The sequence below is a fragment of the Scyliorhinus canicula genome, chromosome 1 (assembly GCF_902713615.1).
Source record: "Scyliorhinus canicula chromosome 1, sScyCan1.1, whole genome shotgun sequence".
Lineage (NCBI taxonomy): Eukaryota > Metazoa > Chordata > Chondrichthyes > Carcharhiniformes > Scyliorhinidae > Scyliorhinus > Scyliorhinus canicula.
The window spans coordinates 58,559,168-58,703,346 of NC_052146.1; the positions used below are offsets into that span (position 1 = coordinate 58,559,168).

At 46.2% G+C, this 144,179-nt stretch overlaps 1 protein-coding gene across 2 annotated transcripts; it reads left to right on the plus strand.

The window, feature by feature from the left end:
* Window positions 1–18,681: 18,681 nt before the first annotated feature.
* On the plus strand, window positions 18,682–102,925 carry suds3 (SDS3 homolog, SIN3A corepressor complex component). 2 transcript variants are annotated; one of them, XM_038791282.1, is made up of 12 exons: window positions 18,682–19,063; window positions 49,120–49,192; window positions 62,558–62,613; window positions 71,427–71,498; window positions 73,601–73,620; window positions 77,648–77,804; window positions 78,137–78,232; window positions 82,949–83,010; window positions 87,257–87,278; window positions 87,418–87,523; window positions 94,867–94,951; window positions 101,220–102,925. In XM_038791282.1, exons 1-12 carry the CDS (start codon window positions 18,952–18,954, stop codon window positions 101,316–101,318), a joined length of 960 nt encoding a protein of 319 aa, XP_038647210.1. In that variant the 5' UTR covers window positions 18,682–18,951; the 3' UTR covers window positions 101,319–102,925. The 2 variants fall into 2 exon arrangements, with proteins under 2 accessions (XP_038647210.1, XP_038647220.1); XM_038791292.1 differs by lacking the exon at window positions 18,682–19,063 and adding an exon at window positions 19,112–19,274.
* Window positions 102,926–144,179: the final 41,254 nt, after the last annotated feature.

Here is a 144,179-nt window from a genome sequence, read left to right on the forward strand (position 1 = left end):
CTAATCCCCACTCTTTGCTTTCTATTAATTAACTAATCCTCTATCCATGCTACTACTTTACCCTTAATGCCATGCATCTTTATCTTATGCAGCAACCTTTTGTGTGGCACCTTGTCAAAGGCTTTCTGGAAATCCAGATATACCACATCCATCGGCTCCCCGCTATCTACTGCACTGGTAATGTCCTCAAAAAATTCCACTAAATTAGTTAGGCATGACCTGCCTTTTACGAACCCATGCTGCGTCTGCCCAGTGGGACAATTTCTATCCAGATGCCTCGCTATTTCTTCCTTGATGATAGATTCCAGCATCTTCCCTATTACCGAAGTTAAGCTCACTGGCCTATAATTTCCTGCTTTCTGCCTACCTCCTTTTTTAAACAGTGGCGTCACGTTTGCTAATTTCCAATCCACCGGGACCACCCCAGAGTCTAGTGAATTTCGGTAAATTATCACTAGTGCATCTGCAATTTCCCTAGCCATCTCTTTTAGCACTCTGGGATGCATTCCATCAGGGCCAGGAGACTTGTCTACCTTTAGCCCTATTAGCTTGCCCATCACTCCCTCCTTAGTGATAACAATCCTCTCAAGGTCCTCACCTGTCATAGCCTCATTTCTATCAGTCGCTGGCATGTTATTTGTGTCTTCCACTGTGAAGACCGACCCAAAAAACCTGTTCAGTTCCCCAGCCATTTCCTCATTTCCCATTATTAAAACTCCCTTCTCATCCTCTAAAGGACCAATATTTACCTTAGCCACTCTTTTTTGTCTTATATATTTGTAAAAACTTTTACTGTCTGTTTTTATATTCTGAGCAAGTTTACTCTCATACTCTATCTTACTCTTCTTTATAGCTTTTTTAGTAGCTTTCTGTTGCCCCCTAAAGATTTCCCAGTCCTCTAATCTCCCAGCAATCTTTGCCACTTTATATGCTTTTTCCTTCAATTTGATACTCTCCCTTATTTCCTTAGATATCCACGGTCGATTTTCCCTCTTTCTTCCGTCCTTCCTTTTTGTTGGTATAAACCTTTGCTGAGCACTGTGAAAAATCGCTTGGAAGGTTCTCCACTGTTCCTCAACTGTTCCACCATAAAGTCTTAGCTCCCAGTCTACCTTAGCTAGTTCTTCTCTCATCCCCTTGTAATCTCCTTTGTTTAAACACAAAACACTAGTATTTGATTTTACTTTCTCACCCTCCATCTGTATTTTAAATTCCACCATATTGTGATCGCTCCTTCCGAGAGGATCCCTAACTGTGAGATCATGAATCAATCCTGTCTCATTACACAGGACAAGATCTAGGACCGCTTGTTCCCTCGTAGGTTCCATTACATACTGTTCTAGGAAACTATCGCGGATACATTCTATAAACTCCTCCTCACGGTTGCCTTGACCGACCTGGTTAAACCAATCGACATGTAGATTAAAATCCCCCATGATAACTGCTGTACCATTTCTACATGCATCAGTTATTTCTTTGTTTATTGCCTGCCCCACCATCTCGTTACTATTTGGTGGCCGATAGACTACTCCTATCAGTGACTTTTTCGCCTTACTATTCCTGATTTCCACCCAAATGGATTCAACCTTATCCTCCATAGCACCGATGTCATCCCTTACTATTGCCCGGATGTCATCCTTAAATAACAGAGCAACACCACCTCCCTTACCATCCACTCTGTCCTTCCGAATAGTTTGATAGGAATGCTGTCATCTCCACCAAAGCGGACTGTGGGAATACCGAGGAATCTGCGTGCTCCATCGTTGGGAAGAGCATCACCTGGATCCTCATGAGCCTTCTCCCAGTCTCTGAAGAAATCCTTCCAGAAAGCCAGTGTGACATCCGATCAAACTGTGGAACAGCGGACATGATTTTCCCTGTTCAGCAACTTCAGGAGAAATGCCAGGAGCAACATCTATAAGTATATAAAGAGGAAGAGATAGCTAAAGTAAATGTTGCCCTTTAAAGCATGCAACTGATGAGGTAATAATGGGGAACACAGAGATGGTGGAGGCACTGAACCAATATTTTGCCTCTGTCTTCACGATAGGGGATAATAAAAAATTTCCAAACACTGCAATTGATGCAGAGGAACTTGGTGCAATAACCATCACTAGGGAGATGGTATTGAATAAACAAATGGGATTAAAGGCAGATTACCCTCCAGGACCTGATGACCTCCACCCTAGGGTATTAAAGGAGATTGCAGCAGCGATAGTGGATGCATAGGTTATGATATTTCAAAATTCCCTGGATTCTGGAATGGATTGGAAACAGTTTTGTTGTCCAGTTTTGGTCTCCTTATTGGAGGAAGGATGGGGTGGCATTGGAGGCAATTCAGAGGAGGTTCACAAGATTGATTCTGGGGATGAAACGGTTGACATATGAGGAGACATTGAACTGTTTGGGCTTTACTCACTGGAGTTTAGACGAATGAGGGGGGTCAGATTGAGGTAAATAAAATACTAAAAGGGATTGATAAAGGAAATGTAGGCAATGTTCCCCTTTGGAGGGCAATCTAGAATGAGAGGTTGCAGATATAGGTTGAGAGGCAGTAGGGTTAAAACTGAGATGAGGAGGAGCTACTTCTCGCAGAGGTTGGTGAATTTGTGGAATTTGCTGCCCCATGGCGCGGTAGAATCTGAATCATTAAGTGGTTTCAAGAACGATATAGATATACTTCTGATATAAAATGGGTTAAAGTGACATGGGGAACAGGCAGGGAGGTGGATTTGAGACCAGGAAGAGATCAGCTATGAGTAGGCTCAAAGGGCTGAATTGCCTACTTTTGCTCCTATAAATATCACGCACTCTGCATGGCTTTCATCAGTCTGACCAAGGCTTTTGACTTAGTCAATCAGGAAGTGCTGTGGAAGATCCTGTCAGAAGCTGGCTGTCCAGAGAAATTCATCAACATCCTCCGACTTCTCCATGACAAGATGCCAGCAACAGTCCCCACTGACAAAACTAAGACAGAAACCTTCAAGCAGGGATGTGTCATTTTCTCCATCTTCATCATCATAGAACAAAGAGAACAAAGAAAATTACAGCACAGGAACAGGCCCTTCGGCCCTCCCAGCCTGCGCCAATCCAGATCCTTTATCTAAACCTGTCCCCTATTTTCCAAGGTCTACTTCCCTCTGTTCCCACCCGTTCATATATCTGTCCAGATGCATCTTAAATGATGCTATCGTGCCAGCATCTACCACCTCTGCTGGCAAAGCGTTCCAGGCACCCACCACCCTCTGTGTAAAAAACTTTCCACGCACATCTCCCTTAAACTTTCCCCCTCTCACCTTGAAATCGTGACCCCTTGTAATTGACACCCACAATCTTGGAAAAAGCTTGTTGCTATCCACCCTGTCCATACCTCTCATAATTTTGTAGACCTCAATCAGGTCCCCCCTCAATCTCCGTCTTTCCAATGAAAACAATCCTAACCTACTCAACCTTTCTTCATAGCTAGCACCCTTCATACCAGGCAACATCCTGATGAACCCCCTCTGCACCCTCTCTAAAGCATCCACATCCTTCTGATAATCTGGCGACCAGAACTGCACGCAGTATTCCAAATGTGGCCTAACCAAAGTCCTATACAACTGTAACATGACCTGCCGACTCTGCACTCAATACCCCGTCCGATGAAGGCAAGCATGCTGTATGCCTTCTTGACCACTCTATCAACCTGTCTTGCCACCTTCAGGGTACAATGGACCTGAACTCCCAGATCTCTCTGTACATCAATTTTCCCCAGGATTCTTCCATTGACCATATAGTCCGCTCTTGAATTAGATCTTCCAACATGCATCACCTCGCATTTGCCTGGATTGAACTCCATCTGCCATTTCTCTGCCCAACTCTCCAATCTATCTATATTTTGCTGTATTCTCTGACAGTCCTCCTCGCTATCTGCAACTCCACCAATCTTAGTATCATCTGCAAACTTGCCAATCAGACCACCTATACCTTCCTCCAGATCATTTATGTATATCACAAACAACAGTGGTCCGAGCACGGATCCCTGTGGAACACCACTAGTCACCCGTCTCCATTTTGAGACTCTCCCTTCCACCACTACGCTCTGTCTTCTGTTGCCCAGCCAGTTCTTTATCCATCTAGCTAGTACACCCTGAACCCCATACGACTTCACTTTTTCCATCAACCTGTCATGGGAGACTTTATCAAATGCCTTACTGAAGTCCATGTGTATGACATCTACAGCCCTTCCCTCATCAATTAACTTTGTCACTTCCTCAAAGAATTCTATTAGGTTTGTAAGACATGACCTTCCCTGCACAAAACCATGCTGATAAGTCTATTTCTTCCAAATGTGAATAGATCCTATCCCTCAGTATCTGCTCCAACAGTTTGCCTACCACTGACGTCAAACTCACAGGTCTATAATTCCCTGGATTATCCCTGCTACCCTTCTTAAACAAAGGGACAACATTAGCAATTCTCCAGTCCTCCGGGACCTCACCCGTGCTCAAGGATGCTGCAAAGATATCTGTTAAGGCCCCAGCTATTTCGACCCTCACTTCCCTCAGTAACCTGGGATAGATCCCATCCGGTCCTGGGGACTTGTCCACTTTAATGTCTTTTAGAATAACCAAAACTTCCCCCTTCCGTATGATGACTTGACTTAGAGTATTTAAACATCCATCCCGAGCCTCAACATTTGTCATGTCCCTCTCGTTGGTGAATACCGATGCAAAGTACTCATTAAGAATCTCACCCATTTCCTCTGACTCCACACATAAATTCCCTCTTTTGTCATTTGAGTGGGCCAATCCTTTCTCTAGTTACCCTCTTGCTCCTTATACATGAATAAAAGGCTTTGGGATTTTCCTTAACCCTGTTAGCCAAAGATATTTCATGACCCCTTTTAGCCCTCTTTATTGCGCGTTTGAGATTCGTCCTACTTTCCCGATATTCCTCCAAAGCTTCATCAGTTTTGAGTTGCCTCGATCTTATGTATGCTTCCTTGTTCATTTTAGCTAGTCTCACAATTCCACCCGTCATCCATGGTTCCCTAATCTTGCCATTTCTATCCCTCATTTTCACAGGGACATGTCTGTCCTGCACTCTAATCAACCTTTCCTTAAAAGACTCCCACATTTCAAATGTGGATTTACTCTTAAACAGCTGCTCCCAGTCCACATTCCCTAGCTCCTGCCGAATTTTGTTATACTTGGCCTTTCCCCAATTTAGCACTCTTCCTTTAGGACCACTCTCGTCTTTGTCCATGAGTATTCTAAAACTTACGGAATTGTGATTGCTATTCCCAAATTAAGCACCGACTGAAACTTCAACCACCTGGCCGGGATCATTCCCCAATACCAGGTCCAGTATGGCCCCTTCCCGAGTTGGACTATTTACATTCTGCTCTAAAAAACTCTCCTGGATGCTCCTTACAAACTCTGCTCAATCTACGCCTCCAACATTACACGAGTCCCATTCAATGTTGGGGAAGTTAAAATCTCCCATCACATCATCATCCTTCACCTTGTCAAGACCAAGCTTCCCAGTGGGGTAGACATCATCTACAAGATGGATGAAAAACTTTTCAACCTCAACTGGTTGAAATTCAAGAAGAAAACAACAGTGACATAGTCTTCAGTGTTATCCTGCTGTCATCACACTGTTTGTCAATTACATTGTTTATGGTTAAGCAAAACAGATGATTGGTATTAATTGTGTTTGAGCACATATAAACAGGGGATGGTTGGGACACTGGGTCATGTGTCAGGAGAGCTGTGAGACTGAACAAGTCAATGAACTCTCTTCGTAAAGAAAAGCTCTATGTTTTGGTTTAGGCTTCACCAACCAGCTTATATTCTACTAACATTCAACCTCAACCTGCTGAAGGCTAAAACTAATATAATCATAGAATTCATAGAATTTACAGTGCAGAAGGAGGCCATTCGGTTCATCGAGTCTGCACGGCCCTCAGAAAGAGCGCCCTACCCAAGTCCACACATCCACCCTATCGCACACCTCCACCCTATCCCCGTAACCCCACCTAACCTTTTTTGGACACTAAGGGCAATGTAGCACAGCCAATCCATCTAACCGGCACATCTTTGGACTGTGGCAGGAAACCGGAACACCAGGAGGAAACCCACGCAGACATGGGGAGAAGGTACAGACTCCGCACAGATAGTGAACCAAGCGAGGAACTGAACCTGGGACCCTGGAGCTGTGAAGCAACTGTGTTAACCACTGTGCTGCTATGCTGCCCCATAATCACCATTTCTGTAATAGAACCACAGAATGCTGATGATGCACAAATTAGTGCTCACTGAAGAAGAAATGCAACAGATATTTGTTGTTTTCACAGAAGCCCATGAGAGCATTGGACTTTCTACAAACACCATAAAGACTAAGGTCCTTTACCAACTTCCACTTCAATACCTTTGATTCAGGTTCATGGTGAAGTGCTGGATATTGTCCTTCACTTCCCATTTCTTCGAAGTTCTCTATCTCAAAATGCTGACAATGATACAGAGGTGCACCACTAAATCCAATTTAATATCTCAGTCCATGGTAAATGACATACTCAAGTTTTCAAGAATCGTGACATTCAGTCCATGAGAAAGTAGTTCCTCCCAAGCTTCTCTATGGTTGCTGAAGCTTGGATATCTTACAGATCATAGAATTAGAATCATAGATTTTACAGTGCCGAAGTAGGCCATTTGGCCCATCGAGTCTGCACCAGCCCTTTGGAAAGAGCACCCTCCCGAAGCCCACACCCCCACCCTATCACTGTAACTCAGCAACCCCACCCAACCTTTTTGGACACAAAGGCAATTTAGTATGGCCAATCCACCTAATCTGCACATCTTTGGACTGTGGGAGGAAACCATGCCGACACGGGGAGAACATGCAGAGTCCGCACAGTAACCCAAGGCGGGAATCGAACCTGGGACCCTGGAGCTGTGAAGCAACTGTGCTACCTACTGTGCCCCCTCCATAACAAGGCCTGAGAACAATACAATTAGCGCTATCTTAGAAAGATCTTGCAAATCAGGAGCAAATATGATTATCCTCCAAAACACAGACATGCCAAGTATTGAGGTAATGTCAATCTCACATCAGCTGAAATAAATAGGATATGTTGTCAGAATGCCTAATTCAAGGCTACCCAAAAAGGTGCTCTATTTAGAGAACAACCAAGGAGCTCATTCAGATGGGGGTTAAAGGAAATGCTTCAAAGACAACCTCAAACCTCCAAGATGGTCTGGACTATTAACTTCATTATATTGTTGTACCTTAATGCCAATCGTGACCAAAGTGGTGATCAATCATCAAAAATGGTGTAAAGAACTTACAATCAAAAGAGCAGCCAGTGAGAGACAATGGCGAGAGAGATGGAAAGAGAGGGCAGCTGCTCAAGCCAACATTTTGCCACCACCTCTGCTGGCTGACAACCGTTGTCCTCGTTGTAGGAGAGCCTGCAAATCTGAAATAGGGCCCAAAACATCTGAAAACCCACATGAAACACTGGCACCTCACTTAAACCCAGCCATCCGCAAGGAGCAATCTTCCTCAACAAAGGAGATTGCCAAAAAGTATGATGATGAACCTTTGTGGTCGTCAAAATCATTTCCACCTCATTGGAGCAATGTAAACCTGCATATACATTAGTGCCAACCACTCCATTCTAGGAATTTTAATCATGTGATAAGTAACAGGTGTACAGGTCCACAGGTCACTGAAAGGGGCAACACAGGTGGAGAAGGTAGTCAAGAAGGCATAAGGCATGCTTGCCTTCATTGGCCGGGGCATTGAGTATAAAAATTGGCAAGTCATGTTGCAGTTGTATAGAACCTTAGTTAGGCCACACTTGGAGTATGGTGTTCAATTCTGGCTCCACACTACCAGAATATGTGGAGGCTTTAGAGGAGTTGCAGAAGAGATTTACCAGGATGTTGCCTGGTATGGAGGGCATTAGCTATAGGGAGAGGTTGAATAAACTCGGTTTGTTCTCACTGGAACGACGGAGGTTGAGGGGCGATCTGATAGAGGTCTACAAAATTATGAAGGGCACAGACAGAGTGGATAGTCAGAGGCTTTTTCCCAGGGTAGAGGTATCAACTACTAGGGGCATAGGTTTAAGATGCGAGGGGCAAGATTTAGGGGAGATGTACGAGGCAAGTTTTTTACACCGAGGGTAGTGGATGTCTGGAACCTGCTGCCGGAGGAGGTGGTGGAAGGAGGAACGATAGTGACGTTTAAGGGGCATCTTGACAAATACTTTTTTAAAATAATTGTTATTAAGGTTTTCACAAAATATAAACAACAAATCAATATTAACAGAACAAACATGGTAAAAACCCAAGAACAACACCCACCCCCCCTACAAAAGCAACTACTAAAACAAAAACAATAAAAAAAGCAAACAACAGAAAGGAAAGAGATAACACCCGCCACATCCAACAAACCCATGTACGCACTTCTCCCTCCCTCCCACCAAACCCAATCCCCCCCAACCCGGGTTGCTGCTGCTGCCGGCCTATTTCCCTACCGTTCCGCCAGGAAGTCCAGGAAAGGCTGCCACCGCCTAAAGAACCCCTGTACTGATCCCCTCAGGGCAAATTTACCTTCTCCAATTTGATGAACCCCGCCATATAATTGATCCAGGCCTCCACGCTTGGGGGCCCCGCATCCTTCCATTGAAGCAAGATCCTCCGCCGGGCTACTAGGGACGCAAAGGCCAGGACACCGGCCTCTTTCGCCTCCTGCACTCACGGCTCCACTGCAACCCCAAAAATTGCGAGTCCCCAGGCTGGCTTGACCCTGGATCCCACCACCCACGACACCGTCCTTGCTACCCCCTTCCAAAACTCCCCCAGCGCTGGGCATGCCCAAAACATATGGGCGTGGTTCGCTGGGCTCCCCGAGCACCGAGCACACCTGTCTTAGCCTCCGAAAACCCTACTCATCCTTGTCCCAGTCATGTGGGGCCTATGCAGCACCTTGAACTGTATGAGGCTAAGCCTCGCACAGGAAGAGGAGGAATTCACCCTTTCCAGGGCATCCGCCCACGCCCCCTCCTCAATCTCCTCACCCAACTCCTCTTCCCATTTACCCTTCAGCTCCTCCACCGAGGCCTCGTCTACCACCTGCATTACGCGGTATATGGCCGAAATCCTCCCTCCTCCAACCCACACCCCCGAGAGCACCCTGTCCCGTAACCCACGTGGGGGCAGCAAAGGGAACCCCTCCACCTGCCAAACGCCCTAACCTGCATGTACCTGAACATGTTCCCCGGGAGGGAGCCCAAACTTCCCCTCTAACTCACCCAGGCTCGCAAACCTCCCATCCACAAACAGGTCCCTCAACCTCCTAATACCTACTCTGTGCCAGCCCAGAAATCCGCCATCAATGCTCCCTGGAACAAACTGGTGGTTCCCCCGTATCGGGGACTCCATCGAGCCCCCCACCTCCCCCCTATGCCGTCTTCATTGCCCCCAAATTTTGAGGGTAGCCGCCACCAACTGGCTCGTGGTATACTTCGTTGGAGGGAGCGGCAACGGCGCCGTTACCAGCGCCTCCAGGCTCGTGTCCACACAAGACGCCATCTCCATCCTCTTCCATGCTGCCCCTTCCCCGTCCATTACCCACTTACGCACCATCGCTGCGTTGGCAGCCCAATAATACCCACAGAGGTTGGGCAGCGCCAGCCCCCCCCTATCCCTGCCCCGTTCCAAGAACACCCTTCTCACCCTCGGAGTCCCATGCGCCCATACAAATCCCGTAATACTCCTGTTAACTCTCCTAAAAACGGCCTTCGGGATAAGGATTGGAAGACACTGGAACAGGGACAAAAACCTTGGGAGCACCGTCATATTGACGGAGTGCACCCTACCCGCCAGTGACAGCGGTAACATATCTCACCTTTTTTAAAATTAAATTTAGAGTGCCCAATTCATTTTTTCCAATTAAGGGGCAATTTAGCATGGCCAATCCACCTAGCCTGCACATGTTTTGGGTTGTGGGGGCGAAACCCACGCAAACACGGGGAGAATGTGCAAACTCCACACGGACAGTGACCCAGAGCCGGGATCGAACCTGGGACCTCGGCGCCGTGAACATATCTCACCTTTTGAACTCCTCCTCCATTTGCTCCACCAACCTTCTGAGGTTGAGCTTGTGCAGGCCCCCAGCTCCCAGGACTCCTAGGTACCTGAAGCTCCTCCCTGCCTGCTTCAGTGGGAGCCTACCAATCCCCTTCTCCTGATCCCCCGGGTGCACCAAGAACAGCTCGCTCTTACCCAGGTTGAGCTTATACCCAGAAAAGCCCCCAAATTCACTGAGAATCCTCATCACCTCCGGCATTCCCCCCACCAGGTCCGCCACATACAGCAACAGGTCATCCGCATAAAGCGACACTCTATGCTCCTCCCCACCCCGCACCAGGCCCCTCCAGTTCCCTGACTCCCTCAACGCCATGGCCAGGGGCTCAATTGCCAACGCAAAGAGCAAGGGGGACAGGGGACACCCCGGTCCCGTCCCCCGGTGCAGCCGAAAGTACTCCGACCTCCTCCTATTCGTGGCTACACTCGCCATCGGGGCCTCATAAAGCAACCTCACCCAACGGACAAACCCCTCCCCAAACCCAAACCTTTCCAACACCTCCCACAGATACCCCCACTCAACCCTATCAAAGGCCTTCTCCGCATCTAATGCCATCACTATCTCCGCCTCCCCTTCCACAGCCGGCATCATAATGACATTGAGGAGCCTTCGTATGTTGGTATTCAACTGCCTTCCCTTTACAAACCCCGTCTGGTCCTCGTGGATGACCCCCGGCACACAATCCTTTATTCTTGTAGCTAAGATCTTTGCCAGCAGCTTGGCGTCTACATTTAGCAGCGAGATCGGCCTATATGACCCACACTGAAGAGGGTCCTTGTCCCGCTTAAGGATCAAGGAAATCAGCGCCCGTGACATAGTTGGGGGCAAAGCCCCCCCCACTCCCTTGCCTCGTTAAAGGTCCAGACCAACAGGGGGCCCAACAGGTCCACGTACATTTTATAAAATTCGGCCGGAAACCCATCCCGCCCCGGCGCCTTTCCCAACTGCATTCTCCCTATCCCTTTAACCAGCTCCTCCAGCTCAATCGGCGCCCCCAGTCCCTCCACCTGCCCCTCCTCCACCTTCGGAAATCGCAGCTTGTCCAAGAAGCGCCCCATTCCGCCCCCCCCCCCCCCTCTACCGGGGGTTCAGACCGGTACAGTTCCCCATAAAAGTCCCTAAAGACCCCATTAACGTCTACCCCCCTCCGCACCACCTTCCCATCTCTATCCTTCACTCCCCCAATCTCCCTGGCCGCGTCTCGCTTTTGGAGCTGATGCGCCAGCATCCTGCTCGCCTTCTCCCCACATTGATACACCGCCCCCTGTGCTTTCCTCCACTGAGCTTCCGCCTTTCTGGTGGTCAGTAGATCGAACCTGGCCTGAAGGCTACGCCGCTCCCCAGCAATCCCTCCTCCGGAGTCTCCGCATATCTCCTATCCGCCCTCACCATCTCCCCTACCAATTTCTCCGTCTCCCTCTGCTCTTTCCCTCTCCCTATGGGTTCAGATGGAAATCAACTCCCCTCTAATCACCGCCTTCAATGCCTCCCAGACCGTCCCCACTCGAACCTCCCCGTTATCGTCGGCCTCAAGGTACCTCTTGATACACCCCCGAACCCTCCCGGCCACCTCCTCGTCTGCCAGCAGCCCCACCTCCAAGCGCCAGAGCAGACGCTGGTCCCTCTCCTCCCCCAGCCCGAGGTCCACCCAGTGCGGGGCATGATCCAAAATGGCAATGGCAGAGTATTCAGCATCCTCCACCCTTGAAACCAGCCCCCTGCTCAGGACAAACAAAATCAATCCTGGAATAGGCCTTATGCACGTGGGAGAAAAACGAGTACTCCCTGGCCCTTGACCTCGCAAACCTCCAGGGATCCACCCCTCCCATCTGATCCATAAACCCCCTCAACACCTTAGCCGCCGCCGGCCTCCTACCCGTCCGGGACCTGGATCGATCCAATGGGGGATCCAGCACCGTGTTGAAGTCCCCCCCCCATGATCAGGCCCCCCGCCTCCAGGTCCGGAATGCGGCCCAACATGCGCCGCATAAATCCCGCATCGTCCCAGTTTGGGGCGTAAACATTCACCAACACCACCTGCTCCCCCTGCAGCTTACCACTCACCATCACATACCTCCCGCCACTGTCAGCCACCACATTTAACGCCTCAAACGACACCCTCTTTCCCACCAGGATCACCACCCCCCGATTCTTCTCATCCAGCCCTGAATGAAATACTTGGCCCACCCACCCCTTCCTCAGTCGAACCTGGTCCGCCACCTTCAGGTGTGTCTCTTGGAGCATGGCCACATACGCCTTCAGCCCCTTCAAGTGCGTAAACACCCGGGCCCGCTTGACTGGCCCATTCAGCCCCCTCACATTCCAGGTTATCAGCCAGATCAGAGGGCTCCTGCCCCCCTCCCCTGCCGACTAGCCATGACCCATCCCCTGCCCGTCACTGGCCAGCGTCCCCCACTCGGCCTGTTCCCCACGGCGGCAACTCCCCCCCCCCTGCATACTCCAGCTCCTTCCTGGCCATTTCAGCAGCAACCCGCCCCCCCCCCCCCACACAAGGCTAGGACCCCTCCTAGCCACGCTCCTCCCTCGATAGCACTCCCGTGAGCCAGCTAACTTCTGCTGACCCCGGCGACTCCCGCCACACCTCCGACCCCTCCCCACATGGGACTACTCCTCCTCATTCATGCCCATCAATCGTCCCCCCCTCGCTCTTGCGCGGGAAAATAACAACCAGCAAAGGCCCGCGCTTCTGAGCCCCGACCCTGCCCCCATCAGCCCGCAGCGCGGGAAACCAGAGAAAAGCCCGCGCTTTCGCCCTGCCCAACCCCGCCTCCTCCAGGGCAACTCCCATTGCCAGTCCCCACCACCAGCTCCCCGCACTCCCAGTTTACCTCCCTGCCCGAACCCGTCCACCAGACCCATACAAAAAGACATAAAGTCATCGCCCCACTCACCCTAAAGCCAACACACATCCAGCATTAAATAGAGAACCCCGCCCCTCCAGAGAAAAAATTAGACACAGTTGCATTTACATACAAAACCCCCATCCCTGACACTCAGTTTGAGTCCAGTTTCTCGCCCTGCACAAAGGCCCAAGCCTCCTCCAGGGACTCAAAATAATGGTGACGGTCCTTGTAGGTGACCCACAGAAGCGTCGGCTGCAACATGCCAAACTTCACTCTCCGTCTGTGGAGCACCGACTTCGTCCGGTTGTACCCGGCCCTCCGCTTAGCCACCTCCGCACTCCAGTCCTGGAAGATCCGCACCTCCGTGTTCTCCCACTTGCTGCTCCGCTCCCTCTTGGCCCACTGGAGCACGCACTCCCGGTCAACGAACCGGTGGAACCGCACCAACACCGCCCGCGGCGGCTCATTCGGCTTGGGCTTCCTAGCCAGTATTCTGTGGGCCCCCTCCAGCTCCAGGGGCCCCTGGAAGGACCCAGCTCCCATCAGCGAGTTCAGCAAAATACCACATAGGCCGCCAGGTCCGACCCCTCTGTGAGGCCCAGGATCCGTACATTCTTCTGCCTCGACCGGTTGTCCAGCTCCTCGAACCGCTCCTGCCACTTTTTCTGGAGTGCCTCGTGCATCTCCACCTTCCCCGCGACGGCCGCGGCCTCATCCTCCCTTTCGGAGGCCTGCTGCTGCAGCTCCCGGATTGCGGCCCCCTGGGCTGTCTGAGTCTCCAGCAGCTCCCTGGTGGTAGCCGTCAGCGACTCCAGCAGCTCCACCTTAAGCTCCTGGAAGCAGCGTCGAAGAGTCTCCTGCTGCTCCTGCGCCCACTGCCTCCACTCCTCGAGGGGTCCTGCCCGCCACCATTTTGTTTTCCTTCCCCCGCTTTTCCAGGGGCGCTGCCACCGCTTTTCTGCTCACCCCACTCCTGGTCCGGACCGTAGAACCCTGGGGATCTACTGCAAACCCCTTCCCACGTCGGGAATCGTCGAAAAAGCTCCTTTGGGGACCCTGTAAGGAGCTCCAAAGTCCGTTTCTAGTGGGAGCTGCCGAACGTGCGGCTTAGCTCCGCATAGCCGCAACCGGAAGTCCGCATCTTGACAAATACATGAATAGGATGGGAATAGAGGGATACAGACCCCGGAAGTGTAGAAGACTTTAGTTTAGACGGGCAGCATGGCCGGCACAGGCTTGGAGGGCCGAAGGGTCTGCTCCTGTGCTGTACTTTTCTTTGTTCTTTGCAACAAAAATACCTGAAAATATGGTATAATAGTGAGCAGAGCTGAATCACTCATGTTGTAAAGCCATCAATGCAGGCTGCCCTGAAACAAAATTGGGCTTGTTGGACAGAATTTTTCTGTTCTTATAAAATGCCAATTCGCTTTACTTCATTTTTTCCATTCAGAATTATTACAAAGAAATTTTCATTATAAATATTGACAAACTATTTGTGATAACTCAAAGCTACTTCAAAATCCAAAAATTTGAATTAGGTTAAGTGAATAAAACAATCAAGTGGGAAATTGACCCTTAAATTGAATTATGAAATTATTTAAATTATGCAGCATTGATTTCAGTATAAATTATATTCAAATTGTGACAACAGGAAGTAAGATTTCTGAACAGGAAGTGAGCATTGTTGCAAAACGTAGGTTTTCTGTCCAGTATATGTGTCTCACACTTTAGGCTACAAATACAAAAGTACATACAAAAAGAAACAAGTAATTTCACCCAATGTGTCCGACTTTGATAAGTTGACATATTTCCCAAAGTCATGAGCTTGCTTTCTTTAATTAAACTGGGAAAATGACAATGTTCCTGAATGTGTTTGGACATAAGTCAGTAGTGTAAATAGCCTCCTTTAAGAGTGCAGCACTGAAAATAATCAAATAGAGTTGAATCAAACTAATTGAAGATTGACATGCATTAGATAGATATTTCATTATTTCAACTGATAATGTAATGAATGTCCTGCAGTGTCCCCCAGTTGCGAAAGACCTGCAGCAAACAATGCATCCAAGTCCATCTGGCAAACGACATGTCTGTGTAAGAGAGGAGCAACATACCCTGGTGCAGGTAGTAAGGATTTTCAAGTGCCAATCTATTCAACAACGGCAACTTGCATTTATATAGCGATTTAAATGTCCCTCGATGCTTCATGGGAGCGTCATCAGGCAAAGTGTAACATCAGACCACAGAAAGAGCTATTTGAACCAACGACCTGAAATTGGTCAAAGAGATTTGTTTCATGGAACATTTTAATGTCATGTACAAGAGCTACACAGGCACAAGAGATAGGACAGGGGAATGCCAGAGCTCAAGATCTAGGTAACTGAAGGCATGACCAGCTGTCAGACCTGCTGAAATTTTCCATAATTTTCTGTTTGTTTCAGATGCCAGCAATGGCCCGGAGCAATTAAAATTGGGAATGCACAAAAGGCCAGAAATGGAAGAGGAAGAGAGAGCTTGGAGGATGGCAGGATGAAGCCATTTTAAACAATTAGCTTTATTAACCGCCGTCTGTTTCAAAATTGCAACTTTTCTTGCAAAAATCAAAATGATCACCTCCCCATATCTTCTGAGGAGGAAAATTAGTAGAAAAGTGGAGTGAAAATAAATACAAGAGAAGATTTGAATGTTCTAGATATCAAACAAAATCTTTCTTGATTGGTTCCAGCCAACAGATGAGATTGCAGGGGTAGAAATACACCCACCCCACCAACCAAATAAGTGAATCACGAGGAAAGAGAGAAAGACAGTCTCGCTTCGAAGCAATTCGATTGTGACGGTAATTTATTGCAGGAAGGTTGGCTGAGCAAATAGTTCCCTCAAAAGTGCCCCACCTCAGAAGATCTGAACATTTTGAGGCAGACAATAACAAGATGCTTGACAGACCTTTTCGAGACAAGAAAGTAATTCTGTGCATCGTATTACATGTGTGCAACAGCTTTCAGCGCGGCACAGTGGTTAGCACTGCTGCCTCATGGCACTGAGGACCCAGGTTCGATCATGACCCTGGGGCACTGCCTGTGTGGAGATTGCGCATTCTCCCCGTGTCAGTGTGGGTTTCACCCCCACAACCCAAAGATGTGCAGGTTAGGTGAATTGGCCATGCTAAATTGCCCCTTAATTGGGAAAAAAGAAATAATAATAAATGGGCATTCTAAATATATTTTAAAAATATATATATATGCGATGGCTTTACTTGAATACAATATCACAACTATAATCGTACTTTGCTATTTTTTTCTCCCACGCTAAAACCTTTTTTTATAAACATGCACTACAAGAAGTGCAAGCATCTTAACTCCTTTACTTGGTTTTAAAATAATTTTACAGGCGTTATATTATTTGTAAATATTCAGGAGCTGGATTATTATTTACATGTGGATCCAAAATGCCTCATCGCTCACGACTCCACGACAGTCAAGTCCCGAGCAACGATCTACAATTCATGGTGATATCTGTGAAATAAGTTTGGAGAACGCTCCAGCATTTTGTGTATAAAAATGTGATTATTTTGAACTTTTGGGAACTTCAATGGGGCGCCACTTATTCCATAATTGCGGATGGAGTCATCACTATTATCATCTTCACTGTTATTAAGGATGCATCAGTCACAGGCCAAAGAACCAAGATGATCTTTAAAATTCAGATGACATTAAGCTTTCAAAGCACTTTAAATTAAGCAAACTACTTAATCAATGTTGCATTAAAATTTCTTTGCCGGGATACAATTTAATTTTAGGAAATACATTTTAATTAAGGACAGGGTTCAGAGAGATTCCACCAGTAACCAGCCAGTCACCCTTGAGCAAAAGGGAAGATAATGAATTCCAATAAACTGGAGACATGTTGCCCACAATTCACCTGATCTGAAATCTTATATTCTGGACGCTTTTAGGCCAAACAATTCTGATAAATTAAACAAACTCGGGGTCAAATTAAAAGGAGCCACTCCTGATAGGGGCACTGCCCAAACAAAACAAAGAGCATCAGAAACTTGGATGAACATCAAATCAAAGTGCAGTAAAGAGGGTTGCTAAAGTACTCCAGCCCCTGCGGAGCCTATTGGGCATGGAAAGCTATATTGGTGCGCGTGGACACCGCACACTCCCTCACCCGGCCGCGAACATAGCCACAAAAGAGGGGCAGACAGTCAGGCCTGGCGACCCCCTCGGTGGTCTGCTGCCTGAACCTGTTTGTGGTGAGTTTTTTTATACTCTGGAAGCTGGGAACCTGAATAAAAAACAGAAAGCACCCAGCAGATCAAGCAAGATCTATGAAAAGAGGAACAGGTTAATGTTGCAGAAGAAGAACAATCTTATACTCCTGATGTCATAAAATCTATTTATCTTATAAAAATGTCGGCTAGAGCAGTGTTTTTCTAACTTTTTTTCCAGGGACCCATTTTTACCATGCTGCCAACCTTCGGGACCCAACCTGGCCGACCTTCAGAACCCACGCCGGCCGACCTTTGCGACCCACGCGGCCGACCTTTGCGACCACGCCGGCCGACTTACCTTCGCGACTCACCATTTTCTCTTACCTTTTTTGTTGCTGACAAAAATGGAGGAAATGGTTTTGGGTCCCTTTGGCCCCCCCGAATGTGAAAAAAAAGGCTGCGATCATATAAAAACCCGGATTTATTTTATCTGTTGCTGGCCATTTTGAGCAGCACATTTTTGGGCAGCATGGTAGCATTGTGGTTTGAACAATTGCTCACAGCTCCAGGGTCCCAGGTTCGATACCCGTCTTGGGTCACTGTCTGTGTGGAGTCTGCACATCCTCCCCGTGTGCGTGGGTTTCCTCCGGGTGCTCCGGTTTCCTCCCACAGTCCAAAGATGTGCAGGTTAGGTGGATTGGCCATGGTAAATTGCCCGTAGTGTTGGGTGGGGTTACTGGGTTATGGGGATAGGGTGGGGTGTGGGCCTTGGGTAGGGTGATCTTTCCAAGAGCTGGTGCAGACTCAATGGGCCGAATGGCCTCCTTCTGTACTGTAAATTCTATGATTCTGAAGGCCACTCGCAGCCAGCATTATTAAAAGCCAGCTGCTGCGCGCTGATTTGCGCGATCGGGAATGCCGCAACGGATTGTTCCGTGACCTTCCCGACACCCGCCCGCAACCCACCCGCGGGTCATGCCCCAGAGTTTGACAATGCAGCATGCCAATGGCGTGGTTTCAATCCGTTTCGGGAACGCGTTCCTCCTTGCCTTGCCCCCTGCTTGACGTGGAACTTGTCTCGGTGAAGGAAGAGTTGCCGGTAGCTATGCATAATCACCTTACTCAGCAAACAAGTCGTGCAAAATGAGCTGCAGGGATTATCACGTCAATGTGCAGAATTTGGCTGCAGCGGTGGGAAATGATCACGACATTGCAGAAAGGGGTAACAGAACAGCAAAACTTGGAAATGGTGGATTGGTCCGAATTGGATTTACATGTTAAGGCGTACAAGACAGTTCGTACCAGCACCAGACGGCCACGTCCAAGTTGGTAGTAGTTGAAATGATTGCAAACATGAATAATTGTGGTGCAGCTACAGTACATGCAACACTGGCCACTGGCAGCAGCAACCATGATGATTGACAGCGCCGGCTCGCGCAGCCCGGACTCCGCTTCCTGCAGCCCCGACTCCGCTTCCTGCAGTCCCACGTGCCTGTGCCCCCACTCCCAGCTTTGGTTAGGTGCCCCTCTCACTGCCTGACCGCCAGAGCCCAGCTCGGGCGACGTGGCCTCCCTCTCGTGAGTGGCCTCGGTGCCGTCGCTGTGGCGAAGCCGCCGCCGGTGGCGCGTCCCTGGCCGCCGCCGCCGTCTGTCGTGCGAGGCCCCGGCAGGCAGGCGGTGGCGCGCCCGGGGCTGCGGTTGCTGTGGGGGAGGGGAGAGGGCGGCTTGGCGGGGAAGATGTCCGCCACTCTCCTCTCGCCCATCGTAGATTATTACAACGATGAGGAGGAGCTGGACAGCGTGGACGAGGAGGACGACCGCAGCATCCGGGCCCGCGACTCGGACGAAGGTGAGTCTCGATGCAAAACCGGAGTGTCCGTCGAGAAAGCGGGCGGGCGGTTGTCGCCGCCTGACGGCGGGGCCTCACGCAGCGAGAGTGGGGACCGGTGGAGGGAGCGGAGGCTGTTCGCTTGGAAGCCAGTGTCACAGAGAAAGAGAGATCCGGAGGCGTTGCTTATAAAATGGATGACTTGTTTACATCTTGTTCTGAGGACGAGAAGGTGAGGAGGAAGAGAACCAGCACAAACTTTCAGAACAGGCTGCCAGCCACTTTCTTCCCTGAAATGTTACATGTACTTTCAAACGCCTCATCATCATGGAACAATTCAAACCCCCCCCCCCCCCCCCCCCCCATAAATTAGGCCTATGTTTTACACTTTGCAAGCGCCAGCAAATTCCAGATGTGGGAAAGTTTGAGAGCCGGTTTAGCTCACAGAACAAACGAAGTGTCCTTACTCCTTCCTACTCCAAGCAAAGTTTAAGGCAGAATTACATGAGTACTTTGTTATCCTCCAGGACATTGGTCAAGTATCTGTGAAGCTAGATATTGATGGTCAGTGAAGGGCATGTCACTTGGCGACTGCACCACTGTGTGTATGTAGTAAGGTTTTCTGTTCATTAATCAAGAGCCAACTGAAATCCTAGTTGAATTTCTTCTCTCTGAGAGTGCCTTTTGCATTTATATAGCATCTTTTGTCTATTAGAAACATCCGAAATAATTTTATATACATAAATTACTTTGAAATTTTACGTGTAGGCAAATATAACCAGTGTGTTGACAGCAAGATGGATTGCCAGTTGTTTATTTTAGTGATAATTATCAAGGGGGTACTATTAACCAACGCTTTCCTACATTTTGAAAAATGCTACTGCATTTTTAATGTCTACCTGAACTGTAGAAACAGGCAAATGTGATTCAGAGGAGAAATCACTCTGACACTGCAACACTCCTGAAGTACCTAACTTGTATACCAGACTAGATGACGATGGGGTTGGAAAATGAGCAGAACCATGGGAGCAAAAGGCATCTATACTCACAGTGGAGGAAGAGCTTGAAATACTAGCTGTGCAAGGGAAGCCTTAATATTCAATCACGGGGAAGAGCCTATTGAATTTGATATGACATTTTTATAAGAAGAGAAAACAAGATTTGAGGTAGATAAATAACCAGGACCTGAGGTTGCCCCCATAAGATTTGCATTAGTAATAATCTTTGAAAGCGCACTTAATTCTGCAATGGGTTGAAAAATTACAAGTATTTTTTTTATTCAATCATGGAACGTGGGTGCCACAGACTGGGCCAGCATTTACTACCCATCCTTAATTGCCCTTGAGGGCAGTTAAGAGTCAACCATCTTGCCGTGGATCTGGACTTGCATGTAGGCCAGACCAGGTAAGGATGGCAGATTTCCTTCCCCAAAGGACATTAGTGAACCAGATGATTTTTTACGACAATTGACAATGGTTTCATGGTCATCGTTTGAATTTTAATTCCAGATTTTTATTGAATTTGAATTTCACTGTCTGCAGTGGCGGGATTTGAACCTGGGTCCCCAGAGCATTACCCTCTGGTTTACTCATCCAGTGTCAGTACTACGATGTCACCGCTGCCTCTTCATTATTTAAGAAGAGAGTATGAAATAAACTACAAGTACGAACTTGTCTGAAATTTCTGGAGAAAGTACATGAGTGACAGATTGACTGAGCAAGTAACTAAATTTGAGCAAGTAACTAAATTTGAGCTGATCTGAAAAGTCAGCACGGATTTATAAAGGGTGTGTCTTGTCTAACCAATGAAGTTGAATTTTTTGGAGCTTATGATAAGGGAGGATCTATGGATGTTAGTTATGCGCACTGTAAGAAAGCATTTAATAAGGTATTATACAAGAATGGTAACAAATTGAAAATACAAAGAGTTTGGATGCAATCTCTTGACAAGGATAAGAAATTGGTTTAAAAGACAGTGGAAGTAATGAGTATGTACTCTTAATTGGCAAAATGTGACAAATGGTATTCCACTGAGATCTGTACTGGGGCCTCCACTTTTCTTCATATTTATCAATGAATCAGATGAATGAATAGAAAGTTGAATATCGAAGTTTGCAGATAATACCATGTTGCGAGGTACTTTTATCTCGAGTTGAGTATAGAATACAGGAGAGAGGGAGTTATGCTTCAGTTGTACAGAGCCTTGGTCTGGCACTCTTTGGAGTCTTATTTTCACTTTTGAACATTGAACTTCAGGAAGGATATATTGGCCTTTGAAGTGGCCAATAATACAGGTTCACCAGAATGATACCTGTGCTTAGAGGGTCAAATTATAAGGGAGGTTGCATAAAGTTGGCTCATATTCCCTAGGAGGACTGAAACAAGGGTGGCACAGTGGTCAGCACTGCTGCTCGCAGCGCTTGGGACCTGAGCTCAACTCTGGTCTTGGGTCACTGTCTGTGTGAAGTTTGAATGTTCTCCCAGTGTCTGCGTGCGTTTCCTTCGGGTGCTCTGATTTCCTCCCAAAGTCCAAAGATGTGCAGGTTAGGTGGATCGGCTGTGATAAATTGCCCCTTAGCATCCAGGAATATGCAGGTTTGGTTACGGGGTGCGGTGGACGTGGGAGTGGACATGGGTAGAGGACTCTTTTAAAGTGTCGGTGCAGACTGGATGGGCTGAAAGATCTAAATGGCCTACTGCTGCAGTGTAGGGATCCTCTGATTTAATTGTTTTTAAACCATGAAAAGACTTCATATATGCAGAGAAACAATTTAATCTAATCAGAGAATTCAAAACAAGGAGGCAAATCTTAAATTTAGAGCTAGGCCACTCAGTCAAATTAGGAAGCACTTAGTCATATAGGTCTGCAGCATCATGTCCACCCACCATGTCTGCGCTGGTCAAAAACAAACACACGTAAGTATTCTAATCCCATTTTCCAGCACCTCCAGCCCATAACCTATATGCTTTGGCATTGCAAGTGCACATCTAAATACTTCTGAAACGTTATGAGGGGCTCTGCCTCCACCACCCTTGTAGGCAGTGAGTACCAGACGCCCACCACCCTCTAGGTGAAAAGTCTTTCCTCGCAACCCTCTTCTGCTGCCCCTTACCTTAAAATCTGTGTCCAGTGGTCATTGATCCCTGGTCCAAGGGGAAAAGCTTCTGTCTACCCACTCAGTCTCCACTGCTTCAAGGAAAACAACCCCAGTCTATTCAATCTCTCTTCTTGGCTAAAACTCTCCAGCCCAGACAACATCCTGATGAATCTCCTCTGTACCCTTTCCAGTGATACCACATCCCTCCTATAATTTAGATTCCAGAACTGCAACAATATTCTAGCTGTAGCCTAACAAACTTTTAATAGTGTTCCAGCATAACCTCCCTGCTCTTAAACACTATACGTCGGATAATAATTTGCGGTGTCGATGGTAGCCATGATGTGGAGATGCTGGCGTTGGACTGGGGTGGGCACAGTAAGAAGTCTTACATCAGGTTAAAGCTCAACAGATTTATTTGCAATCACTAGCTTTTGGAGCACAGCTCCTTCATCAGGTGACTCACTACTCTGCCACCATGCTGCCCTCTATGCCACACATGCTGAGTTTAGATGGAGTTTCATGTCATTAAGAAGAATATAATTAATCAGTACTGTGATTGAGAGGATCTAAGATACAATACATCAATTTACGGTAGTACAGTGATTAGCACTGTTGCTTCACAGCACCAGGGACCCCGGTTCAATTCCTGGCTTGGGTCACTGTCTCTGTGGAGTCTGCACGTTCTCCCTGTGTCTGCGTGGGTTCCTACGGGTGCTCCGGCTTCCTCCCACAAGTCCCAAAAGATGTGCTTGTTAGGTGAATTTGACATTCGGAATTCTCCCTCTGTGTACCTGAACAGGCGCCGGTGACTCGGGAATTGTCACAGTAACTTCATTGTGGTGTTAATGTAAGTGTTAATTAGTGTCATTGTGGCACTAATAAAGCTTATTATTTTTTTTTAAAACTGTTAGACCTCTTGGGGGCAGTCAGCACAAGATGTGCATGGGGACAAAGGGCATGGTGAATGCAGCAGTGCCTCCACATTGGTTTGAGGAGGGCATGTGATGAATATACAACTGGAGGGACGGCGTAAATGGGAGGAAAGCAGAAGGAATCCCATAAAAAAAATTGTGTTTGGTCAGAATAATGTTGACGTAATCATGGAGGTTGTGGATGGGTGCCTTATTCACAACAAATGAGTGAAGTGGAAGAGTTAATTCGGAACTTAATGAGAGGGCATGAGAATATTCTTCATGGGAAGATATTGGAGGGACCATGGGAATAAATAAGTTGTTTGTGTCTCATCAGTAAGTCAGGAGATTGGGGAATACCGAGGTAATAAGCTGCTCTGGCAGCTGCTTTGAGCGTTTGAGTTGTGTGGATACTACTACTAATATTAATCTTTTTATTGTCACAAGTCGACTTACTGTGTAAAGCCCCTAGTCGCCACATTCTGGCGTCTGTTCGGGTACACAGAGGGAGAATTCAGAATTCTCAGCCGGTACTGGAATTGAACCCGTGCTGCTGGCCTTGTTCTGCATCACAAACCAGCTGTCTAGCCCACTGAGCTAAACCACCATATGGAGCACAACCAGATTATACCTGTCCAGGAATGATGAAAGTTTGGGACGGCAGCGTAGTTGGAGTTCAGCAGTGGAGTAGATAAGTTAGGGGATTGACATGGGGATGTTAAGGTAGAGTGAATTGGGACAGAAAACTAAAGCCGTTCGGTGCATAGCAGCAGCTGTGGAGCATATCTGAGTTTTGCTGAGCATTGGTCAAACAAGGAAGAAGTTTAACCCCACAATTATATTATCCAATCCCACTACCTGGTTCTGTGACCAAGTAACTGTTGAGCGAACAAGGATGCTGATTGTTGTCTATTTGATTTAAGAAGCTTTCATAACTGGTGCTCTTTCTTCACCTGGTATCTACATAGTTGGATTCTGCAACAGGGGTTACTGCATGGTTATCTGTATGGACGTCATCTGTTTGTTCTCCTTCTCCTGCCCCTGCTTCCTCATCGGGTGGTTGCTAGAACCATTGTTGAAATTAGTACTGAAGTGTATTTTATATTGATTCACTTAATGTCAAGTTTCTTGGTTTGTTGCATTAATTTCTAAAATGTTATATCTGATTGAGCTTTAAATACTTTCTTTACTTCTAACTCCTTGAAAAATTGATTGTACAGAATCCCAGTTTTTCTGTGACTGAATAACTTCCTGAACTGTGAAGATGTATTTTGTTTTTTTTAAAATCAGGAGTACCCAATTCATTTTCCCAATTAAGGGGCAATTTAGTATGGCCAATCCACCCAGCCTGCACATTTTTGGGTTGTGGGGGCGAAACCCACGCAGACACGGGGAGAATGTGTATTCTTCACAACCGGGATCAAACCTGGGACCTTGGTGCCGTGAGGTGGCTATGATTACCACTGCGCCACATGCTGCCACTTGAAGATGTATTTGAATGTTTCAGCATTTGTTCAACAAATGCATTGGATCTTAGTGATCTGGTCGAGTGTCCAATATTTGCTATTCCAATAAACATACATTGGTTGAGTAGTTGGAAGCTTTTTGAATGTTATCCCTTTTCTCTTAACCCATCTTTCTGAGACAACATTGTCATCTGTAGACTTGATCTTTCTGTTGATGATGCGAAGTAACAGGCTTTCTGTTGGCTGTCAGTAGAAAATAGATGAGATTGGATGGAATAAAAATAATGTTCCTCGTGTCTTGGGTGGCGCGGTAGTACAGCGGTTAACACTGTTGCTTCACAGCACCAGGGACCTGGGTTTGATTCCCGACTTGGGTCACTGTCTGTTCTGAGTCTGCATGTTCTCCCTGTGTCTGCGTGGCTTTCTTCCGGGCGCTCCAGTTTCCTCCCACGAATTGAGAAAGACATGCTTGTTCGCTCAATTGGACATTCTGAATTCTCCCTCAGTGTACCCGAACAGGCGTCAGAGTGTGGTAGCTAGGGGATTTTTACAGTAGCTTCATTGCAATGTTAATGTAAGCCTACTTGTGACACACAATATTAATCTTTATTTAAGCTAAGAGAGATTGTTAATTTTGAAGTTTTGATGAACTTTTCATCTCGGTGAACATAGAAATCAGGAGCAGGAGTGGGCCATTTGGTCTCTTGAACCTGCTCTGCCATTTGATAAGACGATTGTGTTCTGATCATGGCCTCATCTCTACTTTCCTTTTTACAGCCTATAACTTCTGAATCCCTTGTCAGTCAGTAATTTATCCAACTCAGCCTTAAAAATATTCACTGACCCTGTCCTCATTATTCTCCAGGGAGGGACAACCCTTTCAAACAGGATAGATATCTCTTATTTTTAAACTGTGTCCCTAGTTAAATTCAGATTTATTATCACATGTACCGAGGTACAGTGAAAAGTATTGTTCTGTATACAGTTCAGGCTGATCGTTCCATACATGAAAAACATAGGACATATGATAAACACACAGAGTAAATACATAGACATAGACATCGGGTGAAGCATATGGAGTGTAGTAGAGAAGATGCATAGAGAGATCAGTTAAGTCCATAAGAGGATCATTCCGGAGTCTATTAACAGCTGGGAAGCAGCTACTTTTGAATGTGTTAGTGCATGTTCTCAGACTTTTGTATCTTCTGCCCGAGGGAAGAGGTTAGAAGAGGGAATAACCATGATGAGAGGAGTCTTTGGTTAAGCTGCCTGCTTACCCAATGCAGCGGGAGGTGTTGACAGGGTCAGTGGAAGCAAGGCGGGCTTGTGTGATGGACTGGGTTGTGTTCCCAGCTGTAGTTTCTTACGACCTTGGGTCAAGCAGTTGTCTTACCAAGCTGTGATGTAACCAGATAGGATGCTTTCTGTGGTGCATCTATAAAAATTGCTAAGAGTCAGTGTGGGCATGCTGAATTTCCTGATGATGTATAGGCGCTTTTGTGCTTTCTTGGCCATAACATTGATATTGGTGGACCAGGACAAATTGTTGGTGATGTCTACACCTAGAAATTTGAAGCTGTCAACCATTTCCACCTTCCGGACCATTGATGGAGACCGGTGTATACGACATTTTGCTTCCTGAAGTCGATGACCAGCTCCATAGTTTTGCTGATGTTGAGGGAGAGATTCTTGTCGTTGCGCCATGCCTCTCAGTTCTCTATCTCTTTCCTGTTCTAGTCTCCCATAAGGGAAGAATATTCTTTCAGCATCCACATTGTCAATTTCCCTGCAGATCTTGTAAGTTTCAGTAAGATCTTGTAAATATTCAGCAGGTTAGTCAGCATTTGTAGAGAAACTCAAGTCCTGATGCAAGGTCATTGACCTGAAATGTTAACACTGTTCTATTTCCAGTGATGCTGCCTGCCCTGTTGAGTACATCCAGCATTTGCTGTTTTTATTCAGATTTCCAGAATCTGTAGTTTGTTGCTTTTGCCTTGTAATCTGATGTACCTGTTTTTTAACAATTAATGCAGGAGAATTTTTTAGCAAAAGCTTTAATTTTGAATATAGGAAAATTGGCAATTCGCATCAGCATAATTACCGTTGCATAAAAATAAAGGATGCAGTTGTAGCCCATTCAGTAAATATGCTCGCTCAATGGTGTTAGCTAGTGAGTTCCAGGATTTTGACCCATCGATGTTGGAGTGATAACATGTGTCCAAGGCGGGGTGGAGGGGGGGGGGGGGATGTTTGATTTGGAGGAGAACTCAGAGGTGAGGGCAGCACGTTAGCACAGTGGTTAGCACAGTTGCTTCACAGCTCCAGGGTCCCAGGTTCAATTCCCGCCTTGCGTCACTGTCTGCGCAGAGTCTGCAATTTCTTCGTGTCTGCATGGGTTTCCTCTGGGTGCTCCGGTTTCCTCGCACAGTCCAAAGATGTGCTCGTTAGGTGGATTGGCCATGCTAAATTGCCCTTGGTGTCCAAAAATGTTAGGTGGGGTTACAAGGATGGAGTGGCGGCGTGGGCTTAAATAGGGTGCTCTTTCCAAGGGTCGGTGCAGACTTGATGGGCCGAATGGCCTCCTGCATTGTAAATTCTATCCCACGCTGGTGTTCTAGTGCATCTGCCCACGTTCTTCTAAGTAGTGGAGGTGACATGTTTGGGAGGTGCTGCTGGCACATGCTGTAGTTGAGTCCTTGATGTTTTCAATTTTTGATCAAAGCTCTTGCATCAAGAAGTGTTTCTGCCGCCAAAGGAAGGAAGCAGTAAAATGCAATACTAGGGTTACATTTGTGCATATTCTCAGGGTCAGTAGTCGTAAGAGACTTGGGAGAAGGTTAACACTCTTCTAGCTTCCTCGACTAGAGCATTTTTTTTTTCTTATTCAAAAAAACAAACTTAAAAGATGGAGAAATTGTTCCTTAGAGATAAGTAATGCAAAGTAACTAAATTTGCAGTTCATGGAATGTAAGTGAATAGCTTTTCTTTGAAGTGTCTCATGTCAATGTTTTCCAGCAAGTCTTTTCACTGATGTTGCACAAATATGGAATGAGTTTTTCAGGACCAGAGAGGTTGTTCAGAATTAGTTGTAACATAGTGCACCATTGAAAACACAGTTATATTCATTAACAAGATGCTACTATTTTTTTTTACATTTTAATGTACAAAAGCGCAAGCTGTCTTCTGTGATTTCTAATTGATGCAGCCTGGGGCTACTTCTACCAGTGTACCTCACTGAGAAGCAGAGTATCACAAGCAACAATTTCTGGATTTCAATGTTTAATTGCATTCAAAGTTGCTGTCAGTTTTAGAGGAGTGATGACAGCCAACTCCTGACAGTTTTAGTGTCATTACCACTGCAAATTCCGGGTCACACTACTCAATTCAATAAGCTGCTTATTTCTATTCAGTCTGTGCACAAAATGCCTGCTGCATTCCCGATGTTACAACAGGGACTTACTTCACTACAAAAAGTACTTAATTGACTGTAAAATGCATTGAGGTGTCTGGTAGTCATGAAAGACGTGATAAAAATGCAAGTCGTTGTCCTTTTCTTTCTTTTAACATTGAATATCAGAAATCCTAGATTTATTCAGCTTACGGTACATACCATGGTACTTGAACACTTGAAAGACAGAACAGTGGAACTTGACCTTTTGGAGGTGTCCTTATATTCAAAATGTTAACTACCTGTACAAAATTGCACAAAAAGAAGACCAACATACACCCGATCCCCAAGAAAGTTAGATGTGAAGAAACTGGTATTCACAGAATGCTGTGAACAATTTGGGCTCAGAATTGAGGAACAGCTTCCTCTTTTTAAAAAAAAAACACATCCAACTGATGTTGTTGAATTGTCGTGGTTAGCCTTAAAATCAGCAGTTCTGGAAACCACTAGTCATGTCCTGGGAAAGCAAAATAAACCACCGAGATTGGTTCAATGAAAATGGTCAAATTAAGCAGCTGCTTCAGGAGAAAAATGCAGCATATCCAGAATGTCTGGGGAACAAATATCCATGTACTGCTAGGAAATCCCTCTTGGAGAACAAAAGGAGCCTGCAACAGTGCTGCTGGAGATGAAAGAAGCATGATGGGTTAAACAAACCAGAGAGCTCCAAACCATGATCAGTACGACCTGAGAAATTTCTATAAACAGTAAGGTGTGTGTAGTTCTCCCATATGTGGCTATTTACCTGTCCTCAGCACTGATGGAGCATCTCACTTTGACGGGCAGGACAGTTACCAAAGAGTACTGAGATGAGCATTTTAGGAGTGTGCTGTCCACTGTAAATGTGTTCGCTTTATAAAAGGTTCCAGTTTGCTCAAATGTGAAAACCTGGACAGCAAACCCTCTGTTGTGGAGCTTGACAAAACCATTATCCCCACTGAAGGAAAGCTTCAGGTTTTGATGGGATCCCAGGAAAAATTTAATCTGGAGACCCCAGCTAGCCATTAGGTTCACCGAATAAAGATCAACAAACCATCTTGAGGACTTCAAGGATGCTACAATTGAGTAAAGGAAATAGGCAATAGATTCTAGTGAAAACAGACTGGCAAGCCACATAGCAGAGCGTGTGCTGCCAGACAGTCAAAAAAGGTTGAGGCAAGACAGAAACACACTTGTGACATGATCTTTATCCTTCGAAAAATACAAGAGAAATACTGCATTCAATAGGTGAGACTCCAGTGTGCCTTTGTTGACTGGACAAATGCTGTTGTTACAGTAAATAGAGAGGCCCTGTGGAATGTGTTGGCCAAACTTGGATGTCCTGAGCTTTAAATCTGATGCAACAGTTTCCACAATGTACCGTATATACTCGCGTAACATGCGACTTTTGAGCACCTAATTTGAAGCCTAAATTTCGGGGGTCGCATGATACGCGAGATACAAAAATTGAGGGTGTGAAGTGCTGGCCAAGATAAGTCAAATAGCATCCAGTAGTCAATGAAACTGTTATACAGGTATTTATTTTTGAACATAATGATATATGAAACAGGAAAACATTGGTTATTTAACATTTATTAAAATGTAAAAACATCATTAAAACAAACTAATGCAGGTAAACTAAAATCCTTCGAATTCGCTTTCATTGTCATCGTCATTGTCAAATAAAGCTTGGAATTCTTCTTCATTGAGGCAGTCGTCATACTGATCATCTTCCAGGTCGTCAATATTTTCATCCTCTTCTCCTACATCTTCGAATAAAGCATCATCTTCACTTCCATCCAAAGCATTTGATATTCCACATTTTTTAAATGCTTAACGATCAAATCGCCATCTATCCCAGCCCATGCCTCTTTTACCCACAAACACAATAGAGCCAAATCCGGAGCCTTCATATTCCCTCCCTTCATAAATGATTTCTCTCCTTCCATCATCCAGTCATTCCATTTCATCCTTAGATTGTCTTTAAATGGCTTATTGATGGATACGTCAAGTGGCTGAACGACGCTAGTCAAGCCAGCTGGAACGATCGCTATATCGGTGTTCGCTTCGCGAACAACTTTCACAACGGCATCCACTCGATGTGACCTAAACATATCGCAAACAAGTAAACTTTTTTGGCGTAGTAAACCACCTGCTCTTGATTCCCAAACTCTCTTCAGCCAAATAATGCAGCCATTATCGTTCATCCAACCTTTTTCATGGACATGGACAATGATACCACTTGGAAATTTTAGCTTGGGCATTAATTTCCGTTTGAAGATGACCATTGGAGGAAGTTTCGTCCCATCTGCCATACACGTTAGTACAACCATAAAATGTGTCTTTTCATGCCCTGTAGTTTTGATAAAGATACTTTTTTCGCCGACTTTATTAACGGTTGAGTTTGATGGCATATCAAAATTAACGGGTGTCTCATCCATGTTTCCAATGCACGATAAATTATAGCTGTTAGCTTTGTGATGTTTGATAACAAATCTATGAAAACTTATCACTTTTTCTTCTAATTCTTTTGGGAGTCTCTGCTATTTTTGTTTTTCTTCTTAACACAAAGTCATGTCTTTTCATGAACCGCGTACACCATCCGGGACTTGCAGTAAACTCACGAATGCCCATGTTTCTAGCTTCTCGTAAAGCATAAAGTCTTATTTTAGATCGTGTTATATTATGTAACCATTTTCCCGATTTTTGGACACCCACTTTGAGACTTCATCTTCTAACTTCGGCCAATGACATTTCGACCCGCGATTTGCGCATTTATAGGAAGGACTTGCCATCAATTCTTTTTGCTTTCTCCAGTTTCGACACAGCTTTCTCCGACACCAAACAGGTTTCCAGCTTTAACATTGTTGCTTTGTTCCGTTTCGGCAACAACTTGCAGTTTCCATTTGGCTGTATATTTCTTCTTTTTGCTTTCTCCAGTTTCGACACAGCTTTCTCCGACACCAAACAGGTTTCCAGCTTTAACATTGTTGCTTTGTTCCGCTTCGGCAACAACTTGCAGTTTCCATTTGGCTGTATATTTCTTCGCTGATCTTTTCTCCATTTTTGCTAAGGGTCGATTGTGTCACCTGTTAGGTACCGTGACTGTTTATTATCGGGTTTAGTTCCGTGATTAGAAACAGCAAAACAGCTGTTTCTCATTCGGCAGTTTTAGGCGGAAAGCTTACCTGAGTGTCAGCTGTCATGTCAAAAAAGTGACTCGCATGATACATGAGGTATACCATAAAAGCATGTTTTTGGGCCGAAAATTTAGGGGTCGCATGATACGCGAGATCGAAAGTTACGCGAGTATATACGGTAATTAGTGCTGGAGTCACTGACTGGTGAAAGCATTGACTTGATATAACAAGTGGTGTGAAGCAGGGATATTTAATGGTTCTTTTGCTTTTGAGTATATTCTTCGCTGCTATGCTTTCTGGTACATTTGATTGAATATATGTCCAATTTAGAACAGATGGCAATCTCTAACTGGTGGACTGAAATCTTCAATTAATGTCTCCGGGAAGGTGACAATGAATTGCTATTTGGAGATGAAGGTGCCCTTGTGTCACACACTGAACCTGGCTTTGAAAGAACTATGGATTGTTTTCAAAATGGTTGATAATTTATGGGCTAACGTCAACTTAAGGAAGACAGACAGATACTCCACCAACCATGACCAAATTCTGACTACCGCACACGTGACATAATCCTAAAGGCTGCAGATAACTTCACCCATCTTGGAAACACAATCTATCTTGGGGAAATAATCTCCAGAAATGATAGCAAGGTGGCAAATAGAATTGCTAGAGCAAGCTCAACACTTGCCTGTTTGTGTGGAAGCAACGAAGTATCCAACTTGCAGTTCACAAAGCTGTGGTAATATCTTCCTAACTATATGTTGATGAGACGTGGACTACCTTCTCCACACATTAAACAGTTGGACAGCTCTCGCATGAGATGCATTCAGAACATCATCAGCACCAAATAGAAGGAGAAAGTGCTCAACAATGATATTTTAAATAACTGAAATGTCAGGAAGGCTGATTAATGTTCAAGGACTTTTTGAAGGCAAACCTCAGAAATGTGGCATGATTACCACAGACTGGGAGAAAAATGCCAATAAAGAACTAACTGGGGGACAATCTCCAGTCTCAAACATTATTTCCTTCGCACAGTAAAGGGTGGTGTGGTGGCACAGTGGTTAACACATCTGCCTTGCAGCGCAAGGGACCCAGGTTTGGTTCTGTCATTGGGTTACTGCGTGGAGTTTGCACGTTCACCCCATGTCTGCTTGGTTTCCTCCGGGTGCTCCTGATTCTCCCACAGTCTAAAGATGTGCAGATTAGATAGGGTTACGGGGAAAGGATAGGGAAGTGGGCCTGCAGAGGGTGCTCTTTCAAAGGGCCTCCTTTTGCACTGTCCCTCACCTAGCCTGCACTCTGGCTCCAGAGCTGTGTTAGAATTATGTATAGCAGATAACTGTGCGTGGAAGAAATGGCCAAGTTCGATAATGAAGGGAAACTGATGGACAGTTTTTAAAAAAAATTCCCTAATAATTTTGAAGCGTTAGATGAGATGATTGCACTATTCAGATACAATGAATCCCTCTTTTGCAAAGCAGCGTTCAGTTCTGTCCACTTAATGGTTTTGCAGTCTAAATTCATATTTCATTTCAAACTGCTCTCTCTCGCACTTGCATTACTAGAGTGTAATCTCCGTAATTAACTACACTTCTTTGTTTCATTTACCAGCACTAGGGAAGTTGCAGGATTTTAAAAAATAAATATATAGATATATAATACAATAACAGGTTGTGCCAATATATTGAAGCTTCCAAAGAATGGATTGAGAACATTTGGGAGGGAAAACATAGGTCACATTAAATAGGAGAAAAACTGCAGCTTTCTCACCTAGTGAGTCTGCAAGGAGACTGGCTCAAGTCCGTCTGTCTGAGTGGTGGGGACACCTGGGGTCTCCTTCATTTCGTGCCCGGTTCCAGGGTGGGGACATCTTTGGCTTGAAAGGATACTAGAGGGGGAGGATCCAGTTGTGGTTCACGGTGGCACAAACGGCATAGGCAAGACTAAGAAAGAAGGCCTGTCAGGATTATCAGGCACTAAATTTAGGAACTAAATTTAAAAAAACAGGTCCTCAAGGTTCATAATCGATAAATTACTACCTGAGCCACGTACAAATTGGCACAGGGATGAGAAAATTAGTGAAGGAAACACGTGGCTAAAGGAGGGGTTTCATTTCATGGGGCTTTGGCATCAGTATTGGAACAGGAGGGATCTGTACCATTGGGACAGACTCCATCTTAACCGATCTGGGACCAATGTTTTAGCGAAAGGATAAATATGGTGGTCTCAAGGAATTTAAACCAGCAAGTAGGGGGGTAAGGGAAGGGTAACACTATGGGAAGTACAGTAAGCAGTCTTACAACACCAGGTTAAAGTCCAACAGGTTTGTTTCCAACACGAGCTTTCGGAGCGCAGCTCCTTCCTCAGGTGAATGGCGAGGTATGTTCCAGAAACATTTATATAGACAAAGTCAGAGATGCTGGACAATGCTTGGAAAGCGAGCATTTGCAGGTAATCAAATCATTACAGATCCAGGGAGAGGGATAATCACAGGTTAAAGAGGTGTGAATTGTCTCAAGCCAGAACAGTTGGTAGGATTTTGCAAGTCCAGGCCAGATGGTGAGGGGTGGATGTAATGCGACATGAATCCAAGATCCCTGTTGAGGCCGCACTCATGAGTGCGGAACTTAGCTATAAGTTTTTGCTCGGCAATTCTGCGTTGTCGCGTGTCCTGAAGACCGCCTTGGAGAACGCTTACCCGGAGATCAGAGGCTGAATACCCTTGACTGCTGAAGTGTTCCCCGACTGGAAGGGAACATTCCTGCCTGGTGATTGTCGCACGATGCCCGTTCATTCGTTGTCGCAGTGTCTGCATGGTCTCGCCAATTTAACCACGCTTCAGGACATCCTTTCCTGCAGCGTAAGAGGTAGACTACATTGGTCGAGTCGCACGAGTATGTGCCGCGTACCTGGTGGGTGGTGTTACCACGTGTAATGGTGGTATCCAAGTCGATGATCTGGCATGTCTTGCAGAGATTGCCCTGGCAGGGTTGTGTGGTGTCGTGGTCGCTGTTCTGAAGGCTGGGTAATTTGCTGCAAACAATGGTTTGTTTGAGGTTGCGCGGTTGTTTGAAGGCCAGTAGTGGGGGTGTGGGGATGACCTTGGCGAGATGTTCATCTTCATTGATGATGTGTTGAAGGCTGCGAAGAAGATGTCGTAGTTTCTCCGCCCCAGGAAAGTACTGGACGACGAAGGGTACTCTGTCAGTGGTGTCCCTGTTTGTCTTCTGAGGAGGTCGGTGCGGTTTTTTGCTGTGGCGCGTTGGAACTGTCGATCGATGAGTCGAGCGCCATATCCCATTCGTCGAATCATGATCCCATAGTTAAGGATTCTATCGCAAGGAGCTATCTTAGTATAGTTGAATTTAAAATACAGGTGGAGGGTGTGCTTAAACAACGGAAACTATAATGGGATCAGGGAGAAGTTGGCTCGGGTAGATTTGGAGCAAAGACTTTGTGGTGGGACAATTGTGGAACAGTGGAGGACTTTCAAAGAGATTTGTCACAGTGCTCAGAAAAAGTACATACCAGTGAAAAGGAAGGACTGTAGGAAAAAGGATAGTCAGCCAAGGATATCTAAGAAAATAAAGGAGGGTATCAATTTAAAAGAAAAGGCATACAAAGTGGCAAAGATTAGTGGGAAACTGGAGGATTGGAAAATCTTTAAAGGTCAACAGAAAGCCACGCTAAAAGCAATAAAGAAAAGCAAGATTATGAGAGTAAACTAGTTCAGAATATAAAAACAGATAGCAAAGGTTTCTCCAAATACATAAAACGAAAAAGTATAGCTTCGGTAAACACTGGTCCTTGAGAGGATACGAAGGGGGATTTAATAATGGGAAATTAGGAAATTGCCGAGGCCTTGAACAAGCATTTTGTGTCGGTCTTCACAGTGGAAGACACAAGTAACATGTCAATAATTGTTGGCAAGGAGGCAATAGAAGGTGAGGACCTAGAAACAATCATTATCAATAAGGAGGCAGTCTTGGGCAAGCTAATGGGGCTAAAGGTAGACCAGTCTCCTGGCCCTGATGGAATGCATCACGGGATACTAAAAGAGGTGGTGGGGAAATAGCAAATATGCCCGTGGTAATTCACCAAAATTCGCTGGACTCTGGGGTGGTTCTGGCAGATTGGAAAACAGCAAATGTGCTGCACAAAAGGAGATGGACAAAAGGTAGGTTACTGTAGGCCTATTAGCTTAACTTCTGTAGTGGGAAAAATGCTTGAATTTGTTACGGAAGAAACAGCGACATCTGGATAGAAAATTGTCCCATTGGGCAGACGCAGCGTGGATTCATGAAAGGCAGTTTGACTAATTTAGTGGATTTCTTTGAGGACATTACGAGCCCAGTGGACAACAGGGAACTGGTGGATGTGGTGTATCTGGATTTCCATAAGGCATTCGACAAGGTGCTGCACAAAAGGCTGCCGCATTACATAAAGGTGAATGGCGTTACGGGTAATGTATTAGCATGGATAGAGGGTTGGTTAACTGGCAGAAAGCTAAGAGTGGGGATAAATGGATTTTTTTCTGCTTGGCGATCATTGGCTAGTGGTGTGCCTCAGGGATCAGTATTGGGTCCACAGTTAATAATTTGCATAGATGACCTGGAGTTGGGGATGTCGTGTGTTGTGTTTAAGTTCACAGATGACACTAAGATGAGTGATAGAGCCAAGTGTGCAGAGAACACAAAGTCTGCAGAAAGATATTGATAGTTTGAGTGGGAAAGAGTCTGGCAGATGGAGATCAATGTTGATAAATGTGTGGTCGTCAATTTTGGTAGGAATAGACTTCCGGTGGCTGTGATGGATCAGTAAGCCACACATTTGGAAGCTCCCATTTTAAAGAGATTTTTCGGCTCTTTTGAGAGCCCAAAACGGAAATTTTTCGACGTCTCCCGGTGGGGGAAGGTGTGCTGAACGACTTTCCCTGCAGTCCATGACTCGAACTCGGAGTGGAAAGGTGGAAAAAACAGCAGCAGCTCCTCAGAAAAAACGGGGGAAGGGATCCAAGATGGCCACTGACAAAGCTCCAGAGGGGTGGAGACTCTGGGCCCAGAAACAACAAACTGATCTCCTGCGCTGCTTTAAAGAATTCAAGGATGAAGTACTGAGCTCTCTGCAGGAAACAAACAGAAGGCTGTCAGAGATTCAGTCCACCCAGGGTGCTGCCATCAAGAAGTTGCAGACGCAGGCCATTGAACGAGAGGAGGAGGCCGTGGTCCTCGTGAGTAAGGTGGAGGGGCACGAAGCACTCCACAAGAAGTGGCAGGAACGCTTTGAGGAGCTGGATCACCGCATGAGGCGGAAAAACCTGCGGATCTTGGGCCTTGCAGAGGGGCTGGAGGGATCGGACCTAACAGCCTATGTGGCTGTAATGCTGAATTCGCTAGTGGGGGCCGGATCTCTCCATCTGCCCTTGGAGCTGGAGGGAGCGCACAGGGTGCTGGCCAGGAGGCCCAAGGAAGATGAACCCCCGCGTGCGGTGCTGGTGAGGTTCCACCGGTTCAGTGATCGGGAGTGCGTGCTGCGCTGGGCCAAGAAGGTGAAGAGCAGCAATTGGGAGAATGGGGTAGTACGGATCTACCAGGACTGGAGTGCGGAGGTGGCTAAGCGGCGGTCCGGATTTAATCGGACGAAAGACGTGCTTTATAGAAAAAAGATAAAGTTCGGAATGTTGCCGCCCGCGCGCCTGTGGGTAACTTATTCGGACCGGCATTATTTTGATTCCCCGGAGGAGGCGTGGGCCTTTGTGCGGACGGAGAAACTGGACTTGAACTAGGGGTTGGGGGTTGCGAGGTCGGCTGTAAGATATTAGTGCTGGATTCTGCTGTTGCTGTGTTCTCTTTTTCTTCTGTTGTTTTCTTCTTGTTTTAGTACTTTTGCAATTTTGATATGGTTATTTACGGAGGGGTTGTTCTGCTATGTTTTTGTTTTTGTGCTGTGGGACATTGTTTGGGCTGTGAATCTTGAGGGGAGGGTTGGGGGGGGTATGTTGTATTCTATGCCGGAGTGGGGGTATGGAGTGGGGCTGATATTTGGGAGCTGCGTCAGAAGGGTGTGGTGGGGCAGTGCAAAAGCGCGGGCTTTCCTCTGGTTTCCCGTGCTGCGGGGCTGGGGGGTGGAGATGGTGACGGGGGAGGCGGGGCCTTAACGGGTTCTTCCCCGCGCTGGAGCGGTGCCAGGAGGAGGGATAGATTGGGGGATGATCCCACTTCGGGAGGGGTCGGGCTATTGGCGGGAGTTTCCGGGGTCAGCAGAAGTTAGCTGACCCACGGAAGTACAATGGAGGACGGTTCGCGGCTGGGAGGGTTCCTAGCCTGGGGGGGGAAGGGAGGGGGGGAAAGGGGAATACCGGGTTGCTGCTGGTAGGGTCAAGAAGGAGCTGGTGGGGGCTGGGGGGACAGAGGTGAGGGGTTGTCGCTATGGGGACGGGGTCGAGCAGGGGGTGCTGGCCTGGGGCGGGCAGTCGACGGGCTATGGCTAGTCGACGGGGGAGGGGGGGCGGGACGCCCTCTGATCCGGTTGGTCACCTGGAATGTGAGAGGGTTGAATGGGCCGGTGAAGCGGTCGAGGGTACTGGCTCACCTGAAGGGGCTAAAGGCGGATGTGGCAATGCTTCAGGAGACCCACCTGAGGGTGGCGGACCAGGTCCGCCTGAGGAAGGGATGGGTGGGGCAGGTTTTCCACTCGGGGTTGGATGTGAGGAACCGGGGAGTGACGATTCTGGTGGGGAAAAATGTGTCGTTTGAGGCATCGGAGGTGGTGGCGGATAAGGGGGGTAGGTATGTGATGGTTAGGGGCAGGCTACAAGGAGAGAAGGTGGTACTGGCTAGTGTGTATGCCCCAAATTGGGACGATGCGGGCTTTATGAGGCGTATGTTGGGACGGATCCCGGATCTGGAGGCGGGAGGTCTGATCATAGGGGGGACTTTAATACGGTGTTGGATCCTTCACTGGATCGGTCCAGCTCTAGGACGGGTAGGAGGCCGGCGGCGGCCAAGGTACTGAGAGGGTTTATGGATCAGATGGGTGGAGTGGATCCATGGAGGTTTGTGAGGCCGAGGGCACGCGAGTACTCTTTCTTCTCCCACGTACATAGGGTCTACTCTCGGATAGATTTCTTCGTGGTGAGTAGGGGACTGATTCCGAGAGTGGAGGAGGCCGAGTATTCGGCCATTGCAATCTCCGACCACGCTCCGCATTGGATAGAGTTGGAGATGGTAGAGGTGCGAGACCAACGTCCGTTGTGGCGGTTGGATGTGGGGTTGTTGGCGGAGGAGGAGGTGTGTAGGAGGGTCCGGGCAAGTATTGAGGGGTACCTTGAGGTGAATGATACGGGGGAGGTTCAGGTGGGGATGGTCTGGGAAGCCCTGAAGGCAGTAATTCGTGGGGAGCTGATATCCATCCGGGCACACAGGGAGAGGAGCGAGAGGAGTGAGAGGGATAGACTGGTGGGAAAGATGCTGGAGGTGGACGGGAGGTATGCAGAGGCACCAGAGGAGGGACTGTTGGGGGAGAGGCGCAGCCTGCAGGCTAAATTTGATTTGCTGACCATTAGAAAGGCGGAGGCACAGTGGAGGAAGGCACAAGGGGCAGTGTACGAACATGGTGAAAAGGCGAGTAGGATGCTGGCTCATCAGCTGCGTAAGCGGGATGCGGCTAAAGAGATTGCTGGAGTGAGAGATAAGAGTGGGAATGTGGTGCGGAAGGGGGTAGAGGTGAATGAGGTCTTCAAGGATTTTTACGGGGAACTGTACCGGTCGGAGCCAACGGGGGAGAGGAGGGGAATGGAGAGGTTCCTGGACGGGCTTTCTTTCCCGAAGGTGCAGGAGGAGAAGGTGGAGGGGTTGGGTGCGCCGATTGAGCTGGAGGAGCTAGTTAAGGGGATCGGGCAGATGCAGTCAGGGAAGGCACCGGGGCCGGATGGGTTCCCGGTGGAATTTTATAAAAAGTTTGTGGATCTAGTGGGCCCCTTGCTGGTGCGAACACTCAATGAAGCGTGGGAGGGGGGGGCTTTGCCCCCGACGATGTCACGGGCGCTGATCTCGTTAATTTTAAAGAAGGACAAGGACCCCCAGCAGTGTGGTTCATACAGGCCCATATCTCTCCTCAACGTGGACGCTAAGGTGCTGGCAAAATTCCTGGCCACCAGGATAGAGGACTGTGTGCCAGGGGTTGTGCACGAGGACCAGACAGGTTTTGTGAAGGGAAGGCAGCTGAACACAAATGTGCGGAGATTGCTGAATGTCATTATGATGCCGGCGATTGAGGGGGAGGCAGAGATAGTGGTGGCACTGGATGCGGAGAAGGCCTTCGATATAGTGGAGTGGGGGTACCTATGGGAGGTGTTGGGGAGGTTTGGATTTGGTGAAGGGTTTATTAGATGGGTGAGGCTGCTATATGAGGCCCCGATGGCGTGCGTGGCCACGAATAGGAGGAGGTCGGAGTACTTCCGGCTTTACCGAGGGACCAGGCAGGGTTGCCCCCTGTCCCCCTTGTTGTTTGCACTGGCAATCTTGCCGCTGGCGATGGCATTGAGAGATTCAGAGAGGTGGAGAGGCTTGGTGCGAGGTGGAGAGGAATATAGGGTGTCGTTGTATGCCGACGACCTGTTACTGTATGTGGCGGACCCGGTGGGAGGGATGCCGGGAGTGATGGAGTTACTAGCCGAGTTTGGGACCTTCTCAGGTTATAAATTAAACTTAGGCAAGAGCGAGGTGTTTGTGGTGCACCCTGGAGACCAGGAGGAAGGAATTGGTAGGCTCCCGCTTAGGCGGGCAGGGGAGAGCTTTAGGTACCTGGGGGTGCAAGTGGCCAGGGACTGGGGGACTCTCCACAAGCATAACTTTACCAGGCTGGTAGATCAGATGGAGGAGGAGTTCAGGAGGTGGGACAGGTTGTCGTTGGCGGGGAGGGTGCAGTCCGTCAAAATGACAGTGCTTCCGAGGTTCTTGTTCCTTTTTCAGTGCCTGCCCATATTTATCCCCAGGGCCTTCTTTAGGAGAGTGACTAGCAGTATTCTGAGTTTTGTGTGGGCACATGGGACTCCGAGAGTGAGGAGGGTGTTCCTGGAGCGAGGAAGGGATGGAGGTGGGCTGGCACTGCCCAACCTTCTGGGGTACTATTGGGCAGCCAATGTGTCAATGGTGCGTAAATGGGTGATGGAGGGGGGAGGGGCGGCGTGGAAAAGAATGGAGATGGCGTCATGTAGAGGTACGAGCCTGGGTGCCATGGTAACGGCACCGTTGCCGCTCTCCCCTAAGAGGTTTACCACGAGCCCGGTGGTGGCAGCGACCCTAAGAATCTGGGAACAATGGAGACGGCATCGGGGGGAAACAGGGGGCTCGATGGAGGCTCCACTGGGTGGCAACCATCGGTTCATCCCGGGGAACACGGATGGGGGATTCAGGGGGTGGCAAAGGGCGGGCATCAGCAAATTGAGGGACCTGTTTATTGGCGGGAGGTTTGCGGGCCTGGGGGAACTGGAAGATAAATTTGGCCTTCCCCAGGGGAACATGTTCAGATACCTGCAGGTAAAGGCGTTTGCTAGGCGACAGGTAGAGGGATTCCCTTTGCTGCCCTCGCAGGGGACGATGGACAGAGTGCTTTCGGGGGTGTGGGTAGGAGAGGGGAAGGTGTCTGACATCTATAAGGTAATGCAGGAGGTGGAGGAGCTGAAGGCTAAATGGGAGGAGGAACTCGGGGAGCAGATAGAGGACGGGACTTGGGCGGATGCCTTGGAGAGAGTCAACTCTTCCTCCTCATGTGCGAGGCTTAGTCTCATCCAATTTAAGGTGCTGCACCGGGCCCACATGTCCGGGACTAGGATGAGTAGGTTCTTCGGGGGTGCGGACAGGTGCACCAGATGTTCGGGGAATCCTGCGAACCACGCCCATATGTTCTGGGCATGCCCAGCACTGGAAGAATTCTGGAAGGGGGTGGCGGGGACGGTGTCGAGGGTGGTTGGATCCAGGGTCAAACCAGGGTGGAGACTCGCGATTTTTGGAGTTGCGGTAGAGCCGGGAGTGCAGGAGGCGAAAGAGGCCGGTGTCCTGGCCTTTGCGTCCCTAGTAGCCCGTCGAAGGATTCTGTTACAATGGAAGGATGCAAGGCCCCCAAGTGTGGAGACCTGGATCAGTGACATGGCGGGATTTATAAAATTGGAAAAGGTCAAATTTGCCCTGAGAGGATCAATACAAAGGTTCTATAAACGATGGCAGCCTTTTCTGGACTGCCTGGCTCAGAGATAGGTAACTGGGTCAATAGCAGCAGCAACCCGGGGGGGGGGGTGCATTATTGTAGTGTTTATTCTGTAACTTTATAGTGTGTTAATTTGCGTTGTTGTTAAAATGCTGGGTTGTTCATGGGGATGGGGCGAATGTATATGATTGTTAATATTATTGTTATTTTCGGTATTTTACTAAGGTGCGTCAATGTTGTATAAAATCAAAATTTCTCAATAAAAATTATTTAAAAAAAAAAAAAAAAAATTTTGGTAGGAATAACAGCATCATTATCTATTATTTAAATCTCATAGACTTTACAGTGCAGAAGGAGGCCATTCGGCCCATCGAGTCTGCACCGGCTCTTGGAAAGAGCACCCCACCCAAGCCCACACCTCCATCCTATCCCCACAACCCAGTAACCCCACTCAACACTAAGGGCAATTCTGGACACTAAGGGCAATTTAGTATGGCCAATCCACCTAACCTGCACATCTTTGGACTGTGGGAGGAAACCGGAGCACCCGGAGGAAACCCACGCACACACGGGGAGGATGTGCAGACTCCTCACAGACAGTGACCCAACCCGGGAATCCAACCAGGGACCTTGATGTTGTGCAGCAATTGTGCTAACCATATGCAACAATGCTGCCCATGGTAAAATGGTAAGTGGTAAAATATTGCAGCATGCTGCAATGCAGAGAGACCTGGGTGAACTTGTGCATGAATCGCAAAAAGTTGGTTTGCAGGTGCAGCAAGTAATTAAGAAGGCAAATGGAATTTTGTCCTTCATTGCTCGAGGGATATTGTGCTGCAGTTGTATAGGGTGCTACTGAGAAAGGATGTACTGCCACTGGAAGTGGTACAGATGAGATTCACTAGTTTGATTCCGGAGTTGAGGGGATTAGTTTATGAAGAGAGAGACTAAGTAGACTGGGACTATACTCATTGGAATTTAGAAGAATTGGGGGGGTTCTTATAGAAATATATAGAATTATGCTGGGAATAGATAGGATAGAAGCAGGGAGGTTGTTTCCACTAGCGAATGAAACTAGAGCTAGGGGACGTAGCCTCAAAATAATGGTGAACAGATTTATGACTGAGTTGAGGAGAAACTTCTTTACCCAAAGGGTCGTGAATCTATGGAATTCCCTGCCCAGTGAAGCAGTTGAGGCTACCTCGTTTGATGTTTTTAAGGCAAAGTAGATAGATTTTTGATCAGTAAAGGAATAAAAGGTTACTGTCAGTGGGTGGGTAATTGGAGCTGAATCCACAAAATGATCAACCATGATCTTATTGAATGGCAGAGCTGGCGCGAGGGGCCAGATGGCCTACTCCTGCTCCTAGTTCTTATGTTCTTATAAAGGCCCACAAAGAAGCAGATCTACAGTTTTTACAAAATGATCAAATGACGGCAGGATCAGGGGGCGAGGTAGTGCCTGAGGTAGTGCGTGGTTGCAGGACTGGGCAGGAAACGATGGCCTTGTTACTGTCGGCAAGAAAATACATTTCCTTGATTTGGGATGCTGGTGAAGTTATTACAATGCAAGTCAGCATGTGGTGGCAATGGGTCCGAAGAAATCTTTTGATTGAATGGTGCATCCTTTACCCAGCATACATAGCAGCAAATAAACTAGTCTATCCTTGAGAGAGCAGTGCAAGCATTCAGTCCTATTCCACAAAAGGCAATTCTTCACAAGACCATTCTTTGTCACCTTGTGCTGACCTGCCTGTTCTGTGCTTAAAGTTATTTGTGGCTGCCAATTGTTCATAATTTGTAATTGCCCATTTGTACGGATTTTACTGAATTTACAACAGAACTGTTCTGATTTAATTGATGGATAGAAACGTGTCACTGTTCTGAAGACAGTATTGTCTCCTGTGTCTACAATTTAATAAAGGTACTGCATACTCTGATTTTACTTTGCAGAGGAATCAAATTGCACTAGTATATTTCTTTTTCAAAAAATTTAAAGTACCCAATAATTTATTTTTACCAATTAAGGGGCAATTTAGCTTGGCCAATCCACCTAACATGCACATCTTTGGGTTGTGGGGGTGAAACCCATGTAGACACGGGGTGAATGTGCAAACTTCCCGGATTGAACCCGGGTCCTCAGCGCTGTAGGCAGCAGTGCCAACCACTGCACCACCGTGCCGCGTGCACTGGTATATTTCAAATATGTTTGCCAAACTGACTAAACTGTTCAGGTCACCCTGAGTTCAACAGTTCAGTGGTCATAGTTTCTGAGGTACTTTATATTTCCTACTTAATAGCTGAAGTCAAAAGGTTCATATTACTAGAGTATGAAGAAAAATCAATAATAATGTAACATTAGTCAACTTCAGGATGGTCTCATTAACATGGCACAACCCAGAAGTTGTATCTGAAAATGTACCTGAAGTCGCTATTTTGCAAATCTCAAATTGCCCCTAATCTTATTAGTTTGCACCCAAGCTGAAATGGGCAGAAATCAGCATGAACAATCCGATCCTTGGGAAATGCTGAACCTAATGACGGTATGTTTATTTTTAAGTGTTAAAATTACGAGGGCAGCACGGTGGCGCAGTGGGTTAGCCCTGCTGCCTCACGGCGCCTAGGTCCCAGGTTCGATCCTGGCTCTGGGTCACTGTCTGTGTGGAGTTTGCACACTCTCCCCGTGTTTCCCTGGGTTTCGCCCCCACAACCCAAAAATGTGAAGGCTAGGTGGATTGGCCACACTAAATTGCCCCTTAATTGGAAAAAATGAATTGGGTACTCTAAATTTAAAAAAAATACAGGTTTCAATTCATTTCACGATAGTTTATGCCCCATCAGGCACAGGATTTGCATGCAAATACAACTGGGTAAGCTGCTCAGCTGAGGTTCACTGAGTCACAACATTTTGGATTTGTGACCCACTTTCGGGCTTGAAGACAAAATCAAGACTGACAGTGCAGTTCATTGCTGGAAGAATGCTGTGCTTTTAGATGAGATGTTAAACAGAGGCCTCAACTTACCTTTCGGGTGGATATTTAAGACTCTATGACACCATATCGCAAAAGGGCAGGGGAGTTGGCCGCTTTGACCAACCCAGTATTTATCCCTCAATCAACTTTACAATAAAAGATTGTTTGTTAGATCACATTGCTGTTCGTTCAAGCTTGCTATGCAAATGATGCCGTGTTCCTACATCAGTGACTACATTTCAACAGTAATTTATTAGCTGCAAAGCACTTTGGGATGCCAGGTGGTTGTGAAAAGTGATCTTTTTGTGTTTTAGTGTAGCATACCTTCTGATAAAATGCAATCAAGGAAATGCATAATATAGTTCAGGTCTTAGCAAGGATAAGTTTAAAACAAAAGCTCAGATAAAAGACTGGGTAAATGACTGTTTCCTGCTGTGCCAAAATCTGGATAGAACTTGAGATCCCCAAAAAAGCAATAGGAGAATACTTGGATTAAAAAAACAAAGGTAGTTTTAAGAGATTTTTATTGGTAAACATTAGAAATAAGGTAAAGTTTTTATTGTATTTACTTTAATGTTTCTGTATTTGGAAGGGTAAAAAACAACCGTGAGATTTGTGAGGGGGTTGGTTAAGTTCCAAGTCTGTTTCTATTGTGCTTGGAGACGGCTATGGTGTTAAGAATAAATAAAAGGCATAAACATGCAGCTGTTGCTTTGCAACTGGGGTCTTGTAAGGTACAAAAGCTTTTAAGTTTTAGTTTAGGTAATTCGATTGCAGTTGGCGATAGGTAGTGAGACAGAGGCAGCCCTCACAGCTCTGCTAGAAGCAGTTGATTTAGAAGGCTAGAGAGGGAATATCTCTCTCAGCTTTGTTAGAAGAAAAGCCACACCATGGAGTAATGGTTAAGGAAAACAGGGCAGAGATCTGAAGAACAGCTAGTTAAGGAAACTAGGGAAATGAAGATAAGTTTCCAAGATGTCTGAGGTTAAATGTGCTGGAACAAAGCACTGTTCAGTGAAGACAGACAGAGCTGAGATGCCAGAAAGATATCTGAAGTTACTTTTCAAGTTTGTGAAATTTTACTACAGCCTGTGGATTGTGAATTGAAATAACTATGGAAATTGGTGGCTGGATCTGAGTTTGTGTAAAAACTGTTGAGATAAAGGGAACCTGAACAGAGGTGGTGTAAAATCCTGGACTGGATTTAATGTTAAAAGTGGAATAGAAGCTGATGTTAAAAATGTCATTTGGAAAACCTGGTCTGCATTACAGAACGCAAACCACTAAGGAAAAGCATTATTAAGAAAATATTTTGAATCGTGTCCAATTCACCTAACAAGCATGTCTTTCTGGAATTTTGGGAGGAAACCCACGCAGACACTGGGAGAACGTGCAGACTCCGCACAGACTGTGACCCAAGCCAGGAATTAACTCCGGTACCTGGCACTGTGAAGCAACAGTGCGAACCACTGTGCTACCGTGCCTATCTTTCTACAATCAGGCCATTGTAGTTTAAGATGTTATGGGAGCAGCGTTTTAAGAACCCCAAAATGTATCATGGAGTTCAACCAACCTGTCCCTTTAGTGGATTGTTGCTTTTGAAGCACATGGCTTGTTCCCCAGGTGTGGTAGTACAATCATGGACACATGGGTTTTTAAACACAAAACAATGTTTATTCCATGAATTCAACTTAACCTTTTTAAATAAACATTGGATCATTTGCCACCCCTTACTCCAAAGATAACCCCGAAAAGAATACAACACTAAATAATCCCTCAAAATGTTCCTTCAAACCTCCAAAAGACTTAACACCTTTAACAACAGAAACACATCAGGTTAAAGGCATTACTATTATATGTTTAAATCACCCAAATTATCCAGAGATAGTATTTGCTGGCAGAGATCACAGCAGATCCAGCTTACTGCAAAAGAAAAAAGCTCTTTTTCTCCTTGCAGTTCTCAGCAATCCAGCCAGGCACTTTTCAGCTGCTCTCCCAAACTGAAACTAAACACTGCAAAATGGCTGAGCTAAAAACCCAGCTCCACCCACACTGACATCACTTCAGTAATATGAGCTGCATAATTTCTTAAAGGTACATTGCTTAAACATCAATTTCTTAAAGGTACTCTCACATGACAATGTCCTTTGTAATCCATGTTAATCTTTAAATCTGCGTGTATTTGTTCAACTAAGTCGGGAGTAAAGGATTATTGTATAAGAATCCTCCCTGTTGGCAGCATCACCCTGGCTGGGAATCCGCGACCATCTGGCACCATGAGTGACCCATATGAGGGGCCAGGTCCGCGGGCGTCGAGGCCTAGGCCGGCGGCTCACCGCGCTCCCGGACGTCATCCTGCCTGCATCCCAAGACGAAAGCTGAAACATGTGGCAGTTGTCTCTGGGATGAGAAAATGATGTTGTCCCTCAACATCTTGGCAGTGATGTCACTTTGCGATTGCACTGGGTTCGTGGAGGCTATATCGGGCCATTTGTTGATCACACCAAAGATGTTCTAAGCTTTAACCTTTACAGATCCATTGTACCCTGAAGATGGCAACGCAGGTTGACAGAGTGATCAGGAAGGCATACAGCATGCTTGCCTTCATCGGACGGGGTATTGAGTACAAGAGTCAGCAGGTCATGTTACAGTTGTATCGAACTTTGGTTAGGCCACATTTGGAATACCGCGTGCAGTTCTGGTCGCCACATTACCAGAAGGATGTGGATGCTTTAGAGAGGGTGCAGAGGAGGTACACCAGGATGTTACCTGGTATGGAGGGTGCTAGCTATGAAGAAATGTTGAGTAGATTAGGATTGTTTTTGTTGGAAAGACGGAGGTTGAGGGGAGGCCTGATTGAGGTCTACAAAATTATGAGAGGTATGGACAGGATGGATAGTAACAAGCTTTTTCCAAGAGTGAGGGTGTCACTTACAAGGGGGTCACGATTTCAAGGTGAGAGGTGAAAAGTTTAAGGGAGATGTGTGTGGAAAGTTTTTTACGCAGAGGGTGGTGGGTGCCTGGAATGCATTGCCAGCGGAGGTGGTAGAGGCAGGTACGATAGCATCGTTTAAGATGCATCTGGACAGATATATGAACGGGTGGGGAACAGAGAGAAGTAGCCCTTGGTAAATAGGCAACAGGTTTAGATAAAGGATCTGGATCGGCGCAGGCTGGGAGGGCCGAAGGGCCTGTTCCTGTGCTGTAATTTTCTTTGTTCTTTGTAGATAACTGGTGCGCATGACAAACTGATCAAGCTATCCACATTTTAGGAGTGTGGAGATTGACACTGATAATAGACATGCTTTCAACTGTGTCCTTGTTTTCATACACTATCCCTGTATATGGAGGCATATGGGGGTTTCCGCCCTTTCTTAAAGATTTGGAACTTTGCAAACTGCAAAGACACATTGGACAGGCTGGGAATTTGAATTCTGCAGTAGTATCTTTAGATTATCCTTGCCTTGGGTGGAAAGGATGGTCAAGCACTTCTGTGGAATCTGAATGAGGGGTACCCTGGATGCCGAGGCTGTTGACAATGCTTTGCTTCAACTGCAACAGATACTGGTACTTGCTACTGTTCCCTGCAATTCGATTTGGGGGTTTAAAGGGAAGATCATGGTTGATGAGCTGTGTTTAGAAGTTTAGTACCAAGAACAAGGCTGTGCTGCCACAGTGCCCAGTGATAGCCTGCTCTCATGATGGCCTGTTTTCAGTTTGAACTGATCATCTGATCCACGTCTGGCAAGTAACTATTGGGACCAAATGAAGATGCATTGTTTCTCTTGGGAGAATGTTTTCAATGAATGATCTTGCAACATACTATTTCCAGGAATCAAAAACAAATAAATTGATCCAGCAAACCCTAAAAAAAAGAATCCTTCCTGTTGTTAAAACTAATTAGCAGCTCTGTGACTCAGTTCCTCCACGTTTTATGAACAAAAAGTAACCGTTGTGGTCTTTTGAGCCAGGTTCCATTCTGGGACTTTCCTGTCCATTAATAACATCAACTGAAATCATAATATTTGCACTTGGGAGTTGGGAACTTTGGCATTTTTCAGGGATGTGAATTGTTTGGACAGAGGCTTTCATGGATGGATGCAAACAAAAGCCAAAGGGATTTCAACATCTTGTAGTTCGTAATTAGGTCCAAATACCGTCTTTGTTGCTTTGCATTCAGATTGTGTTTGTGTGCTGTGTGTGTTCTGAGTGTGTGGTCAAGGTGGGTTTAATAGAGGCATTCAAGAGGGAATTGGATCATTATCTGAAAGGGAAGAATATGCAGGGCTGCAGGGAGTGGTAGTAAGTGAATTGCTCCTTCAGAGAGCCAGCACAGACACAACAGGCAAATGGCTCCTGTGCTGTAACCATATATATCAGGGGTGGGCAAACTACGGCCCGCGGGCCGCATGCGGCCCGCCAAAGGTATTTCTGCGGCCCACCAAGTCATTAAAAAAAAAAAAAAAATTTTTTAATTTAAAAAAAAAAAAAAAAATTTTTTTAAGGTTAATGGGGGGGGGCTGTTGGGTTACTTACTGGTATAGGGTGGATACGTTGACTTGAGTAGGGTGATCATTGCTCGGCACAACGTCGAGGGCCGAAGGGCCTGTTCTGTGCTGTACTGTTCTATGTTCTATATGAGGCGCCCAGAATCATAACCGGGTGAAGTAATTATTTTACTTAATATACTATGCGGCCCTTTGTGAATTGTGAATTTCTGAATGTGGCCCTTGCACGGAAAAGTTTGCCCACCCCTGATATATATGATTCTAAGTGTTTGTACTGTGCGCAAGATTCTCCCATTTTTTTCAAAATGATTTTAATGGCTTTCTATTTCCTTTATATTTGACAGATACAGAGGATGCAAGTGAGACAGATATTGCCAATAAGCAAGATGATGAAGACTACCTGGAGGTGAAAGAGCAGTGAGTATTTTTGACATGTGATGCAGTTGCCTGATGCAATGCAGACTACAGAGTAAGAAATTGCTGTGTGAAAAATCCTGATTTGTAGCAAATAATTATAGTTTCTGAGTCTTTTTGAATAATTTGCATGCTTTAATGAAATGTTGCTGTCTTGATTGAACATTTCAGGGTATTGAGGGTTTTAAAACAGTGGAGATTTGAATTGACTTTGTTGCCAAGTTTCAGTTAAAGCAAATGGTACTTTCTGAAAATGTGCATTACAGACCAGAGTGTAGAAAGTCCGATTGCAGTAAATAGTTGTATTTTAGATGCTATTTACAGCAATTTGCTTCACAGATTTTTGAGATTTTTATTTGTTTTAACTTGCTGTAACAGCATGATAATACTTTTACATCTGTCAATATTTGACACAATTTCACGCCTTTTTGTGTTGAGATTTTAAGAAGCAGAATCTGTTATGCAAAGAACAAAGAAAAGTACAGCACAGAAACAGGCCTTCTGCCCTCCCAAGCCTGCATCGACAATGCTGCCCATCTAACCCAAAAGCATTTACACTTCTGGGCCCGTATCCTCCTATTCCCATGTATTTGTCGAGGCGCCCCTTACACATCAGTATCGTACCTGCTTCCACCGCCTCCTCTGGCAGCGAGTTCCAGGCACCCACGACCCTCTGTGCAAAAAAAAACTTCCCTCGCACATGTCCTCTATACTTTGCCCCTCACGCCTGAAACCTATGTCCCCGAGTAATTGACTCTTCCACCCTAGGAAAAAACTTCTGACTATCCACTCTGTCTATGCCCCTCATAATTTTGTGGACTTCTATCAGGTCACCCCTCAACCTCCATCTTTCCAGTGAGAACCAACCAAGTTTATCTAATCTCTCATAGCTAATTCCCTTCATCCCAGGCAACATCCTGGTAAACCTCTTCTGTACCCTCGTCAAAGCCTCCACACCCTTCTGTTATAATAATAATCTTTATTGTCACAGCTAGACTTACATTAACACTGGAATTATGTTACTGTGAAAAGCCCCAAGTCGCCACATTCCGGCGCCTGTTCGGCTACACAGAGGGACACTAAGGGCAATTTATCATGCCCAATCCACCTAACCTGCACGTCTTTGGCCTGTGGGAGGAAACTGGAGCACCCGGAGGAAACCCATGCAGACACTGGGAGAACGTGCAGACTTCGCACAGTGTCCAAGCCGGGAATGGAACCTGGCGCTGTGAAGCAACAGTGCTAATCACTGTGCTACCGTGCTGTCCTGGTCGTGTGCCGACCAGAATTGAACACGATATTCCAAGCGTGGCCCAACTAAGGTTCTATGCAGCTGCAGCATGACTTGCCAATTTTTATACTCAGTGCCCCGAATAAGGAAGGCAAGCATGCTGTATATCTTCTGGTGTAGTGTTGTTTATTATTGTAAAAACAAAAGTCGCCATAGTCCCAGATGACCATAGGCTGCTTTCACCTTTGAGCGGGAGAGCTGACTGGTGGTGATTTCACCTTAACATGAGGACCACCACACCTCAGGTGTCCTTCATGAATAACCTCAATTTTTTCAAAAAACTGACTGCTAATTATGACCCATTGTCAAAGTCATCCAGACTCAAAATGTTAGCTCTATTCTCTCTTCGCAGTTTTTGTCAGATTGTCCAGCATTTTCTGTTTTATTCATCTGGCAGTCAGGCTACTCAATAAATAATTAGCAGTCAGCTTTTTGAAAAATGTCCCCAGTGAAGCCAATTCCATCTGTGTCTCCAATCACCCCATGATTTTTGGATATTTCTTGTGACCGTTTGCCGGCTTTAGTCATTAATTTCCCTGCTCCATTTCTGCACATTAGTCTATTTAATTTGGAATTTTGATGGGGTCCCATTGAATTGATGCAATCTTGAAAAAACACCGCTGGTTCATGTGAAACAACTTAAGTGCACCTACAAAATAAAGTGTTGCAGATTCAGGATACTAGAGGTTGGAGACTTCATGACCAATTAGGCAGTTACTGCACAAGACTCTTAAATGGAATTTCTTATTTAGGGGATGGCTTACTCATTAGTATGCAGGGTTTGATAAGTATTTCGAGAATGAAGAAGATCATATATCCACACTGGAATGCAATATGCACCATACTGATCAATAGATATTCATCAGAATTGTTGTCAATGGTTGGAAGAAATATGTGCATTTTGAAAGATGTATTTCTGTTTTAACAAAGTCACTGATTTAAAAGGCTGTTCGAACTAAGTATTATAAGAATATAGAAATTTGCAGCGCAATAGAAGGCCATTAAGCCCATCATGTCTGGCTGGCTGACAAGGAGCCATCCACCTGAATCTCGCATTCTAACATTTTGAACTTTTTAAATGTTATGAAGGTTTCTGCCTCTATCACCCTTTCAGACAGCAGCTTTCAGTTCCTTCTTGTTAACTGTATATATGAAGGTTGAGTGCATACAGCTTGGGGGCCTTGTTTGGATGGTTATTTGAGCACATATAACGAGACAACTACTGAGCAGATGAGTCAGGAAATATATACCTGTAAAGTTTCACTCTGTGAATAAATCTATTCCAAGTAAAGATTGGCTCTGGTCTCTTGCTTCTGTGTTGGAAACACTGGTTAGGCCACACCTGGAGTACTGCGTGCAGCCCAATGTAGGAAAGATGTAAGTACACAAGAGGCATGGAGGAGATGCATGAGTATGTTGCCTGCACTGAAGAATTTTATTTATGAGGAAGAGTTGGATATACTAGGTTTTATTGGAGCAGAGGAGACTGAAGGGAGACTTAATTGAAGTGTATAAAATTATGAAGGGTCTAGATAGATTGGAGAGGAAATGTCTCCTTGGTTGAAGAGTCCACAACCAGGGCATAGATTTCAGGGCAAAAGGTAGGTGGTTCAGAGGGCAAGTCCTGGAAGGGATATGAAATGGTCACAGAGGCAGATAACCTCAATATTTAAAAAGCACTCTGAAATGCATTGGAGACATTGTAACTGCAAGGCAAAGGACCAAGTGCTGAAAAGTGGGATTAGTCTGGATGGCTCCTTGGGGACCAAAGTGGACATGATAGGCTGAATGGCCACCTTCCAAACTATAAATTTCTCTGATAATTAGTTCCAACAGCCTTTCACCACAGTGATCTTTTCAATGCAGAAAAACATGTTTGAAATGACATATATTGCTTCAAATCATCAACAAAAATGATCTTGATTAGAGATTTAGAGATTACAATAATGCAGGTTACATTCCACAGTGCTTCCTCATTCTTCAGATACTGTTCGATAACCACATACCGATGAATGTATAGTCAGTCAAACAAGACGCTCTGTCAGAGTATTGTACATAATTGCCTAATTGGTCATGTATGATGCATGCGTGACCAGAAATGTGGTCACATTCTAAAACTGGCAAGAGTATAGGCGGAGGAGGAATAGGTAGAATGTAGAAAAAGCAGAGGGTCTGCTGCCCAGTGTTTTGCCACTGACCACCATTGGCGTGTCTCTCCTCTTGACCAGTGTGTTTTCATCCACTCGTTTGTGTTTATTTTCTGTTGGAGAATGGCATCGCTATTGAGGTAGAGGTGCAAATTCTTTGAATTCTTTTGCCTTGTTTTGTTGGGTGCACCCAAATCTGACAGCCTCGTGGAGGGTAGTTGAATGCGCTTGAGTTTTTAGTTTGTTGTTTTGCGCCCTGTCTCTGTTTTTTCCTTAATTTTACAAAGGTTTTGTCTCCTTAACCTCCTCAATCTGCCCCTGGGTTCCTGTCCTATCTTTCTCTGTTGACTTTGTTGATGAGCAAAACTATTATCAACTGACGGACGTTCTTTATATATTACCTGCACGCTGACATTGCCTGCCAGCAGCAGATGTTACTGCATGGAGATGCTCATGTGTGTTTTGCACGGTTTTTAAAAACACTGTGGCTACATGTGTTTTTTTGTGTTATGGCAACGGATTCTTAGTAACTTCAGAATTGCTTGAGTGTCTGCCTGTTGACAACGTTCTGAAATTTTAGGGCCGTAACACAGGAAATGTCTAACCTCTTGCTTTCCTAAATAGTGCTTGTTTGTAACTTTTCCCTTTGTTACCAATTACTCCTGAGGTTTTCTGAACTTGCCACTCAGTTTCAGCAAAACTGCTGATACAATACTTTTAAAAATTTGTTCATGGGATGTGACCTCCGGTGGCAAGGCCAGTATTTATTACTCATCTGAGATTGACCTCGAGACTGTGATGGTGAGCCACTTCTTGAACCACTGTCACCTGTGTGGTATGAGTACACCCAGAGTGCTCTTAGCGAGTGAGGTTCAGGATTTTCACAGTGAGTGCTTTCAAGTCCAGTGGTTTGTGACTTGCATGTAATAGGTGGTGTTGTTCCCATGCATCAGCTGCCCTTGTTCTTCTAGATGGTCGTCGTCAGGGATTTGATAGGTGCTGTTGAATGAGGTTTGGTGAATTGTTGCAGTGCATCTTGTTGTTGGTGCATGTTGCTGTCATTGTATGCCAGCAGTGGAAGGAATACATGCTTAAGGTGGTGAACAGGGTGCCAATTGAGCGGGCTGCTTTGCCCAAATGATGTTGAGCATCTTGAGTGTTGTTGGAGCTGAGCTCATCTGGGAAAGTGGAGTGTATTCCATCACACTCTTGACTTGTGCCTTGTAGATGCTGGACAGGCTTTGGACAGTCAGAAGTTCCAATATTTAGTTGGCTGATCCAGTTAGGTTTCTGGCTTTTGGCTACACCCAGGGTTTTGGTGGGGATTCCAAAATGATTGCGCTATTGAATTTCGAGGAAAGATGGTTAGATTCTCTTTTGTTGGAGATGGTCATTCCCTGGCATCCTGCAAGCAACATTCGCACTGCACCCATCAGCCCAAGCCTAACTGTTGATCAGGTCTTGCTGCATGCAGGCACGGACTACTTTGACAAGTAGTCTGACAAGTTACGAATGGTATTGAATGCTGTGAAATCATCGCTGAACATCCTCACTTCTGACCTTATGATGGAGAGAAGATCATTGATGGAACAGCTGGAGATGGTTGGGCCGAGGACACTGCCATGAAGAACTCTAGCAGTGATGTCCTGGGTTGAGATGATTGACCTTGAATGACCACAACTCTCTTTCTTTGTACTAGATATCACTCCAGCCAGTGAAGAGTTTTTCACCTTTATTCCCATTGATTTCAGTTTTGTTCGAGCCCTCTGCTACACTCGAACAGAGCTTGCGTTGATATCAAAGGATCTCATCTTACCTCATCTCTGGAAATCCACTGTTTGTAAAAGAAAATCCATAGTTGGACCAAGGCTGTAATGAGGTCTAGTAGCATTGAGTGGTCAAGGTGGAATACAAACTGAGTATTGGTGAACAGATTATTGTTAACTAAATACCTCGGGATGCTGTTAATAACACCTTCCGATATTTTGTTGATGATTGAGAGTAGATTGATGAGGCCGGAATGGATTTGCCCTGCTTTTTGTGGACAGGACAAACCTGGGCATATTTTTGTATTTTCATATAGATGCTAGTGAAGTAACTATACTGGAACAATTTGGCTCAGAGTATGGCTGGTTCTGGAGCACTTATCTTCAGCAATATAGTCTGAGCCCTTTATTTTTCTGACATTTCTTGATAGCACCTGGGAATGAGTTGCATTGACTGAAGAATGACACGTGATGCTGAGGACCTTGGGAAAGGCTGAGTTGGATCCTCTTGCTGAACTTTATCACATATGCTTCAGTCTGGTCTTTTGCACTCACATGCTGGACTCTACCATGACTAGTGCTGCTCCTGCCATGGATGCTCTTCTCCACTCTTCATTGAACCATGGTTGGTCTTTTGGCTTGATGTACTGTTAGAGTACAAAATGATTGCCAAGAGGTTACAGATTCTGTGGCGTACAACTCTGCTGCTTCTGATGGCTCAAAGGGCCCCTGGTGGATCTGATCTGAATCTACCCATTTAGCACTATACTTGTGTCACACAACACAAAGGAGGGTGTCTTCATTATGATGATGGGTCATCATCTCCACAGGGGCTGTGTGGTGGCCCCTCCTCCAATACTGTCATTGGTATGTGCATTTAAAAAAAAGATCATTACAAGATTTGGGTATCGCTGTTATGCCAGTATTTACTGTCCATCCCTAGGTGGCCTTGAGAAGGTGGTGGTGAGCTGCCTTTGTGAACTGCTGCAATGCAATCCTGGAAGTGTAGGTACACCCAAAGAGTGTTAGGGAGGGAATTCCAAGATTTTGACCCAGCAACGCTGAAGAAGCGATGATATATTTTAATGTCAGGATGGTGACTTGAAGGGGAACTTCCAGTTGGTGGTGGTATTCCCAGGTATCTGCTGCCCTTGTCCTTCTAGTTGGTAGCAGTCATGGATTGGGAGGTGCTACCGAAGGGACTTTAGTGAGTTCCTTCAGTGCATCTTGTAGATGGTAAACAGTGCAACCACTATTCGTTGTTGGTGGAGGGAGTGAATGTTCATTGGTGGAGGGAGTGAATGTTTGTGGAAGGAGTGCCAATTAAGCGGGCTGCTTTGTCCTGGATGGCGTTAACCTTCTTGAGTGTTGTTGGAGCTGCACTTACCCAGGCAGGTGGAGATTATTTCATCACTCTCCTGATTTGTGCCTTGTGGATGGTGGGTAGGCTTTGGAGAGCCAGGAGCTGAGACACTCGCCGCAGGATTCCTAGCCTTTGATCTGCTGTTGTAGCCATAGTATTTATATGGCTATTCCAGTTCAGTTTCTGGTCAGTGGTAATCCCCAGGATGTTGGTAATGTCATTGAATGTGAAGGGCCGATTGTTAGATCCTCTCTTGCTGGAGACGGTCATTGCCAGGCACATTGTGACAACCCAAGCCTGGGTATTGTCCATTTCTTGGTGTATTTGGACATGAACTGCTTCAGTATCTGAGGAGCCATGAATGGTGCTGAACATTGTGCCGTCATCAGCAAACCTCTCCACTTCAGACCTTATGATAGAAATATGTTCATTGATGAAGCACCTGAAGACTTTTGGGCCGAGAGCACACTCCTGAGGAATTCCTACAGTATTGTTCTGGAGGAGCTGAGGTAGAACATAGAACGATACAGCGCAGTACAGGCCCTTCGGCCCTCGATGTTGCACCGACATGGAAAAAATCTAAAGGCCATCTAACCTACACTATGCCCTTATCATCCATATGCTTATCCAATAAATTTTTAAATGCCCTCAATGTTGGCGAGTTCACTACTGTTGCAGGTAGGGCATTCCACGGCCTCACCACTCTTTGCGTAAAAAACCCACCTCTGACCTCTGTCCTATATCTATTACCCCTCAATTTAAGGCTATGTCCCCTCGTGCTAGCCACCTCCATCCGCGGGAGAAGGCTCTCGCTGTCCACCCTATCTAACCCTCTGATCATTTTGTATGCCTCTATTAAGTCACCTCTTAACCTTCTTCTCTCTAACGAAAACAACCTCATGTCCATCAGCCTTTCCTCATAAGATTTTCCCTCCATACCAGGCAACATCCTGGTAAATCTCCTCTGCACCCGTTCCAAAGCTTCCACGTCCTTCCTATAATGAGGCGACCAGAACTGTACGCAATACTCCAAATGCGGCCGTACTAGAGTTTTGTACAACTGCAACATGACCTCATGGCTCCGGAACTCAATCCCTCTACCAATAAAGGCCAACACACCATAGGCCTTCTTCACAACCCTATCAACCTGGGTGGCAACTTTCAGGGATCTATGTACATGGACACCGAGATCCCTCTGCTCATCCACACTACCAAGAATTTTACCATTAGCCAAATATTCCACATTTCTGTTATTCTTTCCAAAGTGAATCACCTCACACTTCTCCACATTAAACTCCATTTGCCACCTCTCAGCCCAGCTCTGCAGCTTATCTATGTCCCTCTGTAACCTGCAACATCCTTCCGCACTGTCTACAACTCCACCGACTTTAGTGTCGTCTGCAAATTTACTCACCCATCCTTCTGCGCCCTCCTCTAGGTCATTTATAAAAATGACAAACAGCAACTGGCCCCAGAACAGATCCTTGTGGTACGCCACTCGTAACTGAACTCCATTCTGAACATTTCCCATCAACTACCACTCTCTGTCTTCTTTCAACTAGCCAATTTCTGATCCACATCTCTAAATCACCCTCAATCCCCAGCCTCCGTATTTTCTGCAATAGCCGACCGTGGGGAACCTTATCAAACGCTTTACTGAAATCCATATACACCACATCAACTGCTCTACCCTCGTCTACCTGTTCAGTCACCTTCTCAAAGAACTCGATAAGGTTTGTGAGGCATGACCTACCCTTCACAAAACCATGCTGACTGTCCCTAATCATATTATTCCTATCTAGATGATTATAAATCGTATCTTTTATAATCCTCTCCAAGACTTTACCCACCACAGACGTTAGGCTCACCGGCCTATAGTTACCGGGGTTATCTCTACTCCCCTTCTTGAACAAAGGGACCACATTTGCTATCCTCCAGTCCTCTGGCACTATTCCTGTAGCCAATGATGACCTAAAAATCAAAGCCAAAGGCTCAGCAATCTCTTCCCTGGCTTCCCAGAGAATCCTAGGATAAATCCCATCCGGCCCCGGGGACTTATCTATTTTCACCTTGTCCAGAATTGCCAACACTTCTTCCCTACGCACCTCAATGCCATCTATTCTAATAGCCTGGGTCTCAGCATTCTCCTCCACAATATTATCTTTTTCTTGAGTGAATACTGACGAAAAGTATACATTTAGTATCTCGCTTATCTCCTCAGCCTCCACACACAACTTCCCACCACTGTCCTTGACTGGCCCTACTCTTACCCTAGTCATTCTTTTATTCCTGACATACCTATAGAAAGCTTTTGGGTTTTCCTTGATCCTACCTGCCAAAGACTTCTCATGTCCCCTCCTTGCTCGTCTCAGCTCTCTCTTTAGATACTTCCTCGCTTCCTTGTAACTATCAAGCGCCCCAACTGAAACTTCATGCCTCATCTTCACATAGGCCTCCTTCTTCCTCTTAACAAGAGATTCCACTTCTTTGGTAAACCACGGTTCCCTCGCTCGACCCCTTCCTCCCTGCCTGACTGGTACGTACTTATCAAGAACATGCAATAGCTGTTCCTTGAACAAGCTCCACATATCCAGTGTGCCCAACCCTTGCAGCCTACTTCTCCAACCAACACATCCTAAGTCATGTCTAATGGCATCATAATTGCCCTTCCCCCAGCTATAACTCTTGCCCTGCGGGGTATACTTATCCCTTTCCATCACTAACGTAAAGGTCACCGAATTGTGGTCACTGTTTCCAAAGTGCTCACCTACCTCCAGATCTAACACCTGGCCTGGTTCATTACCCAAAACCAAATCCAATGTGGCCTCGCCTCTTGTTGGCCTGTCAACATATTGTGTCAGGAAACCCTCCTGCACACATTGTACAAAGAATGACCCATCTAATGTACTCGAACTATATCTTTTCCAGTCAATATTTGGAAAGTTAAAGTCTCCCATAACAACTACCCTGTTACTTTCGCTCTTTTCCAGAATCATCTTCGCCATCCTTTCCTCTACATCCCTAGAACTATTAGGTGGCCTATAGAAAACTCCCAACAGGGTGACCTCTCCTTTCCTGTTTCTAACCTCAGCCCATACTACCTCAGAAGAAGAGTCCCCATCTAGCATCCTTTCCGCCACCGTAATACTGTCCTTGACTAGCAGCGCCACACCTCCCCCTCTTTTGCCCCCTTCTCTGAGCTTACTAAAACACCTAAACCCCGGAACCTGCAACAACCATTCCTGTCCCTGCTCTATCCATGTCTCTGAAATGGCCACAACATCGAAGTCCCAGGTACCAACCCATGCTGCCAGTTCCCCAACCTTATTTCGTATACTCCTGGCATTGAAGTAGACACACTTCAAACCACCTACCTGAACACTGGCACCCTCCTGCGAAGTCAAATCTGAGCTCCTGACCTCTATACTCTCAATCTCCCGTACCCCAAAACTACAATCCAGGTTCCCATGCCCCTGCTGAATTAGTTTAAACCCCCCCAAAGAGCACTAACAAATCTCCCCCCCAGGATATTGATGCCCCTCAGGTTCAGATGTAGACCATCCTGTCTATAGAGGTCCCACCTTCCCCAGAAAGAGCCCCAGTTATCCAGAAATCTGAATCCCTCCCGCCTGCACCATCCCTGTAGCCACGTGTTTAATTGCTCTCTCTCCCTATTCCTCATCTCACTATCACGTGGCACGGGCAACAACCCAGAGATAACAACTCTGTTTGTTCTCGCTCTGAGCTTCCATCCTAGCTCCCTAAAGGCCTGCCTGACATCCTTGTCCCCTTTCCTACCTATGTCGTTAGTGCCAATGTGGACTACGACTTGGGGCTGCTCCCCCTCCCCCTTAAGGACCCGGAAAACACGATCCGAGACATCACTTACCCTTGCACCTGGGAGGCAACATACCAAACGTGAGTCTCTCTCGCTCCCACAAAATCTCCTATCTGTGCCCCTGACTATTGAGTCCCCAATTACTAATGCTCTGCTCCTTTCCCCCCTTCCCTTCTGAGCAACAGGGACAGACTCCGTGCCAGAGGCCCGTACCCCATGGCTTACCCCTGGTAAGTCCCCCCCCCCCACAAGTATCCAAAACGGTATACTTGTTACTCAGGGGAACGACCGCAGGGGGTCCCTGCACTGACTGCTTCTTCCCAGTCCCTCTTACAGTTACCCATCTATCTCCAGTCTTTGGTGTAACTACTTCCCTGAAGCTCCTATCTATGACCCCCTCTGCCTCCCGAATGATCCGAAGTTCATCCAGCTCAAGCTCCAGGTCCCTAACACGGTTTTTGAGGAGCTGGAGTTGGGTGCACTTCCCACAGATGAAATCAGCAGGGACACTGACGGCGTCCCTCACCTCAAACATTCTGCAGGAGGAGCATTGTACTGCCTTCCCTGACATCACCTCTAGATTTTAAAAAAAACAAGAAAAAGAAAAAGAAAGAAGAGCTTACCTGATATTACCTCAAACCCTGCTCCCGCTGAAAGGTAAGCAAATTTAAAGGCACTCACTCACCTTCACGACAGGCCCCTGCTCCCGCTTCCCAACCACCGTGGGGTGGGGGGGTTGGTTAGAGGAGGAGGTAGGGTGGGAAACACTCACGAAGTGTTTCAGGTTTAACTGTCACTTGCCAACAGCCTCTCCACAAACCACCTTCAACTTAGGCTGACCGCACTGCACGTATGCAAATTTCCCCAGAACAGCTGATCAGTAGCTCTGCTCTGCTGCCCTCTGCTGGATGATTGCCTTCACTCAAACTCCTCGGGTCTACTTCGCAGATTCACCTTCAACTTAGGCTGACCGCACTGCACGTATGTAAATTTCCCCAGAACAGCTGATCAGTAGCTCTGCTCTGCTGCCCTCTGCTGGATGATTGCCTTCACTCAAACTCCTCGGGTCTACTTCGCAGATTCACCTTCAACTTAGGCTGACCGCACTGCACGTATGCAAATTTCCCCAGAACAGCTGATCAGTAGCTCTGCTCTGCTGCCCTCTGCTGGATGATTGCCTTCACTCAAACTCCTCGGGTCTACTTCGCAGATTCACCTTCAACTTAGGCTGACTGCACTGCACGTATGCAAATTTCCCCAGAACAGCTGATCAGTAGCTCTGCTCTGCTCTGCTGCCCTCTGCTGGATCAAAAATGGATGATTGACCTACAGCTAGCACAACTATCTTCCTTTGTGCCAGATATGACTCCAACCAGTGGAATGTTTTCCTCCTGATTTCCATTGACTCCAGTTTTGCTGGAGCTCCTTGATGCCATATTCAGTCAAAGGCTGCCTTGATGTCAGTGACAATCATGCTCTCCTCGCCTTTGGAATTCGGCCCTTTTACCATGTTTGAACCAAGACTGTCATGTGGTCAAGGGCTGAGTGACCCTGGCGGAATCCAAACTAATGGATAGATTGGCGAGGCCAAGGTCAAGTAGGCTTTTCCCTTGTGTTGCTTCTCCTCACCTGTTGCAGGCCCATTCTTGTAGCTGTGTCCTTTAGTGCTCTGCAAGTTCCCAGTCAGTAATGGCGTTTCTGAGTTACACTTGGTGATGGTCATTGAAGTCCCCATACACTACCATAACTGCACCCTTCCAGTGATGTTCAGTATGGAGAAGCACTGATTCAACAACTGACAGAGATGGTAGTCAGCCGGTTTCCTTGCACATTTTTGACCTGATGCCAGAAGATTTCTTTGGACTCCGAGTCAATGTTGAGAACTCCCACAACCACTTTCTCCTGACTGTATCTTCCCTTACCGGCATATCTGGTGGTGGGACATCACGTATCAAGAGATGGTGAGGGAGCTAGGGGCAGTGGCTGTAAGGTATGATTGGTGTGTACAACTATGTCAGTCTGCTTGACTAGACTGTTCTCCCAATTGGGGCACAAAGTCAGCAGATATTAGTGAGGGGAATTTTGATGGTGTGCTTTTGTTCTGTTTAGTGCCCAGGTTAATGTTGGGTGGTTGCTTTATTTTCATTCTTATTTGACTTTCCATAGCAGTTTTTGGTACAACTGAATGGCTTAATGGGCCATTTCAGAGGCCAGTTAAGACTAAACTATTTTACTGAATGTCTGAAGCCACATGTTGATAAGGACAGCAGGTTTCCTTCCCTCAAGAACACCTGTAAACCATTTGGGTTTTTAGTTCCGTGGTCACCATTACTGAGATCTAAAAAAAAAATTCCAGGGTTATTTAATTAATTGAATTGAATTTAAATTCTCCCAGTTTCTATGGTGGTATTTAAAATCACCTCCAGGCCTCTGGGATAGTCATCTAGCAACACTATGACTCTGCTTCTGCAAGTGTGCAAGAGTACAATAGTCTATGATTGTATCACTTTATGAGTAATTTAATGACCCAGAGAATGTGATTTTAAGTACCATCATGGCATTTTAATTCCATTTTAAAAATTTGAAAATAAAAGTGACCATGGAGATGCTGGATTATCTTTTTTTTAAAAAACAATAAACAGGTGGCTGCAGTCCTGCACCAATGTGGCTGACCATGAATTACCTTCTGAAGTTGGCTTGCCAGCCGCTTCTTCGTTTCTATCGAACAAGATGGCAATGAATGCCAGCCTTGCCAGCATCACTTGGACATCAAGGGTGAATAGAAAAATAAATACTTTTGAGGTTTGAACATTAGCTACATTGATTTGTAAAGGAATGTGCTTACCGAATACCCAGTAATATTAAGCCTTAAATTAGAAAAGGTTGAAGTACTGTGTTTTTGTACAGTGCACAAATTTGGCTTTCATTATAACTAAATTCCATCTTTTTGATCTTATTCATAGGATGTACCAGGAAAAATTAACATCTCTTAAGAGGCAGCTACAGCAGTTGCAGGAAGGTGAGTACCTTTTTTCTGGTACTTTGGCGAATGGAGTGCATGCACTGGGTAGTTGTGGATTATGGAAGATAAGTCATTTGGTAACCAGGAACTTTGAAAGCCGGTTAGGTCAGTGGGTTTGATGGCTGGTTCATGATGGTATAGTGGCACAGTGGTTACCACTGCTGCCTTACAGCACCAGGGACACGGGATCAACTCAGTTTCCTCTCTCTCTCTCTCTCTCTCTCTCTTCTCCCCCCCCCCCCCCCCCAGTGACTTGATTGAAATATAATAATAATCTTTATTAGTGTTACAAGTAGAATTACAGTATCACTGCAATTAAGTTACTGCGAAGATGGAAGATCCTGTGGAGTCTTGACAGGATGGATGTGGGAGGATGTTTCCTCTTGTGGGCGAATCTATGACTAGGGGTCACTGTTTACAAGTAAGCAGAGATGAAGAGATTTTTTTTTCTGAGTATTTTCTTTTTCTTTTTCTTTTCATGTACTTAAATTATCTATTTGAGCTGCTTGCAGAAAAATACTTTTCACTGTACCTTGGCACACGTTACAATAACCAAATCCAAATCCAGTAAGTCTTTGGAACGCTCTTCCTGAAAATGTGGTGGAGGCAGAGTCTTTGAATATATTTTTTTTTTATAAATGTTTTTATTCAGTTTTCGTATTTTATATTGAACAAATTACAAATTGTTAGGAGAGAGAAACAAAAAAAAAACAAACAAAAACAAACACGCAAAAATTAACATACATATTTACAGGTAAGCATCTTCGTAGTAGTAACTGCGCCCCCCCCCCCCCCCCCCCCCCCCCTCAACATGTTTATTTAGCTTGGTTTTGGGCCTTAGCTAGCCATCGAACCCCCGTAACGAACCTGTAGCCCCCCCCCCCCCCTCCCGCTACCTTCCCCCGACTATTCTTCCTCTTGTACATTGGCCACAAATAGGTCCCGGAACAGTTGCATGAATGGCTCCCACGTTCTGTGGAAGCCGTCGTCCGACCCTCGGATGGCAAATTTGATTTTCTCCATTTGGAGAGATTCCGAGAGGTCGGACAGCCAGTCCGCAGCTCTGGGCGGTGCTGCTGACCGCCAGCCAAACAGGATTCTACGGCGGGCGATCAGGGAGGCAAAGGCAAGGGCATCCGCCCTCCTCCCCAGGAATAGATCTGGCTGTTCTGAAACCCCGAAGACCGCCACTATCGGGCATGGCTCCACCCTCACTCCCACCACTTTGGACATTACCTCGAAGAAGGCTGTCCAGTACTCCACGAGTCTGGGGCAAGACCAGAACATGTGGGCGTGGTTGGCCGGGCCTCTTTGGCACCGTTCACATCTGTCTTCCACCTCCGGGAAGAACCTACTCATACGGGTTCTTGTTAAGTGGGCTCTATGTACCACTTTTAGTTGCGTCAGGCTGAGCCTTGCGCACGTGGAGGTGGAGTTGACCCTATGCAGTGCTTCGCTCCAGAGTCCCCACCCGATCTCCATCCCCAGGTCGTCCTCCCATTTCCTCCTTGTTGCGTCCAGTACGGTGTCGTCCCTATCTACCAGTCGGTCATACATGTCACTACAGTTCCCTTTCTCTAGGATACTTGCGTCCAGTAGGTCTTCCAGTAGTGTCTGTCGTGGCGGTTGTGGGTACGTCCTTGTCTCCTTTCGTAGGAAGTTTTTGAGCTGCAGGTACCGTAGCTCGTTCCCCCCAGCTAGCTGAAATTTCTCTGTCAGTTCGTCCAGTGTTGCGATCCTGTCGTCCGTGTATAGGTCCCTGACTGTCAGTGTCCCCCCGTCCTGCCTCCACCTTTTGAAGGTGGCGTCGGTCAGTGCTGGTTTGAACCTATGGTTGTTGCAGATGGGCGCCCTGTTCGACATTTTGGTCAGGCCAAGTTGCTGCCGCAGTTGGTTCCAGGATTGGAGGGTGGCTGTCACCACTGGGCTGCTGGAGTGTTTTTTGGGTGGGGATGGGAGTGCTGCCGTGGCGAGGGCCCGGAGGGAGGTTCCCATGCAGGAGGCCTCCTCCGCACGCACCCACTCAGCTTCTGGCTCCTGGATCCATCCCCTTACTCGCTCGGCTGTTGCTGCCCAGTGGTAGAATTGTAGATTCGGGAGGGCTAACCCTCCCCTGGTTTTTGTTTTTTGTAAGACCTTCTTTGGGATCCTAGCATTTTTACCCCCCCATACGAACGCCATGATGAGTTTGTCCAGCGCTTTGAAAAAGGCCTTGGGGATGTAGATCGGAATGGATCTAAACAGGAAGAGGAACCTGGGCAGTACGTTCATTTTGATCGTCTGAACTCTCCCCGCGAGGGAGAGCGGGAGTGTGTTCCATCTTTGCAGGTCCTTTTTAACTTCCTCCGTCAGGCTGGTGAGGTTCCATTTGTGGATCCCTTTCCAGTCATGGGCTATTTGGATCCCCAGGTAGCGGAATTTATGTCGGGCTTGTTTGAACGGCAGCCCCTTTAGTGCTGCCCCCCCCCCCCCCCCCCCCCCCCTTGCGGGTGTAATGGGAAGATCTCACTTTTGCTCATGTTGAGTTTGTAGCCCGAGAAGGCTCCAAACTCTTTCAGGAGCGCGATGATTCCGTCCATGCTGCTTTGTGGGTCCGAGATATAGAGGAGCAGATCATCCGCATAGAGTGAGACTCTGTGCTCTCTACCTCCCCTTCGGATCCCCCTCCAATTTTTTGCTGCCCTGAGCGCGATTGCTAGCGGTTCGATTGCTAGTGCGAACAGCAGCGGGGACAGTGGGCATCCTTGTCTGGTGCCCCTGTGCAGCTGGAAGTATTGGGAGTTGGTATTGTTGGTCTGTACACTCGCCATGGGAGCGTTGTACAGGAGCTTTAGTCTTTGAATATATTAACGGTATTGGTGAATAGATACTTGGTAAGCAAGGGGGTGATAGGTTATCAGGGGTAGGCAGGATGCAGATTTGAGGGTACTATCAGATCAGTCATGATCTTATTGAATGGGGAAGCAGGATCGATGGGCTGAATGGCCTATTCCTGCTCCTTGTTCATATATTCATATAGAAATTGCTTCTTAGTGCCAAAGGTGTGGGGTTATGAGAATGAGGGGTGGGCAGGGGGTGGTTGGCCACCAGATGGGGTGCTCTTTCAGAGGGTCGGTGCAGACTCGATGGGCTAAATAGCCCCTGCACAGTAGGAATTCTATGGTTCTGTGATGCAAAATGACAGCAACATGGTCCTCGGGGACTATGGCAACTTTTAATTTGGAAGAAAGCTGGGGTCCTCTCTCTGGGCCAGTCCAACATTGGATTAGGTTATTTAGCTATTATCTCATTATTGTTTATGAAAAGTTCAGTGCACCAGTACATCACAACAGTAATTGCACTATAAAAAGTATCCTTTGCTGTAAAGCACTTTGAATGTCTTGAGGTTGGGAAAAATGCTGTGTAAATGCCCATTCTTTATTTCATCATTTGCTGCCTCCACCTATTAAAATCACTAAGATTAAATTGGAATGGATATTCGTTGGGTGAAAGAAAAGTGGGAAGAATAGCAGGAGGCAGTAATTGTGGGTAGAACAGGATAATTGAAATAAAGTACAGAATGCTGGAAAAGCTCAGCAAGTCTGGCAGCATCTCTGGAGAGAGAAAGATTTGAAACCAAATCAAAATGGAGGACAGAGTTCATGGTCTGAAATACATAAAATAAATAAATAATATTTATTGTCTCAAGTAGGCTTACATTAACACCGCAATGAAGATACTGTGAAAAGCCCCTCGGCGCCACGTTCCGGCACCTGTTCGGGTACACAGAGGGAGAATTCAGAATTCTCAGTTGGTGCGGGAATTGAACTATCACTGCTGGCCTTGTTCTGCATCACAAAACAGTTGTTGAACTCAATATTAAGTGCAGAAGGCTGTAAAATGCCTAATTAAAAGATGTGATGGTCCTCCAGCTTCTGTTGGACTTCATCGGACCATAGTAGCAGGTCGAAGATATAAATGTGGGCATGAGAGCATGGTGGTGAATTGAAATAGCAAGTGACAGGAAGGTTGGGGTCATTCTTGTGCAGATGTTCTGCCATAGCTGTCGCGCAGTTAGTGTTTACCCTCCACAATGGAGAAGAGACTGCATTATGAGCAGCAAATTACATATATATATATATTTTTTTTTTAAACGCATTTTATTACAAACTTGTATCAAAGTAGGTTACAGCAAATAAACACCCCGGGAAACATACTTCCCAACAGTCAGCAATAGTTTGTACAGATTTTTCTTCTTTTTCACCGCCCCCTCACCCCATCAGCCAGCCCCCTGCGACGAGCAGCTCCTCAAACACGGTGACAAACATCCCCCACCTTTTCTCAAACTCCCCTGCTGAGCCCCTTAACTCATGCTTTATCTTCTCTAACCGCAAGCAGTCATACAGGTCACCCAACCATGCTGCTACCCCCGGTGACGATGCCGACCGCCATTCCAGCAAAATTAGTTGCCGTGCAATCAGAGAGGCGAAGGCCATGACATCGGCCTTCCTCCTCTCCATGAGCTCCGGCTTCTCAGAAACCCCAAATATCGCCACCAAAGGGTAGGGTCCAGGTCCACCACCTCCTCCACTATCCTGGTTAAGACCGCAAACACTCCTGCCCAGAATCTTCCCAATTTTTCGCAACCCCAAAATATGTGCGCGTGATTCGCTGGCCTCCGTCCACACCTCTCATACTCATCTGCTACCCCTTGAAAGAACCCACTCATTCTCGCCCGAGTCATATGCACCCTGTGCAGCACCTTAAACTGTATCAGACTCATCCTTGCACAAGAGGTGGTCCTGTTGAGCCTTTGCAGTGCCTCACTCCATACTCCCCAATTGATCTCCATTCCCAACTCTGCTTCCCATTTCTCCTTGATCTTCACCACCCGCTCGCCTCCCTGCTCCCCCAGCCACTTGTATATATCCCCAATTTTCCCCTCCCCTTCCACATCCGGAAGCAGCAGTCGCTCCAGCAGGGTGTATTCCGGCAATCTCGGGAACCACTTCCCAGACCTTTCGTGCAAAGTCCCTAACCTGTAGATACCTGAACTCACTACCCCTCGGCAGCTCTACCCTCTCCCTGAGCTCTCTCTCCCCCCCCCCCCCCCCCCCCCCCCCCCCCCCAGCTCAAACCCATGATTCTCGCATTGCGGCGTTAGCATCGACATCCCTTCCACCCTAAAATGCCGCCTCAGCTGATTCCATATCTTCACCATCGACTGCATCACTGGGCTCCCCAAATATCTACTCGGAGCCATTGGCAATGCTGCCGCCACCATAGCCCTCAAACTAGATCCCTTACAAGATTCTTCCTCCATCCTAGCCCCCTCTACCCCTTCTTCTTCCCACCACCGCCGCACCTTGTCCACATTCGCCGCCTAATAATAATGAAGCAAGTTCGGTAACGCAACCCCCCCTGCTGCCTCTGCCTCTGCAGCAGGGTCTTCCCCGCCCATACAAAGTCAGAGATTTTTTTTAAAATCTTTTTAAAAATAAATTTAGAGTACCCAATTCATTTTTTTTCCAATTAAGGGGCAATTTAGTGAGTCCAATCCACCTAGCCTGCACTTCTTTGGGTTATGGGGGCAAAACCCACGCAAACACGGGGGGAATGTGCAAACTCCACATGGACAGTAACCCAGAGCCGGGATCGAACGTGGGACCTTGGCGCCGTTAGGCTTCAGGGCTCACCCACTGCACCACCGTGCTGCCCTCATACAAAGTCAGAGATGATTGTGTCCACTTTCCGAAAAAATGCCTTTGGTATAAAGATCTGGAGAGCCTGAAAGATGAACAAGAACCTCGGCAGAATATTAATTTTCACCACTTGGACCCTCCCCACCAATGTTAAGTGCAGTGTATCCCACCTCTAACGATTGTCCCTGGCCTCCTCCACCAGCTTTGTTAAGTTCTACTTATGGAGCCCCGTCCATTCCCTCGCTACCTGAATACTTAAACCTACTGTCCCAGCTCATTCACCGGGAATACCTCGCTTTTTCCTACGTTATTCAGCTTGTACCCCGAGAACCCTCCAAACCTCCCCAGCAGGCCCATAATCCTTTCCGTACTCTCCAACGGATCCGAAACATACAGCAAGAGGTCATCGGCATAGAGCGACACCCGATGCTCCCTCTGCCCCCTCATTATCCCTGCCACTCTGCCGACCCCTTGAGAGCCATTGCCAATGGCTCTATGGCCAGCGCAAACAGCAGCGGCGACAGCGGGCACCCCTGCCTCGTAATGAGCAGCCAATATAGTAGGCAACATTGAAAGAAGTGCCAGTGAATAGCTGTTGCACCTGAAAGAAGTGTTTTGGGTGTTGGACAGTGAGGATGGAAGAGGTAAAGGGGAAGGTGTTACACCAATAATGGCTAATATCCTTCACCAGCAATAACAAAGCCATAGAAAAACCCAAGGACAAATCAGAAAAAAACTGGGAAATTCCACTGACTTGTGGGGGGGGGGGGGGTTTCATTGCTGTTTTTGTGAATTTCCTGTGTACAAAGTGGTTGGCATGTTGCTCACACAACAGTGACTGAAATTAAGTATTAGTTCACTGTATGTGAAGTGCATTTAAAAAAATAAATAAATGTTTGATGGGATGTGGGCCTCGCTGGCTAGACCAGCATTTATTCCCAATCCCTAATTGCTCTTGAGAAGGTGGTGGTGAGCTGCCTTTTTGAACTGCTGCAGTTCTGTGGTGCAGGTGCACCCACAGTGGTGTTAGGGAGGGTGTTCCAGGATTTTGACCCAGCGACTGAAGGAATGGACTGTAAAGGAATGGCGATATGGTCAGGATGGTGAGTAGCTTGGTAACCTGGTGGTGGTGTTCGTTTGTCATGGCCTGAGAAATGTAAGGCATTGTATAAATGCTAACTCATTCTTGCAAGCAAGAAATGTGACTTGCATCACCCAGTATCTGAAATGCATCATATCTGATGAGAACCCAGGAGGAAAAAAACAGTGTAACTGTCCAATATTCATAGTGCTGCACTCAGACTTTTAAAAGCTGGAGTTGTAAAACTGGTTGCATTAGCACAGTGGTTAGCATTGTCGCATCACAGCTCCAGGGACCCTCATTCGATTCCCGGCTTGGAGCGCTATCTGTGTAGTGTCTGCACGTTCTCACCATGTCTGCGTGGGTTTCCTCCGGGTGCTCCGGTTTCCTCCCACAAATCCCGAAAGACGTGCTTGCTAGGTGAAGTGGACATTCTGAATTCTCCCTCAGAGTACCTGAACAGGGGCAGGAATGTGGTGACTAGGGGCTTTTTGCAGTAACATCATTGCCGGGTTGTGACAATACTTGTGACAATAAAGATTATTATTATATTATAGTGGTACATTTTATTCAAAGTTCTGTCCGGCATTCAAATAATTTGGTTATTCCTAACATGCAGTGAAACCTGTACAAAAAGACACCCCAAAAATGAACACCCCCTGACTGTCCCAAATAACTTGCATCATAATAGATACAAATTTTCCCTTGAAACCACTTGGCAGTTAATCAACTTTCAATGCAGCAAGTCGGTTTACAACTTAAAACGTGGGATACACATGATAATGAGGGTCAGCATCAGGTGAAATGGAGACCTCTTTATCCAGCTTGCAAAGTGACAGAAAAATCCCTTTTATTTCTTGAATTCTACAGTTGAATGGCTCTGTACCAGAAATATATGGTGCTAAAATATCTCCATTACATAAATGCAGGAAACAGTTGGTTGAGGAAAGCAGAAACTATTGCTCTAAACTTGAATTGGAGGATAAATTGCAGCCTGTAGCACTCGAGTTGGGGAAGAAGGAAACTGGAATGGGGACTGGAATGCAGATTTGGGGCTCAGATAATGAAGGAAAGAATTGAATACCCGATCCTTAGTTTCCCCGCTTCACCTGGTGACATGGTAGCATGGTGGTTAGCACAGTTGCTTCACAGCTCCAGGGTCCCGGCTTGGGTCACTGTCTGTGCGGAGTCTGCATGTTCTCCCCTTGCGTGCGTGGGTTTCCTCCGGGTGCTCCCGTTTCCTCCCACAGTCCAAAGACGTGCAGGTTAGGTGGATTGGCCATGCTAAATTGCCCTTAGTGTTGGGTGAGGTTACTGGGTTATGGGGATAGGGTGGAGGTGTGCGGTTGGGAAGGGTGCTCTTTCCAAGAGGCGGTGCAGACCCGATGGGCTGAATGGCCTCCTTCTGCACTGTGTATTCTATGAATCTATGAATCAAAATAGGTTGAACTGGGTTACAAAGAAATGGTCCATTAGGGTTATGCCAGAATGTCTTGTTAGTTATATGAAATGTGTGATTCTGATCCTATGTTCCACTCCTGTATTTGTATTGGGTTTTCCTCCACTGTTCTTGTGTTGCAAGCATTGGGTGATGATGCTTAATGACAGATAGCATCATGAGGGAGATGGTCGCCGCTGAACCAGTAATCCAGAGAGCCCGGGCTAATTCTCTGGGGGTGTGGGTTCAAACCCCACCAAGGCAGCTGTTACAATTAAAATTCAGTTAATAAATCTGGAATTCAAAGCTACTCTCTGATTGATTGTTGTAAAAATCCATCTGAAGGAAATCTGCCACCCTCACTTGATCCATGGAACTCCCAACCAACAGCAATGTGGTTGACTTTTAATTTAGCCTAGAAAGCTATTCAGTTCAAGGGCAATTAGGGCAACAAATGTTGGAATCGCCAATGATGCACACACCCTATGAAACAATAAAGAAGGGAAAACAATTGTTTGCTCAAGTGATGAATTACAAAGGAATGCTCCATGTCATGTATTAAAACATCAATTAATCCTTGACTAGCTATTTCTATCATGTGGTAATGTAGGTACATTGCAGGAATATCAGAAACGGATGAAGAAACTAGATCAGCAGTACAAAGAAAGAATAAGAAATGCAGGTCAGTTCTTGAATTGCCTCTGCGTTAAGTTGACCATGTTTTTTGTTTGTTTCAACAATTTTCTCTGTTGCAGTTCCTGATAGTCGATGTGGCCAACGTCCACCACAACAAATGTATTTTTTCTGCCTTGAAGTTTTGATTTGTATTTTATATTGACCGAAGCGGCTTGCAAGCAGTTCATAATCTCACAGTATTCCTCCAAGAAAAGGCATTAGCTCAAAGTCGAGACCTGTTGTGCTTAACATGATTTTAATAAAATCACATCAAAGGAAAAGCATATAGGCAATAATTTAATTTTGTTGGACTTATCCATGCACATTTAAGTTTCAATTTTTGCATGGGAAGGTGCTGAAAATGGCGCAGTGAGGGCAAGCAGGTGTCTCGGGCGCATAAGTGAATAGGGCAAATACAGTGTATCCCCATACCACTCAGATTGAAGGATTGTGAACTGAGCATGGATTGAGAAGGAAGTGTAAAAGAGAGAGTGAATTCATACCAAATCAGGTGTAGAAAGAAGAAACTGGTTTGAGATAGATAAAGGAAGCAGAAAGGAAAGTAAAAAAACATTTTTAAAGATCTGCAACTGTTATTAAACTGAAGAAATGAGAGTCCACATTCAATTCTTAGTGCAGCAGGAGGTCATTCAGCCCATCGAGTCTGCACTGACTCTCTGAAAGAGCACCCCACCCAATCTGCATCTTTGGACACTAAAGGGCTATTTTAGCATGACCAATCCATCGAATCTGCAAATCCTTGGCACGTGGGAGGAAACCGGAGCACCCGGAGGAGACCCACGGAGACACAGGGAGAAAGTGCAAACGCCACACAGACAGTCACCTAAGGCCGGAATTGAACCCAGGTCTCTGGTGCTGTGAACATAGGAACTAGGAGCAGGAGTAGGCCATCTGGCCCCTCGAGCCTGCTCCGCCATTCAATGAGATCATGGCTGATCTTTTGTGGACTCAGCTCCACTTTCCGGCCCGAACACCATAACCCTTAATCCCTTTATTCTTCAAAAAACTATCTATCTTTACTTTAAAAACATTTAATGAAGCCACTGTGCCACCATTGCATGTGCCAGAGATTCTGTTGCAAGGTAATAATTAATGCTTATTACCAAATGGACAACAGAACCTTTCTGTGGCTGATTTAGTTTCTATTATCACTGTAAACACAACAACTACAAGGCAGTCAGTGCATTTCAGTGATGAGGCAGTGGGTGAGATTCCTTTTACATGAGGCAGTTGCGTAGTGGTATTGTCGCTGGTCCAGTAATCCGGAGACCCAGAGTCATGATCTAGGGACCCAGGTTCAAATCCCACTAGATGGTGAAATTTAAATTCAATAAAAATCTGGAATTGAAAATCATCGTAAAAAGCCATCTGGTTCACTGAAGTCCTTATCTGGTCTGGCCTAAATCGGGTCGGGGTAGCACAAGTGGATAGCACTGTGGCTTCACAGCGCCAGGGTCCCAGGTTTGATTCCCTGCTGGGCCACTGTCTGTGCAGAGTCTGCACGTTCTCCCTGTGTCTGCGTGGGTTTGCTCCGGGTGATCCGGTTTCCTCCCACAGTCCAAAGATGTGCAGGTTAGGTGGATTGACCATGATAAATTGCCCTTAGTGACCAAAAAGGTTAGATGGGGTTATTGGGTTACGGGGATAGGGTGGAAGTGAGGGCTTAAGTGGGTCGGTGCAGACTCGATGGGTCGAATGGCCTCCTGCACTGTATGTTCTAAATGTGACTCCAGATCGATAACAACAGTGTTATTGACTCTTAAATGGGCAATAAATGCTGACCCATCCAGCGACGCCCACATTCCATGAGCCAATGAAAAGAAAAAGCATCTAACAGAGCAATGCAACTCAATCAGAAATGTTTGTATTTCTGCCTTTAACTGCGTGTTCGCTTCTCACCTGCAGTTACTGCAGTATTTGTGTACACATTACCCTCCCTGTTAACTTGACAGCAAATTATGGTCCAATTTTTTTTGGATGTTCTTTGTGAAGTTAGAAAGTATTGGAATTACTTTTGCAGTATTAGGAGATACCAACGGCATGAGCAGTGCATATCATGAATACAATTTTTTCCCTTTCTTTTCCCAGAGCTATTTCTGCAACTGGAGGTGAGTGACCTTCCTTTTTTATATTTACCAAACTGAATTCTCTTAAAACCTCATGGTAATGGAATAAAACATTAAGATTGTCCTTTATATTGATGCCACATGTTCTGTTTGGAAGGATCCAAGTGTAGTACAACTTGAAGGATTATAAGTTTGATTTCTTTGGAAGATTGCTCAGTTGCTGAGTTATGAGTGAAGATTTTGATCTCCACTGTGAGGAAAAGAACATGTATTAGAAGAACATTTATTAGGCTTTGGATGACCATCAGGAAATAAACAAAGAGCATTGGTGGAGGTCAGCGACAGACTACTTACAACTTTAGTGGCAATGGCATGGCAGGATTTAAAAACACCGGGTTTGTGTTAAAAGCTGTGAGTAAATGCTGTTCACAATGTCATAAAGCTAAAGCAATCCAACATGTAGATATGGGACTTTCCTTACAACTTTTGAAAGGGTAAGTTCCCAATTTTCTAAAATTCTAATTGCACGGGGTGGAGTTACTCTGTTACGGGTGGAGTTGTGGGGCTAAGTAGGGTGCTCTTTCCAAGGGCCGAAGCAGACGCGATAGGCCGTATGGCCTCCTTCTGCACTGTAAATTCTATGATTCAGTGTAAAAGATCAGACTTCCTCAGGGAAACTGTTGAATCCAGAATAGATTTGGACATGGCTGGAAAATGGATCATTGTCTCGGTCAGCAGAAGAATAGGGCATGTCGTTGATGCAAGGAAAAGGATAAAAGATAAAAATAATTGAGTAATCAATTTGTTTAATTGAAGTATTTTGAATCAATAGCTTATTTGGACTAGATACATGCTAGCGAATCTGCTCCCATATTTCTGCTAGTGTTGGGGAAAGGTTAACTGTCATGTTGTTTCCTCAATACAAATTTTCCAGATACTGATGAAATATAATCTAATGGACCCTTTTAGTTTAACTATTGGTGAAACACTTGAATTGTTTTATAGGATTCAGAGGCGTTGTAATTCTTTCCACCTTTACAAATCATTTTTTAAATAAAGAAAATATGCATTATATTAATACTCGATCACAGGCATCGACACATTTGGAAAATAAATGAAGCCATGGTCTAAATGATAGATTTCAATCTTTGCAATAGATGCTATTTCAGAAACCAGTACTACAAGATGGTAATCAAGCGATTGGCATTACGTTTGCAATAACTTGACCCTTACATCATAGTTAAAATTGGTTTTTGTATTTGAAAAAGGAAATGCAACAACAGCAAATAATTGTTAGCACAGAATAACAGAATTGTTACAGTGCAGAAGGGTGGCCGTTTGGGCAGCACAAGAGGCTAGCACTGTGGCTTCACAGCACCAGGGTCCCAGTTCGATTCCTCGCTGGGTCACTGTCTGTGCGGAGTCTGCACGTTCTCCTCGTGTCTGCATGGGTTTCCTTCGGGTGCTCCGGTTTCCTCCCACAGTGCAAAGACTTGCAGGTTCGGTGGATTGGACATGCTAAATTGCCCTTAGTGTCCAAAAAGATTAGGTGGGTTTATTGGGTTACCAGGATAGGGTGGAAGTGAGGGCTTAGGTGGGTTGGTACAGACTCGGTGGGTCGAATGACTTCCTTCTGCACTGTATGTTCTATGTTCTATTTGCCCCATTGTGTCTGCACTGCCCTCTAAATCAGCAATCCGTGTAGTGTCATTCACTGCCGTAACCCCATAATGCTGCATGTTCTTCCTTTTGAGATATCAAGCAAATTCCCTTTTAAATGCTTTGATTGAAAGCATGTTCCTGTTCTGTATTCTTTGTTCTTTCGGGTTTTGGCCAAGGTTGGTATAATGGCCGGTACAGGCTTCGAGGGTCGAAGGGCCTGTTCCTGTGCTGTATTGTTCTTCTTTGAACCTGCCTCCACCACACCCAGACAATGCATTCTAGATCCTAACCACTCGCTGCATGAAAATAATTTTCTTTGTGTCATCATTGCTTGTTTTGCCAATTATCTTAAATCTATGCTCTCGCATTCTCAATCCATTCATGAGTTGGAACAGTATCTCACTATCTATGTCCTGACCCCTCCTGTTTTTGAATAGCACTATCAAATCTCTCGGCCTTCTCTACTCCAATAAAACAGTCCCAACTAATCCTCGTAACTGAAGTTCCTCATCCTTGGCGTATTCTTGAGAATCATTTCTTCACTCTAATGCCTTCATCTTTCTGAAGGTGCAACACCCAGAATTGGGCACAATATTTCAGTCTGGGCCAAACCAGTCTTTTATACAAGTTCAGCATAATCTTGTTCTTGTATTATACCCTCCTCTACATTGAACTTCAACTGCCGTTGTCTCCCATTACTTCAACTTGTCTGTGCCCTTTTGAAATTGTGTACTGTCCACCAAGGTTCAAGTCATTAATATATAATCAGGAAGAGCAGTTTTAAAAAATAAATAAATAAATTTAGACAACCCAATTCTTTTTTCCAATTAAAGGGCAATTTAGCGTGGCCAATCCGCCGACCCCTGCACATCTTTGGGTTGTGGGGCTGAGGCCCACGCAGGCACGGGGAGAATGTGCAATGCATCCTTTTTTTAACAAGACTGTGTATTAGTAATTCTCCAGTCCTTTGGCACCACTCCTTATTCTAAGGAAGGCTGGAAAATTATGAATTATGACTGGTGTTTCAGCAATTTCTATTTTCACTTTCCCCAATATCCTTGGATGGGTCTTATACGGTCCTGGTTCCTTTTTAAGCATAGGCAGCCTATCCAATACCTCATTATTTTAAAATACTTCTCGCATATTAATTACTTCCACATTCACTGATCTGGAGAGCACCTTCCTTGGTAAAAACGTACAATACCTCAGTTATGCACCCTGTCTCCATGCATAAATCCTCTCTTTTGGTCCCTATTCAGCCCATTCCTCTTTTTACCCCGCTGTTGCTATTTACCTATCAAAGACTTTGGGACTTTTTTATGTTGGCTGTCAGTCTCTGTTCATACTTCCTCTTTGCTCCTCTTATTTGTTTTTTTGTTTCCCTGCAGAAGTGTCTACATTCAACTTGGTTTTCGTGTGTATTATTCACCTCTTATCTGTCATAAGCATACTTTTACTTCATCTTAATCTCTACCTCTTGTCATCCAGGGAGCTCTGGTATTGTTGGCCCTACCTTTTCTCTTTATGTGTGTGTATATATATATATATATATATATATATATATATATACCTGGACTCTACTTGAACATTTTCTTATTTAAGGGCAGCCCTTTGTTCAGTTACTCCAATCTCCAATTCCTGACCCAGATTCATTCTTATCCGATTGTAATTGACTTTCCCCCAGTTAATTATTCTTACTCTGGATTGTTGTTTGCCATTTTCATAGTTAGCCTAAACCTTATGATTCAATAATCACTCTCCCCGAAATGTTCTTCAACTAAGACTTGATGCACTAGATCCCCTTCATTTCCAAGAACCAGGTCAAGTAGCACCTCCTTTCGCATTGGACTGGAAACACCGCTGTTGAAAATATTTCTGATCGTACTCTAGGAACTCTTGCCCCCCTCTCTTTTTTACATGACTACTAAGTATGTTAATTGTACAATAAATTGTATCTTGCTCTTTCTCATTTTTGGAAGTATTGCGGCACATTTGAGTAGTATCTGTAGCTGAGTTCTTTTTGCTGTGCACTGCAATTCAAATCACTCAACATGTCTGCTCGCCCTTTATAGCACCAGTGCATTTTTTGATGCAAGATACAGGTATAAATCTATTCAAAGAATGATGATCTCAAGTTCAGTCAATGAAAAGAGTTTTATTTCAGCATGGCTGTCCCCTCTTTTGCGCTACTTTGGCAATTTTATGATTCATTTCATTTTTGTGCTTTTGATCATCTATCAAAGACTGAGATCTTGTAGCCTAAATATTTTGTTATTTTCTCTTGATTCGCACACACAAAACTTGCAGGAAGACCTCTAAAGGTTTTGATTGACTGATTCTGTCCTTACTGATTTCTTTCTTTCAAAGCCATAGCAACGAGTCACCAGTATTATTTTCTTTGTTCCAGACAGAACAAGTGGAAAGAAATTATATTAAAGAGAAAAAGGCAGCAGTGAAGGAATTTGAAGATAAAAAGATTGAGTTGAAAGAGAATCTGATTGCTGAATTAGAAGAAAAGAAAAAGATGATTGAAAACGAGAGACTAACAATGGAACTCACTGGAGGTGTGTCATAGAAAAATTAAACATCCTTTGCAATGTTCCAAGGAAAGATGAATTGTCAGCAAGTTGTTTTGTATTTTGACCAGAATGAATTGATTGAGCAGTGAATTAACTTTTAAAATAATCTATTGGCTAGAAACTTAATGTATTTATCATGGAATTTACTTGTATTTTTTGCAGGAAGAGATTTATGAAATTCTTTGAGGCATTAAGAATTTTGTTGCAATATTGCAAACTATGCATACAGTACAAATTGGATTGCTTTACATTTGTTGTGCTGTAGATTAGCAGTTAGCTCTTAAAGCCAACCACAATACATCTGTTTACTATTGCAGATTCAATGGAGGTTAAGCCAATTATGACCAGGAAGTTGAGGAGGAGACCTAATGATCCTGTTCCAATTCCAGACAAAAGAAGAAAACCCGCACCTGATATCCTTTTATTAAATGAAGTACATACTGGTCTAATCGCTATTGGTTTGTTGTGAAATTAAGGATAGTTGGTATTTTTAAATTCTTACAAACGTGTTTGTTGCATCCTAAAATTCAAAGCTTCAACGTTTCAGTTTTTTGAAACCCGTTCTTTAAAATCTTTTTAAAAATCAAAGTAAACAAATCAAAATGGCAAAGAATGCCAGAGCTATTTTTACTTTTTTTTTACATCAAATGCTTTTGAAAATCTTTTTTATGCAGTATTGGGTCCTAATCCTAATACCTTCATGGTTTGAAAAATATTTGTGAATATTGTATTTCCGCTTGGATGAAAAGCAAATGACAGATTTTAAAGTATATTTGCTTTGCTGATTGTGGTCAGCCCACTGCAAAGTGAGGTTTGAAAAGTTTTAAGTTTCTGTTAAAATAGCATGCATTATTTGTTGGATCAGAGTAACCTTTTAAAATTTTTAAATCATGACTTATAAATAATGATCTTTATCATTGTCACAAGTAGGCTTACATGTGAAAATCCCCGAGTCGTCATACTCCAGCCCCTGTTCGGGTACACAGGGAGAATTCAGAATGTCCAATTCACCTAACAGCATATCTTTCAGAACTTGTGGGAGGAAACCCACGCAGACACAGGGAGAACATGCAGACTCCGCACAAACAGTGACCCAAGCGGGAATCGAACCCGGGACCTGGTATTGTTTAGTAACAATGCTAACCACAGTGCTACCATGCCACAAAAGGATAGAAAATGGAATTGAGCTACATTTAACTCGTTAATTTTAGGATAAACTTTCAGGTGTATTAATCCAAACCAGAATCTCTCTTTTGTGGCCTCTTGTGTAATAAAAAATTGGTCCTGGCTCTATTCTGGTGCAACCCATCTGACCTGCCCCAACTTCCCCAGAACTAATCCCAATGGCCCAAGAATCTTATGCCTTCCCTTCTGCATCATCCCTCCAGCCACATATGAATCTCACTCATCTCTCTCTCTCTCCCTAACTATTGAATCTCCAATCACTATTTCTTTTGCAGTCTTCTTCGTGCCAGCTGTGGTGCCGTGGATTTGGCTCTAGCTGCACTCAGAACTGAACACAGGTTGGAGAGTGCGTTGTACTCAGCGGCTTCTTGCACTATCCATTCTTCTTGAACTATCTATTTCTTCTTGACTACTTGCTGTCACTCATTCCCTCTCTCCCTACATACACTCGACGTGGGCTGACCACGTCTATGAATGTACTACCCACAAAACTCTCAATCTTGCTGGTATGTCGCCGCAATGCCAGTCGATACTCAAGATCTGAAACCGGAGCTCATTTATCTGCAGCTAACGACACTACCTGAACATGCAGTTATCCAAAACACAGGAAACGTCCTTGAGTTGTCACATGGAAAAGGCGTGCACTCAAGGCACTGGAGTGGCCTTCCGTTTCTCCATCTAGATTTACCACTTGAGTATATAAAAATTCATATTATTTCTCCTCTTCTGCTGTCACCAAATATAGGAATGTTAATTGAAATGTGTTACTTAACCTGTATTATCAAAAAAAAGAACATGTTAGTTTCCCAGTTCTTTAGATTAGCTTCTTAACTTTGGAGGAAAGGAAACAAAGCTACAATACTCCCCATCCAATTAACTATTAGACTTATGGTAATGTCATACTTGATTTTGTTTCTCTCTCTCGCAATTTGGTAATTCTGCTTCGCACTCCTCCCGGTCTGCATCTCTGTGATACTGACCTGCTTCACACTTCTCCTGGTCTGCTTCCTTGTGATACTGATCTGCTTCACACTTCTCCTGGTCTGCTTCCTTGTGATACTGATCTGCTTCACACTTCTCCTGGTCTGCTTCCTTGTGATACTGATCTGCTTCACACTTCTCCTGGTCTGCTTCCTTGTGATACTGACCTGCTTCATACTTCTCCTGGTCTGCTTCCTTGTGATACTGATCTGCTTCACACTTCTCCTGGTCTGCTTCCTTGTGATACTGACCTGCTTCATACTTCTCCTGGTCTGCTTCCTTGTGATACTGACCTGCTTCATACCTCCTGGTCTGCTTCCTTGTGATACTGATCTGCTTCACACTTCTCCTGGTCTGCTTCCTTGTGATACTGATCTGCTTCACACTTCTCCTGGTCTGCTTCACTGTGATACTGACCTGCTTCACACTCCTCCTGGTCTGCTTCCTTGTGATACTGATCTGCTTCACACTCCACCTGGTCTGGATCACTGTGATACTGACCTGCTTCACACTCTTCGGTCTGCTTCACAGTGATCCTGCCCTGCTGCGCACTTCTCTTGGTTTGTATTGAAAAAGTATCTTTAATATTTCAGAGTGTAGGGCAGCATGCTGGCGCAGTGGTTAGCATTGTTGCCTCACGGTGCCGAGGTCCCAGGTTCGATCCCAGCTCCGGGTCACTGTCCGTGCAGAGTTTGCACATTCTCCGTGTTTGCGTGGGTTTCACCCCCGCGCTAAATTGCCCCTTAATTGGAAAAAAATGAATTGAGTACACTGAATTTAGAGATAAATAATATTTCAGTGTGTTCTTAAAACTTAAAATGGATAAGAATGTCTTGATGTGAATTTGCTGAAACAAAGATCTCAATAATATTACGATCCGCATAGAGACATAACTTTTGAAAAGAAATTTGAACTCCCAGTGAATGACTGAAGGAGTCACATGACAATATTTTTAAAGTTTTAAAATGTTTTTACTGTAAGAAATAAACTCAAAGCAACATTACCTAAACACTATTTCAGTAGGCAACTCAAACCAACAAGATGCCCCCATTTCACAACAACGAAACCCAGCTGCCAGGGTATGCTTTACTTTGCTCCTTAAGTGGACACTTCATTCTCCAGGAACCGGTCCCCCAAGTGTAGGTAACTGTCAACTTCAAAACTTCCCAGAAAGAATTAACAAAATGCTCAGAGTCTGCTCAGCCAATTACTGACTTGTTTCTCCACGCATTGGTTGCTGATAGGCAGCCACTGGTGAGTGTTTCAGCAGACAAGCACGGTGAAATCAGCATGTGAGTGGACGAGCAAAATGCCATCAGTTACTGGGTAAATTTTTCATATCAGTTTACGGCTGGGGAGCTTAGAGTGGAATAGCAAGTTCAGTGAGACATGGTAGGAACTGCTGGCAAATATACTTACACCAGCATGCAGTTGAGGAGGGATTGAACGAGAGAGAGTGAGAGTGTGTGCATGCGTTCAGAGCTTGGAGGGGAGGAATTGGTGGTGCTGTTGCATGTTCAGAACTGAGGGCTGCTGGGGGTGCGGGTGGTGTGTGTGTCTCCGGTTTGCTCTACCTTTGCGCGGCAATTCTTCCCTTAAAATCCCAACTTTTAAAAAACAATTCTCTTTATTGCCATATTAAATCTTATCTTTCCGAAATTTCCTCTTTGGCCTCTTGAGCTTTGGCCTCTAGTGGCTGGTTTAGCACAGGGCTAAATCGCTGTCTTTGAAAGCAGACCAAGGCAGGCCAGCAGCACGGTTCAATTCCCGTACCAGCCTCCCCGAACAGGTGCCGGAATGTGGCAACTAGGGGCTTTTCACAATAACTTCATTTGAAGCCTACTTGTGACAATAAGCGAGTTTCATTTCATTTCATTTAATTGAGTGCGAAACATATGCAAGTTGCCCCATCCCGAGCAAGGAGGTTGGACAAGCCTGGTTTAAAATAATCTTTATTAGTGTCACAAGTAGGCTTACATTAACACTGCAATAAGGTTACTGTGAAAATCCCTTAGTCGCCACACCCCAGTGCCTGTTCGGGTACACTGAGGGAGAATTCAGAATGTCCAATTCACCTATCAAGCACGTCTTTCGGGTCTTGTGGGAGGAAACTGGAGCACCCGAAGGAACCTACGCAGACACCGAGAGAATGTGCAGACTCCGCACGAAAAATGACTCGAGCCAGGAATCGAACCCGGGTCCCTGGTATAACCATATACAAACCTGTCAGTCCTGAACACCTCTCTGGAACCTGGAACTCAGTCTAGCCACCTTATGACTGGCTAAAACAGGGGCGGGCTGGGAATTATGTGTAGTGACTTGACAAGTGGGAAAAACAATACGTAAAAAGGAATTGGAATAGAATTATAATAGTACTGAAGGTGGCTGTTTGGTGCATCTCGTCCGTACTGGCTTCTCACAACAACTGAATGTCCAAGAGCATTTACTGTCAACAAAATACATTTTTTTGAAGTGTTGTCATTATTGAAATTTAGGAAGCTTGGCAGCTGATTTTAATACAGCAAACTCCCACTAAAAGCAAAGTGATCAGGCAGATAATTTGTTTTTGTGATGGTGATTGAGGGGTAAATATTGTCAGGACACTGAATATCGCCCTTGCTCTTCAAAAGCATGCCAAGGAATCTGTCTCAGCTGAGGTAGGAGTTAGGGCCTCAATTTAATGTCTCAATTGAAAGACAGCACCTTTGACAGTGTCACACTTCCTCAATACTGCTGTGGAGTATCAACCTAAATTGTTGTTCCTAAGTCTTGGAATGGGATTTAAGCCCAAAGCTCAGAAGTGAACATTCTACCCACTGATTCAGAACCCACATGAAAGAAAACAAAACAAATTATATTACTTCGTCAAATGATCACAGAGTATCTTTTAAATTTATTCTATTGCAATATATTCATCCAAGGCTGAGGGAAGCATCTTTTGTGTTCTCCTTAACCAGCAATACCGCAGTTAAATTATTTGTTAACAGATGAACAGATTATGGAGGATCTACGAACTCTTAACAAGGTGATTTACTGGGCACATTGGAAATAAAGGGACTAAATGATTGGTTTCACTTTTTCCTAATAAAAGATTGTTAGGTGCATAGGACATTTTCCGCACTAATGTGCTGCTCGATGGAATCTATATAAACTCTGAAAGAGAGTTAGGCCTGTTACATTAACGTGTAAAACTATGCAAAGTAGAAAAGATATAAGAAAGAAGTGTTCTATATTTTTTTAAATGAGCATTGTTCTATTCTTTCTGCCATGAATACTTATATACAAGCTGGCCCGTGTATAAGATGATCCTTTCACCTTCCAATGATAAACGTCTTCCTTAGGAGGCAAGGGCCAATGTTCTAGGCACCAGGTAGTGGTCAAGTTATTTATGATTCTATTTGTACTGATGGTTGATCATGATTTTATTTTTAAACCATGGTGACTCTGCCTGATTCCGGTATGATTTTCTAAGTATCCTACTATAACCCTCTTAATAATGAATTGTAGCACTTCCCCTGTGACATGTCTGGAATTCGGTGCCCAAGATGGTGGAGGAGGCAGAGATCCTAAACTCTTTTTTAAGAAAAAAAGTAACTGGATCTGCACTTTAAGTGCTCTATGCTGCATGGTTATGGATCGGGTGCAGGAAGGTGGGATTAGAAGGGGCACCCCGGTGTCCTCAGACTGGAATGGGCAAGATGGGCCAAACGGCCTCCTGTGCTGCAACCTCCTGTGATTCTGCGATAGACTAACTGACCTATCGTTTCCTGTTGTCTGCTTCCCTTCTTTCTTGAATAAGGGTGTTATATTTGCTATTTTCCAAGCTGCTGGGACTCTAACAAAATCTGCTGAACCTTAAGAGGATTATAACGAATGCCTCTACTATCTCTGTAACCATTTAATTTCAGACCCTAAGATGCAGGGCATCAGGTCCTGGGGGCTTGTCAGACTTTAGGTTTAATAGTTTTTCTTGTACCTTTTCCTTGATTGTTTTTAAGTTCTTCCTTCCCTTTCACCTGTTCATTTTAAGTATCTTTGGAAAGTTTTTAAAGTCTTCTGAAGACAGATACAAAATACCTATTCAATGCTTAGTCATTTCCACGTTTTCCATTATTAATTCCCCAGGTTCTCCCAGCACTCACTTTAGTCACTCTTTTCCTTTAAAATACTTGCAGAAACTCTTATTATCTGTTTTAATATTTCTAGCTGGCTTTCTCGCTCACAAATACTTGATTTTTTTTGTTGGTCTTTATTTGCTATTTTAAAAAATCTGTCCAGTCTTCTGACCTATCACTAATCTACATATAATTGTGGTGTATTTTCTTCTTCCTGCCGTACTCTGGTAATCATTCACTGAATTGCTATCCTCTATTATCCTGTTTTCTGTTAATTTATCATATCTTCCTGGGTGACACGTTGACACAGTGGTTAGCACTGCTGTCTCGCGGCGCCGAGGATCTGGGTTCGATCTCAACCCAGGTCACTGTCCATGTGGAGTTTGCACATTCTCCCCATGTCTGCATGGGCGTCACCCCCCACAACCCAAAGCTGTGCAGGGTAGGTTGATTGGCCATGCTAAATTGCCCTTTAATTCACAGGATTACAGAGCAGAAGGAGGCCATTCGGCCCATCGAGTCAGCACCAGCCCTTGGAAAGAACATCCTACCTAAGCCCGCACCTCCACCCTATCCCACACTTCCACCCTATCCCTGTAACCCCACCATACCTTTTTGGACACTAAGGGCAATTTAGCATAGCCAATCCACCTACCCCTGCACATCTTTGGACTGTGGGAGGAAACTGGAGCACCTGGAGGAAAGCCACGCAGACACTGGGAGAACGTGCAGACTCCGCACAGACAGTGACCCCAAGATGGGAATCGATTCTGGGACCCTGGCGCTGTGAAGCCATTGTGCTAATCACCATGCTACCGTGCTGCGCTAATTGTTAAAAAATGAATTGGGTACTCCAAATTTATTTTTTAAAAATTTATCATATCTCACTTCACATCCCTTCCCCCACTATTTAGTTTAAAGCCCTCCTAATCCATAGTTACACAGTTTGCCAGAACACTGGTCTCAGACAGTTCAGCTGAAGAGTGTCCCAATGGCACAGTTCTCACTTTCCTCCGTACCTGTGCCAATGCCCCATGAATTGAAACCCATTTCTCCCACACCAGTCTTTGAGCCACATGTTGAACTCTCTAATCTTATTTTCCCTATGCTAATTAGTTTGTGGCTCCGGTGACAAACCAGAGATCATTACCTTTGTGGTTCTTTTTAATTTGGTCTCTGGCTGTTCATAGTCTCTAAGCAGAACTGCTTTCCTAGTCCTACATATGCCATTGGTACTTATGTGGACCACAACTGGATCCTCCCCTCCCACTGCAAGTTCCTGTTCCGTTCCACGCAGATACCCTGAACCTGGTCCTGGGAAGGCAACACAGTGTTCTAGATTCTTGACCTTGGCTACACAGAACGGTGTCTATCTCCCTGACTATACTATCCCCAGCTACTATTACATACTTAGTCTTCTGGATTCTTGCCCTCGGCTACAGAGAACGGTGTCTTTCTTCCTGACTATACTGTCCCCAGCTACTATTACCTTCCTTTATACTTTCCCCATTTGAATAGCTTTCTGTACTACAGTGCCAAGGTCAGTTTGCTCATTCACCTTAATATGAAAGCAAATTATTGCTTTTGCTGGGGATCTGAAATTGGAGATAAAGTGATGGAAAAACTCAACAGCTCTGGCAGCATTTGTGAAGAGAGGAACAAAGTTAACATTTCGAACCCAATATGACACTTCTTCAGAACTGAGTTCCCAGTTTCAACCAAGACTCACATTGGACTTGAAATGTTAACTGTGTTTCTGTCTCCACAGATGCTGCTAGACAGTTTTTCTAGCATTTTCTATTTTCATATCGCTCACACATCTTGCAGTTCATGCCCTCATCCATACAAGCTGCAAGAACCTTGATGGATAATTGCAAGGACTTATCCTCTGCCACCGAGTACCTCTGCAGGCACAGCCCCATGTCCTTCATCACTGACCATATCAGAAGACCCTAACTTAAAGGGTCTGATTGCCTTCTTAAAAAAAGTGTCCAGGTAACTTCCCCCCCCCCCCCTCCCTGATCCATTTTAGTGTATGCAACTCAGACTTCAGCACATTAACTCTGAGCTGACGTTCCTCAAGATGCAGACACTTACTGGAGATCTGTTTGCTATGGATCACACAGGCATCCATGAGCCCCACATACTGCAGACACAACACATCATCTGCCCTGCTATCTTTATATTATGTGTTAATTTATTTATTTTTAATCAATTTAGAAATGATAAACACTACTACTAAGAAGCTTTAATATTGCTAGTAAACCGTACTACAAATTAAACCTTCCAATTGCTAATATAGTTCCAAAGTTTGGTAGAGAGTTGAAAGAAATACTCCCCAACCAATCTCTTGCCCGTTTCATTGTGATGCCGCACTTTGCATTTTCCCAGAGTGTGGTCAGTCCTCAGACTGGCCTAGCTCTTTTAAAGTGAAATCTCTGCCTCTTCTAAGATGAAGTCTCCGCCACTTACATAGAACAGTACCGCACAGAACAGGCCCTTCGGCCCTCGATGTTGTGCCGAGCTTTGTCCGAAACCAAGATCAAACTATCCCTCTCCCTGCCATTCTGGTGTGCTCCATGTGCCAATCCAATAACCGCTTGAAAGTTCCTAAAGTGTCCGACTCCACTATCACAGCAGACAGACCATTCCACACTCAAACCACTCTCTGAGTAAAGAACCTACCTCGGACATCCCTCCTATATCTCCCACCCCGAACCTTATAGTTATGCCCCCTTGTAACAGCTACATCCACCCGAGGAAATATCTCTGAACCTCCACTCTATCTATCCCCCTCATCGTCTTATAAACCTTTATTAAGTCGCCTCTCATACTCCTTCGCTCCAATGAGAAAAGCCCTAGCTCCCTCAGCCTTTCCTCATAAGACCTACCCTCCACTTTCAACGTTCTTTTAAAAATAAATTGGTTTAGCCAAAATACAATGTTTAATTAGCAAGATAGTTTTAATATTTTAACTGGTTAACAATTTTGTTTGATCAGTGGTAAACGATTACTCATGAGTAAGCCATACACCCCTGAAACAGTGACATAAATTTTATATTCATGTTCCCACTTGTTAATTGTTGAAGGTGACAGGGGTCTGAAAAAGTTTAATTCTCAAGGGGAGTAATTTTTTTTTCTTCTCATTCCCTGCAGCTCAAATCTCCAAAAAGGCCAGGTAGTTATGCTTTTTATAACCATTTCCCACGTTGTTCCAAAACCATTCTTTCTAAAATAATCCTGCCAAGAGAAAACAAGAGAATGTGAATAGTTGATGCAGTGTATACTGTAACCATATGCATGTTTTATTTGGGCAGCATCTCCATCTTCTCCTGAGCACCTTCCCAGCACTCCTGCTGAATCACCAGCACAGAGATATGAAGCACGAATAGAAGATGGAAAGTTGTATTATGATAAGAGATGGTGAGTTAGGAATTTTTATTTATCACCACTTGCTGCTGTGGCTATAATACACCATAATAATTGGTCACTTGATTGACAGACACCATTCTTGACATTTTACAATTTTTAATTTGTGATATAAACTCGGGGTTCTTTTGGTCAGTGATTCTGAACATGCCAAATAAATACCAAATACATATCTTTGTTGTCCCACTACTGGACTATAAAAATCTTTATTTTAAAAATTTTGAAAGATCATACCCATATCCAAGTATTCTGTGTTAATTCCTATAAAATCTGAACTTTGTTTCTTTAAATTGTCTGATGCTTTGGGTAATGCTTTCTGCATGTAAACCTAAAAGGCCACTAGATGGTGGTAAAAACCCTGTATTTCTAAATTTTCATCTGAGCATCTTTAGCCACTGTCAGTTAAAATTCTTTGAAACAATCACCCGATTACCCTTGTTGTTTTCTGCAAGAAAATTTATCACGTGTGCATCATTCTGCAAATGCACGCTTCAGTGATCAAATATTAAAATGATCCTGCCCAGTTTTATATGAAAGTTTAAAAATACTAATGGGGAATTATTAAAGCATCAATAGAGGAATAAAGTTTTATGGGTGATATTCTTGACATGGGGGTTATGTAATTGGATGACTAAACAGGAAGTTGTCCTAAAGATATGTAAATGGTGTGGAGAGAAGACAAGAGCCGTCTTACCACATTCCCTCCATAAATGAAACAAAAAGTAGATGTTCTCTGTTCCATCTGCCATAATTCATTTTCTTGTTCGAACATCAGTATACTGTGTACTATACTACTAAAATTCTCTTCTTTCCCTAAAAATAACTAGATGCCTGTACCTTTGGTTCTTTGTGACCTTTTTAAACAAGTACTCAAGGTTATTTATCCAAATCACCATCAATTGATTTCACTGTCTATTTTACATTGTCCTTAAACATTTTGGGCGTGGCTTTTCACTCCCTGCAGCCGCTCTTGCGCCGGTGGAGGCAGCCCGTCATTGGCTGGTGGGTTTTCCCATTGTTCGCACCCTCTGTTGCCTGGGAACCCGTGGGGTGGGGGTCACCGTCGGAAGGACTGGAAGATCCCGCCGGCTAGAAGACTTTGGCCTTTATTTATTCAATGCAAATTAGCATCCTACTACATTCTATTATTTACAGCACAGAAGGAGGCCATTCAGTCCATCGTGTTTGCAGCAGCTCCCAAAAGAGCTACTTAGCTAGTCCCATTCCCCAGCTGTATCTCCATCATGCTCTAAATTATTCACTTTCAAATATATATACAGCTCTCTTTTGAAACGTCCTATAGAATCCATCTTCACCACTTTCCCAGGCAGCACATTCCAATGCCCAACAACTCTCTAAGTGAAGAGGTTTCTCCTCATCTCACTCCAAGGCTGCCACCTTGAAATTGTCACCCTTAGTCATTGACATACCAACTCGTGTAAACCGAATATCCTTCTTTACCTTGTCAAAATTGTTCATAATTTCGAACACCTCAATAAGGTCATGCCAGCACATTGTTGCTTCACAGCGCCAGGGATCTGGGTTCGATTCCCGGCTTGGTCACTGTTTGTGTGGGGTCTGCACGTTCTCCCCGTGTCTGCGTGGGTTTCCTCCAGGTGCTCCAGTTTCCTCCCACAGACCAGAAATGTGCAGATTAGGTGGATTGGCCATGCAAAATTGCTCTTGGTGTCCAAAAAGGTTAGGTGGGGCTACTGGGCTACGGGAATCGGGCGAAGGCGTGAGCCTAAGTGGGGTGCTCTTTCCAAGGGCTGGTGCAGACTCGATGGGCCAAATGGCCTCCTTCATTTTAAATTCTATGAAGGTCACCTCTTGATCTTCTTGCTCCAAGGAGAACAAGCCCAACTTTTCCAATCTTTCCTTGTATCTCAAATTTCTCATTCCTGGTGGAATTCTACTACATCGCCTCTGCACTCTCTCCAGGGCTTTAACATCCTTCCTTAAATAAGATGTCCAGAACTGAATACACTACTTCAAATGTTGTCTGACCCAATGATTTGTAGAGGTGTAACATCGCTTCCTTGCTTTTATACTCTTTCCCTCTATTTATAAACCCGAGAATCCCCCTAAAGTCTTCTTAACAACTGTTTCAACTTGCCTGGCCACCTTCAGAGAATTATGCACTTGAACCTTGAGGTACCTCTGCTCCTGCACTCCCCTCAAAGTAGCACCATAGCCTATATTGTCTATAGCCTATATTGTCTCTCCATGTTCCTTCTACGAAAATGCATTCCCTCGTTACATTGAAGTTCATCTGCCAGGAGACTGCCCATTTAACCAACTTGTCAATATCCCTCTGAAGACGCTTCGCGTCTTCCTCCACTATTCTTCCTAGCTTAGTATCATCTGCAAATTTGGAGATTTTGCCCTCAACATCCACTTCTAAATAATTTATATAAATCAGAAAAAGCATGGGCTCCAACACTGAGTCCTGGGGAACACCAGTTTCAATTCGTCTCCAGTTTGATAAATGCCCATCTATACCTACCCTCTGTTTCCTATCTCTTAACCAAGTTATAATCCATGCTGCCAACGGCCCATCAGTCCCAAACATTTTTAATTTGCTAACCAACCTGTCATATGGCATCATATCAAATGCTTTCTGAAGTCCAAATATACAACATCCACAGCACTACCTTCATCCACTCACTGTCTATGTCACCTCATCAAAGAACTCAATTAAATTTGTCAGACATAACCTCCCTTGACAAATCCATGTTGACTGTCTAATATTAACTTATTTTCCTCTAAATGTATATTTATCTCATCCCGGATTATGGCCTCCCATCAGTTTTCACACTATTGATGTCACACTATCCTTATGGACGATGGCGTAGATTGAGGGCTCTCTAAATTGCTACCCTTGGACTCTCATCAGATGCACTTTCATAGTTTAAGTGGTTTTATCTGATTGCATAATTTTAAAATCGCAATGCTGGGACTTGTCAGAAGTATATCCTATAGAAGTATATAACATTGTAGATAGTGGGTTATTTCAGAGTTCAAAATTTCCCAGGAGAGCAGCCTTGCAGGTAAAGGGAACTATTATGCTTGTCAGGCAAATTCCTCCATTCATTTGGATGCTGACCAACTCATGAACCCCCAACCTACACAAACATCCTCTTGATATAATACACCAACTTTGCTTTCGCAATTAAAGCTAAGCAACTTTAAATGTTCCAAAATAATACTGACTTAGTTAATGAGTAGATATGATAAACAGCTGTATCAGGTACATTGAGCCATCTGAAGCTGTTTGGAAACCTTTTGAGCCCAATCTCATTGTCAGTAATCTACAAGTCGTAACTCCACTCATTTTCCAGTTGGGGGCAGCAAATAACTTTCCCTTTATTTAATCTGTATTCCTCAATTTCCGCATACAGAATCGGATGTCTTTTAAGATTTGGGCATATTTTCTGCATTTTTGAAGTTTTTCCGTAAAATGGTAGTTTTTATAAACCGACCTTTTAATGATAAAGATGCTGATTTACTTTAACTTGGATCTCCATGTAAAAAACAGCACATGAGGCTGCCAGTTATGACATAGAACCCTTTTCCTGCCCATGCATGTAAACCTTTCCCCTTAGACTAGTCAGCAGGCCTTCATCTTTCACTAATTCCCTTCACCAACGTTGCTTTTTTCTGCAGTTCTGTTTGTGGAACTCTGACTTTCTGTCCATCTCTGCTTTGGCGCCCTCGAGTAGCTTCCTTGTATTGTGGCTGGATATCTAAGCCACTACTATGATGTTGCACTACTCTCCACTCTGCAACATTGTGACTCGTTTTATTGGATTTCTCATCTTATCTATATTACTCTTAAGCATTAAATGTGAAAACTAACCTTTCAACGCGCCTACTCCATTAATGGGTTTAAAATAGCTAAGGATAAAATTACAAGGGATTTGTCTTAATGGTCTTAGACAAGACACTCAATGAGTGCAACCAATGGAGAGCTTCATTAAAGAAAATTGAACTGTTTGGGCAAAATTGAATTCAGATGAGAAGATGCAAAAAAAATTTATGTTACAGGCATAAAATTGCTCCTGCCGAGTAGCTTTATTACTGGAACATTTTTTCAGTACCATGGGTGAGCAAATGGAATATTTACAAGGTGGCTGACATAGGGAGACAATGATTTTCTTGGATATACAGGCAGTCCAACAGTTAATTGTTAATGCTCTGTAAGGTGAGGCAAAGTTATCTGCTGATGGTTGGGAGTAAAACAAAGGACCAGATGGAGGTTATGGAGCTTCTTGAGCCTGAATTAGATCATTACTGATCTGTACCTCAACTCCATTTTACTGCCATTGATCTGTATCCCTTGATAACCTTGCCAGATAAAAATGTTCTCAGTCTTGAAATTTGACCCTGTATCCACAACTTTTTGCGAGTGAGAATTTCACATCTCCATTACTGTGTGAAAAGTAATTCCTTATTTCACTTCACAATTGTTTTGTTCTAATTTTTACGGTTGTTACCTCTGGTTCTGGATTCCCCCATCACAGGAGGAAGCTTCTCCACCTTTACTCTATTGTATATTTTTAAAAAGCTCATTGCTTCGTCCTTTAACTGTCTAACCTCTGAGGAATGCAACCCAAGTTTCACAGAAGCACAGAAAAATACAGTAGAAAAAACCCACCGAGTCTGCGCCGTTGCATGAAAGGCACATGATCTGCCAATCCTAATCACATTTGCAGCATTTGGGCCATAGCCTCGGATATTAAGATGTGCGAAGTGCTCATCTGGGTACTTTTTTAAGGATGTAAGGCAACCCGCCTCTACCACCCTCCCAGGCAGTGCGTTCCAGACCGTCACCACCCTCTAGATAAAAACGTTTCCCTCATCCTCCCCTGAACCTCCTGCCACTCGCCTTGAACTTGTGTCCCCTCGTGACTGTCCCTTCAACTAAGGGAACAGCTGTTCCCTATCCAACCTGTCCATGCCCCTCATAATCTTGTACACCTCAATCGGGTCGCCCCTCATTCTTCTCTGCTCCAGCGGAAAAAAAAAGCAATCCTACCCATCCTCTCTTCATAATTTAAATGTTCCAACCTAGGCGACATCCTGGTGAAACGCCTTTGCACTGATCAGTGCAATCACCTCTTTCCTATAATGTGGCCGCCAGAATTGCACACAGTACTCCAGCTGTGGCCTCATCAATGTTCTATATAACTCCAACATGACTTCCTTGCTTTTGCAATCTCTGCCACGATAGATAAATGAAAATGAAAATCGCTTATTGTTACAAGTAGGCTTCAACTGAAGTTACTGTGAAAAGCCCCTAGTCGCCACATTCCGGCGCCTGTTCGGGGAGGCAGGTACGGGAATTGACCCTGCGCTGCTGGCCTGCCTGGGTCTGCTTTAAAAGCCAGCTATTTAGCCCACTGTGCTAAATAGTACCATAAAGTGTACCATATGCTTTTTTCACTACCCTATTTGCCTGCCCTTCTGCCTTCAGAGATCTATTTACAAACATGCTAATTTTATGGAACTTTAAATTCTAGCATAATTTTGGTATCTATTCCAAGGTTATGATATCAATCCTGAGGTACACCACCCAGACCGGAGTTCAGCACCAAGTATGAGATCTGATCAAGGCTTGTACAAATGAAGCATCTTCTTATTAGTTCCCTCCAAACAACCTTTATCAGCTTAATAATCATGTTAATTCATTCTAGATTTTTAAATGAGTCTTCCACATTTCAATATATTTCTTCAAAAATAGCACAACTATATAGATTTGATTTTGGTTTTGTTTTTTAAATTACAGAAGTTCCACATATGTATGCTGCTTTAAGTCGATGGTTGAGAATTTAGAAAAGGATGTTCCAAATATCAAGAGCTCCCAAACTAACAAATTTGTTTGAATGCTTGCTATGAGTCAGACTTCTGTCATACACTGTTTATTAGAGTGGTATTGTTACCAGTAAGTCACTGCACAGCATGAAAACAAAACTCAAGGTTTTGAAGCATTTGGTGATGTACAAGGCTATTGTTGATCATTATACAATGCCCTTTGAATTTCCACTGATGAAATTTGTAGCGAGAAATGTAAGGCTGTCTCGAGAACCTTGGCATCCCTGTATCATTGTATGAAATTGAATGATATTTAATTCTCGAGTAGAAGTTGTTTCACAAAGATTGGGTGGGGGGGTTGGATGGTGGAGTGAAATATATGCGAGCACATCTGTTTCAGTGTTGCTAGTGTTCCAAAGAACCATAGCATGTAGTGGGTCGAAGGCAGGCTCATTCTTAATTTCACCTACATCACAGGAACAAGATAAAGTTTGTGAGCCAGTCTAGTTTTCATTTAGCTGGAGCTGGCAGTAGCTTAATTCTAAGGCTTTTACTCACCTATCTCCTTTTGATCGTGTATGTGGAGGTGGAAACGTGGAGGGATCTGAAGGGTAGCGCTGTTTTTAGATGGAGACCCAAGTACTTCTGGTCCATATCTGGCTTAGAGCCCCTGAGTATTGGATATCTAAGTCATGATTCTATGATTATGTGCTACTCCCCCACCTTGTGGTGCATTGTGACATTTTTTATTGGGCCCTCTCGTCTTTTCTTCACTATTCTTGAGCATTGAATGTGGAAACTCTATCAATGCATGTACTCCATTAATGGGGTTGTAATAGCAAAGGATGAAATTCACAGGGGCCTAATAGTCTTAAACTATTAATTCATTCCTGAATTTTATTATTCCCAGAAATGTAAAATATAAAAACACAACTAACCAAGACTGTGACAGGAGCTGAGGCAGGTACTTCCCATAATTGTTTACTTTTAAATATGTTCCCCAATAAATTGTACCATTTGTGTGAAGGATGATTAATTTTGGTTATTACTTTTGTTCAACTAGATCATGTAGGATACTAGACTGACATCGGTTTCTGCAACCAAACATGCAAGAGAAGGAGCCTTGTATTTGGATATCTTATGTCTTGGGATTACCTTAAAGAGATTCGCAAGTGATTGAATATTTTGAAGCGTAGTTACTGTTATCATACAGGCATACAAGCAGCAATGTGTTGAATAATGAGTTAATTTGTTTTTTATGGTAGTTGAGAGTAAACGTTTACGAGAGAGAGCAAACCTTCACTGTTCTTTGAATAACGTTCTCCAACCATTAATATTGACCTGAGCAAACAGATTGGACAAATAAAGTATTTGATTTAACATCTTATCCAAAAGGATAATAATAATGTAGCACTTTCTTAGTAGTAATAAGTTCAGGCCCGGGAGTGGGGTTGGAAAAATTACATTTCAGTTGAACGCTATAATTTGAGGTATGCTTAAAAATGTTGCTGTTCCTTCTATAGGTATCACAAAAGTCAGGCTATTTATCTGGAATCCAAGGATAATACGAAGATCAGCTGTGTAATTAGCTCAGTTGGAACAAATGAGGTACTATGTCTTCTTCTGACCAGTGTGCCACGATGTTTTAACATTCTGACAGATATTTTAATTTATGTATTTTCTCTTTAAAGCCTGATCTGATAACTTAAACATTCAGTCTCTCCACCACCAACACACAGTGGCATCATTGCGTATCATACGCCAGTTGCATTGCAGCAGCTCATCAAGGCTCCTTCGGCAACACTTTGCCAACCTGTGACCTCTATCACCTAGAAGGACAAGGGCAGCAGATGCATGGGCACTCCACCAACTGCAAGTTTCTTCCAAGCCGCGCACCATCCTGACTTGGAACTATATTGCTGTTCCATCACTGTCACTGGATCAAAATCCTGGAACTTCTTCCCTAACAGCACTGTGGGTGTATCTGCAGCAGATGGTCTATAGTTGTTCAAGAAGACAGCTCACTGACATCCTCTCAAGGGCAATTAGGAATGGGCAATAAATGCTGTCTTAGCCAGCGACGTCCACATCCCTTGAAATAATTTTAAAAGAAAATCGGTGATTTCAATTAGGAAAACAAATCTTTAATCTCATTATGTACTTTTAATCAACTAAAATGATAAATAATTACATCAATGTTAGTGTCAAAACTCAATAACATTAGATGATTTCTTTATGTGGCAAAATCCATATAGTAATCTGGTGTCACATTTTTGAAGTTCTCATTTTTATCAATAGATCTTATTTATTGACCTATTTTTATTGAGCGTTTCTATCTAGTGTTACTTGAAATGTTTCATGTTTTTTTCCCATTATTTTGCATTTAATAGGTTTGGAAATAGTTTTGAATAGCAATCTGAATGGATGTAAACTTGTTCCCGCTGTTCAGTTCTTCTGTATTATATTCTAATTCGGATTAGCATGCCACTTACCGTTCAGTTTCATTGGTGTTTAGTTATTTAGAAACTCATCTTAATACAATTGGTATGCAGAGTAAGCTTTCTTTGCAAAATCTTGTTTGCAGGAACAAAACTCTGATGTAATCAGCTGAAATTATTATTGTTGATTACATTTAAGATAGTATCATATTCCGACTCTGATACAATGCATTCCTGAGCTTGATTACTTTGTTTGTGGTGAGTTTTTCAATGTAATGATCAAAGTTTAATGCTTCTGTGCTCACCCATTAAAGTCAATGGGATGAAAATCATGGAGCAGTGAGCCCAGATATGAAAATCCCTGCCTAATATAATAATAATCACTTATTGTCACAAGTAGGCTTCAATGAAGTTACTGAAAAATATGTCCCGATTTGCTGCACCAATCCCTATTAAGAGCGTATAGAAGAAGCACTCTTGTCTCTGAGTCAGACAGTTCATAAGATTTAGGAGCAGAATTAGGCCATTCGGACCATTGAGTCTGCTCCGCCATTCTATCATGGCTGATATGTTCTCATCTGGCTACCTACAATTGAAGTCCCACTTCAGAGGCTTGAGCACAAAATCTAGGCTGATGCTTCAGTGCAGTACCCAGGCACATTGAGGCATTAAATCATAGGTTAAATGGGTATGGCAGAATAATGTTGATGTTACTGGATTAGTAATCAAGAGGCCTGAACTACTAACCCAGAGGCATGTGTTCAAAAGCTACAATGCCAGTTTGTGAATTGAACAGCTTGTATAGCAATTTTAATACAATGAAACATCCCACGGTACTTTTCAGGAGCACTATATAACAAAGTATAATATCTTGGACGATTGGGGAGCTGGAGGAGATTACAAAAATAGGGAAGAGGTATGGCAATGGAGGAATTTGAAAACAAGGATGATAATTTCAAAATCAAGTCGTTGCTTAATCAGGTGCCACGGTAGGTCAGTGATCATGGGTAATAGGGGAATGGGACTTGCTGCTAGTTAAGACAAGACCAGCTAGGTCTGGATGACCTTGAGTGTTCAGAGGATAGAATGTAGGAGACATGTCGCGAGTGTAGTAGAATAGTTGAGTTTAGTGCAAACAAAGACATGATTGAGGGTTTCAGCAACAGATGAGGAGTGATGTGGACATAGTTTGGCAATGTTACAGAGATAGAAATAAATAAGCTGTCTTCGGCGTGGAAAGAATATGTGATTGATAACTCATCTTGGAATCAAATGTGACACCAAGGTTGAAAGCGGACTGGATTAATCGGAGTGTTGCCAGAGAAAAAGCTGGATGTGGTAGGCGGGGACCGGAGTATGAATCAGAGACTGAAAATAATGGCTTCAGTCTTCCTAATATTTAATTGGAGAAAATATCTACTCATTCAGTACTGGATGTTGGATAAACTGTCTAATAATTTTGCAACAGTGGAGGAGTCAAGAGTGATGGCAGTGAGGTAGACCTGGATGGCATCAGTACACGTAAGAAAATTAATGCTGTGCCATCGGATGTTGTCACTGAGGTGCAGTATGTAGATAAGAAATAGGGACCAAGAATAGATATTTGGGAAACACTAGAGGTAATGGTGCTGGAGCAAGAAGGAATGCTAATGCAAGTCATTTTTGCTCCATAGGAATGGAATGGAACCGCCCGAATGTGGCGACTAGGGGCTTTTCACAGTATCTTCATTGAAGCCTACTCGTGACAATAAGCGATTTTCATTTCATTTTCATTTCATTTCATTTCAAATGTTCAACCATGAGAAAGGCTACAGACAGGTTTAGATGAACCAGAAGGGAAATTTTACCTTCTTCACCCTCTCACAGGAATTAATTCTGTTAATTAAACAAATCTGGATTTAAAAAGCTAGTAACAGTAATGGCAACTTGAAACGATTAGATTATTGGCAAAACCAACTAGTTCATAATGTTTTTTAGGTTAGGAAACCAGTGGTCCTTACTAAGTCTGGTCTCTGACTCCAGACCTGTATCAATGTAGTTGATTCTTAATTGTCCTGTGAAATGGCCTAGCAAATCACTATCTCTTATTTGAGGACAATTAAAGGGGAGCAATAAATACTGGCCTTGCCAGTGATACCGCATCCCATGAATAATAAATATATAATAAAAAATGAGGCCTCATTTGCCCTCAAGTCACTACTCATAGGACAGCTGCCGTGACAATATTTATCCCTCAATCAGTATCACTAAAAATAGCTTAACTGGTCATTATCTCATCCCTACTTTTGCAGCCTTATTTTTGAAAATTGGCTGCCATGTTTCCCTACATCACAATAGTGACTAAATGATTTTGGGGAAGAAAGTTTCCATGAATAGACTATTTATTGATGTTCCACAGACAATTAGCAGTTTGCTACGAAAGTCTGATGTCTGATCATTTAAATACAACAAATTTAAATAATGCAGAAAATAAATAGCAATGAAATATTAAAGACAAATGCTTGCGTGTGGAATTGATGGGAGTAGTGTAAGCCAGAGTGACAGTAATATTCATCACTTAGTAATTGAATCATACATTGGACAGATAACCAAAGTTCAGTTTTATGTTTGAATGAATTAACTATTATTTGTATGTTCTGGGGTTCTTGCGTTCCTGGCAGAAGTATCTCTTCTAGATGTTCTGAAGCTGCCTGGCAATGACTAGACTTCAGTTTTCTACTGCCAGCGAAATACCTTGGAACAAAGCACATTGCTAAGTAAAAACAGAAAATGGTGGAAACACTCAGCAGCTTATGGCAGCATCTGTGGAGAGAAACTGAGTTTCATAGAATTTGCAGTGCAGAAGGAGGCCATTCGGTCCATCGAGTCTGTACCGGCTCTTGGAAAGAGCACTCTACCCAAGCCCGTAACCCCACCTAACACTAAGGGCAATTTGGACCCCAAGGGCAATTTAGCCTGGCCAATCCACCTAACCTGCACATCTTTGGACTGTGGGAGGAAACCGGAGCACCCGGAGGAAACCCACGCACATACGGGGAGAACGTGCAGACTCCACACAGACAGTGACCCAAGCCGGGATTCGAACCTGTGACCCTGGAGCGGTGAAGCATTTGTGCTAACCACTATGCTACCGTGCTGCCCAGAAGTTATCATTTCAGGTCTGTGATCTTTTGTCAGAGAACTGGGAAATGTTAGAGATGTAAGATTCTCAGCAAGGGGTGGCCTCACAGCACCAAGGACCCGGATTCGATTCCGGCCGTGGGTGACAGTGGAGTTTGCACGTTCTCCCTGTGTCTGCATGGGTTTCGTCCGGCTGCTCCGGTTTCATCCCACAGTCCAAAGATGTGCAGGTTAGCTGAATTGGCCATGCTAAATTTCCCCTTAGCGTCCAACGGTGTGCAAGTGAATTTACAGAGTTACAGGGATAGGGCAAGGGCCTGGATAGAGTATTCTTTTGGAGAGTCGGTGCAGACCTCATGGGCCGAATTGCCTCCTTCTGAATCTATTGATTCTATGGAAGGCTTGTGATAGTAAAAGTCTAGAGTCAGTCTTCCAGCACAGCAGGAAAAGTAACAAAGAATCAAAAGATGTGCCTCGAGCAGGTGTATTGCTGACTGAAGAAAGAAGGAAACAAAATGGAGCACAGGCTATGGTCTAAAATTGTTGAACTCTTTGTTGCGTCCGGAAGTCAAAACGTCCTAATCAATAGATGAGGTTCGTACCCTCAAGTTAATGGTGAGGCTCACTGTAGAGGTGCCGTTGGCCGAGGCCATAAATGTTAGTGTTAAAGCAAGGTGAAGAATTAAAATAAATTGGAAAAAGGTTGTCAGCGTTGCTTCAAATTTCCACCTTTCTCTTAGTTTCACAAGGTCCACCCCTGACTCTCCCTCGCCTTCCTTTACTTCCCAATCTTCATTTCAGGGGATATTAACTTATATTCTTTATAAGCCCCTCAATCCCACAGCTACCTCAACTACGCTTCATTGCACTCTATAATTATTCCGTTTCATTATCCAGTTTCTCCATTGTATCTGTTCTGATGCGATGCATCCTTCCACAACTTTTTTTGATTCATTCAAGGAATGTGAGCTTCGCCGGCTAGGTCAGCATCCATTGCCCATCTCTTAATTGCTATTGAGAAGGTGACGGTAAACCGCCGCCTTGAACCACTGCAGTCCGTGTGGTGTATGTACACCCACGGTGCTGTTGGGGAGGGAATCTGCTTCTGAGTTGTCTTTGTTTTCCTCAATTGAGGAATTCACCCCGCTTTTGGTTGAAATGGCCCTCGACCGTGTCTGCCCCATTTCCCTCGCTTCTGCTCTCACCCTTTCCCCTACCTCCCAGAAACGAAATGGGATTTCCTTTGTCCCCTCCTTCCACCTCACCAGCCTCCATATTCAATGGGTCACTTTCTGCCACCTCAAGTCTGAAGACACACCAAACACATCTTGCCGTGCTCTCCCTTCTTTCAGCATTCTGAAGGGATTGGTCCTTCCTTGACCCACCCTGTTCCATTCCTTAGCCAGCTCAACAGCCCATCCCCCTTCCCATGGCTCCCGTCCATGCAAATGCAGGAGATATAAAACCTGCCCTTTTACCCTCCTCTCTGCGCATTGTCCAAGGCCCCAAACCCCCCTTCCAGGTGAAGCAGTGATTTATATCTTTCAGTCTAGTCTTCTGTATTCGCTGTTCACAACATTGTCTTCTCTACCCTGAGGATACCAACACAGATTGGGTATTTGCTTTCAGAACACCTCTGTTCTGCCTTATGAGCATTACCCTGAGTTTCTGGTGGTCAGTTGTTTTAATTCTTCACCTTGCTCTCACACTCATTTCTGTACTTGACCAACAGAACTATTCCAGTAAATCTCAGTGTAAGCTTGAGGAACAGCACCTCGTCTTTCTGTTGGGCGCTTTACAGCCTTCTGGACTCAACATTATGCTCAACAGTTTCAGACCACAATCTGTGCTCCATTTTGTTTCCTTTGCATGTGTCCTTTTTTCTTCAGACAGCAGCACACCTGCTTTAGGCACATGTTTTGTTTCTTTGCCTTTTTTTCTCTTGCCCTATCACCGTTCCCTCTGGCCCTGGAAGACTCTTGTCATTCAGTCTGCCTTTCACTCTATCCTTATGTCCTTGTCCCATCTTGATCAAAACCAATTAAATTTCTTTCTTTTCACAGTTCTGATGGAAGTTTAAACATTAACGCTGTTTCTCCCCACAGATGCTACCATAACCTGTTAAGTGTTTCCAGAATTTTCTGTTTTTATTTCAGATTTGCAGCATCCCAATGTATTCTGCTTTTCCATGTATGCTTAGTGTTTTGTGGTAGAAACTGGTTTAAGTTTTTAAAAACTCGGACATTGATTTTTGGATGGAGAAACTATATTCGGCTCCTTCATAGTTATTGAACCAATTGTATTTTTGTTTCTCGTAGGTATGGGTGAGGAAGACAAGTGATAGCACAAAGATGCGTATATATCTGGGACAGCTACATAGAGGAGTATTCATTTTACGTCGGCGATCTGCTGCCTAGCACTCTTGCCAAAACAATATGGAGACTGAGACCTTCCTGTTATCTCTCTGCTCAGAGAGTGAATCCTTCCTGGTTTTTGTATGGAAATCTGTATTAATACGAGCAAACTTAGTGACAGACTGAGGAACATGTAATTTAAAGACTCTTTTCAATGTCAGTTCTGCTGATTGTGTATATTTTTAAGAATAAAATTCACCTTTTCAAGGATTTTTCTTTACTTCCATCATCTGCCAAGATGAAGCTGACCATTCTCTATGGCTGGAAACTGCCCATTTGAAACGTTACATTTATTCCAACCAACAAGATGAAAAAAGCAGTTTGCTTCATTGCTGGACAATCTGAGACAACTGAATCTGAACAATTCAGTCACTTTTTTTGCGAGGAATATGTTTTGTACATGCTGTTTATTTTGTAATAGAATGCCATAGTCACTATTGGACACAGGCCAAAAACATGTATTTTCTGTTTTTAAAAGTGTATTAAATAACCTTGTTTCTTTGAACAAATCAACTTGAGTTTATGTTTTAATAGTATTCTGTAACCTTTAATAAAATTGAAAATGGTGGTGGCAGCCTGTGATTATGGTTAACACTGGTTATGATCTACATCACAAAGTTCTACCCTTTTCCCTGAAAATAAGTGTTTCACAGCCTCTAATATTGGAGCAGAATCTAATCAAATGCCGCTCTAATTTTATGCTACTAACCCGATTGCCAGAGTACAACTATATTTTGAAGTTGCCCCTAAAATCGGTCATGGTAAATGACAGATGATTCAATATTCTTGGAGCCCTCTCCACTTGGTTTGGCTTTCAAGAAAGGTTTGAAATATTTGAAGCATTTTGCTCCTGCAGAAACAACATTTGAGGGATGTGATGAAATTGAAAATATACTTTTGAAAGTAGTCACTGGTGACCCCAAAACTAGTAACAAATGCGTTATCACTGTTTATATAACTGCAGTGCAAAAAGGGTCCTTTGGAGCTTTGCTGTTGCCTCCACTTTCCTCACTATCATTTAATTCTGCAATTGATTGTCGGTGTTATTGAGTTGGGAAAATTGAATTGTGGGCTTTAGAACTTATTTGATATGGACCTTATTTTGGAAAATAAAACCCACAGTAAAGTTAGTTTTTGTTTTGGTTCAGTCTCCAGAAAGTCAATGAACTTGAAAACATATTAGCTCTCTTACTTGGATAGTATTGCTGCTAACTCTTGTTTATCAAAAGCAAAATAACATTAAGTCTAAAATTATTTGAAATACCCATGCAACAAGAAATGGAAATTCAATTGATTACATGTCCAACAAAACTGGTTCTAGTTTGCTGGATGGATATCCTGAAAGCCCACAGTTTATTAGTGTGTTGCTCAAATTGGGTTTTTTCGTCGATGTGATGCCTTCAGTAAATGTCCATTTAGATATTTGTTTTTATACAATGTTGGAGATTAGAATTGCTGTACATGGACCATGGTGATGTTTTCTGTTACAGATGCAATTACTTACAGATAATTGAGGAATTCGTGACACATCAATATAATGAATAATACAATCAAGACTGCAACTGCGTTTTATTCATCTTTATAACTTGAAATAAAAAGTTTTTGCCCTGCTTGTGTTATTCTTTTCATCTATTTTTCATTGTCTTTGAAGCACTTCCTTTCGCCTGTTCTTCAGGAGATTTGCTTTGGCAGTCGGGACACTGACATCTGAAGCATGTAGCCAGCCCAAGCCTAGTGGAGTTGGTTTCAGATGATCATGGCCTAGATGCTGGTGCCCTTGGTTCCTTCAAGGACACTGATGTTCGCATGCCTGTCCTCCCAGCTGCTGCAGAGAATTTGTCTCGGACGTTGATCGTACCTTGCCAGGGTCTTGAGGGCACCCGGTGGCCAGAGGAGGCCCAGAAAAGGAGCATGAGAAAGAAATACCAACGATCTAGAGTTCAAGGACCGATACACTCCTGGAAACACCTGTCATGTGTGTAGTTGAAGATGCGGCTCTAGGATCAGGATCACCAGCCCTGCAAGGGCCGACAGAGCCCAAGATCAGATTAGGTAGACAATTATACTAGTTAGGGAGTGATCGCCGAAGAAGATTTTTGATTAAAATAAAGGAATTTGGTCTTTATTTATGAAATGGTATATCAACCATGATGCCAGCTATTCATAGAATAGAATCCCTACAGTGCAGAAGGAGGCCATTCTGCCCATTGAGTTAACTCAGACCCTCTAAAGAGCACCCCACCTAAACCCAAATCCCACTCTATCTCCGTAACCTACCTAACCTACACATCTTTGGACTGTGGGAGGAAACTAGTTTTAGAGATGTTGCATTTTGTAGTCTTCATTGATATTTTGTCAGATAAAGGTGTCTCAAGAAATTGGTATATTGCTTATGAATCCCAAACAATTTTACCACTATGTAATACAATAGTTAATACTTACCTACAGGATCTTCATATTTAGAAACTGCAGCTTATCTGAAGGGTGGAAGATTAACAATTACTAGGATGTATGGAAAGTTGCTCTTTAAATGTATGTCCTTGCATCTAATTTAAATGGTGTTCAACCACGTGGGAATATTGGGAGTACATGCTGTAGTGCTGTATTTTTTCACTAGATAAAAATTGAAATGACCATGACAAACTAAGAAATAGCTTGCATTATACAGCACCTCTCGTGTCCAGAGTGATTCACAGCCAAAGACATTGATGCCTGATCTGATCGTTGATTTCTGGCATTTTCTGCTTTGTATTTGCTTTTGAAGTACGGTCACTGTTATGTAAGGAGATGTGACATGTGATTAAACGGTCAGTTAATCAGTTTGATAATAGCGCTGATTCAAGGATATTAAAACTGCCCAAACTAAAGCAAAATACTCCAGATTCCAACAAACCATTATCAACTGCCCCAGCAGCCTCCGACACATCCGGACCGTCACAGCTTCCAAAGTCAGATCGACCTTCTTGAAAATGAACCCTCGGAAAGCAATGGGTCCCTTTTTTAAAAATATATTTTATTACAAATGTAGCAAAGCCGGTTACAGCAAATAAACACCCTGGGAAAAACACTTCCCAACAATCAACTTTGCAATCTGTACAGATTATTTCCGTTACTCACCCTCCTGCGACGAACAGCTGCCCAAACATGGCCACAAACACCCCCCGCCTTTTCTCAAACCCTCCTGCTGAGACCCTTCACTCATACTTTATCTTCTCCAACTGCAGGAAGTTATACAGGTCACCCAACCATGCTGCTACCCCTGGTGTTGCTGCCGACCACCACTCCAGCAAAACTCGCCACCGTGCAATCAGAGAGGCGAAGGCCATGACGTCGGCCTTCCTCCGATCCATGAGCCCCGGTGTCTGAAACCCCAAATATCGCCACCAAAGGGTCCGGGTTCACCACCTTCTCCACTACCCTGGCTAAGACAGCAAACACTCCCGCCCAGAATCTTCCCAATTTTTCACAACTCCAAAACATGCCTGTGATTCGCTGGTCCCCTCCCACACTTCTCACAACTGCTACCCCCTGAAAGAACCCACTCATTCTCGCCCGAGTCATGCACCCTGTGCGCCACCTTAAACTGTACCTGGCTCATCCTTGCACAAGAGGTCCCGTTTACCCTTCGCAGTGCCTCACTCCATACTCCCCAATTGATCTCCCCTCCCAACCCCGCCTCCCATTTCTTCTTCATCTTCACCACCCGCTCATATCCCTGCCCCCCCCCCCCCCCACTTATATATATCCTCAATTCTTCCCTCCCCCTCCACATCCGGAAACAGCAGTTGCTCCTGCAGGGTGTTTACTGGCAGCCTAGGAAACCCCTAAGACCATAAGACATGGGAGCAGAATTAGGCCACTCGGCCCATCGAATCTGCTCCGCCATTCAATCATGGCTGATATTTTCTCATCCCCATTCCCCTGCCTTTTCCTCATAACCCTTGATCCTCTTATCAATCAAGAACCTATCTATTTCTGCCTTAAAGACACTCTGATTTGGCCTCCACAGCCTTCTGCCGCAAAGTGTTCCACAGATTCACCATCCTCTGGCTGAAGAAATTCCTCATCTCTTTTTTTAAAGAATCGTCCCTTTAGTCTGAGATGATGTCCTCTGGTTCTAATTTTTCCTACAAGTGGAAACATCCTCTCCACGTCCACACTATCCAGGCCTCGCAGTATCCTGTTTCAATAAGATCCCCCCCCTCATCCTTCTACACTCCAGCGAGTACAGACCCAGAGTCCTCAACCGTTCCTTATAAGACAAGTTCTTCATTCCAGGAATCATTCTTGTGAGCCTCCTCTGGACCTTTTCTAAGGCCAGCACATCTTTCCTTAGATATGGGGCCCAAGGGCTCGTCCGAAATAGAGGGGATTCTGGCAGGGATTTGCAGACGTTATGTCAGAGGTCCTGGAAGTAAGGGTAACTCTGAGTCCAGAATTGTCAATATTTGGGGTATCGGAGGATCTGGGAGCCGTGGGGGGGTGGGGGAGAGGCCGATGTTCTGGCCTTCTCCCTGGTGGCCCGGAGACGGATTTTGCTGGGATGGAGGGACTCGGAACCCCGGAAGTCAGGAGTGTGGGTCAGCGATATGGCAGGGTTTCTCAGTCTGTAGAAAATTTAATTTGCTTTGAGAGGATCAATTCAAGGGTTCGCCATGGGATGACAGCTGTTCATAGACTACTTCAAGGAGAACTGAACGTCAGCAGTAAGGGGGGGGGGTGAGGAAAACAGGAGGCATGGCAATGTTACAACAGGACAGAGAATATAGTTTACGGGTAGTTGGGAACAGAGTGAGGGGGGGACGTTCTGTAGGTTGTTTTTTTTTTCTTTGCATGTGTCGGCCCTTGTGGATGAAGAGATATTATGTGTTAAACTGAAAATGACAAATGCCTCAATAAAATATTTTCGAAAAAAAAGATACGGGGCCGAAAACTGCTCACAATGCTCCAAATGGGGCCTGACCAGAGCCTTATACAGCCTCGGAAGTACATCCCTGGTGTTGTATTCTAGCGGCTAGCCCACTTGACATGAATGCTAACATTGCATTTGCCTTTTTAACTGCAGGCTGAACTGGTACGTTAACCGTAAGAGAATCTTAAGAGAATCGTGAACAAGGGCTCCCAAGTCCCTTTCTGCTGATTTCCTGAGTATTTCCCCATTTAGAAAATAGTCTATGCCTAAATTCCTCCTTCCAAAGTGCATAACGTCACACTTTTCCACATTGTATTTCACTCTCCCATCTTATCCAAATCCTTCTGCAGCCCCCTTGCTTCCTCAATACTACCTTTCGCTGTACGATCTTTGTATCATCTGCAAACTTAGCAATAGTGCCTTCAGTTCCTTCTTCCGGATCATTAATGTATATTGTGAAAAGTTGTCCCAGTACAGATCCCTGAGGCACAGCACTAGTCATCGACTGCCATCCTGAAAAAGACCCCTTTATCCCCACTCTCGGCCTTCTGCTAGTCAGCCAATCCTCTATCCATGCCAGGATCTTACCCTTAACACCAAGGGCTCTTAACTTATTTAACAGTCTCCTATGTGGCACCTTGTCAAAAGCCTTCTGGAAATCTAAATAAATCACGTCCACTGGCTCTCCTTTGTCTAACTTCCCTGTTACCGCCTCAAAGAACTCTTTTTTAATAAACATTTTATTGAGGTATTTTTTGGTATAGTAACAACAGTAAAATAAACAATATACATTAAACTATAAACATGAAAAAAATGAAAATGAAAATCGCTTTTATTGTCACGAGTAGGCTTCAATGAAGTTACTGTGAAAAGCCCTTAGTCGCCTGTCCGGGGAGGCTGGTACGGGAAACATTGTGCAAAAGCCAATTACCTCTCGTACAGGTCCCACCCTTATTGACCCCCTACACTAATCTAAACTACTCCCCCACCCACCCACCCCGCCGTCTGCTGATGATTAATTTCCCGCAAAGAAGTCGACAAATGGTTACCATCTCCGGGTGAACCCTAACAGTGACCCTCTTAAGGTGAACTTGATTTTCTCCAATCAGAGAAAGCTAGCCATGTCCGATAGCCAGGTCTCTGACTTCGGGGGCTTTGACTCCCTCCATGCTAATAGTATCCGTCTCCGGGCTACCAGGGAAGCTAAGGCCAGAACGTCCTCCTGGATTCCTGGGTCTTCTGACACCCCGAAAATCCGCACCTCTGGACTCAGTGCCACCCTTGTTTTTAACACCGTGGACATGACATCCGCAAACCCCTGCCAAAATCCCCTAAGTTTTGGACATGTCCAAAATATGTGGACATTTTGCGCACATGTCCTCCATCCCAAAGAATCTGCTCATCCGGGCCACTGTCATGTGAGCCCGGTGAACAACCTTAAATTGTATCAGGCTGAGCCTGGCACATGTTGTGGACGTGTTGACTCTACTCAACGCGTGTGCCCATAGACCATCCTCTATCTCTCCTCCCAGCTCCCCCTCCCACTTGCGCTTCAGCTCCTCGATCTGCGTCTCCTCCGACCCCATAAGCTCCTTATAAATGTCCGAGACGCTCTCTTCTACCCACCCTCTGAAAACTACCCTGTCCTGAATCCCCCTTGGCGGTAGGAGCGGGAAGGTTGACACCTGTTTACGAAGGAAGTCCCGCACCTGCAGATACCTGAATTTGTTTCCCCTTGCCAACCCAAACTTTTCCTCCAGCGCCCCCATACTCGGAAAACTCCCCTCTATGAACATATCCCCCATCCTTTCATTCCCCTCTCTCCACCATAACCAGAACCCTCCATCCATACTCCCCAGGGCAAACCGGTGATTATCACAGATTGGGGCCCAGACCGATGCTCCCACTGCTCCCAAATGCCGCCTCCACTGGCCCCAAACTCTCAGGGTCGCCACCACCACTGGACTGGTGAGTACCGTGTCGGCGGGAACGGCAGAGGCGCAGTTACCAACGCCCCCAAACTGGTGCTCTTACATGAAGCCGCCTCCATACGCACCCACGCCGACCCCTCCCCCACCACCCACTTCCTGATCATGGCTATATTCGACGCCCAGTAATAGTTGCTAAAATTTAGCAGCGCCAGCCCGCCCTCTCCCCGACTCTGCTCAAGCATTAGCTTCTTTACTCGCTGGGTTTTGCCCGCCCAGACAAAGCCCGTGATCACTCTGTTGACCCGCTTAAAAAAGGACCGCGGATTAAAGATGGGAAGATACTGAAATACAAATAGGAATCTCGGGAGGACCGTCATCTTCACCGTTTGCACCCTGCCAGCCAGAGACAACGGAAGCGCGTCCCATCTCCGAATATTGTCCTTCTTTTGGTCCACCAGCCGGGCCAGATTCAATTTATGCAGCCGGTCCCATTCCCACGCCACTTGGATGCCTAGGTACTGAAAGCGTCCCTCTACTAACCTAAACGGCAGCTCTCCCAGTCGTCTCTCCTGTCCCCTCGCCTGGACCACAAACATCTCACTCTTTCCCATATTAAGCTTATACCCTGAAAACCGGTCAAATTCCCCGAGAGTCCTCATGATTTCTTCCATCCCCTCGATTGGGTCCAAAACGTACAGAAGAATGTCATCCGCATAGAACGAAACCCTGTACTCCACACCCCCCCGGACCATCCTCTCCAGCCCCTTGAGGCTCAGAGAGCAATTGCCAATGCCCAGCGCAAACAACAGTGGGGAGAGGAGGCACCCCTGTCTTGTCCCCTGGTGCAGTCTGAAATAGTCCGATGTTGACCTATTCGACCGTACACTTGCCACAGGAGCCTGATACAGTAACCTGACCCAGTCAATAAAGCCCCGACCGAATCCGAACCATCCCAGTATCTCCCACAGATAGTCCCATTCTACCCGATAAAAAGTCTTTTCTGCATCCATTGCGATCACTACCTCCACCTCCCTACCTTCCGGGGGCATCATTTAACATTTAACAGCCTTCTTACATTGACCACCAACTGCCTGCCCTTAACAAACCTCATCTGGTCCTCCCCAATAACATCCGGAACACAATCCTCAATCCTGGAGAACAAGATTTTGGCCTGCAACCTGGCATCTACATTCAACAGGGAGATCAGCCTGTAGGACCCACACAGCCCTGGGATCTTGTCCTGCTGAAGAATCAGCTAAATCGTTGCCTATGACATTGTCGGGGGCAACACCCCTCTTTCCCTTGCCTCATTGAACATCCTCAACAACACCAGCCCCAATATCCCTGAGAACGTTTTATAAAACTTCACTGGATACCCCTCCAGACCCGGGGCCTTACCCACCTGCATGGCCTTCAAGCCCGATTGGGGCCCCCAGCCCTTCTCCCAGCTCCCCGTCCACGTTTGGGAAATTCAGCCCCTCCAAGAAATGCCTCATCCCCTCCGGCCCCATAGGGGGTACCGACCTGTCAGCCTGCTGTAGAAATCCCTAAATGCCTTATTCACCTCGACTGAATCACCAACCAGGTTCCCATCTCCGTCCTTTACTTAACCTATCTCCCTAGCTGCATCCCTCTTCCTAAGCTGCTGTGCAAGCATTCTGCTGGTCTTCTCTCCGTACTCATAGATTGCCCCCCTCGCCTTTCTCAGCTGCTCCACCCCCTCCCTGTGGTCAGCAGGCTAAACTCCGCCTGTAGCCTCCGCCGTTCCCTTAAAAGCCCGGCCTCTGGGGTCTCCGCATACCTCCTATCGATCTGTCATATCTCCTTTACCAGTTGGTCCGCCTCTGCCCTGTCCACCTTCTCCCTATGGGCCCGGATCGAGATCAACTCCCCTCTGACCACCGCCTTTTGTGCTTCCCACACCACCACTGCTAACCCTAGCCCTAGTAACTGAGTACTGACTCAGTCCTATTTTACCATGCACTTCCAAGTACTTTGCGATCTCACCTTTAATAATAGACCGAAGTCAGGCTAACTGGCCTATAATTTTCCGTCTTCTGCCTCCCTCCCTTCTTAAACAGCGGTGTTACATTAGCCACTTTCCAGTCCTCTGAGACCCTTCCTGCCTCCAGTGATTCCTGAAAGATCACCACCAATGCCTCCACTATTTCCTCAGCTATCTCTTTTAGGATCCTGGGGTGTGGACCATCCGGTCCAGGTGATTTATCCACCTTCAGACCTTTCAGTTTCCCCAGAACCTTCTCCTTCGTAATGGTCACTGCACTCACCTCTGCCCCCTGGTTCTCCTGGAGCTCTTGTATCCCACTGGTGTTTTTCACTGTGAAGACTGATGCAAAGTAACTATTCAATTCGTATGCCATTTCTTTATTTCCTATTATTACTTCTCCAGCCACGTTTTCCAGTGGTCCAATGTCTGTTTTTGCCTCTCTCTTACCTTTTATATATTGAAATAAACTCTCCCTATCTTCTTTTATATTACTCGCTAACTTGAACTCATATTTCATCTTCTGTCCCTTATTGCTTTTTTAGTTGTCCTCTGCTCACTTTTAAATTATTCCCAATCCTCTAGCTTCCTGCTAATCCTTGCCACTTTATATGTTTTTTCTTTTGCTTTTATGTTGTCCTTCCCTCGTCAGCCATGGATGCCTGGTCCTGCCCTTGGCATGTTTCCTCCTCCTTGGATGATCTGCTGTGCCTGCCGAATAACCCCCCAAAACTCCTGCCATTGCTGTTCCACTGTCTTCCCTGCTGGGCTCCTTTTCCAATCAACTCTGGCCAGCTCCTCCCTCATGTCTTTGTAGTTACCCTTATTTAATTGTAATATCATTACATCTGACCCAGCTTCTCCTTCTCAAACTGCAGGGTAAATTCTATCATATTGTGGTCACTGCCCCTAAGGATTCCTTCACCTTAAGTTCCCTAATCAAGTCTGCCTCATTACACATCACCAAATCCAGAATTGCCTGTTCCCTAGTGGGCTCTACCACAAGCTGTTCCAAAAAACCATCTCTTAAACATTCCACAAATTCCTTTTCTTGGGATCCACTACCAACCTGATTTTCCCAGTACACATGTGTATTGAAGTCCCCCATGAGTATTGTGATATTGCCTTTTTTACATGCTTTCTCTATCTCCTGATTTATTTTCTGCCCTCCATCCCGACTACTACTAGGGGGCCTGGACATAACTCCCATCAGGGTCTTTTTACCTTTGTGATTCCTCAACTCTACCCACAGAGATTCTATGCCTTCGAATTCTATATCGCTCTTTGCTATTGATTTAACGTCATTCCTTACTAACAATGCAACCCCACCCCCTTTGCCCATCTGCCTGTCCTTTCAATAGGACATATCCTTGTATATTTAGATCCCAGCCCAGATCCCCTTGCAGCCACATCTCTGTGATGCCCACAACATCGTACCGGGCAATTTCAATGTGTGCAACAAGCTCATTTACTTTGTTCCGTAAACTGCATGCTTAAAGGTACAATACCCTCAGTCCTGCATTGACCACCTCCCTTCTCACACATGTCACCTTTTTTTCTCTGCCTGAGGACGATGTTCAATTATTTTTGCTCTCTATTTCCCCTTCAGTTATGTCGCCTTTTTGAAAAATAAATTCAGAGTGCCCAATTAATTTTTTCCAATTAAGGGGCAATTTAACGTGGCCAATCCACCTACCCTGCACATCTTTGGGTTGTGGGGGCGAAACCCACGCAAACACGGGGAGAATGTGTAAACTCCACACGGACAGTGACGCAGAACCGGGATCGAACCTGGGACCCTCGGCGGCATGAGGCTCCAGGGCTAACCCACTGTGCCACCATGCTGCCCCTTATGACACCTTCTAAGCCAATGCTCTGGTTCCCACCCCCGCCATATTAGTTTAAATCCTCCAGAGTGACTCTAGCAAACCTCCCAACCAGGATATTGGTGCCCCTCCAGTTTAGATGTAACTCATCCTTCTTGTACAGGTCACACCTGCCCCGGAAGAGATCCCAATGCTCCAGAAATCTGAAACTCTCCCTCCCACACCACTGGTTTAACCACGTGTTTAGCTGCACTATCCTCCTATTTCTGGCCTCACTGGCACGTGGCACAGGGAGTAATCCTTTTTTTTAATGTTTAAAATTTAGAGTACCCAATTCATTTTTTCCATTTAAGGGGCAACTTAGCATGGCCAATCCACCTAGCTTACACATCTTTGGGTTGTGGTGGTGAGACCCACACAAACACGGGGAGAATGTGCAAACTCCACACGGACAGTGACCCAGAGCCGGGGTCGAACCTGGGGCCTCGGCGGCGTGAGGCAGCAGGGCCAACCCACTGCGCCACCGTGCTGCCCACAGAGAGTAATCCTGAGATTACAACCCGAGAGGTCCAGCTTCTTAGCTTACTGCCAAACTCCCTGAACTCCTTCTGCAAGACCTCATCACTCTTCCTGCCTTTGTCATTAGTACTATGTGCACTACGACCTCTGGCTGTTCACCCTCCTTCTTCAGGATGTCCTGTGTTCGTTCAGAGACATCCTTGACCCTGGCACGAGGGAGGCACACACCAATCAGTAGCTCCGCTCTAGTGCCCTCTGCTGGATGCTTGTCTTCACTTGAACACCTCGGGTCTCTTGCACAGGTACACCTTCAAATTACGCTGACCACACTGCACGTATGTAAATTTCCCCGGAACAGCCAATCAGTAGCTCCGCTCTACTGCCCTGCGGCGCAACATTGAGTGCCAAAGGGCCTGTACTGCGCTGTAATGTTTTATGTTCTATGTAATGTTCTATGTTCTATCCTGGAGTCTCTTTCACTTCCACAGAAGCGTCTATCTGTGCCCCTTACAATATAGTCCCCTGCAACTATCGCTTTCCCTGCACTTTTCCCTCCCCTGCTGAGCAACAGAGCCAGTTGTGGTGCCACTGTTCTGGCTGCTGTTGCTTTCCACTGAGAGCAACCCCCTCCAGACCTTTCAAGCAAAGTCCCTAACTTGCAGATACCTGAAACTCACTACCCCTCGGCAGCTCTACCCTCTCCCTTAGCTCCTCCAGACTGGCAAACCCTTCCTCCAAATACAAATCCCTCACGTTAGCCAGCCCCACTTCCCTCCACCTCATGTATACATTATTCATCCTCCTCTACACACTATCCATCCTCCCCGGCTCAAACCCATGATTCTCGCACAGCAACATTAGCACCGACATCCCTTCCACCCTAAAATGCCTCCTCAACTGATTCCATATCTTCACCGTGGACTGCACCACTGGGCTCCCTGAATAGCTACTCGGAGCCATTGGCAATGCTGCTGTCACCATAGCCCTCAAACTAGATCCCTTACAAGATACCTCCTCCATCCTAACCCACTCTACCCCTTCTCCTTCCTACCACCGCCGCACCTTGTCTACATTCGCCGCCTAATAATAATGAAGCAAGTTCGGCAATGCCAACACCCCCTGCTGCCTCTGCCTCTGTGGCAGGGTCCTCCCCACCCTCGGCACCTTCCTCGCCCATACAAAGTCCAGATGATTGTGTCCACTTTCCGAAAAAAGGCCTTTGGTATAATGATCCTGAGAGCGTGAAAGATAAACAGGAACCTTGGCAGAATATTCATTTTTACTATTTGGACCCTCCCCACCAACGTTAAGTGCAGTGTATCCACCTCCTAAGATCGTCCCTGGCCTCCTCCACCAGTTTCGTTAAGTTCCACTTATGGAGCCCCGTCCATTCCCTCGCTACCCCAAATATCTAAACCTATCCCTCACTACGGTAAATGGCATCCCCCCTAAATTAGCCCGCTGTCCTAGCTCATTCAGTGGGAATACCTCGCTTTTCCCTACATTCAGTTTGTACCCCGAGAACCCTCCAAACCTCCCCAGCAGGACCATAATCCTTCCCATACTGTCCAACAGATCCGAAACATACAGCAAGAGGTTAACGGCATAGAGCGACACCCGATGCTCCCTCTGTCCCCTCCGCTGACCCCCTGAGAGCCATTGCCAACAGCTCTATTGCCAGTGCAAACAGCAATGGTGACAGTGGGCACCCCTGCCTCATACTCCTGTGTAAGTCAAAGCTTTGTGAGCTCATATCATTCATCCTCACACTCGTCATATCATTCGTCCCCATCCTCGCCATATCATTCATCCTCACCCTTGCCATATAATTCATCCCCACCCTCGCCATATCATTCATCCTCACCCTTGCCATATAATTCATCCCCACCCTCGCCATATCATTCATCCTCACCCTTCCATATCATTCGTCCTCATCCTCGCCATGTCGTTCGTCCTCAGCCTTGCCATGTTATTCATCCTCACCCTTGCAGGAAAGCAATGGGTCCTGACGGAGTCCTTGGTCATGCACCCAGATCCTGAGCGGACCAACTAACGGATGTTTTCGTGGACATCTTCAACCTCTCCCTACTCTGTCCTGAGGTTCCCACCTTCAAAAAGACCGCTATCATACCGCTGCCAAAGAAGAACCAGGCAACATGTCTCAGTGAGTCCGATGGACTTGACATCTATCGTTATAGAACATAGAACATAGAACAGTACAGCACAGAACAGGCCCTTTGGCCCTCAATGTTGTGCCGAGCCATGATCACCCTACTCAAACCCACATATCCACCCTATACCCGTAACCCAACAACCCCCCCCCTTAACCTTACTTTTATTAGGACACTACGGGCAATTTAGCATGGCCAATCCACCTAACTTATGAAGTGCTTCAACAGATTGTTCATAAGGCACACAACTCCATACTTCTAGAATGCCTTAATCCACTGCAATTTGCATACCGCCACAACCGATGCACAGCAGATACTATCTCCCTGATCCTACACATCCCTAGAGCATCTCAACAACAAGGACTCCAACATCAGACTCCTATTCATTGACTAAAGCTCCCCTTCAACACCTTAATCCCAAAGAAGCTCGCATCAAAGCTCCAAAACCGAGGGCTTGGCTCCTCCCTCTGCAACTGGATCCTTAACTTCCTGACCCTAGACGATAATTAGTAAGGATAAACAACATCTCGTCCACGATAGTCCTCAATACTGGGGTCCCGCAAAGCTGCGTATTTAGCCTCCTACTATGCTCCCTATACACACACGACTGTGACAAAATTTGGTTTCAACTCCATCTACAAGTTTGCTGATGACACAGCCGTAGTGGGTCAGATCTTGAACAACGATGAGTCAGAGTACAGGAGGGAGATAGTGAACCTAATGGCGTGGTGTAATGCCAAAAATCTCTCCCTCAACGTCAGCAAAACTAAGGAGCTGGTCATTGACTTCAGGAAGCAAAGTATCGCACACACCCCGTCTGCATCAACGGTGCCAAGGTGGAGATGTTTGACAGTTTCAAATTCCTACGTGTTCACATTGCCAACAATCTGTCCTGGTCCACCCACATCGATATTATGACGAAGAAAGCACAACAGCGCGTATACTTCCTCAGGAAACTAAGGATATTCGGCATTGCCACATTGACTCTTACCAATTTTTACAGATGCACCATAGAAAGCATCCCATCTGGCTGCATCACAGCCTAGTATGGCAACTGCTCAGCCCAAGACAGTGAGAAACTACAGAGAGTCATGAACACCGCCCAGTCCATCACGCGAACCTGCCTCCCATCCATTGACTGTCTACACCTCCTGCTGCCTTGGAAAGCGGGCAGCATAATCAAAGACCCCTCCCACCCATGTTCTTCTCTTCCAACCTCTTCCATTGGGCAGAAGATACAAACGTCTGAGAACACGCACTAACAGATTCATGAATTGCTTCCCCGCAGTTACCAGACTCCTAAATGACTCTCTTATGGATTGACCTTATCTCTCCGCGCATCTTCTCTATTGAGTAGTACTACACTCCGTATGCTTCACCCGATATTTGGATCTATGTATTTACATTGCGTATTTATCATATGTCCTATCTTTTTTCATGTATGAAACAATCTGTCTGGACTGTACGCAGAACAATACTTTTCACTGTACCTCGGTACACGTGAAAATAAACCCAAATCCAAAATTCAGAAAATAAAAATGATTCTATTGGAAACACGCAAATTCTGTTGGAAACGCCAGGGGGCATCTGTGGTGCGAAAAAACAGTTAATGCTTCAGTCTTTTGTTTTTTCACTAGAAAATTCATCTCTGAATAGTGGGTAAGTGTGGGTAAACTTCAGTTTGATATCACATCTCAAAGATGTATCTCCGACAAAGCAGCAATTCCTCTGCACTGAATTGAAGTCAGTTGTAAAGACGAACATCTTGCCAAGGTCATCACCACACCCCCACTACTTGCCTTCAAACAACGATGCAACCTCAAACCAACCATTGTTTGCAGCAAGCTACCCAGCCTTCAGAACAGCGACCACGACACCACACAACCCTGCCATGTCAATCTCTGCAAGACGTGCCAGATCATCAATGTTAAGTAATGGGTTAAGAGACATTGCAATTAGTTGTCTCATTTATGTTAAGTGTCCAATAATTGACACTGATATGTAAGGGGGCTTCAGGTGGCCTCTGGGTCTGGTGATGTGTAGAGTTTTGTGCAGAGTCTGTTGGAAGAAATAAAAGTGTGTTGGTGAAAAAGGAACAGAACTTTTGTCTCTTCATACCACAGCATCTAATACGTCTAACAATCGACATGGGTACCACCATTACACGTGGGAACACCACCCACCAGGTACGCGGTACACACTCGTGCGACTCAGCCAATGTTGTCTACCTCATACGCTGCAGGAAAGGATGTCCCGAAGCGTGGTACATTGGCGAGACCATGCAGACGCTGCGACAACGGATGAAGGAACATTGCGCGACAAGCGGCAGGCAGGAATGTTCCCTTCCAGTCGGGGAACACTTCAGCAGTCAAGGGCATTCAGCCTCTGATCTCCGGGTAAGCGTTCTCCAAGGCAGCTTTCAGGACGCGCGACAACGCAGAATCACTGAGCAGAAACTTATAGCCAGGTTCTGCACTCATGAGTGCGGCCTCAACCGGGACCTGGGATTCACGTCGCATTACATTCACCCCCTACCATCCTACCAACTGTCCAGGCTTGAGACAATTCACACCTCTTTAACCTGGGATTATCCCTCTCTCTGGATCTGTAAAGACTTAATTACCTGCAAATGCTCGCATTCAAAGCATCGTCTTGCATCTTTGACTTTGTCTATATATATGTTTCTGGAACCCACCTCTTCATTCACCTGAGGAAGGAGCAGTGCTCCGAAAGCTAGTGATTTGAAACAAACCTGGTGGACTTTAACCTGGTGTTGTAAGACTTCTTACTGAATTGAAGTGCCAAACTAGATTATGTGAAATTCTGCAATCGAGCTTGAATTTAACTGAGGCAAAAGTGCTATCACTAGGCCAAGCTTACAATTGTAATGATAACGTAACTATAATGTTCCTCCACTTGTCCTGGCTTAAAGGTTATGGGGACATTTTTCTTATTTCTACAGTTGTGCTGGCATTCAATTAAACTTTCACGTGTACTGCTGTAGATAGCATTTATCACCTATTAGCACCATGTGTTCAGATCTGGATATGAGTAAGTACAGAAAAATAATCCCCATCAGTTCTCAGAGCAGCATCAGTAAATGTCCCAATTAATATTGGACTGCTAGTTTCAATTTTGTGTTTGTGAATAACTAGCGCTGGTAAAGCACTCTGGGAGGCATGCAGGTGTTCCTGGTGTCAGCAGTCAGTACCAATAAAAATGTCTTAATATTGCAATAGTTAGGGTATTGAAACATGCAGAAACTGAAACCTGAAGCAGTTCTGTGGCAAGTCCTGATATCAGACGAACTGCAGCAGTTCAAGAAGGCGACACTCTACCATCTCGAGGGTAATCGAGGGAAATTTGCTACCACAGAAAGGAGTTGAGGCCAAAACATTGTCAGCGGGATTTTCCGTTCCTGAGACTATGTGCTGACGCTGGTGCAGGACTCATGGACTTCCACAACAGCAAAACTGGCGCCGCACCTGGACTGATTCAGCGATCGTTGAGGGGTTAGGACAGGCACCACGTGTAACACAATCGATTCCAATGAGAAAGGCTGCTGGATTCGCTGGGTGCGAGATTGACATTCAGGAGGCTGACAAGCTGCAGCAGCATATACACACTTCACTCCCCACGCACACCATCCCAGCCAATATGATGGCAACGAGGAGAGCGGCACCCCATTTCAAAGATGCCGAGCTGGAGATCCTCCTGGACGCGATGGAGGAGAGGTGCTTGACCCTGTTCCCGGCTCATGAAGCAGGCTGCCAGCTGCCACCATTCGCTATGCCTGGCCAGACTGGTCAGCAGTGCAGGAAGAAACTGCATGACCTCAGGGCGTCCAGGGTGAATAGGCAACACTGTACCCCTGGCACTAACCTCTGTCCCACCCACCTGTAACCTGACCCCTCCTCCCCAACCCGGAGGGCGGCCAAACCCCCACACTGCACCACGCGCCTGCCATGGCCAGGTCCCCTGGCTATTGAGGCCAGCATTACTCATCCCCCCCCCCCCCCCCCCCCCCCGGGCTGCATGCATTGGACTATTTAACACTGTTGTTTTCTGTTTCCCTACCACTCCCCCAGGAGAAGGTCACCCCTAACTACCAGGAGCAGCAAAAACTGGGGGGGGGGGGGGGAGTCTGCCAGACCTGTGACCCCTCACCGTGGCAGAGCAGAGGGTCCTGGATGTAGTCGGTGGCACAGAGGAAAGGGAGATCGCAGGGATGGAGCATGGCCAGGGAAAGGAAGTGAGATCCGGCTGAGTTGCAGTTCCCCGTGACACATGTGTCAACTATCCACCCCACCCCAACTCCACCCCTAACACCGCTCTCACCCCCACACCACCCTCAGCATCACCTTCACCCTCACACCACCTTCACCCCCACCACCTCCCAGCCTGTGGTCCAATCATGTGTCTTGTCTTGTGTCTTGCAGGACCAGCTGGTGATGGGGCGGGTCTGTCCGTTGACCCCGCCCCCGGCCAGTACCACAGCTGGAGCCCCCTTCATGAGCTGAGCAGTGAGCAGAGCAGCCCGGATGGCAGCCCTTGATCCAAGGCTCAAGACACTCCAGAGCTTGAGTCCGAGGATGACATGGATTTCCCATCACAGCTGTCTCCAACACCCTCCACCAGCCCAGAGACACTCACCTCGGTTGGGCACTTGAGTGAAGAGGCTCCTGGGAGACTATCTGGTGCGTACCGCACAGCTGCTTCAGTACATCGGGTGGAGGGAAGAATTCCCAAGGGGGCGTACAGTTGGAGGGCAGGTCGACTCCAGGGACTAACTTATCCAGACCGATTTTGGGCTTCTGGACAGACGGTCCCATCGACTGTGGAGATGCAGTCGGAGAACCAGGGACCACAAGAGGGGTTGTCGATGGGCAGCCAGCACCTGAAGGTGCAGGTGAAGACGTTCAACCACCTGCAGGAGCAGAAGGTGGTGCTGGCCATGCGTGCCACTCAGGCCAACAGCGCACGGGTGGCATCTGCAGTGGAGACTTTGGGAGCCAGGGTTGCAGCTATAGATCAGCATGGCCAAGGCCTGGGGCATTCTGTGCAGGTGCCGGGCAAGTCCCAGGCCAGGGATGTCTCCTCACAGGCAGCTATGTTCGAAAGTCATCTCCAAATTGCAGCTTCTGAGCATGGCCATGTCTGAGAACGTTGGCGGCATTGCCCAGATGCTGATCAAGTGGCGCAGACACAGAGGGAGGGGGCCTGGTCCAGAGGGAGATGGCGCAGTCACTGGCTGATGTGACACAGACGCAGACGGTGGTGGCACAGTCAATGGGTGATGTGGCGCAGTTCCAGATGATGATGGTCCTCTCCATGTGCTACATGGCTGCGAACATGAAGATCCTGATCAAGATCAGAGCGGGCCTCCAGGACTGGTAGTGCTAGGGAGCCTCAGAGGCTAGCTCTGCTTGCGCCCCTGTCCAAATGGAATAGCCCGGGGGCCACCGGGCACCCCGACGGAGGAAGAGGAGGTGATGGTACCCATACCAGTGACTCCTGGAGTGGAGGTGCCAAAACACCGCAGCAACTTGGACTCCCCCCTCCCCCACCCCACCCCCCCCACCACCCGCCCCCGGTCCCTGGCGCATCTGTTGGGCAGCAGGCAGAACAGGATGGCACCACCTGGGACACCTGAGCAGCAGCCGGGCCCATCAAACCCTGTCGCCCCAGAAATGGCCTCCAATGGAGGCCCAGGTTGCAGGGCAAAGATCACAGCAGGGCACCTCCACTTCTGATGTACCGTCTGGGGATTCACCTACACGTAGCTGAGGTGTTATCTGTGCTGGTCTGTGGATGGCATGATCCCCTGCAGTCGTCAAGAACAGCTGCCTCGAGGTCGGAGGCCTCGATATACAGGAGGAACTTCTGTTTGAAGACTTTCCAGTTGGCGCCGAGGTTGCCGGAGAAAGTGAGTTGCGGAGGAGGTTGGATCTTTTCCATGCCGCTGGATGGCTGCGTGTTGGTCGTTGCAGATTCACTCGAGGTAGTTCGTTGTTGGTGGTCTGGGCTCCACACCCAAACCCCTCCACCCCCACCCCAACAACCATCCCCACAATTGTCACCCCAGGAATCCGATGGCAACCTGTGATAGATTGGCCAGCTCGCATGCAGGTATCACCCAGGTGGTGATGGAAATTGCTACCGTGGACAGGAGTCAGACGTTGTCATACGATGTGGAGCAGCAGAGCTCATCGCAGAGTGGGTTGTCATCTTCCTCCATTCCATTGACCAGACCCAGTGTTACTGCCAACCCAGGGCCTGTATCACGGAGGGGGTTGCAGGCAGTAAGGTGACCGGGGCGGGGATTGGGGGGGGGGGGGGGGGGGGGGGCAAAGTGCGGTGTCCGTGCCGCTGGTCAGTTCCCCCCCCCCGCCAGTTGGTGAACCTGGAAGCGACCAGGGCATCCCATGTGCGTTGCCCCTGACGCACACATTGTGCGGCCTCCCCTGCCCGCATGCGTCCCAAGTCCTGCCCATCCTCTCCTTCAACACGCATCCTCCTTGTCGGACGATGACTGCCATTTATCCTCCTCCAGCACGTCGCCTCTCTGCTGCGTGATGTTGTGAAGGACACAGCAGGCTGTCACAATACGTATGATCCCCTCAGCACCATACTGGAGAGCACCTCCAGAGCGGTCCAGGCACGTGAATCGGATCTTCAGGAGGCCGAAGCACCGCTCAATCACGCTTCTGTTTGCTGTAAGTGCATCATTGATGCGCAGCTGATGGTCACATCCTGACAGGATCAGTCCATATTGAAATCGATGTATTGATCCGCCTGGGCATACAGAAACTCCGCAAGAGCGTGGATGCACCTGTGCACCGAGGTCTTTGAGGTCCCGGAGAGGTTCCCACCCGCCGTGTGGAAGGACCCCATTGCGCAAAGTTTCAGGCGACTGTCAACATGATGGCTACCGGGAGCAGGTGTCCTCCCCCATACCCCTGTGGTTCCAGGTGTGCCATCATATGGCAGATATGTGGCACTGTTCCTTGCTCAGTCGGAGTCTCCGATGGCATGCCCGGTAGGTACTTGAATAACAGGCAATGCCGGTACACATGAGGCCACATCCGGCTCCTCCTTTGCACCCCCTCCACCTCCTTGGCCTATTGGGTGGCCGGCTCTCCAGCCTCAGTGGCTGCCTCCTGTTCCTCTGGGGCAGGCTCCACTGCTGAAGCTTCCTCCTCCTTCTCAAGCAGCGCCCACTCGTACAACCATTGCTGGTTGAATTCCAATATCCATTGACTGCAGAGGGTGAAAGGTCGACATGTTAGCATGGTGCGTACCCCATGCCCAACCAGGTCCACCAGACTACATGGTGGCCCGGCTGGCATTGTGTGCTCTGCCCCCGCAGGACACCCTCCCCCACCCCCGCCCCCTGTCCCCATTGGTGCCTGGCACCATGAGGGCCTCTGGCCCTGGTGCCCGTCTCTGCTGCCAGTGGCACCATCGGCATGCGCTGTCCTTGCCAGCGGCATGCTCGGCTGCCCTCGCCCAGTGCCCCCGTAATAATAATCATCTTTATCATTGTCACAAATAGACTTACTTTAACACTGCTTTGAAGTTACTGTGAAAATCTCCCGTTGCCTTTGAGTGGGCTGCCTGATGCACCACCGGCGGATGGCGGCCAGGTGGGGGGAGGTATGGCAGAGGGTGGGGGTCAGGGGTGGGGACATCCATATGGCCAGTGTCACTCTGCATAACCAGGGGACAAGGAGGGTGGTCATGGGTGAGCAGCAAGATGGCTGCCTTGCAGGTCTCGGCAATGGCGGTCCATGCCACGACACCGCCCCAATCCCGTGGGGGGTCACCCCGGCACATGGCCTGTTCCCCTGTCACCCCCCTCCCCCCAACCCAGCCAGCCCAGCCAGTGTTCTGGACTTGCAGCCCACGGTCGCACCTCTCTCGTGTCCTACCACCTCCCGCTCTCTCATCAGCCACGATGTCAGTTTCACAATTTTAGAAGCACAAGTGAACTACATCGTCGGGAACTCGGGCCCATTGGAGGCGGAGAATCGCAGAGGCCCCGGCGAATATGGGTCAGGACCACTAATGATATGTATGCAGTGTTTACTGCAGTGTGTACAGGACTGCACCGATGCCGCTGTCGAGGTGACGGAGATTGGCCGTCAAATCAGCGCCTGCCATGATACCGGCGTCGGAACCAATTCTCTGCCCAATCGCGTTTCCCACTTCTGGCATCAGCCAACGGAGAATCCGCCCTGTATGTTTCAACGAGTTAGATATAACTCTTGGAGCTAAAGAGATCAAAGGATATGGGGGAAAAGTGGGGACAGGTTACTGAGTTGGATGATCAGCCATATTCACACTCATGACTGAACAGGCTGGGAATGGCTGAACAGGCTGGGAATGGCTGAACAGGCTGGGAATGGCTGAACAGGCTGGAATGGCTGAACAGGCTGGGAATGGCTGAACAGGCTGGAATGGCTGAACAGGCTGGGAATGGCTGAACAGACTGGGAATGGCTGAACAGGCTGAACAGGCTGGGAATGGCTGAACAGGCTGGAATAGCTGAACAGGCTGGAATGGCTGAACAGGCTGGGAATGGCTGAACGGGCTGGGAATGGCTGAACGGGCTGGAATGACTGAACAGGCTGGGAATGGCTGAACAGGCTGGGAATGGCTGAACAGGCTGGGAATGACTGAACAGGCTGGGAATGGCTGAACAGGCTGGGAATGGCTGAACAGGCTGGGAATGACTGAACAGGCTGGGAATGGCTGAACAGGCTGGAATGGCTGAACAGGCTGGGAATGGCTGAACAGACTGGGAATGGCTGAACAGGCTGGGAATGGCTGAACAGGCTGAACAGGCTGGGAATGGCTGAACAGGCTGGAATGGCTGAACAGGCTGAACAGGCTGGGAATGGCTGAACGGGCTGGGAATGGCTGAACAGGCTGGAATGGCTGAACAGGCTGGGAATGGCTGAACAGGCTGGAATGGCTGAACAGGCTGGGAATGGCTGAACAGACTGGGAATGGCTGAACAGGCTGGGAATGGCTGAACAGGCTGAACAGGCTGGGAATGGCTGAACAGGCTGGAATGGCTGAACAGGCTGAACAGGCTGGGAATGGCTGAACGGGCTGGGAATGGCTGAACAGGCTGGGAATGGCTGAACAGGCTGGGAATGGCTGAACAGGCTGGGAATGGCTGAACAGGCTGGGAATGGCTGAACAGGCTGAACAGGCTGGAATGGCTGAACAGGCTGGGAATGGCTGAACAGGCTGGGAATGGCTGAACAGGCTGAACAGGCTGGAATGGCTGAACAGGCTGGAATGGCTGAACAGGCTGGGAATGGCTGAACAGGCTGAACAGGCTGGAATGGCTGAACAGGCTGGAATGGCTGAACAGGCTGGAATGGCTGAACGGGCTGGGAATGGCTGAACAGGCTGGGAATGGCTGAACAGGCTGGGAATGGCTGAACAGGCTGAACAGGCTGGAATGGCTGAACAGGCTGGGAATGGCTGAACAGGCTGAACAGGCTGGGAATGGCTGAACAGGCTGGGAATGGCTGAACGGGCTGGAATGGCTGAACAGGCTGGAATGGCTGAACAGGCTGGAATGGCTGAACAGGCTGGGAATGGCTGAACAGGCTGAACAGGCTGGAATGGCTGAACGGGCTGGGAATGGCTGAACAGGCTGAACAGGCTGGAATGGCTGAACGGGCTGGGAATGGCTGAATGGGCTGGAATGGCTGAACGGGCTGGGAATGGCTGAACAGGCTGGGAATGGCTGAACGGGCTGAATGGCTGAACAGGCTGAATGGCTGAACAGGCTGGGAATGGCTGAACAGGCTGGGAATGGCTGAACAGGCTGGGAATGGCTGAACAGGCTGGGAATGGCTGAACAGGCTGGGAATGACTGAACAGGCTGGGAATGGCTGAACAGGGTGGGAATAACTGAACAGGCTGGGAATGGCTGAACAGGCTGGGAATGACTGAACGGGCTGGAATGGCTGAACCGGCTGGGAATGACTGAACGGGATGGAATGGCTGAACAGGCTGGGAATGGCTGAACAGGCTGGGAATGGCTGAACAGGCTGAACAGGCTGGAATGGCTGAACAGGCTGGGAATGGCTGAACAGGCTGGGAATGGCTGAACAGGGTGGAATGGCTGAACAGGTTGGGAATGGCTGAACAGGCTGGGAATGGCTGAACAGGGTTGGAATGGCTGAACAGGCTGGGAATGGCTGGAATGGCTGAACAGGCTGGGAATGGCTGAACAGGCTGGGAATGGCTGACCAGGGTGGGAATGGCTGAACAGGCTGGGAATGGCTGAACAGGCTGGGAATGGCTGAACAGACTGGGAATGGCTGAACAGGCTGAACAGGCTGGGAATGGCTGAACGGGCTGGGAATGGCTGAACAGGCTGGGAATGGCTGAACAGGCTGGGAATGGCTGAACAGGCTGGGAATGGCTGAACAGGCTGGGAATGGCTGAACAGGGTGGAATGGCTGAACAGGTTGGGAATGGCTGAACAGGCTGGGAATGGCTGAACAGGGTTGGAATGGCTGAACAGGCTGGGAATGGCTGGAATGGCTGAACAGGCTGGGAATGGCTGGAATGGCTGAACAGGCTGGGAATGGCTGGAATGGCTGAACAGGCTGGGAATGGCTGAACAGGCTGGGAATGGCTGAACAGGCTGGGAATGGCTGAACAGGCTAGAATGGCTGAACAGGCTGGAATGGCTGAACAGGCTGGGAATGACTGAACAGGCTGAACAGGCTGGGAATGGCTGAACAGGCTAGAATGGCTGAACAGGCTGGAATGGCTGAACAGGCTGGGAATGGCTGGAATGGCTGAACAGGCTGGAATGGCTGAACAGGCTGGGAATGGCTGAACAGGCTGGAATGGCTGAACAGGCTGGAATGGCTGAACAGGCTGGGAATGGCTGAACAGGCTGGGAATGGCTGAACAGGCTGGGAATGGCTGAACAGGCTGAACAGGCTGGGAATGGCTGAACAGACTGGGAATGGCTGAACAGGCTGAACAGGCTGGAATGGCTGAACAGGCTGGGAATGGCTGAACAGGCTGAACAGGCTGGGAATGGCTGAACAGGCTGGGAATGGCTGAACGGGCTGGAATGGCTGAACAGGCTGGAATGGCTGAACAGGCTGGAATGGCTGAACAGGCTGGGAATGGCTGAACAGGCTGGGAATGGCTGAACAGGCTGGGAATGGCTGGAATGGCTGAACAGGCTGGAATGGCTGAACAGGCTGGAATGGCTGAACAGGCTGGGAATGGCTGACCAGGCTGGAATGGCTGAACAGGCTGGGAATGGCTGAACAGGCTGGAATGGCTGAACAGGCTGGAATGGCTGAACAGGCTGGGAATGGCTGAACAGGCTGGGAATGGCTGAACAGGCTGGGAATGGCTGAACAGGCTGGGAATGGCTGAACAGGCTGAACAGGCTGGGAATGGCTGAACGGGCTGGGAATGGCTGAACAGGGTGGGAATGGCTGAACAGGCTGAACAGGCTGGGAATGGCTGAACAGGCTGGGAATGGCTGAACAGGGTGGGAATAACTGAACAGGCTGGGAATGGCTGAACAGGCTGGGAATGGCTGAACAGGCTGGGAATGGCTGAACAGGGTGGGAATGGCTGAACAGGCTGGGAATGGCTGAACAGGCTGGAATGGCTGAACAGGCTGGGAATGGCTGAACAGACTGGGAATGGCTGAACAGGCTGGGAATGGCTGAACAGGGTGGGAATAACTGAACAGGCTGGGAATGGCTGAACAGGCTGGGAATGACTGAACGGGCTGGAATGGCTGAACCGGCTGGGAATGACTGAACGGGATGGAATGGCTGAACAGGCTGGGAATGGCTGAACAGGCTGGGAATGGCTGAACAGACTGGGAATGGCTGAACAGGCTGAACAGGCTGGAATGGTTGAACAGGCTGGGAATGGCTGACCAGGGTGGGAATGGCTGAACAGGCTGGAATGGCTGAACAGGCTGGGAATGGCTGACCAGGGTGGGAATGGCTGAACAGGCTGGAATGGCTGAACAGGCTGGGAATGGCTGAACAGGCTGGGAATGGCTGAACAGGCTGGAATGGCTGAACAGGCTGGGAATGGCTGAACAGGCTGGGAATGGCTGAACAGGCTGGGAATGGCTGAACAGGCTGGGAATGACTGAACAGGCTGGGAATGGCTGAATGGGCTGGGAATGGCTGGACAGGCTGGAATGGCTGAACAGGCTGGGAATGACTGAACAGACTGGGAATGGCTGAACAGGCTGGGAATGGCTGGAATGGCTGAACAGGCTGGGAATGGCTGGAATGGCTGAACAGGCTGGGAATAGTTGAACAGGCTGGGAATGGCTGGAATGGCTGAACAGGCTGGGAATGGCTGAACAGGCTGGAATGGCTGAACAGGCTGAACAGGCTGGGAATGGCTGACCAGGCTGGAATGGCTGAACAGGCTGGGAATGGCTAAACAGGCTGGGAATGGCTGAACAGGCTGGGAATGACTGAACAGGCTGGAATGGCTGAACAGGCTGGGAATGGCTGGAATGGCTGAACAGGCTGGGAATGGCTGGAATGGCTGAACAGGCTGGGAATGGCTGAACAGGCTGAACAGGCTGGAATGGCTGAACAGGCTGGGAATGGCTGAACAGGCTGGGAATGGCTGAACAGGCTGGAATGGCTGAACAGGCTGGGAATGGCTGAACAGGCTGAACAGGCTGGGAATGGCTGAACAGGCTGGGAATGGCTGAACAGGCTGGGAATGACTGAACGGGCTGGAATGGCTGAACAGGCTGGAATGGCTGAACAGGCTGGGAATGGCTGAACAGGCTGGGAATGGCTGAACAGGCTGGGAATGGCTGAACAGGCTGGGAATGGCTGAACAGGCTGGGAATGACTGAACGGGCTGGAATGGCTGAACAGGCTGAACAGGCTGGGAATGGCTGAACAGGCTGGGAATGGCTGAACGGGCTGGAATGGCTGAACAGGCTGGAATGGCTGAATGGCCTACTTCTACTCCTAATATCTACAGGACTAATTGAATAGTGCTTTTAGAAGATTTGTGCAGGACCTCTTTGCTGTAAAATGTTTTTAAAGTTCACATTCAACGTGTTAGCATTCAGTGTCTATGTCAGTCTGCAATGAGTTGATGAATATTGTCCACTAATGAGGTAGACATTTCTGCTTTGTATTTTTTTCTAATTTGATGACATTTTATTCATCATTTCGAAAGATTGCAGAAAATATAGCTGGACATTACTTTTAATCAATTGGAATGTGACCAAAAATGTTCTGCGCAGAACTGTTGCGTAGAAGGGATGTCATTTTGTCCCATTGTGTTTGTACTAGTTCTCTGAATGGACAACTCACCTAGTACCATGCCCCTGCCTTTGCTGGTACCCTGCACATGCTTCCGTTTCAGATAACTGTCTAAATCCTTTTTGAATGCTTCAGTTGAACCTGCCTCCACCACTCTGTCAGGCTATTAAACCCTAACTACTTGCTGTGCAAATGTTTTTTTCCTGTCACTTTTTTGCTTCTTTTACTAATAACTTCAAATCTGTGCTCTCTCGTTCTCAATCCTCTCACGAGGGAGACTATCTTTTTGCAACTACTCTGCCCAGACCCCTCATGATTTTGAACACCATCAAATTTCCTCTCTGCCTCCTTTTCTGTCCTAACCTTTCCAGTCTGTGTTCATACTTGACGTTCCTCAGCCCTCGAACCATCTCGTGAATCCATTCTGCACTCCCTCTAATACCTTCACATCCTTCCCCAAGTATGATATCCAGAACTGGATGCATTACTCTACTTGAGGCTGAACTAGTGACTTCTACAAATTCAACATAACCTTCTTGCTCTTGTACTCTATGACCGTAGCAATAAAGTGCAGGATACTGTATACTTTATTAACTGCTGTCTCAATCTCTCCTACCCATTTCAATGATTAATGTAGATCTACAATGGTCCCTCTACTCCTTCACCCTATTTAGACTCATACCCTGTAGTTTAATTTGTCTCCTCGTGTTCTCCTCAGAAAAACTAATCACTTTACAATTTTCTGCATTGAATCTCATCTATGATTGCCTATGATATTTTTCTTTTAAAAAAATTTTTTTTATTGCGGCGTTTATAATTGTAACAATTTTAAACATCACGTTTCAACAATAACAAAACAATATAACCAATACAACTCCCCCAGTGATAAACCCCAGCCAACATCGCTAACACAAACAGTACCACCTCCCCCAGACCCCCTTCCACTGGTTCTCCTGCCCTTACTCGCATCCCCGCCAATGCCCCCCCACCCCCACCCCACCCCCGCTGACAGCCTTATTTTTATCGAATAAGTCGATGAACGGCTGCCACCTCCAAGCAAACCCCTGTAGCGATTCCCTCAAGGCAAATTTAATGTTCTCGCGCTTGAGAAACCCCACCATGTTACTGACCCATACGCCCGACTTCGGGGGCTCTGAGTCCCTCCATCCCAGTAGGATCCATCTATGGGCCACCAGGGAGGCAAAGGCCAGGACATCGGCCTTTCTCCCCCCTTGTGCTTCCGGATCTTACGACACACTAAAGATTGCCACCTCTGGACTCGACACCACCCTCACCGTTAAAACTTCTGACATGACGCCAGCAAACCCTTGCCAGAAACTCCTCAGCCTCAGACATGCCCAAAGCATCTGGACATGGTTAGCAGGACTCCCCGCACAGCACCCACACCTATCCTCCACCCCCTCAAAGAACCCGCTCATCCGGGCCAACGTCATGTGTGCCCTGTGGACCACCTTAAATTGTACCAGGCTGAGCCTGGCACACGACGAGGATGTATTGACTTGCCATAATCCAACATCCAACTCCTCACCCAACTCTTCTTCCTATTTTCTCTTCACCTTCCCTATTGGGGCTCCCTCCCACTCCATCAGTTCCTTGTAGATCTCTGAGACCTTCCCTTCTCCTAATCCTGTTCTCAACACCACCTTATCCTGTAGCCCTCAGTGCGGCAGGTGCGGGAAGGTCGATACCTGCTTCCTCACAAAATCCCTCACTTGCAGATACCAGAACCCATTCCCACCAGTCAACTCAAACTCCTCCTCCAACTCCTCTAAGTTTGGGAAGCCCTCATCAATAAAAAGATCCCCAAGTCTCTCAATCCCTGCCAGTTGTACCTCCGAAGCCCCCCATCCAGCCCCTCGGAGAAAAACGGTGAGGACCACATATCAGTGCCCACACCGATGCCCCCTCCAACCCTATATGCTGCCGCCACTCTCCCCACACCTTCAAGGCTGCCACTACTACCAGGCTTGTGGAGTACCTGGCCTGCGAGAATGGCAGCGGTGCCATTAACAATGCCCTCAAACTTGTGCCCCTACATAAAATAAAATTCGGAAGAGCCAGCCCCCGCCCCCCCCCTCCCCGACATCCCCACACCCCCTCTCCAGCAACACCTTCTTCACACGCGGGTTCTTTTTTACAGAATGCCTTGGGGATAAAAATTGGAAGACTCCGAAAGACAAACAAAAACCTCGGGAGGACCGTCATTTTCATTGTCTGTACCCGTCCCACCAATGACAACGGGAGCACATCCACCTCCGAAAGTCCTCCCTCATCTGTTCTACCAATCAATCCAGGTTCAGCTTAGAACATAGAACATACAGTGCAGAAGGATGCCATTCGGCCCATCGAGTCTGCACCGATCCACTTAAGCCCTCACTTCCACCCTATCCCCGTAACCTAACCTTTTTGGACACGAAGGGCAATTTATCATGGCCAATCCACCTAACCTGCACGTCTTTGGACTGTGGGAGGAAACCGGAGCACTCGGAGGAAACCCACGCAAACACGGGGAGAACGTGCAGACTCCGCACAGACAGTGACCCAGTGGGGAATCGAACCTGGGACCCTGGCGCTGTGAAGCCACAGTGCTAGCCACTTATGCTACCGTGCTGCCCATGCAGCTGCTCCCACTCCCACTCCACTTGAATGCCCAAATCCCAAAAGCTCCCCCACACCACCATGAACGGCATCTCACCCAATCTCTTCTGTCCCCTCGCCTGAATCGCGAAGACCTCACTCTTACCCATATTCACTATATATGCCGAAAACCAACAGTATTCCTCTAATATCCCCATAATCCCTCCAATCCTCCCCAGCCGTTCCGAAATGTATAAAATAAATTGTCCGCACAAAGCGAGATCCTGTGCTCCACCCACCCGTACTCTCCCCTGCCGGAACTTCAACATTCTCAGTGCCATTGCCAATGGCTCTATAGCCAGGACAAACAGCAGTGGGGAAAGTGGACACTCTTGTCTCGTCCCCTAGTGCAACCTAAACTAATCTGATCTCACCCGGTTTGTGCGCCCACTCAACACTGGTGCTTGATACAACAACCGTTCGCAGTCCACAAATCCCTGCCCAAACCCAAACCGCCCCAGGACCTCCCACAATGTATTCCTACTTCACTCGATCAAAGGCCTTCTCTGCAGCCATGGCCACCACCACCTTTACCTCGCGTCTCTCTGGAGGCATCATGATCACATTAAGTAACCTCCTGATGTTGGTCACCAGATGTCTTCCCTTAACGAACCCCATCTGGTCCTCCCCTATTACCCCTGGGACACAGTCCTCGAACCTTGTGGCCACGATCTTCGCCAGTAGTTTGGCATCTACATTAAACAGGGAGATCGGTCTAGATGACCCACATTGTTCCGGATCCTTATCTCACTTTAAAATGAGGGAGATTGATGCCTGTTACAACATCGGTGTCATAATATACACACAAGTATATGATGGTGCACAGACAGACATTGATTGACACACAGGATGACCAATGAACACACAGAACACAGCAGCCAATCACCAGACAAGACACGGCCACTATGAAGCCAGTGAGCACTAGTTTTCCCGCTTTCTTGGGATGCAGCCTCTGAGACAGCCAGAGCCTGTGAGCAACAACTCGAATATCCATCATGTGGTAGTCAGTTAGTCTGGTCAGGTTAGCCTCAGGTCTCCAGTAAACTCAGCATAGTGTCAACCCACAGTTAAAGCATGTTTAATAGTTAAGAGTTAATAAAATAGAGTTGCATTTCTCCAAGTGTTGGAAGCCTGTCTCTCTCACTGCTATGGTAAACGCAGTCCTTGCAGACCCAGCATACCCAATACATCATGGTTCCAGTGCGTGATCTTAGAGTTTGAAGGACCTACCTTGAGATAGTCTGTCTTTGATCAGCGATCAGCCACCCGGTAACATGGACAGCGTACGCCCTCCCCGCCGCTCCGCATCGCCGGCAACCTCGGTGGCAACTGGAAGATTTTTAAGCAGAAGTTCCAGCTGTATCTTGAAGCCACCGACCTCGAAGCCGCATCGGATGCCAGGAATATTGCTCTCTTCCTCTCTACAGCCGGGGACCACGCTATCCACATTTTCAACTCCCTCACCTTTGCTGAAGGTGAGGACAACATCAAGTTCAAAACAGTCCTGCTGAAGTTCGACAGCCACTGTGACATCTAAGTCAACGAGAGCTTTGAACGCTATGTGTTCCAGCAGAGGCTTCATGGTAAGGATGAACCTTTTCAGTCCTTCTTAACCCATCTCCGTATCCACGCGCAATCCTGTAACTACGGCACCACTTCCCACTCCATGATCCGCGAGTAGATCGTTTTCGGGGTCTACTCCGACCCCCTTCGACAGCAGCTCCTTAAAGTGAAGCAGCTCACCCTCGCAATAGCCATCGAGACCTGCATCCTACACAAGCACGCTATTAACCGGTACACCCATATCAAGGCAGCAGAGGCGGCACGGCAAGGCGCCCACGATACGGAGCAGGTGCAGGCCGTAAAACAGCTCCAGGGCCTGAATCTGAATGAGGGCAGCCATTTTGTGCGCTTTTCCCGGGCTCCGGCGCATGTGCATAATTACTGAGGGGACGGCGAGGCCGAGGACTGAACTGCGCAGGTGCTCACATCATTCGACCGCACCGCGCATGCGCGGTGGCGCACCGAGCGTCCTGACGTAGGTGCCATGACGTGCAACAACTGTGGCTCCTCCCACTTAAAGTGGCAATGTCCTGCAAAATCGTGACGCTGTCTCCAGTGTGGCAAGCTTGGCCACTACGCAGCCCTGTGCAGATCTGCTCAACTGCCCACCACACGTCGATCCCAGCAGCAGCGCAGGAACGTCCGGTCAGTGCAGCAACCCGTTGCAGACTCCAACTCCGACATGGTTCCAGATCCCGACACCGAGGATCTCACATCCCTATTCCGGGTGGGCATCATCACCAAGCATACGATGCTTTCCTCAAAAAAGGCCAAGCCCCTCCCAGTGATGAGCATTGATCCAGACGACGAGTGGTGTGCCACCCTTACGGTCAACAAGGCTTGCATACGCTTCAGGCTGGACACCGGCGCTTCAGCGAACCTCATTTCGAAGTCTGACCTGGATACCATCCACGTCAAGCCGAGCATCCTTCCATCGGCCTGCCAGCTTCTCAGCTACAGTGGCAATGCCATTGCTGCCAGTGGCTCATGCCAGCTTGTGGTATCGCACCGTTCTTTAAGAGCCACCCTGCGTTTCAAAATTGTAGGGTCCAACAAAGCTTCCTTTCTCGGTGCTCAGGCCTGCAAGATCCTGAATCTTGTACAGTGGGTTCACTCCATGTCACCCGCTGAGGCATCAGCCTCGCCAGATGCCAACTTCCAAATCCAATTAAATTACATCATTGCACGATACCACAGCATCTTCGAGGGTATGGGCACACTCTCCTACACGTACAAGATTCTTTTGAAACCGAATGCCACACCTGTGGTTCATGCACCCCGCCGGGTGCCGGCGCCCCTTAAGGACCGCCTCAAGCAGCAGCTGCAAGGCCTCCAGGATCAGGGTGTCATTTCTAAGGTCACGGAACCCACGGACTGGGTTAGCTCCATGGTTTGAGTCAAAAATCCGTCAGGGGAACTGCGCATTTGTATCGACCCCAAAGATTTGAACCGTAACATCATGAGGGAACACTACACTATCCCAAAGCGCGAAGTGCTCACCTGCGAAATGGCTCGCGCCAAGTTTTTCATGAAGCTGGATGCCTCCAAGGGATTTTGGCAGATACAACTCGACGCATCCAGTCAAAAGCTCTGCACTTTTAACACCCCATTTGGCCGATATTGTTACAACCTGATGCCCTTTGGTATCATCTCCGCCTCAGAGGTGTTCCACCGAATAATGGAGCAAATGATGGAGGGGGTGCGAGTGTACGTCGATGACATCATTGCCTGGTCCACGACGCCCCAGGAACACATCGATCGCCTCAAGCGGGTGTTCCAGAGGATCCACGAGCATGGCCTTCAACTCAACAGAGCCAAATGCTCGTTCAGTCAAGCAGAAATAAAGTTCCTCGGCAACCATATTTTGCAGTTCGGTGTGCAGCCAGATGCAGATAAGGTGTCGGCGATCAATGCTATGAAGACACCGGAGGACAAGAAGGCGGTCCTCCGCTTTCTGGGGATGGTCAACTTCCTTGGGAAGTATATCCCCAACTTTGCATCCCACACCACAGCTCTCCGCAATCTTGTTAAGAAAACCACCGACTTCCAGTGGCTCCCCGCTCATGAACGAGAGTGGCGTGAGCTCAGGGCAAAACTCACCAAGGCCCCGGTACTGGCATTCTTCGACCCTGCCAAGGAGACGAAGATCTCCACCGACGCGAGCCAGGCTGGCATTGGGGCAGTACTCCTCCAGCGCGATGAGTTCTCCTCCTGGGCCCCAGTCGCATATGCATCTAGAGCCATGACACCTACTGAGCAACGATATGCTCAAATCGAGAAAGAGTGCCTGGGCCTCCTCACGGGGATCGACAAATTCCATGACTACGTTTATGGACTCCCCAAATTTACGGTCGAAATGGACCACAGGCCACTGGTTCAGATCATACAGAAGGACCTCAACGATATGACGACACGCCTACAACGTATCCTCCTCAAACTCCAACGCTATGATTTCGACAATGGCAAGGAGCTCATTGTGGCCGATGCACACTCTCGCTCCATCACCACGCCGTGCGAGCAGTCGGACTTCATCTGCCAGATCGATGCCCATGTTGAGTTCTGTGCACCCAACTTTCCGGCCACTGACGAAAGGGTTGTGCAGATTCATCATGAAATGGCCAGGGAACCTCTACTCCAATGGGTCATGCGCCATCACACAGACGGGTAGCAAAAGGGCCAGTGCCCACAGTTCCACAATATAAAAGACAATCTGGCAGTGGTCGATGGCATACTGATGAAATTGGACAGGATAGTAATACCACAGAGTATGCGAGAGCTCGTCCTTGGCCAACTCCACGAGGGTCACCTGGGGGTGGAAAAGTGTTGCCGGCGAGCCCGAGAGGCAGTGTATTGGCCTGGCATCAATCAGGACATCGTCAACACTGTCCTCAATTGCCCAACATGCCAATGGTTCCAGCCGGCTCAGCCGAAAGAGATTTTGCAGCCACATGAACTGGTGTCGTCCCCATGGACCAAGGTTGCCATTGATCTCTTCCACGCAAAAGGCCGGGACTACGTCCTCATTGTGGATTATTTTTCTAACTACCCCGAGGTGGTCAGACTGACTGACCTCACATCAGCGACAGTCATCCGGGTGTGCAAAGAAACCTTTGCCCATCATTGCATTCCACTCACGGTCATGACAGATAATGGCCCGTGCTTCTTCAGTCAGGAGTGGACCGATTTTGCCCGACGATACAATTTCACGCACGTCACCTCGAGCCCCCACTACCCCCAGTCAAATGGTAAAGCTGAAAAGGGGGTACACATTGTCAAACGACTGCTGTGTAAAGTGGCTGAATCGGGTTCAGACTTTATCCTCACACTGCCAGCCTACAGGGCGACTCCTTTGTCTGCTGGCCTGTCCCCAGCACAGCTGCTAATGAACCGCACACTACGGACGACGGTGCCTGCAATCCACATCCTGGACCTTGACAATTTTCCGGTCCTGCAAAGAATGCAACTGTCTCGGGCCCAATGCAAGTCAGCGTATGACGCCCACGCCACAGATCTCTCTGCTCTCGTCCCTGCTGACCGAGTTTGTGTTCAGCTTCCTGACAGGGGCTGGTCTGCCACAGCTGTGGTGGTTAAACAAGTGGCCCCCAGGTCATTTCTCGTTCGCATGCATGATGGCTCTTTTCTTTGGCGTAATTGGCAGGCACTGCGGCTGCTTCCACGCTCGCCACCTGAACGTGATGTCCCGCCTCGCCTGCTGATTCCTCAGGATGCGCCCTTCCAAGAGGACACCGATCTGCCGCTTCTTTTGCCACCCTCCACAGTCGATGCAGCTCCACCCATTCCAGTGCAGGCAGCCCCTGACCCTCCCTTGAGGCAGTCAACCAGAATTTGTCGCCCGCCACAGAGACTGAATTTATAGACTGAATGTTTCATTGCCTTGTTCTTCGTTTACTGTACATATTGTTCTTTCTAATTTGTTGTATGCACTCTGTCTGCACTAGACACCTTCCCATGTAAATATGTTCACGTATTTTGTATATAGTCAGGCTCCTAATCATGTAAATACGCTCACATACTTTGTACATAGTCAGGCACATTCGCATACTCACTATTTATTGACATATACAGATTTTTAAAAAGGGGGGAGATGTCATAATATTCACACAAGTATATGATGGTGCACAGACATTGATTGACACACAGGATGACCAATGAACACACAGAACACAGCAGCCAATCACCAGACAGGACACGGCCACTATAAAGCCAGAGGGCACTAGTTTTCCCGCTCTCTTGGAATGCAGCCTCTGAGACAGCCAGAGCCCATGAGCAACAACCCGAACATCCACCATGTGGCAGTAAGATAGTCTGGTCAGGTTAGCCTCAGGTCTCCAGTCAACTCAGCATAGCGTCAACCCACAGTTAAAGCATGTTTAATAGTTAAGAGTTAATAAAATAGAGTTGGAGTTCTCCAAGTGTTGGAAGCCTGTCTCTCTCACTGCTACAGTAAACACAGTCCTCGCAGACCCAGCATACCCAACACATCAGTCGGGGGGAATACTCCCAGCTCCTTTGCCTCATTAAAAGCCCTTACCAACCGCTGTCCCAATACCCCTGAGAACTTCTTGTAGAATTCCACCGGGTACCCACCTGGACCCGGGGCCTTACCTGATTGCATCGCCTACAGCCCCTCCACTACTTCTACCAGCTCAATTGGGGTGCCCAGGCCCTCCTCCAACTCCTCATCCACCTTCAGAAACTTCAACCTATCCAGAAACCGCCTCATCCCCTCCTCCCCAGCTGGGGGTTCCAACTCGTATGACTTACTAAGAAGTCACTAAACACCCCATTCACCCCCGCCGTGTCCAAGACAGTATTCCCGCCTGTGTCCTTCACTTTCCCAAACTATCTCACCGCCTCCTCCTTCCTCAACTGGTGCGCTAACATCCTGCTCGCCTTCTCCCCAAACTCATATATCGTCCCTGTCACCCTTCTCAACCGCCCCACCACCTTACCCATGGATAATAGCCCAAACTCTATCTGCAGCCTCTGCCGTTCCTTTAGCAGCTCTGCGTTCTGGGCCTCCGTATATCTCCTCTCTACCTGCAGGATTTATTCCACTAGCCTATCTGTGCTTGCTCTGCTTTCTCCATATGCGCTCGAATTGAAATAAACTGCCCCCTGACCGCTGCCTTCATTGCCTCCCAAACCTTACCTGCTGATACCTCCCCCGTATCATTAATCTCTACATAGCCCCGAATGGCCTTCCTCACCCGTTCACGCACCTCTTCCTCCGCTAACAGCCTCACATCCAGCCTCCATTGCAGGCCTGGGCCCCTCTTGCTCACTCGTAAATCCACCCAGTGCAGGGCATGGTCCGACATCACTATTACTTGAATACTCGATATCAACCACCCCTGCCAACAATGCCTTGTCAAATGCAAAAAGGTCTATTCGGGAGTACACCTTGTACACATGGGAGTAAAAATAAATTTATTGTCGCCCTCGGTCTCCCAAATATCCACCGATCCACATGTGCTCCATGAACCCCCAGAGCTCCTTAGCTGTTGCCGACATCCTCCCCGACCTCGAGCTCGATCGGTCCAGCCTGGATCCAGGTCCGAATTGTAGTCCCCCCCATAATTAACCGATGAGAGTCCAGGTCAGGGATCCTCCCCAGCACCCGCCTCATAAATTCAACATCATCCCAATTTGGGGCATAGATGCTTACTAACACCACCGGCATCCCCTCCAGTTTCGTGCTCACTATAACATATCTTTCCCCAGAGTCCTCCACAATACTTCCCATTTCAAACGGCACGCGCTTATTGATCAAAATTGCTACCCCATTTGTTTTAGAGTCCAATTCTGAATTAAATACTTGCTCAACCCATCCCTTCCTCAGTCTAGACATGTTCCCCACCTTCAGGTGAGTCTCCTGTAGCATGGCCATATTCGCCTTTAATCTTTTTAAATGTACGAACACACGGGCCCTCTTGACCGGCCCATTCAACCCTCGAACATTCCACGTGATCAACCTGGTCAGAGAGGCACCCTAATCCCCACCCTCTGGCCGATCAACCATAGTCCCTCTTGGGCCAGCCTCCAGCCCATTCCCCGCACCTCCTCAGGCCCGCCCTGGGGCGTCCACCATCATCGATCCTCCTCCCATTACATTTTAAAAGCCCTACCGCCCTCAGTACATACCCCCCACCACTCAGTCTCCCCCCAATATCAACCCCTACCCCATTCCCCCACTAACCTTCTGCCCACCCTGACTGCACTGAACTAGCCTGCCCAGCTAGCCTGGCAGCCCTTGCCCATGGCGCCTAGTATCCTACCGCCCACTGATTCCCCTCGCCCCTGCTCAATCATCCTGCAACGGAAACAACTGCCCCCCAAGCCCAATTGAAGAGATCTGCTGCCCATCTTCCAACAAAGAACAAAAAAAATCTGAGGCCGAACAATGGCCCCAAACACAAACTAAATGCAACGCCAAAGCATGTCAACCAAAGTTTGAACTCCACCAACTCCTGCCAGTCCATTGTCTCTGATAAATTCAATTGCTGCCTCCGACATCTCAAAGTACAGCTCTTGGCCTTCATAGGTTACCCAAAGACGTGCAAGGGACAACATCGCAAACTTCACCCCCTTCTTGTAGAGGACCACCTTGGCCTTATTAAAACTCGCTCTCCTCTTGGCCCGCTCTGCAGCCAGGTCCTGATATTTTCAAAGTTCACTGCCCTCCCAGGTGCAGCGCCTAGTCTGCCTGGCCCGCCTCATGATCTGCTCCATGCCCAAGAAACGGTACAATTGCACCACCATCGCGATCAGAATAGTCTTTGCTTTATGTTTAAAGATTCTCAATGTGAATGCTGCTTACAAATCTCTGAGACAGATTTCCAACATGTTTTATGAGTATAAATATCCCATATGTTCCAGCTATATGCTTATGGCATGTAGTGGTAAAATGCATCTCTAAGTATGCACTTATAAATCCTGTAAAGATGTTATTGGCCCATGAGGAAATGTCGACCAATGATTCTTAAAAGCATTCCCTTTCTCTCTAGTTGTGCAAGGAAGCTTTAAACTGATCTCATGGATATTTTATTTTGTTCAAACCTCCAACTGTCTTTCCTGTATTTTTGGACTGTTTTATTGTGAAATTTTAGAATAGGAAGGAACTTGCATTAATTGTACAGTTTTTTTCACGGCCACTATTTCAAAGTTTGCCTTTGAAAATAAAATAATTTAATTTTCTTCAAGGGAAAAGTTTCAATTGAATCAGTTATTTTTGAAGTATCATATTATGGGTTCTTTATATTGCAATGATGGTGGCTGATTGTGAATCCGAGGCTTGTGTGTTTAAACATAAACACCTTTATTGATAAGCTTAACTTTTTATAGTTTCAAGTATGACCTTGCATGGTGTTGCTCACCGTGCAGCCTAGCTGCTTACAAAGTTCTGTTCAAGACTGTTCTCTGACCTTACATACATCACACTGTGGGCAGTCCCACACTTCAGCTCCATGTTAACCCTTGCCCTGCCAAGCACCTTGTACATTACAATGCATGCAGGCACATATCATCACAAGACAAATTACTGAACTTATGAAGGCTTTCAGCAAGTACAGTTTATCGCATGATGAAGTATGATTGGGATAACTACTTGCGAATTGTGTAAAACATCCAGCAAATGGAGATTTACCATATGTTATCCTCTATATTCCTTTGCCCAGCTCTCTCCTCTCCTGCCAACCGCTCCCCCCATAAAATGCACTCTCTCTCATGCCCGCAACATGCACACAGCTCAGCACAGTTTGCATATTTCAGTAAGGACTGGCTGCTTTCCGATGTAATTTCTCATGTGAATGAAAATAAAGGGGATGACATTCACAAAGTGTGATTGCATAATGTTCCAGGAAGTGCCAACTATACATTCGAATACTTTATTAGTCAATCTTTTGTTGTGTTGAAGGATCAAAATGATGTGTTTATAAGTGCTCTGGTAGCAGGAATGAATAATTACTTTTGCCTGCATTTTAAAATCATACTGTGATATCATGGTTGTGTTGCAATTCATCGACTGACCAGTAGGAGTCTCACTAGTGTATAAGTGAATGTTAAAGTCAGCTGATCCCTCAGACTGGCTAGAGGAACTAAGAGAGAGGCTGCTTGTGCATGATTTTATCTGCTTTTTTCATCTGTTTTCTTGTATATGATCAGCACTGTTGCTTCACAATGTCAGGGTCCCAGGTTCAATTCCCGACTTGGGTCACTGTCTGTGCAGAGTCTGCATGTTTCCCCTGTGGCTGTGTGGGTTACCTCTGGTGCTCTGGTTTCCTCTGACAAGTCCTGAAAGACGTGCTTGTTAGGTGAATTGGACATTCTGAATTCTTCCTCAGTGTACCTGAACAGGCGGTGGAATATGGCGACTAGGGGCTTTTCATAGTAACTTCATTGCAGTGTTAATGCAAGTCTACTTGTGACAATACAGATTATTATATAGTTTACCCACAGTTAAAGTTAATAAATCATTTATAGCTTTAACGACAAGTGTTCTTGTAATAAATAAGGCTATCTGACAAGAGCATTACATGGTACCAGGGCTCGAATGTATTAAACACTGGGAAAAAACTATCACCCTGTCACAGAAATGTTGAAGATTTTGCAGTCTGCAAGAATTTAAGAACAGGGAGTCGCTGAAGCCACCAAAGAGTTTCAGCTTTCATGGTAATGTTTTCATGGTAATGTTTCAATTTAACCTGTTTCTTATTGCAGTAAATTTAAAAGATCAATCAGATTCATGTAAGGTAGCAATTCTCCCAACAGCGGTAGGGCCAGAAGCAATTGCTGTGTTCAATACGTTTAAATTCGCAAACGATGAAGATAGTAAAATTTTAAATTAAGTAATTCGAAGGCTTAATGCCCATTGCAGCCCCAGAAAGAATGACATTTGTGAACGCTCTGGGTTTAGATCACATTTAAAGAAGGCGGAAGAGTCCATAGATCATTTCATCACTGATTTAAAGTTACATCAGTAATGGTGGCGACTTCTTGGAGGAGAAAACTCCGCTTGCCGCCCTTTTTCCAACAAGGCGGGAACATTCTGAAAACAGATGGGAAAGTTCCTGCAGCTCCTCGCACACCAGCAAACAGGTTAAGACCAGGACAAAGTATTTCTGTGTAAAATATGTGGTCAAAGGCACAAATTAAGGCAGTGTTCAACGTTTGGCAAGTTTTGTTCCAGATGCAAGGGAAAATATCACTTTGCTCAGAATTGTTGCTCTAAGCTCAATCCTAGATCAGTCAGCACAGTGGAAGACACAGTCGCTTGTGATGAAGCATCATTGTTTGCTGGAGTAATAGCAGCGAAGAATAATTTTTTGGAGACATGAAAAAATTCCCCAGTGCTCAAAGAAAATGCAAACTGATACTCCATTTAAAATAAATGAGGCTGATGAGGACAAATGGCTGATACCACTTTAAGTGAATGGTACAGTGGTCCAATTGAGGTTAGACACGGTGTCAAAGCCAATTTAATCAGCATGACTAATTTTAAAAATCTAAAAATTCAGCCGATTGGAAGAAATCACAAAATATCTCTGAGATATTATAATGGTTCAAGCATTAAATGCTATTGTGCTTGTGACCTGAGTGTGGTGGTGAAGAACACAGTTTACTCTGTCCCATTCTATATAGTGTCCAAGAGCTTGGATTCATTATTAGGTGATCAGTCCTGTGAAGAATTAGGTCTAGGATAGTTGGTATATAGCATCCACAAAGGATTGGATCAACACTCCAACAATTGTTAGAACATTATCAGCAAATACAGTGATTTTGGTACACTGCCTTTTAGCTACAAGGATGTACTAAAGAGGATACACAAAGGACATCTTGGGATTGGAAAATGTAAATGGAGAGCTCGTGGCTCTGTTTATTGGCCAGGTATTAACTAGGATATTGAAAGGATGGTCAGTTGTTGTGACACATGCCAGATGCATCGTTGCAAGCAAACAAGAGAACCTATGCAAATATCTGAGGGAAAGATTATTTATGAAATGAAATGAAAATCGCTTATTGTCACAAGTAGGCTTCAAATGAAGTTACTGTGAAAAGCCCCTAGTCGCCACGTTCCGGCACCTGTTCGGGAAGGCTGGTATGGGAATTGAACCGTATTGCTCGCCTGCCTTGGTCTGCTTTCAAAGCCAGCGATTTAGCTGTGTGCTATAGAGTATTTTTCAAACGATCCCAAAATGGCTCTACTGTCAGGCAAAACAGCAAGCAGTGTAATACTGCATACTAAGTCAATTTTTGCTAGAGGCGGAATTCCGCAAGTCATTGTGAGTGACAATGGTCCTTGTTTTAGCTGTAAAGTGTGGCAACTCTTCACAGTCGTGCATGATTTCAATCACGTCATGTCGAGTCCGCTGTACCCACAAGCCAATGGAAAAGCTGAAAAAGGTGGACATATTATTAAGCAATTGTTGAAGAAGGCAATGGATAGTCAAAATCTGATGCAAAGCTCGCACTACTGAGTTACAGATATCACCATAGTCACATGGTAGATCGCCAGTAGAGTTACGCATGAAGAGAAGGTTGTGTACCAGACTTCCATACTTGGCAAAGAAGGAGCAGAATGCTGTGGTACTGCAGGAAATGCAAAACATTAAAGAGAAACACAAGCAGTTATATGATAGTGTCAAGAACTTTACCACCTCCGAGTAGTGATGCCATTGTGAGAATAGAAGGAAGATTCAGGAAATTGGTCGAAAAAAGCCATTGTACTTGAAGAAGTAACATCTTGTTCCTACAATGTGCAGACAGAGGATGGGTTGGGTTCAATAAGAAATCACCACGCACTCTTGAAAACCAGAGAAGACATTCACAACAACATGATCCATGACGACTCCACGTCAGAAGCAACACAAGCTGCAGTGTCAGATAGTTCAGCAGTTCCTGAGCATGAGAATGTCATGGAGAACATTGAATCTATAAGTTCTGAGCAGTAAGGTCAAACTTTGAGAAGATCAACCAGAGTCAGAAGAAAACCTGATCGACTCAATTTGTAGATTTGGACTATTTGCACATACTCTGCTTGCTGTTCTTTGTCTATATATATTTTAAAAAATTAAATATTCATACCGTTAGACTCATAGGCTCATGATATCACATGTAAATATACTGATGACAATGTATTAATTTATTCTTTCAAAGGAAAGGGGATGTAGTGATATCATAGTTGTGTTATAATTTACCGACTGACCACTAGGAGTCTCACTAGTATATAAGTGAATGTTAAAGTCAGCTGACCCCTCAGACTGGTGAGAGGAAGTCAAATAGAGAGGCTGCTTATGCATGATTTCACTTTTTTTCATCTGTTCTCTTATATAAGTTTACCCACAATCACAGTTAATAAATCGTTTATAGCTTTAACTGCAAGTGTTCTTGTAATAAACAAGGCCATCGGACAAGAAAGTTACACAGACAGGCTGGCTTTATTTGTGTATAATTCCCAGATTTTGTGTTATTAAATATCAAAACTTAAGGCACTTTAGGAACAGTTGGTTAGAGGTTTGCAAGTCTCTGAAGTTCAGGCAGAGGAACTGGGAAACTCAAAACCACCAGTGGCAGGGTATAATAACAGCATTACAAGTTTGCATTGGCAGATGCGATTCTTTTATAGATGTGTCTTTTGTTAAAATATGTATGAATTTGGCCAGCTTTAGGCAATGTGATGTCTTAATGATGTAAAATCTACAGAAATATAATGTGCAGTATGAAATTGCAAAGCTATTTAAAAAATATATTTGGCTAATGTCTTAAGGTAGCCTGTCCCCAACCACCTTGCCTTGCATTCTCAATTATTTATTTTACAGGCTTTATTATTTTCTCTCCTTATTCAAAACATGTGCAGCCACCTCCTCTGCCAGAAGGGTACATAGATAGATGACCTGTTTCTGGGACCTGTGTTGATCTCAGCTGGTTTCTGGAGGAGGAAT

Bases quoted from the DNA above. Each gene is read 5' to 3' on its own strand.
- suds3 (XM_038791282.1), top strand. From the start codon at position 18,952: ATGTCCGCCACTCTCCTCTCGCCCATCGTAGATTATTACAACGATGAG. The intron at 77,805-78,136 runs GTGTGTCATAGA...TTACTATTGCAG, and splicing joins AACAATGGAACTCACTGGAG to ATTCAATGGAGGTTAAGCCA. The intron at 94,952-101,219 runs GTACTATGTCTT...TGTTTCTCGTAG, and splicing joins GCTCAGTTGGAACAAATGAG to GTATGGGTGAGGAAGACAAG.